This window comes from Papio anubis, chromosome 16 (assembly GCF_008728515.1).
Source record: "Papio anubis isolate 15944 chromosome 16, Panubis1.0, whole genome shotgun sequence".
Classification (NCBI taxonomy): Eukaryota; Metazoa; Chordata; class Mammalia; order Primates; family Cercopithecidae; genus Papio; species Papio anubis.
In genome coordinates this window covers 5,266,598-5,408,688 of record NC_044991.1, presented here as the reverse complement: position 1 = coordinate 5,408,688, position 142,091 = coordinate 5,266,598, and the positions used below count along the sequence as shown (strand labels likewise).

At 45.4% G+C, this 142,091-nt stretch overlaps 4 protein-coding genes across 22 annotated transcripts in view; 3 read left to right on the top strand and 1 right to left on the bottom strand.

The window, feature by feature from the left end:
* UPK3A (uroplakin 3A) overlaps positions 1 to 4,270 on the top strand; it is a 15,365-nt gene extending 11,095 nt beyond the window's left edge. Inside the window, exons 5-6 of the mRNA XM_031656212.1 lie at positions 1,585 to 1,717; positions 3,956 to 4,270. Coding sequence (XP_031512072.1) covers positions 1,585 to 1,717; positions 3,956 to 4,115 — 293 coding nt within the window. The 3' untranslated portion in view covers positions 4,116 to 4,270. The remainder of the gene's footprint in view (positions 1 to 1,584; positions 1,718 to 3,955) is intronic.
* Positions 4,271 to 22,687: 18,417 nt separating this feature from the next.
* On the top strand, positions 22,688 to 55,206 carry FAM118A (family with sequence similarity 118 member A). 16 transcript variants are annotated; one of them, XM_031656197.1, is made up of 10 exons: positions 23,091 to 23,596; positions 23,809 to 23,886; positions 35,404 to 35,459; positions 36,259 to 36,514; positions 40,519 to 40,740; positions 43,886 to 44,014; positions 45,730 to 46,015; positions 48,622 to 48,654; positions 49,595 to 49,678; positions 53,663 to 55,206. In XM_031656197.1, the coding sequence occupies exons 3-10, from the start codon at positions 35,413 to 35,415 to the stop codon at positions 53,680 to 53,682; spliced, it is 1,077 nt and encodes a 358-aa protein (XP_031512057.1). In that variant the 5' UTR covers positions 23,091 to 23,596; positions 23,809 to 23,886; positions 35,404 to 35,412; the 3' UTR covers positions 53,683 to 55,206. The 16 variants fall into 16 exon arrangements, with proteins under 16 accessions (XP_031512064.1, XP_031512058.1, XP_031512060.1 ...); XM_031656204.1 differs by lacking the exons at positions 23,091 to 23,596; positions 23,809 to 23,886 and adding an exon at positions 22,688 to 23,036 and having other exon boundaries at positions 36,262 to 36,514; XM_031656198.1 differs by lacking the exons at positions 23,091 to 23,596; positions 23,809 to 23,886 and adding an exon at positions 22,748 to 23,036.
* Positions 55,207 to 57,308: 2,102 nt separating this feature from the next.
* Positions 57,309 to 120,558, bottom strand: SMC1B (structural maintenance of chromosomes 1B). Of its 4 annotated transcripts, XM_003905695.3 has the most exons (25): positions 120,384 to 120,555; positions 116,087 to 116,275; positions 114,134 to 114,246; positions 113,841 to 114,044; positions 109,728 to 109,966; positions 106,499 to 106,757; positions 104,071 to 104,211; positions 102,407 to 102,489; positions 101,360 to 101,567; positions 97,363 to 97,548; positions 94,332 to 94,511; positions 90,959 to 91,105; positions 81,036 to 81,173; positions 80,355 to 80,471; positions 78,512 to 78,618; positions 76,104 to 76,245; positions 74,732 to 74,877; positions 72,344 to 72,497; positions 71,222 to 71,320; positions 67,493 to 67,649; positions 66,523 to 66,677; positions 65,026 to 65,177; positions 62,664 to 62,733; positions 58,700 to 58,810; positions 57,309 to 57,906 (listed from the first exon to the last, which is right to left on the bottom strand). In XM_003905695.3, the coding sequence occupies exons 1-25, from the start codon at positions 120,490 to 120,492 to the stop codon at positions 57,805 to 57,807; spliced, it is 3,708 nt and encodes a 1,235-aa protein (XP_003905744.2). In that variant the 5' UTR covers positions 120,493 to 120,555; the 3' UTR covers positions 57,309 to 57,804. The 4 variants fall into 4 exon arrangements, 3 of the variants coding, with proteins under 3 accessions (XP_003905744.2, XP_031512055.1, XP_009215763.2); XR_652921.3 differs by lacking the exon at positions 62,664 to 62,733 and having other exon boundaries at positions 120,384 to 120,558; XM_031656195.1 differs by lacking the exon at positions 97,363 to 97,548.
* A 61-nt stretch (positions 120,559 to 120,619) lies between these two features.
* RIBC2 (RIB43A domain with coiled-coils 2) lies at positions 120,620 to 141,079 on the top strand. The gene is made up of 7 exons (XM_003905696.4): positions 120,620 to 120,937; positions 121,318 to 121,399; positions 124,791 to 125,135; positions 130,129 to 130,247; positions 134,491 to 134,718; positions 139,388 to 139,554; positions 140,947 to 141,079. Exons 1-7 carry the CDS (start codon positions 120,824 to 120,826, stop codon positions 141,023 to 141,025), a joined length of 1,134 nt encoding a protein of 377 aa, XP_003905745.2. The 5' UTR covers positions 120,620 to 120,823; the 3' UTR covers positions 141,026 to 141,079.
* The last annotated feature ends 1,012 nt before the right edge of the window (positions 141,080 to 142,091 follow it).

Below are 142,091 nucleotides of genomic sequence, written 5' to 3'. Positions count from 1 at the left end.
GAGTTGGTGTGTGTGGTGTGTGGTGTGTGGTGTGTGTGTGAGTTGGTGTGTGTGGTGTGTGGTGTGTGTGTGAGTTGGTATGTGTGGTGTGTGGTGTGTGTGGGGGTTGGTATGTGTGGTGTGTGGTGTGTGTGTGAGTTGGTATGTGTGGTGGTGTGTGGTGTGTGTGTGAGGAGTTGGTGTGTGGTGTGTGGTGTGTGTGTGAGTTGGTGTGTGTGGTGTGTGGTGTGTGGGGAGTGTGGCAGTGTGTGTGTGTGAGTTGGTATGTGTGGTGTGTGTGTGAGTTGGTATGTGTGGTGTGTGGTGTGTGGGTGTGTGTGTGAGTTGGTGTGTGTGGTGTGTGGTGTGTGTGTGAGTTGGTGTGTGTGGTGTGTGTGGTGTGTGGTGGCAGTGTGTGTGGCTGGGGTGACTCCTCCCATCTGCACTCCTGGCCGCCCCTCCTGTGGCATTCCTACTCAGTGTGATTTCACTGAAACAGCCTTTGAACCCTTGGGACTAAGAGTCCTGAGCCCAAGACCAGCCTCTGCCCCTCACTGCTGTGTGAGCCATTATGGACCTCGGTTTCCTCATCTGAGAAGAGGGGAGAAGAATTATTGAAGGGCCTCCACGGCAGGGTTCCTTCCGCAGGCAGAAGCACAAGGCCCAGTTCTCTTGGGGGAGGACCGCGGGGCCCATCTGGGGGACAGCATACACTTCAGGACCAGGAGGGCCCGGCTTGAGCCTGGATTCTGCATGTTCTTGGCTGGGGACTCAGGCTCCCTGAGCGCAGTGAGTGATCTCCAGGGTGGGGTCTCCAGGGAACCTACCTGGAACAGTAGCTGCAAGTGGCTGGCTGCAGTAGGACCTATACATCATCTGTTCACATCGTTCCAAAGGGTGACGCCAGCCCCAGAAGAGTGACAGCCACCGTCGACCTGGCCCCGTCAGACCAGGGTCCTTTGCCTCATCTTTGTTTATAATCCATATGTCATCCATCTCACCAGAAGACTTGAGTCAGTTTACGATTTAAAATTATGCAAAGCCTGGGCGCTCTGGTGGCTCACACCTGTAATCCCAACACATTGGGAGGCTAAAGCGGGAGGACTGCTTGGGCCCAAGAGTTCAAGACCAAACTGGGCAACATGGTGAAACCCCATCTCTACAAAAAAAAAAGTACAACAAATTAGATGGGCGTGGTGGCGTGCACCTGTAGTCCCAGCTGCTTGGGAGGCTGGGGTGGGAGGATTGCTTGAGCCTGGGAGTTTGAGGCTGCAGTGAGCCAGGATGGCACCACTGCACTCATGCCTGGGTGACAGAGCAAGACTCTGTCTCAAAAACAATAACATAAAATAATGCAAAAAAAAAAAAAAAAAGAAGAAGAGTTAAAAGAGGAAGTGGCCAGAAACACACAAAAGAAAGTTGGGAAGTAGAATGTGCGGAAAACAAGGTAATTGTGCCTAAAACCTGAGAGAAGTTGCCGCACTGGGTCCCAGGGTGATCCCTGGATCCCTGGCAGCCAGGGCGGGGGAGACACCTGCCACCTCCTGGGAGAAGGCTGAGGGTGGCGCTGTGTCTGGGGAGTAATCAGGCTGCATCCCACCACAGTCACCCCATACTCGGCGATCGACACGTGGCCAGGCCGGCGGAGCGGAGGCATGATCGTGATCACTTCCATCCTGGGCTCCCTGCCCTTCTTTCTACTTGTGGGTTTTGCTGGTGCCATTGTCCTCAGCCTCGTGTAAGTACCCAGCTGGGAGGGCTGGACCCCAGGGACACGCCAGACACATTCGGCTTGTAGGGACTCAGCAGCAGGGCCCTCCAAGGCAGGGGACAGCCCGGAAGGCAAGGAAGCTACCCTCTGCCCTGTGGGTGGGGTCTGGTGAAGAGGGAGCAGAGTCCTGGGATTTCAAAGCGGGAGGACTATCGAAGTCAAGTTGCTCAGCTGGGAAGGGTGGGGCTCAGCACCTGGGCTTTTGGGCAGACAGCCAATTCAGATCTTAGCTCTGACACTCAGAGTTATGCAACCTTAGGTATGGCTTACTGTCCTTCTATTCTTCAGTTTCCCCATCTGGAAAATGGAAATAATAAATATTAGTCATCTCACGGAGTTGTGAAGGTTGAGTGGAATAATCTCTGTAAAGTTTCTAGAGCAGCGCCTGGGAACTCAACAAGTATTTGCTTTCATTGTCATTATAATATACCCACTTGTAGTACAGAGGGGGAAACTGAGGCCCAGAGGGGGTCAGAGTGGCCCAAGGCGACACAGCCTGCGGACCAGAACCCAGAGTTGGGGTCCTAGAACCTGGGACTCGGGACTCCAGTGACACCTCTGATTTGTGTCAGCTTTGGATGAGAGTGGTGTACCAGAGTTAGCAGGGCTGTGGGTGGGGAAGGCAGGTGAGCCCACAATCCACTAACCCCTGGGAAGACCAGGCAGCAGACAAACCAAGGTACCGTAGGAATCCAGAGGAGGGCAGGGCGGGTGCTGCCTGGAGCATCAGGGTGGCCTTCCTGCAGGAAGGGTCAGTGTGAGCAAACTCTCATTGGCAGAGTCCTTCTCAGTGAGAGGCAGGGCGGCCCAGGGGACTTTGAAGACCCAGAGAGGTCCCAGTGTGGGTAGGGGAGGAGCAGATAGAAAAGTTTCTTGGAGTAAGTATAATTAAGTGGATCCATGGAAACCAGCCAGGCAGGAAAAGATAGGTGGGGTGGGTGGAAATCGAATGAGGGAGGAGGCTGAGAACTTGCAAATCAGGTTGGTGGACTGTGGGCTTCCCTGTCTTCCCCACCCACAGCCCTGCTAACCCTGGTACACTCCCCGGGAGACCTGGAGTCCTCATCCAAAGCCGACACAAATCAGAGGTGTCAGTGGAGTCCCGAGTCCCAGGTTCTAGGTCCCCAACTCTGGGTTCTGGTAGCGGGCCGTGTCACCTTTGACATTTAATGACGAATGACTCTGACATTTAAGTTAATAAAAACAATAGATGATATCAGCCTCCCAGAAACTCTGCCTGGCTGGACCTGGGAGCAGTCAGAATATGGCAATGTCCCTCCTTCCTTTTGAGCAGTACCCTAATCTGGCATCAAAGAGCCTGTTATCTGAATTTAGCCCAGCTTTTCCATGTATCCCTTCTGCTATCCCCGCTCTGTTCCGGCTCCAGCTGCACCAACTCTGATCTGCACTATTGCTCCAGATACTCCTCAGCCCTTCATGCTTCACACCTGCCTGCCATGTGCTGACCCCCACACCTGAATGCCTTTCTCTCCCCTAACACGCCTCTTTTTTTTTTTTTTTTTTTTGAGACGGAGTTTTGCGCTTGTTGCCCAAGCTGGAGTGCAATGGTGCTATCTCGGCTCACTGCAACCTCCGCCTCCCAGGTTCAAGCGATCCTCTTGCCTCAGCCTCCTGAGTAGCTGGGATTACAGGCATGCACTACCATGCCCAGCTATTTTTTTTTTGTATTTTTAGTAGAGACAGGATTTCACCATGTTGGCCAGGCTGGTATCGAACTCCTGACCTCAGGCAATCCACCTGCCTCAGCCTCCCAAAGTGCTGGGATTACAGATGTGAGCCACTGTGCCCAGCCCACACTCCTTCGTTAGGGCCACCTGAGCTGCCGCCTCCTCCAGGAAGCCTTCCTGCAGCTCCCCCCTGCGCTTGTCCATGCTGCGTGGTCATTGTTGCAGTCAGTCTCCCCCTGCAACCTTAGCTCTTTGGGAACATGGGACAATGGCCTCAAATTGTCCAGCTCCCAGTAAGACCTATGCGTTGTTCACATCGTTCCAAAAGGAGGACCTCTTCCTTATTCCCAGTGCCTGGCACAGGGTCAGTGCTCCAGAAAGATGGGTGGATTGAATTCATGTCTATGAAGACAACATCTGTGAAAGCGATGTCTGACTATGAAAGTCCTCAAGCAGCTAAAGGAGTTTGGGTTTGCTCTGCTCCCCTAATCCTGGGTCTCTCCATCCCCTTGGACAGGGACACGGGGAGTTCTGACGGGGAAATGACTCACGACTCCCACATCACTCAGGAGGCTGTTCCCAAGTCACTGGGGGACTCGGAGTCTTCCTACACGTCCGTGAACCGGGGGCCGCCGCTGGACAGGACTGAGCCATATTCCAGCAAGCTCCAGGACTGAGCCCAGCGCCATCCCTGGGCAGCAGCATCCTCCTCTCTGGCCTTGCCCCAGTCCCTGCAGCGGTGGTTGTCACACCCTGACTTCAGGAAAGGTGACACAGGGCTTGTCCCTCCAACTGCAGGAAAACCCTTAATAAAATCTTCCGATGATTTCTAGTTCAATAACTACTTACAGAAGAATGAGTGAGAAGGTGTATGGAATGAATGAGTCAATGTCAAACTGAGGGCTTGGATTGTTTCTCTACAGGCTGGGTGGGAGCAAGGGACTAATTTTCAGTCAAGGCTACGGCATGTGAGTGCCAGGCAGTGGCACATGCCTGTAGTCCCAGGGACTCAGGAGGCTGAAGTGGGAGGATCACTTGAGGCCAGGAGGGCAGGGCTGCAATGAGCTATGATCGTGCCATTGCACTCCAGCCTGGGCAACACAGCAAGATATTGTCTCAAAAAACAGACAGGCTGGGTGCAGTGGCTCATGCCTGTAATCCCCGTACTTTGGGAGTCTGAGGTGGGTGGATCACCTGAGGTCAGGAGTACAAGACCAGCCTGACCAACATGATGAAACCCTGTCTCTACTAAAAAATACAAAATTAGCCAGGCGTGGTGGCGCATGCCTGTAATCCCAGCTACTCAGGAGACTGAGGCAGGAGAATCGCTTGAACCCGGGAGGCAGAGGTTGCAGTGAGCTGAGATCGTGCCATTGCACTCCAGCCTGGGCAACAAGAACAAAACTCTGCCTCAAAAAACAAACAAAAAACCAAGTTGGTTGACCCTCCCTTACCCCTGAAGCCTCTAGTCTCGGTCTTCTCATCTATAACATGGGCTGGTGGAAATGGTGAAATTCCGAGGCCATGCACGCCTGACTAGCAAAAGGGAAGAGCTGCCCAGTCCCCCTTCCCCAGGCCTCAGTGCACTCCCACTCCAGCAGGAAGACCGGAGGATGGTGAATGAGGCACAGCCACAGAAGCACCCCGATGGGCTGAGGCTGCCGGACGCCTGGGAGGAGGCACCGGGTCAGCCTAGGGGGTGAAAGGGCTGTCCCAGTCTAGGGTCTCCATTCAAAAGCTTCAGCTCTCTCTTCTGAGCCAGGCAGGAAGACTGCTTCCCTATTGAGTGTGCAAGACAAAATCACGGTCCGTCTTCCTGTTGCTGAAGGAAGATGTGGTTTGTCAGAGCAGGGTTGCTTACAGTGTGGATGCTATCCAAGTGCTGCAAATACGACAGCCCAGGCAGGCTGGCAGGTGCCCCAGGTGGACCAGATACTTTACCCAGGGCCACTGTTAAGCAATGAAATGTTTGTGTCGCTCGACATTCATGGGTTGAAATCCTAACACTTGCTGTGATGGGATCTGGAGGCGGGACCTTTGGAAAGAGATGAGGCATGAGAGTGGAGCCCTCTTTCCACGTGTTTGGATACAGTGAGAAGTCTGCAGCATGTAACACAGAAAGGGACCCTCATTAGACCCCCCCACGCGGGCACCCCGATCCCAGATGTCCAGCTTCCAGACCTGTGAGAGAGAAATTTCTGTTGTTAACAAGCCACCAGTCTGCAGTTCGTTCTTTCTTTCTTTTTTTTTCTGAGATGGAATCTCGCTCTGTTCACGAGGCTGGAGTGCAGTGGCACAATATCAGCTCACAGCAACCTCCAGCTCCCAGGTTCAAGTGATTCTCCTGCCTCAGCCTCCTGAGTAGCTGGGACTACAGGCGCGTGCCGCTATGCCTGGCTAATTTTTTGTATTTTTAGTAGAGACGGGCTTTCACCGTGTTAGCCAGGATGGTCTCGATCTCCTGACCTCGTGATCCGCCTGCCTCGCCCTCCCAAAGTGTTGGGATTATAGGCGTGAGCCACCATACCTGGCCCAGTCTGTAGTTCTTAGTGATGGCACCTGAGTTGACGGAGATAGGTGTGGATTCTGAGACAGGCAGCAAATCCATTAGAGGGACCCTAAGTGGAGAAGGCAGGAGGCAGAAGCCAGGAGAAGTCGCTTCAAGGCAGGGAGTGGTGAAGAGGGCCATAGCAGGGGTCAGTTCCCGCCACAGGTGCCGAGAGGAGCCTGAGTCTCTGGGTGTGGAAGGTGCCGATCTGGAAAGGGCACCCAGGCTGGACATACCCTGGACACACCATCCCTGGAGAACATCTTCTAGCCTCACAAGGCTGGCCACGGCAGCCACGGGAATTCCCACCTCCTCCCCTCCTTGGGTATCCTTACTAGAATCCCTGTTCTTTAGGAGGTGGGGTCCCAGCACTTCACTCTAAGAATCGGCAGCAGCGGGGAAAGGCAAAGTTGCCTTGAAGTCTGCTATTGTTAAAAATCCATGGCAGTGGCCCAGCGCGGTGGCTCAAGCCTGTCATCCCAGCACTTTGGGAGGCCGAGGCAGGAGGATCACTTACAGTCAGGAGTTTGAGATCAGCCTAGCCAACATGGTGAAACCCTGTCTGTACCAAAAAATACAAAAATTAGCCAGGTGTGGTGGTAGGTCCCTGTAGTCCCAGCTACTCGGGAGGCTGAGGTGGGAGAATCGCTTGAACGTAGGAGGCGGTGGTTGCAATGAGCTAGATCGCTTCCCTGCACTCAGCCTTGGCGACAGAGACCTGTCTCAAAAAAAAAAAAAAAAAATTCATGCATGTTTGCAGTCACTGTGTTTTTTTTTTTCGAGCGAGTCACAAACTCTGTCGCCCAGGCTGGAGGCGCGGTGGCCCGGGATCTCAGCTCACTGCAAGCTCCACCTCCAGTTCGCCATTCTCCTGCTCAGCCTCCCTGTGCTAAGGATTCAGCGCCACCACCTGCAGCCGGCTAGTTTTTTTATTTTTACAGTAGAGACGGGGTTTTCACCGTGTTGGCCAGAATGATTGTGATCTCCTGACGCCGTGATCATGCGTCTGCGGCCTCCCCAGAATGCTGAGATGAAGCTTGAGCCTTCTTTCCGACATTCTGTTTTATACCATGCCTGTGTTTATTGTATTTTGTAATTGAGGTGAGATTCATATAAAATTAATCATTTTAAAGCGAAAAGTTCAGTGGCATTTGGTACATTCACAGCCTTATGGAGCCACAACCTCTATCTAGTTCCAAAACCTTGTTTGGTTTTTTTTTGTTTGTTTGTTTTTGAGACTGAGTTTTGTTCTTATTTCCAGGCTGGAGTGCAGTTATGTGGTCTTGGCTCACTGCGACCTCCACCTCCCAGGTTCAAGCAATTCTTCTGCCTCAGCCTCCCAAGTAGCTGGGATTACAGGCATGCACCAGCAGACCTGGCTAATTTTTATATTTTTAGTAGAAACAAGGTTTCACCACGTTGGCCAGGCTGGTCTCGAACTCCTGACCTCAGGTCATCTGCCCACCTCTGCCTCCCAAAGCCCTGGGATTACAGGTATGAGCCAATGCGCCTGGTTGTTCCAAAACATTTTAATCACCCCAAAAGGAAACCCTGGACCCATTAATCAGTTACTCCCCATCTCTCCCCTACCCTCAGCCCCCGGCAACCACCAATCTGGTGGCATTTTGTCTCTATGGGTTCAACTATTCGGGATATTTCATATAAAGGGAGTCACACAGCAGGTGGCCTTTTGTGTCCGCCTTTTTAAACTTAATATCATGTTTTCAAGGTTCATCTACATTGTAATGTGTATCAGTGCTTCATTCCTTTTTATGACTAATATTCCGTTTTATGGATAAACCACATTTTATTATTATCAGTTAGTGGACATTTGGGCTATTTCTGCAATTTGGTTATTAGGCATAGTGCTGTAAATATTTGCTTTCAGTTCTCTTGGGTACATTCCTAGGAGTGGAATTGCTGGATCATAGGGTAATTCTATGTTTCACTCTTTTTTTTTTTTTTGAGATAAGGCCTTGCTCTGTTGCCCAGGCTGGAGTGCACTGGCATCATCACAGCTCACTGTAGCCTTGACCTCCCCAGGCTCAAGTGATTCTCCCACCTCAGCCTCCCAAGTAGCTAGAACTCCAGCATGCACCACCATGCCCAGCTAATTTTTGTGTTGTTTTTTTTTTTGTAGAGATGGAGTTTCATCATGTTAGCCAGGCTGGTCTCGAAACCTGGGCTCAAATAATTCACCCACCTCGGCCTCCCAAAGTGCTGGGATGCTGGTATTACAGGCGTGAGCCACTGCACCTGGCCTGACTCTTCTTCTTCTTCTTCTTCTTTTTTTTTTTAAAGACAGGGTCTCACTGGGCACGGTGGCTCACGCCTGTAATCCCAGCACTTTGGGAGGCCAAAGCGGGCAGATCGCCTGAGGTCAGGAGTTTGAGACTAGTCTGGCCAACATGGTGAAACCCCATCTCTACTAAAAATACAAAAATTAGCCACGCGTGGTGGCAGACGCCTGTGTCCCAGCTACCAGGAAGCTGGGGGCGGGAAAATGTTGAACCCTGGGAGGTTGCAATGAGCGGTCCCGGCCATTGCACTCCAGCCTGAGGGGACAGAGTGAACTTCATCTAAAAAAAAAAAAGACGGATGCCGTTATGTTGCCCAGGCGGAGTTTTAATTCCTGGGCTCAAGCACCAAGTCTCTAGATCACCGCCTTGGCCTCTCAAAGTGCTGGGATCATAGGCATGAGCCACTGTGCCTGGCCTGTTTGACTTTTTGAAGAACTTCTGCACTGTTTTCCTTTCCCACCAGCAATGTAGTCTGTATTCATCTTAACATGAAAATAATGTTTAAATGTTCCTATTTTGAAGTAAAATAGTTGCTGTGGAGAAGGCCTCAGACTTATCCTATGGATTTAGGCACTCCCAGATTTATATGCGTTCATCCAGTTTGCAAAGCAGGATTGCAGCTAACCTGAGCCCCTCTCTTAGCAGCAACTGCCCCTCATTCGAGTAGTTGTTGAGTGGCCGTCCTCTCCACTGGCCTGGCTAATCACAGTTCCAGGGAACGTGAACTTCCACACAACAGTTCATGAGATATGAGCTAAGGGGACCAAAGCAATTGAACAAACATGTTTCCAGACAAGTGAGTAAGCAAATGAATGATCTCTCCTGCCATTTGCTGAGCCAGGGACCCCTCCCTGGTGACCAGCCTCTCTCGTCTCCCCAGTTAGTATTTTTTTCTTTTTCTTTCTTTCTTTCTTTTTTTTTTTGAGATGGAGTTTCGCTCTTTGCCCAGGTTGGAGTGCAGTGGCGCAATCTCAGCTCACTGCAGGCTCCGCCTCCCAGGTTCAAGTGATTATCCTGCCTCAGCCTCCCAAGTAGGAGCGATTACAGGCACCTGCCACCACACCTGGCTAATTTTTTGTATTTTTTAGTAGAGACAGAGCCAGGCGCAGTGGCTCACACCTGTAATACCAGCACTTTGGGAGACTGAGGTGGGTGGATCACGAGGTCAGGAGATCGAGACCATCCTGGCTAACATGGTGAAACCCCTCTGGGAAAGGTTGGACCCATTTTTGTGACTCCTACTCCATCCAGCACACGGCAAGGAGGGGAAGGAGTTTGGTAATTTTAATAATCGCTCACGTCGTTATTTATTGGACACGTGTTTTGTGCTCTGTGTTCACGGAAGGAATGAGGCATCCACTGTAAGGAGTAGCCTGTATATTTATTTTATTTATTTATTTAGGGCTCAGTGTCAGCTCTCTTATCACCCAGGCTGGTGCAGTGGCTGTCTCAGCTCAACCTCCACCTCCGGGGTTCGGTGGTTATACCTCAGTCTCCCAAATAGCTGGGATTACAGAAGCACCACCACACCTGGCTATTTTTGTATTTTAGCAGAGATGAGGTTTCACCATGTTGACCAGGTTGGTCTCAAATCCTGACCTCAGGTGATCTGCCCTCCTCAGCCTCCCAAAGTGCTGGGATTGCAGGTATGAGCCACAGCACCCAGCAAGGAGCAATATTTTGCCAATGTTGGCAGGTTCAAGGCCAGCAAGAGGAGAGGTGGCCCAGGGTGGGAGACGTGGCTTGAGGCCACCATGGGGAGGCTGGATTTTATTCAGGGGCTAACGGGAAGCTCTGAACAGTTTCGCTGAAAGCGGTCTTCCTCGCGCCACATTTTAGCCGTGCAGAAGGATGGATTCTGCGGGCAGGGGAGGCTTGAGGTGTAGCAGTGCTCTGATGGGGACATGGAAGAATTTGCTGATTAACTGGCTGTGGGGAAGGAGGGGGAAAGGGGATCTGGCGTGGCCTCTGGGTTGGGGGCCGGGGCCACTGAATACATGGTGGTACCCTCAACCAGAATGGGGACACGAAGTTTGAGCTACGGGCAATCCAGAACGTGGGGTGGGCTCAATGCAAGCTGCATGGGATGCATCGGTAGGGCTGAGCAGCAGGTTATCCAGGTATCTGGATACCCGGGGTATCCAGCTCTGGCACTCAGGGGAGGAAGGGGCTGCAGATATCCGTGTTGGAGTTGTCAGAGTTATCAGAGTGGGTAGAGAAATGGTTGCTCTCTAATGCTGGCTGCCTCGTTGAAGTTATTGGCCAGGGCCTTGGTGGCTCAAGCCTGTAATCCCAGCAGCACTTTGGGAGGCCCGAGCCCAGGCGGATCCCGGGGGAGGTCAGGAGAGATCGAGACCATCCTGGTTAACACGGTGAAACCCGTCTCTACTAAAAAATACAAGCTTAGCGAGGCGAGGTGGCCGAGCCTGTAGTCCCAGCTACTTTCGGGGAGGCTGAGGCAGGAAGAATGGCGTAAACCGGAGGCAGAGCTTGCAGTGAGCTGAGATCCGGCCACTGCACTCAGCCTGGGGGACAGGGAGGCTCCGTCTCAAAAGAAAAGTTATATTACCTCCCACCCTGCATCAAATCAGGGGTGTCTGGCCGTGGGACAGGCAGAGGCCACTCTGAGCAGAGGTTTGAAGAGCCTTTGGATGGTTCCTCTGTCGCTCAGCTTCTGCCAGGAGAGAAGCATAGCCCAAGGGGGGCTGCTATGTATTCCTGGGCCCTGAGTGAGGAAGACGCATGGAGCCGAGTCACAGCCTGCTCACAGCCAACAGGGATCTCAGACAGGAAATTAACCTTTGTGTTGTAAACAACTGAGACAGTAGGGTTGGTTGTCACTCACTGTAGGGGAACTGCTCAGAGCAGAGCCAGTGTCCCGCAGCCCTTGCCCGTATCCACAGAGGCTACAGAGGTCCAGCTTCCCCGCTGCTGATCCAAACCGTGGCAGAACTCCCTGTGCTCCTCCCAGAACATGAGAGCATGGGAGGTTTGCAAGTTGCTGCGGCCCTGTCCCCACCTCCCATCTTCCTGGGGCCTTTATGAGAGTTTCTAGTGGCCCTCGGCTCTGATGAGGTTTGAGGCTCCTTCCTCGTCCTCCTCCTTAGGGTACAGCTGCAGTTCAGCAACAGGGTGCCTCCCACTCATGCTGTCCTCATTGGGCCCCTCTTATTTCAGTGTCATCCTATGGGATGAGGATACAGGGAACAGGGAGTGGGCATCTCTGATCTTTTGCTGTCTGAGTCTAAAGAGGACTCTGTTTTTGCTTTTTTTTTTTTGGCCAGCTGAATCCATTAGCCTTGCTTTGTCAGTCATATTAAACAAAAAAAAAAAAAAACAAACAAAAAAAAACAAGTATGGTAAGCTTTCTGATACACTAAGCAATGAATGATAGTATTTGAAGCTCCGGGACTGCTGAGATCATGAAAGGCGAAGGACCAGAGATGCAGCAAAGGTGATGGACAGAGCCGCAGTAGTATTTGGGTGGGAACAGAGGGTCACCATGGAGGCCAAGAGAGAACTCATGGGAAAGCCAGACCCTGCTCTGTCACTGAGACATCCCTGTCACTGAGACAGCAACGGTGTTACTCCACCAGCCACTCCACCCGCACTTTTTTTTTTTTTTTTGAGACTCTGTCACCGAGGCTGGAGTGCAGTGGTGTGATCTCAGCTCACTGCAACCTCTGCCTCCTGGCTTCAAGTGATTCTCCTGCCTCAGCCTCCCGAGTAGCTGGGACTACAGGTGCCAACCACCATGCCCGGGCTAATTTTTGTATTTTTAGTAGAGATGGGGTTTCACCATGTTGACCAGGCTGGCCTCGAACTGCTAACCTCGGGTAATCCGCCTGCCTTAGCCTCCCAAAGTGCTGGGATTACAGGTGTGAGCCACCATGCCCGGCCCTCTACCCGCACTTCTGCAGACAAAACAGCTCCTCCTCTCCGGATGGGGCCTTGGAGAATGTGGATCCCAGGCCCCTCCTAGGCAGCACGAGGGGAGAGGCAGTAAGTCTGGATTCTGAGGAGTAGAACAAGCCCTTGACATCTTCCCATCAGCTCTCCCCAATCCCCCTGAGCTGAATAGCCCAAGTTGATGGTGGGGGTGAGTGGGAGTTGCTGCGCTTGGCTCCTGGGCTCTGGGCTGGACTCAGGCTTCACAGAAACTGCTAATTATAAATCCATGCAGAAGCAGTTTTATTAGCTCGCTTCTCCAAGTCTGTAGGACTCATCTGCCATGGCCAAAATGGCAGGGGCTTCAGAGCTGAGCTTCCCACCTCCACGCAGAGGTGGCTTCACCTTCCTCCCACTCCAGCCATGGTTCATGGGTTAGCTACTCACCCTAGGGTGCTGTGTGATCTGGGACAAGGAGGTAACCTCTCTGGGCTCCCCTGACCTCATCTGTGCAAAAAGGGCCAGATGCTTGGGAAGGCTGCTCCCGAATGGGTTATTTCTTCTGAGATCAGGCTAATCATAAGGGATGCCATTCAGTTTGATCCAACGGAGCCCACAGCCCCAGGCTTAGGAAACCTAGGAGCCACCCATCTGGTCAGAAGAACAGAAATTCTCAAGGAGTTGTCAGAGCAGAATCTTGGACAGAATTGGCACCCTAAATAAAAGAGCACCTGTTCCTCATCACCCTCTGTCAACTCATCCAGCTTGATTTTTCCACTTTACTGGGGCATCACCGATGTATAATAAGATGCACCTATTTAGAACATATCTAATGAGTACGGTTTTTTTTTTTTTTTTTTTTGAGATTTTTGCGACGGAGTCTTGTTCTGTCGCCCAGGCTGGAGTGCAGTGGCGCGATCTCGGCTCACTGCAAGCTCCGCCTCCCGGGTTCACGCCATTCTCCTGCCTCAGCCTCTCGAGTAGCTGGGACTACAGGCGCCCGCCACCACGCCCGGCTAGTTTTTTTGTATTTTTTTAGTAGAGACGGGGTTTCACCGTGTTAGCCAGGATCGTCTCGATCTCCTGACCGCCGTGATCCGCCCGCCTCGGCCTCCCAAAGTGCTGGGATTACAGGCATGAGCCACTGCGCCTGGCCATGAGTACTGTTTCTGTTTTTGTTTTTTGAGAGGGAGTCTCTCTCTGTCGCCCAGACTGGAGTGCACTGGCGCAATCCTGGCTCATTGCAACCTCCTCCTCCTGGGTTCGAGCGGCTCTCCTGCCTCAGTGTCCTGAGTAGCTGGGACTGCAGGTGCCCACCACATGCCCAGCTAATTTTTGTATTTTTAGTAGAAATGGGGTTTCACCATATTGGTCAGACTGGTCTTGAAGTCCTGACCTTGTGATCTGCCTGCCTCGGCCTCCCAACGTGCTGGGGATGCAGGTGTGAGCACCACGCCAGCCTATCTGATGCGTTTTAACAAATGTATACGCCTGTGAACGCTCCACTGCGATAGTGATGACATATCCATCTCCCTCAAAAACTTCCTTGGGCTTCTCGGTAATCGCTCCCTGCCACCCTGTACTGCACTGATCTTTTTAAATTTTTAAAAAAATTTTTTTGAGGCAGTCTCACTGTGTTGCCCAGGTTGGAGTGCAATGGCACAATCTTGGCTCACTGCAACCTCCGCCTCCCAGGTTCAAGTGATTCTCCTGCCTCAACCTCCCGAGTATCTGGCATTACAGTCATGAGCCACCATACCAGGGCTATTTTTTGTATTTTTAGTATAGACGGGGTTTCATCATGTTGACCAGGCTGGTCTCAAACTCCTGACCTCAAGTGATCTGCCCACCTCAGCCTCCCAAAGTGCTGGGATTACAGGCGTGAGCCACTGCACCCGGCCTGATCTTCCTTCCATCACTAAAGATTAGTTTGCAGTTTCTATAAGTTTTATATAAATGGAACCATATGGTATGTTCTCTTTTGTGTCTGGCTTCCTTCCTGTATACTTCATTTGAGAGATTCATCATCCCGCTGCATGTATCAACACTTTGCTCCTTTTCCTTGCTAATAAGCGTCCCACTGTGTGGATATTCTACAATGTGTGGATCCATCATTGACCTGTTTTGTTTCCAGTGTGGGACTATCACACATAAAGCTGCTGTGGGCACTCATGTGCAAGACTCTGTGTGGACATCTGCTTTCAGCTTCTCTTGGGTAAATACTGGAGAGTGGGATAGCTGGGTCATATCATGGGGGTATGATGAAAATAATTTTTTTTGAGACAGTCTCAGGCTGAAATGCGATATTGGCTCATTGCAACCTCTGCCTCCCAGGTTCAAGCGATTCTCCTGCCTCAGCCTCCTGAGTTGCAGGGACTACAGGTGTGCCCCACCACGCCCAGTGAATTTTTGTATTTAGTAGAGGCGGGGTTTCACCATGTTGGCCAGGCAGTGTCCTGGCCTCCAAATGATCTGCCCACCCTCAGCCTCTTTTTTTTTTTTTTTTTTTTTGAGATGGAGTCTCACTCTGTTGCCCAGGCTGGAGTGCAGTGGCACGATCTTGGCTCACTCCAACCTCAACCTCCCGAGTTCAAGCAATTCTCCTGCCTCAGCCTCCCAAGTAGCTGGGATTACAGGCATGCATCACTACACTCGGCTAATTTTTGTACTTTTAGTAGAGATGGAGTTTCACCATGTTGGCCAGGCTGGTTTCGAACTCCTGACCTCAGGTGATTCGCCCACCTCACCCTTTTAAAGGCATGAGCCACCATGCCTGGCCGCGGGGTATGATGAATTTTTAAATAAACTGCCAAACTGTTTTCCAAAGTGCTTGTACATTTTTCAGAGAAAACCTTTTTATTTTGAAATGATTCATGGAAGTTGTAAAAAAAGAAATGTACAGGGAGGTCCTGAGCACCTTTACCCAGCCTCTCCCCATGTTAATGCCTCATATAACTACAACATAGTTATGCAAAACCAGGAAATTCATATTGGTACAATCCACAGAGCTTATTCAGCTTTCACCAGCCACAAGTGCTTGTGTGTGTGTGTGTGTAGTTCTATGTAATTTTATCAAATATGTAGCTTTGGGTTACCATCAACACAAACAACATACAGAACTGCTTCGTGTCCACAAGGCTCCTGCAGCCCTGCATAACCACACGCACCGCTTCCCCAGCCCCTAAACCCTGGCAATCACTAATTTGTTCTCCATCTTGACCATATTGTCGTTTAAAAATGGTTCTATATGACATTTTGAGCTGGATGATAAAAACAAAATTAAAAATGAAAATAAAAAAAAAACTGTTCTATAAATGAATCATAGAGTTTATGTAACTTTTATAGATTGCCTTTTCTTCATGCAGCCTAATTTCTTTGTGATCCATTCAAATGATTGCGTATATCAAGAGTGCATTCTGGCCAGATGTGGTGACTCATGCCTGTAACACCAGCACTTTGGAAGGCCGAGGTAGGTGGGCCACCTGCGGACAGGAGCTCAAGACCAGCCTGGGCAACATAATGAAACCCCATCTTTACTAAAAATACAAAAATTAGCCGGGCGTGGTGGCAAGCGCCTGTCATCCCAGCTATTTGGGAGGCTGAGGCAGGAGAATCCCTTGAAGCCGGGAGGTGGAGGATGCAGTGAGTCCATTGCGCCCCTGCACTCCAGCCTGGGCAACAGAGCAAGATACCGTCTCAAAAAAAAGAAAACAAAAAGCGCATTCCTTTTTAAATTTTTTGTAGAGACAGGGTCTCAACATGTTGCCGTGGCTGGTCTTGAACTCCTGGCCTTAGGCAATCCTCCCCACCTTAGCCTCTCAAAGTGCTGGGATGACAGGTGTAAGCCCCTGTGCCGGGACTCCTACTTACTGTTGAGTAGTATTCCACAGTATAAATGGGCCACAGTTCGTTTAACCATGCGCCCACGGAAGGACATTTGGGTTGTTTCCCATTTTTGGCTATTGTATGAATATAGTTTTCATCTCTGTGGGATAAATACCCAAGAGCACAATTGCTGGATGTTTTGGTAAGTGCAAATTACTTCTATGTTTTTTCTGAGATGGAGTCTCACTCTGTCCCCCAGGCTGGAGTGCAGTGGCACGATCTCAGCTCACTGCAAGCTCCGCCTCCTGGGTTCACGCCATTCTCCTGCCTCAGCCTCCCGAGTAGCTGGGACCACAGGCGCCCGCCACCACGCCTGGCTAATTTTTTGTATTTTTGGTAGAGACGTGTTAGCCAGGATGGTCTTGATCTCCTGACCTCATGATCTGCCTGCCTCGGCCTCCCAAAGTGCTGGGATTATAGGCGTGAGCCACTGTGCCTGGCGCAAATTACTTTTAAAAGAAACTGCCAAACTATTTTCCAGAGTGACTGTACCATTTTACACTCTTTGCTTGCAATGTATGCATGGTCCAGTTTCTCTGCATTCTCACCAGCAATTGCAACGAGGGTCATCACTCTGTTTTACTCTAGCCATTCTGGTAGGTGTCTGGTGGTGTCTCATTGTGTTTTTGATGTGAGTTTTCCTAATGAATAATAATGTTGAGCATGCTTTCAGGTACTTATTTGCCATCCATATATATTTGGGGAAGTATGTGTTCAAATCTTTTGCCCAGTGTTTTTTTTCTTTTTTCTTTTTCTTTTTTTTTTTTTTGAGGCGGGTCACCGGCTCTGTCGCCCAGGCTGGAGTGCAGTGGCGGATCTCAGCTCACTGCAAGCTCCAGCCTCCCGGGTTCCAGCCATTCTCCTGCCTCAGCCTCCCGAGTAGCTGGGACTACAGAGGCGCCATACCTCGCCCGGCTAGTTTTTGTCTTTGGTAGAGACGGGTTTCACCCGTGTTAGCCAGGCTGGTCTTGATCTCCTGACCTCGTGAATCCGCCCGTCTCGGCCTCTAAAGTCTGGGATTAAGGCTTGAGCCACCTTTGACCTTCTTTTTTTCTTTTTTTTTCTTTTTCTTTTCTTTTTTTTTTTTTTTTTTGAGACAGGGGTCTCGCCCTGTCCACACAGACTATAGTGAAGTAGTGATCTTGGCTTACTGCAACCTCTGACTCCTGGGCTCAAGTGATCTTTCCATCTCAGCCTCCCAGGTAGCTGGGACCACAAGTGTGCACCACCATGCCCAGCTAATTTTCGTATTTTTTGTGGAGATGCAGTTTCGTTATGTTGCTGAGGCTGGTCTTGAACTCCTGAGCTCAAGCAATTTGCCAGCCTTGGCCTCCCAAAGTGCTGGGATTATAGGTGTGAGCCACTGTACCCAGTCTTACACAATTTTTAAAAATTGAGTTGTGTACCTTCTTCTTATTTATTTATTGTTTTAGAGATAGGGTCTTACTCTGTCACCTAGGCTGGAGCACAGTGGCACAATCATAGCTCACTGAGACCTCAAACTGCTGCACTGAAGCACTGCTACTGTCTCAGCTTCCCAAGTAGCTGGGACCACAGAGGTGTACCATCACGCCTGGCTAATTTTTAAATTTTTTTAGTTGAGACAGGGGTCTCACTATGTTGCCCAGGCTGGTCTCAAACTCCCAGCTTCAAGTGATCCTCTCACCTCGGCCTCCCAAAGTGCTGGGAATACAGACTTGGGCCACCGTGCCTGGCCCCTTCTTATTGAACTGTGAGTGTTCTTGTCATATTCTAGATTAGGTCCTTGGTCCAACATATGTTTTGCAAATTTCTTCAGTCTACATCTTGCCCTTTAAATTTTGTAGCAGCCTCTGTCCCTCACACAACTTCATTTGTCTTCATAGCCTGACACCAGGGATCATTGTCCATTTCCCCACCCACTATGCTGTGAATGGCAGGTGGACCTGACAGCAGTAACTTAAGCATACCCTGACAATGACCTTTTGGTCTAAGAAGAATGTGTGTTTGGAGTCCTGAAGTAAGGAATCTGGGAGTGGCCAACTGGGAGGTTCACTTCTTATCTATGAAGAGATCTGAAACCCTGGCCTGTCGGTCCCTTGGAATGCAGGCCGTACAGGGGATCTAGGCCCTTTGCTGTGGCTCAAATGGAGGTTGCTAGGTGGAGGGGGCTCCATAAAAATTGCTATATAAATAGGATGCTTTTTACAAATGATAGTGTTTCTCCTGTCTAGCCCGCTGCCACTGGATCACTTTTGTATCTAAGTCCTCAATAAGCCCCACATCTCATTCACTGGCTCTGGGTCTCTTCTTCAGCCTCTTGGACATGGTGCCATTCTTATTGGAGTCAGTAGAGGCCTGGCGCACCATACTGTCAGCTCCACGAGGGCAGGGCTGGTTTTCCCACTGTGTCCTCAGCTCCTTACACAGTGGGTGTTCAGTAGATATTGTTCAGTGCCCCTGCCAGTCCTCCCGGACATGGCATGTCTTGGTGGCAGGTGACACAGATTGGTGAGTGGAGACCTCAGAGCAGCCGGTTGCAAAACTTCCAGGCCAGCAGCAAGGGGGCCTGAGCTGGGGCACGGGCAGGGTCTGGGGAAGGGGAGACGAGCTGATGGAGAAGGAGAGCCAGAGAGATTTTTCCAAGGTGCAGCCTCCTCTCTTCCCTTCCCCTGCCTGCCACACACACCCCACCTGCTGCTTAGCAATGGCATCACGGCCCCTCCTGCCAGCCTGCCCAGATGCAGGGAGCAGCAGGAGAGTTTCTTTTTTTTTTTTTTTTTTTTTTTGAGACTGAGTCTGGCTCTGTCGCCCAGGCTGGAGTGCAGTGGCTGGATCTTGGCTCACTGCAAGCTTCGCCTCCCGGGTTCCCGCCATTCTCCTGCCTCAGCCTCCCGAGTAGCTGGGACTACAGGCGCCCGCCACCTCGCCCGGCTAATTTTTTTTTGTATTTTTAGTAGAGACGGGGTTTCACCATGTTAGCCAGGCTGGTCTTGATCTCCTGACCTCGTGATCCGCCCGTCTCGGCCTCCCAAAGTGCTGGGATTACAGGCTTGAGCCACCGCGCCCAGCCCTAGCAGGAGAGTTTCTATAGGAAACAGACATGGGCGTGACTGGCATGTGGGGAGGCTCTAAAAAGCTTAATTAGCTTCTTTACCAGTAAGGAAGGAGACCACTACTACTCCAGCTGCCCTCCTCCCCCGACCTTGCCTAGTTCACAAGACAGGAGGAAAGAGAGAAAGAAACAAAAGTAAGATAAATAGCCAGACAACCTTGGCACCACCACCCGGCCCTAGGAGTTAAACAAAGTAATAATAATAACATCAACCCCTGGCCTAAACTACTTGTGTTATCTGTAAATTCCAGACACTGTATGAAAAAAGCATTGTAAAACTTTTTGTTAGCTGATGCATGTAGCCCCCAGTCACGTTTCCCACGCTTGCTCGATTTATCACGACCCTTTCACGTGGGTCCCTTAAAGTTGTAAGCCTTTAAAAAGGCCAAGTATTTCTTTCTCGGGGAGATCAGCTCTTAAGACGCGAGTCTGCCAACGCTCCCGGCCGAATAAAAAACCTCTTCCTTCTTTAATCCAGTGTCTGAGGAGTTTTGTCTGTGGCTCGTCCTGCTACACCATGAGTATGTTTACAGCATGTATGTGTAATGACACACACCGTGTGAGGGTGTATATTGCATGGTGCGTGTTACCTCTGTGGGGTGTGTTCTCGTACACCGGTGCAGGGCATATATGTGTTATGGTGTGGGTTTGTCCACAGAATAAAGCAACAACTTCCTCTCCAGGATGGGAGGACTATTATGTGGTCTCTGGTGTCCTTTCTGTCCATTCCTTGGAGCATCTCACCAGGGGCCCTGCCTGTGAATCTGTTGGCTGTCTCCTTTCTGACAGTGCAAAGCTCCTTCTGCAGCCAGACAGACCCTGGCAGCAATTCCAAGCAGATGCCCACTTTCCAGCTTGGACTAGTTGCTCTAAAGCCTCTGAGCCTGTTTTTTGGTCTGTTAAAGGAGATTAATAACACCTACCGCACAGGGTGGCAGCGATAGTGAGGAACGGTATGCCTACGAAGAGTCTGGAATAGCGCCTGGCACATAGTGGGTGCTCAATTCATAGTAGTGTGTATGCCCACACAAAGGTGTGTACATTCCAAATGCACGAATGCCCCCCAAGGTACCCTCAATACACAAATAGATTGAGTCTGGACTCGGTGCAGTGGCTCATGCCTGTAATCCCAGCACTTTGGGAGGCCGAGGTGGGAGGATCACTAGAGCCTAGGAGTTTAAGACCAGCCTAGGTACCATGGTGAGACTGTCTCCATGAAAAATAATTAATTAAAAATTAAAAAAACATATTTTAATTTGAAAACTTTTAAAAAGGAAAGAAATGGACTGGGTCTGGTCGCTGGGCTCCTGGGGACAAGCCTTGCTGTGCACACACATCTTCATTAGTGTGAGTTGTGCTCACACCGGCTGTGTGGAGGCTGGGACACGGACACCCCGCAGTGCCCAATGATGTGTCACACCCACATATTAGCACCACGCCGGCCCCTTGCCAACCTGCCATATCTGCCCCCTTATCTACTCAGAATGGTCAAGGTGCCCAGGGCACAGTGTCTCAGTAATTTTCCACAACCTGAGAAAAAGCTACATCTCTCTTGGATGTGGGGAGAGGGCGAGCCCTTGCTCCTGAGGCGTCCTTCTGGCTGTCCTTGCTCTTATAAGGCTGACTGGCTGAGTTTTTGGGTAGAGGGGCTGAGGTTCCCAGCCTGTCTCAGATGGTGCTGAACGTGGCTGGAGATTATGATTGCTTTGGTCTCACCACCCCTCAGAGGATGCCCTGTGGAGAGTCTTGGGTCTGACTGACCTCTGCAGCACCCAGCCCATAGGTCCTTTTAATCAAAATCCTTGCTGGGGCCTGGAAGCTCCTTGAGGGGTCACGTCTCCCACAGGTCTAGGGCTTCAGCACCCAGTACAGGAGCAGGTGTTCATGAACTGAATTATATATTTTTTGCATTAAAAAAAATTTTTTTCAGACAGAGTCTCGCTCTGTAGCACAGGCTGGAGTGCAGTGGCATGATCTCAGCTCACTGCAGACTCTGCCTCCTGGGTTCAAGTGATTCTCCTGCCTCAGCCTCTGGAGTAGCTGGGATTACAGGTGCCCGCCACCACGCCTGGCTTATTTTTGTATTTTTAGTAGAAACAAGGTTTCGCCATATTGCCCAGGCTGGTCTGGAACTCCTGACTTCAGGTGATCCACCCGCCTCGGCCTCCCAAAGTGCTGAGATTACAGGCGTGAGCCACCGGCCTTTTTTTGCATTTAAATCGCACCTCCAGGGGTTAGGAAGCTGTATGCAGTGGTGGTTACTTGTGTAGGTCGAGGCATGGCACTACACAACCTCTTGGGCCTGAGCTTCCCCTTGTTAAATTGGAATAACAATGAAGACGCCTTCCTCATAGGGCTGTCCCAAAAACACCACGAAGAAACACAGGCAGAGTCCTCAGGGAGTGCCTGATCCCACATACGGAGCACCCAGGGGTTGCCCTCTTCATCCCAGAGTCACAGCTCCCACAGTTTCCCAAAATATCACAGGCCGCTAACACAGCACTACCTTCTGTCACACCCTAGTCCTGGTGGGCTAGGGTGGGGGAGATATTAACAGCCAACTTTAAAATCAGACAGAAAAAAAGGTGCTATGGAGACAGGAAGTAATAATTGACCCCAGCTTGGGCAGGGCAGGCTGGGAATAGGAAGTAGATTGGGGTCTTGTTTAGGTAAGAGAAAGACTTCAGTGGCAGACAAAGGAGGAGTAATAAGATCGCTAGGGGGCCCGTGCCCAGCCAATCCACGCATATTCTCACTTAGTCCTTGCAATACCCCCAAGGCGGGTGCTAGGATCACATCCTTTACGGACGCGGAACCTGGGACAGGGATGCGCGAGTAGTCAGGGGGCCTCGGTAGATCGAACCTAAGCTGGGGAAGAGTATTTCTTGTATTTTTAGTAGAAATTCTCAGCCTCGGGGAAGAGTATTTCTTGATGAGGGAAGAGCACGGGGAAGACACTCACGCGCGCACAAATATGTGGGCGGCCGTGGTGTGCCCAGCGCCGTGCTGGCTTCTGGGGACTCCCAGTGTACAAGACGGATAAGGTACCCGGATGGGAAGTGGGAGCCAGTCACAAGCGCACCTAATTTCGGAGAGTGACAAGCACTCTGAAAAGAAAGAACGTAGGGCTGGGGAGGGGACTGGCCAATTTAAGCGGGCAGGAGTCTGTTGGGGGACGGAGACTAGCCTCAGGTCTAGGCCCGTCTTGGGTTGGGGACAGAAGCTGTGCCTAAGTGTGGTGCAGGATGCAACTGCAAAGGAGCGCTTCCGATCGCACTTGATGCTCGCCACGTCCCTGCAAAGTGCTCCCGCCCCCACTCTGTAGATAAGGAAACGGGACGCGCTGCTCGCCGGGCCAGGTGGGGGTGGGACGCTGACTCCCAGCCCAAGGCCTCCCCTGCGCACCCGATTGCGCCTGCGCTGGAGACCCCGGGGGCGTGGCCTCCCTGGTGGGCGGGACCGTGACCACCCAGGTGGGCGGTGCCAGTGGCTCTGGCGGCGGGGCTGGGCGCGCGTCCTGGCTCCGCCCTCTCCCGGGGAAGGGCCTCCGGCAACGGCTTGGCTGTTGGTTTCGGGACGGAACGTTCACGCGGCGGGGGCGGGCGCGCGGGGGAAGAGTTTGCGGCGGCGCCGCTGCCGGCTAACGCGGAGGGGCGCCTGGAGGCGGCGTGGCGTCCGCTCGGGCTCCGACTCCGGTTCTGGCTCTGGCTCTGGCTCTCGCTTCTAGCCCGCGTGCCCGCGCAGTCCCCTCCCCGAGAACCATCCCCTTGCCCCGCCCAGCGTGAGGGGCGCGCGGCCGCCGAGAGACCCCGGAGGCGTAGCCGGCTGCGGAGGTGAAGAGTCGGGAGCGCGAGCTGGGACCAGCGTCTCGGAGGCGCCGCAGGTGAGGGGGCGGGGCGGGCCCGCGGCCCCTGCATCCTGAGCCCCTGGGGACCCCGAGATCCTCAGGATCCGCCTCGGCCCCGGGGCCACCCCCAAGACTCCCTCTCAGCTCTTCCTCTGGAGCCCCTGCCCCCTAGACCCCCTCAGGATCCGCCTGCCCCTCCAGGCCCGCGAACCCCGAAACTCCCAAGATTTTCTCTGGACTCCGAGACCCCCTGAGGACCCCGGCCGCTAGTGGGCCCTGAGAACTGTTGGTTCCGGAAACTCTCGAGGTTCCCTTGAGACTTGCTTCCAGCAGCCTCCTCAGAAGCCCCCAGGCCCGGGGCATCTTCCTGGGGGGAACCGTGGGTCCCAGTGTCCTTAGTCCCGCTAGACCTCGGGCCCCCGTGCCGCCCACCCTGAGGCTCCCTCTCCGACCTGATCTCAGGGCTAGGTGTCTCCAACTTGAGGTCCCTGGACCTGCCGGGCGTGGGTGGAAGTGTTCCCAGGGCTGGTGATAACTTAAGATGGTAACAGCGCGCCCGACGACCACCTCCTAAGCTGCGGTCCCCGCGCCTACAGGTGCAGGGCCGGGTTTAACTTTAAATGCTCTGCTGAGACTCAGGTGGCCGCACAGGACAGTCTATAGATCAGGAGACCTGAAGTGGCCGAGGGCGGCTGAACCGGGGAGGGAGCGAGTTAGGGCACATGGGGACGCTTTTAGGTTGTTTACTCCTCTTAATGTTTTCATTTAAGGAACTAACTTTTTTTTTTTTTTTTTGAATGCCTGATAGGCTTCAGGAATTGACACTGGAAATAGAAATGACACGGTCCCTGATGTCAGGGCCTAGGGACCCCGGGGCATAAGACAAGTAGGTCGGTTTTACCTGGAGGAAGCTGTGTCGCCGCTGACAGGGAACCCATCCGGGTGGGCATGGGACTCTGGGAAGGGGTGGGATTCTGGGGAAGGAGTGGGTGTTAAGGAGGGCGTTTAGGAGTCGTGGGGAGGAGGTGCTAAGTAGCAGGTGAGCTGATTCTTGAAGGTTGAGCTAGAGAAGTTTGCCAGGGTCGTTCCAGGCAAAGTTCCAGGGGACAGCCAGTATGTCACAAGGCAGAGAGGCTCTGCCATAGCACAGCACACAGTGTTGGAAGGCGGGAGGTGTGGCTGGAGCGCACCTAATGAAGGTGGCGTGGGAGTGAATGCTAACTGCAGAGAACCCAGCTTTGCACCCGGAGGCCCACCGTGCCCTTGGCCCTTTCTTGAACGACTGCCCCTACCATTGTCCCTAGAAATGATCCAGCTGAGCTGAAGGAAGGTGGGAGGTGGTCGGGGGGGAGAAGTGAGGGAAGTGTCTCAGTAGAGACCTGGAATGGGAGAAGCTGGCACTTTCGCAGAGTGCTGGGTTTGAGGTGGGAGCGACAAGAAGGAGGATGTGATTCTGAGAGCCAGTCAGGACCAAAGCATGCCCAGTTTAAGCTGAGTGGAGGGTTTGGTACTTCAAGGGAGTGGGTGACCATTGAAGGGCTTCGGGAGGAGAGGGGCGGGAGTTGGTGTGTTTTTCAAAGATCCATATGGCTGTGCTGGGGAGACATTTTTGGAGGAAGCAAGACCCTATGAGAGATGGGGGTGACCTGGACCAAGGCGGTGGTAGTGGGGGACTGTGGCTTCCTGGAACAGGGCTAAGCTTCTGAAAGCCCAGGCGCAGAAGACTGGTTCCTCCTCTTTCCTGTCTGAGCCTGGGGACTGAACTTTTAAGTGAGGTTTTTGTCCTATTACCATAGGGCCTGTGGTCGTCTTAGTGCTTCAGGGTGACTGTGTGCATCACCATAGACTAATGACCACACAGGATGCAGTGGGGTAGGGTGAGTAGAGGTTGAGTCTCCCAGGTGGGCCAGGACCATGCTGGGCTAGGGGTCCTGAAGAGAACCCGTGTGTGGAAAAAACACCCAACGTGCTTTTTCTATTCTCTCACTCAACAACAATCAACAGAGTTGTCTTCTGTGACCAAATGTGGGGAGAGGTTTCTCCCTACCACTAAGTGGACAATCGTTTGTGCAAGAGACGCCAACTGGGTATCTTCCAATTCAGTTCTGACACTGTCTACCTGGAGATAGCATGAAATCCCACAAGTTAAGGGCTCCGTCCCCAAGACTGCCCTCCACCCCTTTGGACACCAGTCACAAGCCTGGGCCTCTGGAACTTCTGATCCATCAGCTTCAAGTTGGGGTTCCCATGACCCTTCCTTAGGTTTGATTAATTTGCCGGTCGTGGTGGCTCATGCCTGTAATCCTAGCACTTTGGGAGGCTGAGGTGGGTGGATCACCTGAGGTCAGAAGTTTGAACCAGCCACAGCCCAACATGGCAGAACTTCCCCATCTCTACTAAAATACAAAAATTGGCTGGGCATGGTGGTGTGCACCTGTAATCTCCAGCTACTCAGGAGGCTGAGGCACGAGAATCCCTTGAACCTGGAAGGCTGAGGTTGCAGTGAGCAGAGATTATGACACTGCCCTCCAGCCTGGGAGATAGAGCAAGACTTTGTCTCAAAAAAAAAACTGTAGAACAGCTCACAAACACTCATGTTTACTGGTTTGTTATAAAAGATATTGCAAAGGACACAGATGAGAAGATGAATAGGGTGAGGTGTGGGGGATGTTGTGCAGAGCTTTCATGCCCTCCCCGGGTCATACCATCCTCCAAAAACCTCCACATGTTTCTATTTCTCTCAGGAAGTTCTCAGAACCCGACCTTTTGGGCCTTTTATGGAGACTTCTAAAGCATGTAGGCATGCTTAATTAAACTGTTGGTCTTTGGTGATCAACAAAATCTTTAGCCCCCTCTTGCCCGGGTTAGTGGGTGGGGCTGAAAGTTCCAAGGATCTAATCCTGCCTTGGTCTTTCTGGTGATAAGCACCCTTCTGAAGCTACCCAGGGCCTGTCTGCGTCAGTCAGCTCATTAGCATACAAAATGACAGCACTTTGGAGATTCCAAGGATTCTAGGAGTAATAAGACAGGAAACAGGATGAAGACCCAATAGAGATTTCAACAAAATGGAAAGCTGTTGGAGGGGAGACAAGTTCAGATGTGTCAGAAATTTCCCTCTGGCAACTATGTGGGATTAGAGGACTAGAGGGTCTGGAACTGGAAGCAGGTGCTTTTCAGTGTTAGACATGTCCTGAGGGCCTTTTTTTTTTTTTTTGAGATGGAGTTTCGCTCTTGTCGCCAGGGCTGGAGTGCAATGGTACAGTCTCGGCTCACTGCAACCTCTGCCTGCCAGATTCAAGGAATTCTCCTGCCTCAGCCTCCCAAGTAGCTGGGATTACCGGTGCCCGTCACCTTGCCCAGCTAATTTTTTGTATTTTTAGTAGAGACGGGGTTTCACTATGTTGGCCAGGCTGGTCTCAAATTCCTGATCTCAGGGTGATCCACTCGCCTCGGCCTCCCAAAGTGTGGGATTACAGGTGTGAGCCACCGTGCCCAGCCAAGTTGTGAAGGCTTTTAAGACTGTGGCAGACGGGGCCGGGCGGGGTGGCTCAAGCCTGTAATCCCAGCACTTTGGGAGGCCGAGATGGGCGGATCACTAGGTCAGGAGATCGAGACCATCCTGGCTAACACGGTGAAACCCTGTCTCTACTAAAAAATACAAAAAATTAGCCGGGTGAGGTGGCGGGCGCCTGTGGTCCCAGCTACTCGGGAGGCTGAGGCAGGAGAATGGCATAAACCCGGGAGGCGGAGCTTGCAGTGAGCTGAGATCCGGCCACTGTACTCCAGCCTGGGCGACAGAGCCACTCAGTCTCAAAAAAAAAAAAAAAGACTGTGTCCGACGGTATGGATTAAACAGATTAGGAAGAAAAATCTACAGGACTTGTTTGTTGAAGTCTTGAGTTAGGTGAGGGAGAGAGGGACTCTGGGATAACTGCACAGTGGAACTTCCTGTGGTAACTCAGATGTAATGACTGCTGTCCAGTATTCACTGGCTGCTTGTGGCTGCCGACCACCAAAAATATGACTCGTGTGACAGAGCTGTTTTATTTAATTTTATTTAATTAGCTTTATTTAATTTTAATTAAATCTAGGCCACATTCCCCGTCACACATCTAGGGTGCAGTAGGAAGTACACTGTTCCAGGCTTTGTTCTTTTATTCCATTTAAAGCTTCCAGCAACCTTAGGAGGTATAAGATATTCTTTTCTTTGTAGAAAAGGTAAATAGTCTCAGGAATGAGTCTTTGCCCAGGTAGTAAGGATTTCAGCCAGTACTGATTTGTTGGCCAGGCTCTTGCTCCTATGTCCTACCTCCTTCCCCCAAGGAGCCTGCAGCGTCTCCTTGTCAGGAAAATGCCCTCCTCTTGAGTGGTGGCATTGTTCCTCCATGTGGCCCTCCTTATCTGTTCCCACCCCGCCAAGCTAACAGGGACAGTTGGGTGATAAGCACACTGTCCCGGGGCTGGTCTTTTTCCTGAGGCTGCTCTGCCTACTGCCTCATCTGTCTGCCTAATGGCAACTCTTTCTTTCAGCATTTCTGGGGAACGAAAAACTATAGAAAACAAAGCTCTGTGCCTTATTTGTAACAATTTGGTGGTACAGAGGTAGAAATGAGTGCCTTAAAGTGTTGGGGTCACAGTGGACCAGACAGTGCCCGGGCCAGTGGGAAGAATATGGGACATGAGCCAGGAGTTACTCTATAGCTTGTTCCCAGCCCCGTGGGAGAAGTTGACGAAGTCACTGCTTCTCAGTCTCAATTTTCACTTCTGAAAAATTAGGGCATTTGGTTTCATGTAACCTTTAAGATCCTGCCCGCTCTGAAATTCTGTCATTTTAAATTTTGTTGAAGGTTTACCTTCTAGAACACGTCTTACGTATCCTTTCGAGGTGGGGTAAAGGCAGGTGGGTCCATAAGCCCCTGGCCTCTGTCTTGGCATGTTTTAACATTGGCTTGTTAAGTAACACGTTTATTTGAGTTAATGTGTCCCATCTGGTGGACTAACTGTATGTAAAACGTTGAATGTTTTAGTGGATGGCAGAGTTCCGTGTAAAATATCAGGTATATTTGTTTGCCATTTCAAGCTGCACTGATGTTAGGAGGGAAGGCGCAAGAATATGTAACACACAACTTGGGGCTGGCCTGTTGGAAAGGTTCGGTGCTGGCCTTGGCCAGGTTGTGGGTCATAGTCACCACCTCATTGGGTTATTGAGAGGGTTAACTGAGATAGTGCGTTAAAACGCTTAGCATTTTCCCTTGAATCTCTATTAAGGGATGAAAAAGTGGCAGTAATTAATGTTGCTCTTTGAATTAATTTGTGACCAAATTAAACTAAATTTGAATTAGATTGTTTTTCTAGTGGTAGGTTTTGCTGTTTTCCTGTATGTCCAAGCAGCTCTGTTTGGTGGGACTGGTTTCAGGAATCCAATTAACTTATTTCCATCGTTACAAAATAAGACATTTTTTCCATTAAGTTCAACGGAATAAAAAGTGATTGGTTAAGTGGAGTACGTTCAGATTAAGGGTTCGTATTTTCTGTAAATTGAAGAAAATAACTCATCCTGAAGATCCCTTATTATTAGTAATGGCTGAAATTAAGTTTTACCAGAACCATGATTACATTGAAAGTAGTTGTGGTGACTGCTTTGGAAAAGTGGTGCTGGCGTGAGGTGGTTGAGTAACAGATTGTGCGCTTTATTGAGCACCTTTCAGGTATGCGTCTCCCTTGCAAGTCTGCAGCAGTCCAGTCGGTCCTGTGCATGTTGGAATCCCCATTTAGGAGATGGGGAAACAGGTTTAGAGAGGTCTACCTGGCTGGGGAAAGGGTGGCGTCTCCTTGTCTCCAGGTCCTGTGTTTTCTCCACCTTAGTCCTAATGCTGCTTCAGGTGGAGTTGTTGTGGTTTCGAGACTAAGCCTCTCCTTTGCAGTTCCAGAAGCTTAATTTTTTGCCCATTTGTGCCTTGTTTCCAGTGCAGGTGAACCTAGTCATGCTAATCACACTCACCTGTCAGCTAGGTCGCAGATGATTCATTTGTGGTTGGAAATATGATTGCCACATGTGCCTAAAGACTGTTGCTCAGTTGGTCGGTGATTTTTTTTTTTTTTTTTTGAGATGGAGTCTTGCTCTGTTGCCCAGTGTGGAGTGCAGTGGCACGATCTCGGCTCACTGCAACCTCTGCCTTCCGGGTTCAAGCGATTCTCCTGTGTTAGCCTCCAGAGTAGCTGGGATTACAGGTGCGCACCACCACACCTGGCTAATTTTTGTATTTTTATTAGAGACACAGTTTTACCATGTTGACCAGGCTGGTCTCGAACTCCTGACTTCAGGTGATTCGGCCGCCTTGGCCTCCCAAAGTGCTGGGATTACAGGTGTGAGCCTCCACACCCAGCCTTGCTCAGGCTGCCACACTCTTCCGCCTCTCCCAAGCCTACATGGGAGACCTGATTGCTGTGAAAAAGGAAGTTTGTGGGAATCGTATCTAGAATGAAGGGAGAGGAGGATATTAATGAGCAGGGTCTGGCCATTGAGCTTCCATGGCATGCAGTCATCTGTCATGCTGAGGGTCATGCTGGGAAGGGCTTGCTTGAAGGCTCCCCATCTTCCAGACCTGCCTTGGTATAGTCAGAATGCAGTGGATAGATTCTGGCCTCCTTTAAGGACATTCCAGTCCTTAAAATCCTCCCTGGCTACACAGATGAAATTTAGTATTTCCAAGCCTCTTGTCTCCTGTCAGTAGCACATTTATAAATGGTTTCTTAGTGTGAGGCACTTTTGTAACAGTGGCAGTAGTAATATTGGAACTAATAGCCTACTGTGTTGCTGGGCTTTGCTCTAAGGGCTCAACATAAATCAACTCATTTGTAGTCACAGCGACCTTGTCTGACTTTCTTTGCAAATTCTGCGTTCATTTTTTTATCACTCTGTGGGTTGACTACAGGTGAGTTAAAGGTCAGCATTCGGAAACTTTGCAGAATAAACGTGATACCATTCACTCCTGTGTGAGATGGATGTAGTTTGAGCATATGTTTACTCTAGTCCCTCTTGCTTCATTGTAATCAGATGCTGCTTGAACACTCTTTATCTCCCTGCTTTTTGAAACTGCTCAAAGCCCATGTGATCATCTGTTTATAGAAAGAAATTAAGCTTGGCTGGGTGCAGTGGCTCACACCTGTAATCCTAGCACTTTGGGAGGCTGAGGCAGGTGGATCGCTTGAGGTCAGGAGTTCGAGACCAGCCTCTGACCAACATGGTGAAACCTGTCTCTACTAAAAAACCACAAACTTATCCGGGCATGGTGGCGTGTGCCTGTAATCCCAGCTACTTGGAAGGCTGAGGCAGGAGAATTGCTTGAACCCAGGAGGTGGAGGTTGCAGTGAGCTGAGATTGTGCCATTGCACTCTAGCCTGGGCAACAAGAGCGAGACTCCGTCTCAAAAAAAAAAAAAAAAAGTTTTCTGAAAGGATACTTTTGAGGATCCCACAATCTTGACACTTCCAGTTGATGGTTGTGCTTGTTAAGTGAAAATATAGCTTGTAATGGAAAGCGAGTAATTTAAGGTTTTTTTGTTATGCCACTTTTAATCATTACAGTTCTTGACACACATTCCCCTCTCCCCACAGACTGTCGTGATGTTGGTTCATTCGTCTGTCTGCTCTGTTTTCTTTGGCACTCTGGGCTTCTCCCTGTCCCACCAGGGTTTAGACAGCCACAGCCTATTTGCTAGCTCAGCGCCAGGCCCAGGCCCAGGTCCCTGCCCAGCAGGTTCTTCTGCCAGGCTCGCTGGGGTCACTCATACAGTTGTGGCCCAAGGCAGCCTTGCTTTTGTGTTGGTGGATGGTACCTCGGCTGCCCACCAAGTGGCAGGGCAGAGTTCCACTGGGACAGGCTCTGTGGTAAAGGGTGTGTCAGACTTGTACTTGCTTCCCATTATCCCATTTGCTGATATCTCAGTGGCCCGAAAGTCATGTGGCTAAGCCTGGAGTCTGTGAGGGGCTATAGAAGGGTGTGGCTGCCAGCAGGCATGAAAGGGGCGGGGCCGTTAACATCCTCCCACAGTAGGGTTGTGAGGTACTTTGTTTTACTGCCTGTAAATAACAAGTTCGATTTTGGTAGCTTATATTTTGCATTGAACTCTGTTTGATGAACGTTTATGTAGTGCTGGATGCCAGGGATTGAAGAATACGACCGTCTCTAGCTACTCTGTGCTAGTTTATAAAATGCTAGTGATCTCAAGTTCTAAGCAGATAGCATCCTGGTAAGACTTTGGCTTTGGATTAAAAAAGACAGGAACTGCTTATAAGAATCTCTGCTGGGGCCAGATTTTGCTTTCAGAAATGCTGATAGGTCCTTGAAAAAAGAGAAGGGTTGCTATGATGACTTGGCTCTGGGCCTGCAAACCATGCTGACGACATAGTCACCAAGGAAACCAAGAGATGCAGCGTCTGAAAGGCCTCCAAAGGGTTTTGTTACTGTTGTCTGGGATCTGATTGGCTTAGATGGTGTCTGGATGGGAGCAGAACGCTGGAGCTTGCTGTCCTGCTGAAACTTCGAGGACCTGGTGCTGAGTGCTTTGGAGATCACCTTACTTGGATTTTGATTTAAAAACAAGGGGGAGATTTAGGGTAATTTCTAGGTTATTGTGAGATTTGACTCTGATGTTTATGCTGCTGTAAAACAGGAAATGAGGTAATGTCTTTAAACATGTAGTGTGATAATGAACTGTAAATGTCTAAATATGGGCAACTGTGCAGTTGAGGTTGCAGAGTTACTGTGTTGAGTTTTTATATAATTGGGTACTTCCCATCTGCCTATTGAGGTTGAACTCTGTGTGGTTCTGTTTGAAATACTGTCTGAGGAGCCAGTACCAGACTTGCAGTTCAGGCTGAGAGAGAGGTTTGGAGCACTTACGCCAGCCACAAACCACCCAGGAGTGCAAGCTGTGGCCTGTTATGTAAGTGTTAGGAATAGTGATACCTTGTTCTTTTGGGAAACTTTGAAATCACTTAATTTCGGAGTTAAATATAGCCTGCAAAAGTTTAATTTGTTCATACTGTTTTTGAAGATGTGTAAATGCAATATTTAGGTTTTGAATTTGTAACTATAATCGCATATATATGGAGAATCAAAAGCAGTTGAACAGTAGTTGAAAGAACTAGAGGTAGATTTTGAAAGTTCTTTACTGTGGTAACAGTTTTGGGCATGTGGTTTTTTTAGGTCACTGGTTGACCAGTATGTGTTTAAAAAATATTCTAAAATGTCATGTACAGAAGGCTGAGCTAAACAAGCCCTTCTCATAGACAGGGAGGAGTAACTATTTGGAAGCGATGTGGATGATTTTGGGGGGGCAGGAGTGGGGGCACTTGGATTAGTCAGCTGATGAGCCCTCTTATCGTCCCCTTCCAAATAGGATTGAACAGGAGTGGCTCCTGAGTCCTGCCCCGCAGCAGGAGGCCAGGAAGGGAAGTGCCGGGCAGCCTCCTCCACAGGCCAGAGCCTGAGCTGTTGGACTCAGCAGTTCCAACTTTCAGAGCACTTTCATACAGAGGCCTGAGCTTTCCAAACTCAGCGCATTAGCAAGAATCCATGTTTTATAGTTGGTAAAACTAAGGATTGGTGAACAGTTAAATCAGTCATTGAAATCTAAGGGATGGGGTCCAGAGTTGCTTATATTATTAACATATGGTGGAGGGATTCTGTTATACAGTGGAGAAACTCAACATTTGTTACTTTCCTTAGAAAGTATCTAGTAGATTAAAAAAACAAAAACGATGAGTTTGAGGATTGATGTTAACTCCTTGGTGGGAAGAAGGGTCAGTGTTAGGGCCCAGACTGCCAGCCTTTCCCTGGGGCAGGTCACAGGCATCTGTGAGCCTGGCTTTCTTTGCCTGTGGACTGTGGTTTCTTGGCATTTGGGGGAAGGTCGCAGACATGTTTGGGAGTTGATGGAAGCTGTGAACTCTCCCTGGGAAAATGTATGCATGGACTTAGGCAGTTGTGTACATTTTCAGGGAATAACCAGGATCCCATTTAGCTCTGCGATCTAATGATGCTTATGGACTGATTAAGCCTTGTTTCCTTACCCTGGAAAATTACTTTTGATGGCCTGATTCTAGTGGCGGGGTGTGTGTGTGCGAGTGAAGATTACACATGTGAAAAAGTGATTTTTCAGCCAGTCGCCGTGGATCACACCTGTAATCCCAGCACTTTGGGAGGCCGGGGCAGGCGGATCATGAGGTCAAAGATCGAGACCATCCTGGCTAACATGGTGAAATCCCATCTCTATTAAAAATACAAAAATTAGCTGGATGTGGTGGTGTGGGCCTGTGCCACTGCACTCCAGCCTGGCGACAGAGCGAGACTCCGTCTTAAAAAAAAAAGGTAATTTTTCTTTTTCTTCCTTTCTTTCTTCTTTTCTTCTTCTTCTTCTCCTCCTCCTCCTCCTCCTTCTCCTTCTCCTTCTTCTCCTTCTCCTTCTCCTCCTCCTTCTCCTTCTCCTCCTCCTTCTTCTCCTTTTTTTTTTTTTTCTTTTAAGACAGGGTCTCACTCTGCGGCCCAGGCTGGAGTGCAGTGGCACACTCGTGGTTCACTGCAGCCTCAACCTCCTGGGCTCAGGTGATTTTACCATTCGGCCTTCCAAGTAGCTGGGGCTACAGATGAGCACCACCATGTTTGGCTAATTTTTGTACTTTTTGTAGAGATAGGGTTTCCCCATGATGTTGCCCAGGCTGGACTTGAACTTCTGGGCTCAAGGGATCCTCCCGCCGCAGCCTCCCAAAGTGCTGGGATTACAGATGTGAGCCACCGTACTCTGCCGAAGTAATTTTCCGTCAGTGCTGATTCGGATGTGGCAAAGCAAGCCCCGACGCGTTCTGCTGACCACTTTTCTGGAAAGCGGTTTGGTAGTGTGTGCTAAGATACTTTACAGTGTTCATACTCTCTAACTCAGCAGTTCTTCTCAGAAATCTCTCCTAAATAAGTAATTTCACAATATACAGGCTTTGTGCACCAAGTTGGTCGTCAGAGTGTTATACTGACGCTCTGCATGAGAGATATGTCAGTAAGACACATACATGTACATGACACTTACATTTATGAATAGTTTTTAATAACATAAGGGAGATATATTTATTTTAATGCATGAAAAAGTAGGATATGCACTGTGTTCTCAAATGATGTCAACACTTTTGTTTGTTTATTTATTTTTGAGACGGAGTCTTGCTCTGTTGCCCAGGCTGGAGTGCAGTGGCGTGATCTTAGCTCACTGCAACCTCGACCTCCTGGGTTCAAGATATTCTCCTGCCTCAGCCTCCCTTGTAAACAATTTTAAAAGAGAGTAGAGAGAATATATAAATGTTAACAGTTAATGCTCAGAGGCCATAGGATTAGAGGCAAAACTTTATTTTTCTGTCTTTTTCCTTGCTTACAGTAGGTATTATTTCTAGAATTGGGGTAAAATGTGATTTTGGAAAATTTTTATTTTTTATTTTTGAAACGAGGTCTCACTCTTGCTCAGGCTGGAGTGGCGTGACATGGCCACAGCTCCTTGCAGTCTCGACCTCCCAGGCTCAGGCGACCCACCCACCTCAGCCTTCCTAGTAGCTGGGACTACAGGCATGCACCACCATGCCTGGCAAATTTTTAAAAATTTTTTATAGAGACAAGATCTTGCTGTATTGCCCAGGCCGATCTTGAACTCCTGAGCTCAAGCAGTCCGCCTTGGCCTCCCAAAATGCTGGGATTACAAGCTGGGATTACCACGTCTGGTCTGATTTTGGAAAAACTAAGGAATATGGAGATAGCTTGGTGATAGAGACACAGATGGTTTGGGATTTCTATTTTTATATAAGGTAAGAATTGGCTTTTTACTTGGATGACTTCTTTCGACTGGATTTCAGTAAGGCTGAGGGGAGGACTGGTGCCTTGGAGCGGGTGCTGATGCTGAGAAAGGGCCATGCTCCAGCCCAGTGCTGTGCGCCTTAGAGCACTCGTTGGCTTCCTCTGTAAAACCACCTTTGGCTTCGCTTTGTTGTGCTGGTTACTGTGTTTTGCTTCTGTGATAAGTCATCTGTGTTCATGTGCACTGGAAATTCTTCTAGAGCAGTGTCCCAAGAGACAGCGAAACCCCCAGCCTGGAGCCCACGGGGCCCACCCCTCCATCTGCGCCTGTGTGTGCGTTTTCCAACAGCGAGAGTCCAGCTAGCCTGATGAGTCACGTGAGACGAGGAATGGTGGCTTAGGAAACATTTTGGATGTGCATCATTTGCATATGACATTTTTCAGATATTCTAATTTAAATAAAGATCGAGGACCTTCGATTTTAATTCTAGCCTTAACTCTCTTCCAGGGTACAAATAAAAACTTTGACCTGGGAAATAGAAGTCACTTCTGACTAATTTTTCCCTTCAGAATTCACAGATGGATTCAGTGGAGAAGACAACAAATAGAAGTGAACAAAAATCCAGGTAATTAAAGGCAGCTCTGCCTTCAAGCAGCTTCATTGACTTCATCTAGCGTCTGTCGGGAGTCTGCGTACCTATTCTTTAGTACCTGCAAAGGCCAAAGTGAAATGGAAATACTGGGGCATGAGGGAACCTTGAGGGCCATTTTCCACCCTTGACCTCAATGTAAGGAACATTCCAGTAGGCAGTTTTCTGCCCAGTCTCCAAACCAAGCAACATGTCATTAGACACATGTCCAGACGTGTCTAGACGTGTTCTAGAGCAACACGTCTAGAACTGGCAGTGTCAGGCTTCCTCAGAAAGAACTCTTTGACTACAGATGGACAGCAGGCTGTGTTTGCTGTAAAGTGAAGCACGATAAAGAGGCACTTACTGTAGAATGGTTTGGGAGTGGTGGGCGGCAGAAAACCAGCATTTGCCAGTAACTTTCTTATCCGTCACTGCAAGGAGGGGTCATTTTGTCATCATCATTTGTGTGCATAAGCTGTGTGCAGCTTCAAAGGAATGAAAATTGCTGAACTTCTGTTTCACAAATATGTATCACTTAAACATGAGCTTAACACTGGGCAACTTAAGACGCATGAGACACAGCTGTCCCACATCCTTTAAGGAATAAGGGTAGAACGTGAAATAAATACACGGAGAAGGATACACAGGCTGACTCCCCGCAGTGTAAGAGGGGACTCTGTGTGTGTGTGTGTGTGTGTGTACAGCACAAGGCCTGAACTCGCAGAGAGTTCCAGACTTTGTGTTTGCAATGTTTCCGCTTTGACTTTCGTTCTCTTGCTTCCTTGTTTTCAAGTAGAAAGTTTTTAAAAAGCCTCATCCGGAAACAGCCTCAGGAGCTGCTCCTGGTTATTGGGACTGGTGTCAGCGCAGCAGTGGCCCCGGGAATCCCTGCCCTTTGCTCGTGGAGAAGCTGCATCGAGGCCGTCATTGAGGCTGCAGAGCAGCTGGAGGTGCTGCACCCCGGAGACGTCGCCGACTTCCGGAGGAAAGTGACAAAGGACCGGGACCTGTTGGTTGTCGCCCATGATCTGATCCGGAAGATGTCACCTGTAAGTGTCAGACAAGTACCTCTGGTTTCTTGGGGACAGCTTGGTTCTGCACCAGGTTGGATGAGTCTGTGAACCTAATGTTAAACTCTGCAGGCCTAACTTGCGTTCAGTGTTCAGCAGAGTCAGGCTGATGAGCCAGAAATCCTTGAGTCCATTGGAGTGTCGTCTTTTAAAATTGAGGGAATGCCAGGCACAGTGCAGTGTGGGGCTCCTAAAGTAACTCCTATTAAATAGAGCCTGACTGTGTGAGATGGTCTCAGGGAGATGGTCCAGCTGCACTCAGTATGAACCTTGGGATTGTATGTTCACTTAGTAAAGGGATATCCCTTAGGCATGTTTGGTGTAAGCAGGCCAGCCATATTTCTTCAGATGACAAGTGCTTCCTAGAAAACATTTGAAGATGGGAGAAGTTCCAGCTTCTTTGTCTGCGGTGGAGATGATCTAGTCGAGAGGAGAAGCACTGATGATGCAGGAGCTATTCCTGAGTGAGGCCCTGGGGCCGATGGGTCTGGTGCAGGGGGAGGTGCGGCAGGCCATTGTTGTCCCAGGTCAGCCCAGGTGTGGGCATAAAGGCTGGGAAGCTGGACCCTGTGGCTGGGGCTCTTGGCAGGTGCTGTCGTCTTCTACTCTTGTATTTACTGAAGAGGCACAGTCACCATCTGAGAGGAGGAGATGTTGGAGGTTTGAACAGAGGAGAGAGCAGGGAAAAGAGAGCTCGTCACCAAGGAGAGTGGAGAGTTGAGGTTGACTGTGAAAAGAGACCTTAAACCACATGGCTTCATGTGAGCACCTTTATACTTCCCACCTGGAGACCCGGGTGGGCAGTCCGAGGAGAAAACGGTGGCTGGGCAGGGCTCCTCTTTGCTGGCTCTGCCACCCTCAGCAGGCAGCTTCTGTCTGGTGCTCTGTGGGCAGCTGTAAATGGCATGCGTGCGCAGGGAGTGCGTGCAGGAGGGAAGCGCGGGGAGGGGAGGAAGTGAGGGCTTCAAGGGCCACCACCGAAGTCACATACACCACTTCTGTTTCATCTCATTGGCCAGTTTTACCTAGGGCTGCACCTAGCTTTGCCAGAGCTTGAGGAGTGTTTTTAGTTAGGTGACTCTGCCACACGTGGATGTTTTATTAATAAGGGACAACTCATCACAGGCCAGGAGTTGGAAATTTATGGCCTTGTTTGGGCCTGGTTTTACAAATGAGGTTCTGACAGGCAGCCACACCCTTTCATTTACTATAGTATGTGGCTGCTTTCATGCCTCCAGGCCGAGGTGAGTAGTTAAAAGAGAGTCTTTATGGCCCACAAGACCTAAAATAGTTCCTCTCTGGCTCTTATAGACAACTTTTGCTCACCCTTCCTAGGAAGGAGAAGGGAGGAGTTGAAGGGAGGGCAGGGAAGGGTAGTGGGGTCGCTGGGCAGCTCTGAGGGCCCTCATTGTCCTTCACGTGAAGTGAGCTCTTCTGCTCACTTTTGCGTGTTTTTGAAAACCTCCATCAGGAAGTGTTGAGGTGAGGCCGTCGACACAGCTGTGTTGAGAGTTGGAGAACAGGCACGGAGGAAGCCGAGAGTTGGTTGCATCAGGAATTCCAGCAATGCCAGAGAAGGGCGAGGGGCTTGCAAGTGTATTTGGGGAAGTTGTAGTGATCCATTGTAGACTCTAAGCTGCTCAATGGAAGAAGGCAGGACAGCAGGGCAGCGAGTGACTGGTCGGTGGTAGTGGGGTCAGTAGCTCACGGGCCTCAGTGGGCTTGAAGTTTCCCTGGGAGCCAAGTGCTAGAGAGGTGGGCAGATGGGAATGGTTGGACAGGGGAAGCTGGCCCAGAGGTTCTGGAAAGGATCCGGGTCTTGGTGATGATGAGGCCTGGGGGGCCGTGGTGTGGATGGCTGAGATGGGCCAGGACCATGGGAGAAGAGTGATGGGTGGAATTTAGAGGCCATGATCCCAGGAAGAATCATCCAAGTGGACGTGAGAATCACCCCAAATTACGACAGCACAGCTGGAGAGACTCCAGGGAGCCTGGAGCCAAGCCCTCACCTTCATCCGTGCAGGGAGTGCAGAGGAGCCCCCCGGGGGGGGTCTCAGGGATGCGCAGAGCCAGGTCTCGGGTCGGGGAGAAGGTGAGTCTTCCCAGGAGAGGATGGAGATGGGGGGCTGGCTGACGGCAGACCCACTGGGGGCAGTGGGAGGGTTTGTGGGGGTGGGAGAGTCAGAAGGACTGAGGTCATGAGTGGGAACCTGTGAGTCTTGGGTTTCTTGTGCCGGCCAAGCAACACGAACAGGCCCAGAGGGCGAGGGGAGGGATTGTGATGCCCAGGTGCCGAGGCAGAGGGTGATAGTGAGGCTGGGAGCCAGGCAGGGGGGACCCCGTGTCCTCCCAATCCAGCCCCTGCCCCGCCTCTCTGTCCCCTCCAGCAACGCTCTGCAGCATGGTTGCTGCATCTGCTGTTGCCAGCCCTTCTTTTTTCTCTTGAAGCCATGCCAGCCAGGCTTTGGCTCTCAAGGCCCCTTGGAGGCAGCTCCTGTCAAGGCCACCGGTGATCACTGAGGCTGCCTCTGGAGGCCAGGCCTCAGTCCTGATCCTCTTGTGTCTCTCAGAGTATATGCAGCACTACGGGCCGGGTGTGCTGGCTCATGCCTGTAATTCCAGCACTTTGGGAGGCCAAGGTGGGCGGATCACTTGAGGGCAGGAGTTCAAGATGAGCCTGGGCAACATGGCGAGACCTCGTCTGTACAACAAATAAAAAAAATTTTAGGCCGGGTACAGTGGCTCACGCCTGTAATCCCACAACTTTGTGAGGCTGAGGCAGATGGATCATCTGAGGTCAGGAGTTTGAGACCAGCCTGGCCAACATGGTGAAACCCCATCTCTACTAAAAATACAAAAATTAGCTGGGTGTGGTGGTGCACACCTGTAGTCCCAGCAACTTGGGAGGCTGAGGCAGGAGAATCGGGAGGGGAGGTTGCAGTGAGCCAAGATCACGCCACTGCACTCCATCCTGGGTGACAGAGCAAGACTGTTTCAAAAAAAAAAAAAATTAAAAAATTAACTAGGTGTTACGGCGTGCACCTGTAGTCACAGCTACTTGGAAGGCTGAGGTGGGAGGATCACTTGAGCCTGGGAGATCAAGGCTGCAGTGAGCCGTGATCGTGCCACTCACTGCACTCCAGCCTGGGTGACAGAGTGAGACTCTGTCTCAAAACATAAAATAATAAAATGAAAAATGAAATAATATAAAAGATGAAATTATTAGTTTTAAATAGAGTGAGCTGGGTGTGGCAGTGGCACCTGTGGCCCTAGCTACTTGGGAGGCTTAGGTGGGAAGCTCGCTTGGGCCCAGGAGTTGGAGGCTGCAGTGAGCCATCCTGGTACCACTGTGCTCCAGCCTGGACGACAGTGCAAGGCCCTATCTCAAAAAAAAAAAAAGAAAAGAAACACTGCCTCCCACCTCACTGAAGGTGCCATGAAGACACGCTGTTTCATATACCACCGAGAAAGAGAAAACTGGGACTCTGCAGCGCTCAGGGAAAGCCAGAGCCTTTACCGTGGTCTTCAAGACCCAGGTCATCTGCTTCTGCTGCCGACCCTTCCCCTCACTCCTCTCCTGCCTCAGTGGCCTCTTGCTGACCTGGGATGTACCTGAGCCATAACCTCAGTGCTGTGGCCCTTGCTCTTCCCTCTGCTTAGAACATTTTCCATGAGCCCTCACCTCCTCAGGGCCCTGTTCAGATGCCCTCTTCTCAGAGAGGCTTCCCTAGTGCCTTGGTCCTGTCCACCCTCCCCCGACAGCGCCTGCCCCGTCTCTGCTGTGCTTTCCCATGGCAGCGTCACCGGTGGTGTGCTACACGTGTGCATTGCCTGCCCCCTGCTCTGGAGTTTCAGTACACTCTGTGAAGCCAGATTTTCTTTATTTTCAGCTGCTGTATCTCTGGCACCCAGAACATGGCCTGCTTAGCTGCTCAGTAGTTAAGAGCTGATGTTTTTGTAACTGTCATTCCACCTTTTTGTAGCGCACAGGCGACACCAAGCCTAACTTCTTCCAGGACTGCCTGATGGAGGTGTTTGACAACCTGGAGCAGCACATCCAGAACCCTCTGGTGCTGCAGTCGATCCTCCGCCTGATGGACAGGGGCACCATGGTCCTGACCACCAACTACGACAACCTGCTGGAGATCTTTGGGCAGCAGCAGAGCAAGCCCATGGAGTCTCTGGACCTGAAGGACAAGACCAAGGTACGGGCTGGGCCTGCGGGCAGCCACCGGTGTGGGAGCTCTGTGGTTAGGAGCAGCTTTCACTCATAGCAGTGAATTAATAATGAAGTAGCCAGGCGTGGTGGTGCCTGCCCGCAGTCCCAGCTACTGGGGACGCCAAGGTGGGAGGATTGCTTGAGCCCAGGAGTTCCAGACTGAAATGAGCTGTGATCATGCCACTTATTCCAGCCTGGGTGACAGAGTGAGACCCTTTCTCTTAAAAAAAAAAGTAGGAATGGGAGGTGGCACACTGGCATCCTCCGGGATACTGTGCTCCATCGGAAAACAAGACGCTAGGACGTAAAAGGCTGAGCCGGCCTCCGCAGGGCAGCTGGGAACTGATGGGGCAGTGTTGCGTGCATCTCAGGACTTCTCTTTCCTGCTCTTATTTTGTGTTTTCAGAGACAGGGTCTTGCCCTGTCATGCAGGCTGGAGTGCGGTGGCATAATCATAACTCATACTGCACAGCAGCTTTGAACTTGCGGCTCAAGTAATCCTCCTGCCTCAGCCTCCCAGAGGGCTGGGGTGACAGGTGTAAGCCACCAGCTCTGCCCAACTTGCTCTTATTTTCTTTATGTGTTCTGTCCTGTAGGTATGTAAGCGTTTCTCATCTGCATTTATTCATTATGGTCATTTGAGGAAATGTGGACAGTAAAGAAAATAATAAAGAAAAGCAAAATCAGCCACAGTCCTATTACTGTGAATTTTTTTTAAACAAATTGTGATTGTAATATATGCAAAGATTTAATCCTGATTTTTTTCCTTTATATTATGGACTGTGATTATATTATAATTATATTAATATTATAAACTATATTACTATGTTCCTGTCATTAAGCATTTTTAAAAAGCATGATTTAAATGGCAATAAGATTATAATACTAAATTAAAATTGTTATCCTGCCTCTGTTGTTAGCGTATTAGGCCATTCTTACATTGCTATATAGGAAATACCCGAGGCCGGGTGTGGTGGCTCACGCCTGTAATCCCAGCACTTTGGGAGGCCAAGGCAGGTGGATCCCTTCAGGTCCAAGAGGTCGAGACCAGCCTGGCCAACATGGCAAAACCCCATCTCTACTAAAAATACAAAAATTAGCCAGGCATGGTGGCACGCACTTGCAATCCCAGCTACTCAGGAGGCTGAGGCAGGAGAATAGCTTGAACTGGGAGGCAGAGGTTGCAGTGAGCTGAGATCACTGCACTCCAGCCTGGGCAACAGAGTGAGACCCTGTCTCACAAAACAAAAGAAAAACAAAAAATTCCTGAGACTGGGTAATAGATAAAGAAAAGAGCTGTAATTGGCTCACAGTTCCACAGCTGTCTAGGAAGCATAGCAGCGTATGCTTCCGGGGAGGCCTCAGGAAGTTTCCAGTAGTGGCGGAAGGCAAAGTGGGAGCAGGCATGTCACATGGCAACAGAGAGAGTGGCAGGGGGGAGGTGCCACATGCTTTTAAGTGACCAGATTTCTCAAGAAGTCACTATCACGAAGATGGCAGCAAGCCATGAGGGATGATCCTGCCTCATGATCCAAGCACCTCCTGCCAGGCCCCACCTCCAGCACTGGGATCACAATTCAACATGAGACTTGGGTGGGGACAAAGGTCCAAACTATATCAGTTAGCATGTATTTACAGTTACAAATAACACTACAGGGTCCTCATACTTTTATGTCCTATTTTCAAGGTCAATTCCTATAAGAGTTTTATGGTCAAAAGGTATGAATATTTTAAAGACTGATGATGTAAATTACCAAACTGTTTTCCAGAACGGGCGCCAGTTACACTCCTGGTAGCGGCTGTGTGTGGGAGTATCCATTTCCTGTATCTTGCCAACACATGGTGTTATTAAAAAACAAAATGAAATATGCTTTGTCCATTTGATAGCTGAAAATTTTCAACATTGATTTCTTCTATTACTAAAGGTTGAGCATAGTTTCACGTGACTATTGATATTTCTTTTGTGACACACTTGTGACTTTTCTGTGTCTGCTTATGTTATTCATAACTAACACTGCTGCCTGTGTTGTCTGGGCTGCCTTGTGGGGGAAGGCCCTGGCCCCGCTCTGTGTACAAAGAAACTGAGTTACGCAGAGATGATGTCTCATCCAGACATCAGTGTCCGTGTGAGGGCTGGGCTCGGCTACAGCCCCTGCTCCCCTTCTGCACGGGGTGGTGTACACAGGGGCAGGGCCGCCTGAGGGGAACGGGCAGGACCAAGGCACCCATTCCTGCCAGCAGTGCCATGAGGTAGACACCTGCTCTCTGCGTCTCAGCCACACGGTCCCCACGGCTGAGGCTTGCTGTTGGAAACAGACAGACAGTTGCATAAACAGAACTGCCAGCTGGCTACCGCCCAGTGATGGCAGCAGGGCTGTGGGTGTCTGTGTCCCTTCCACCTGCTGCTGCACGGGCCCCGGGTGCAGACGACTTGACAGTGACCTGATGGGCATCTTTATCAGGTCCTGTGTTCTGTATCTTGAACTGAAAGGAATGTACTTAGCTATCTGATAAACACTTTTCCCCATATATGTGTGTGTGTATATATATATATATATATTTTTTTTTCCCCTGGGTGTGTAGAAGTAGTACAGAAATAGCAGTAATTAAAATATAACATATAACGTAGAAGTGAAAGTCCCCATAACCCAACTAAAGTAATCATTCTTAACAGTTTGCTGTAATCTCAAGTGTTAAAGACATTTTCTATGTAACTGTCTTTAAATAAGTTCCTTTTTTTCCCCCCCTAAGACGGGGTCTGACTTTGTTGCCCAGGCTGGTCTTGAGCTCCTGAGCTCAAGTCTTGGCCTTGGCCTGAGTAGCTGGGATTATAGGCATGAGCCACCACGCCCAGCTAAAGAAGCTGTTTTGCTATCACGGAACCCGCATGACTGGCACTAACAGCCGATCTTCTCTCAGGTTTGACAGGTGTAACTGTACTGTCGTAGGACGGGAATAACTAGGGCTCACAGCCGAGTTTCTCTTAGGTTTTGAAGGTGTAATTGTAAAGTGAAGCGTCTCTCTGATTCTTTCCAAGATAAGTTTAAAAACTATGGATCCAATTTCAGTATTTTCTTCTCTCTGTTTGAAACAGTTTGAGGATGTGTTTGTCTTGGCTTGATGTTTGGTAGGTCCTTGAGTGGGCAAGAGGGCACATCAAGTACGGCGTCCTCCACATTCACGGCCTCTACACGGACCCCTGCGGGATGGTGCTGGACCCATCGGGGTATAAAGACGTCACTCAAGACGCAGAAGTCATGGTACGGCCCGTCCTAATTAGCATCGGTGTGTCCTCTGGGGGATTCCTGGTGGCCACTGGCCATTGGCTGCAGTCGAGTGGCTTCGCAGGCTCCAGGCGTCTGTGCCCTTCAGGTCGGCCCTTCACACAGTTGCTGAGAGAGGGGCCCCGTCTCTTGTCCTCGTCTGTGTCTCTGGGATCCTGCATGGTGCCTCCATGTTGAGTAGATGCTTGGCGAACATTCGTTGGAGGAAGGAATCCATGATTGCTTTAAAAGCATAGATCTGCCCTTACCCTCTCCAGGAGCCCCAGCCATTTGGTAATTCTCACCTGCCCAGGTGTACAGTGGAACTCCTCAGCATGACATACAGGGCCCCGTGCAGTCTAGAATGTTGTCCTTATTCTTCCAGGCATCTTCTAGTCTGAAATTCTCTGCCCTCCTTCCTGTAGTTGCAAAGCTTCATTCTTGGCCTGGTGTAGTGGCTCATGCCTGTAATCCCAGCGCTTTGGTAGGCCAAGGCAGGAGGATCGCTTGAGTCCGGGAGGGAGAGGCTGCAGTGAGCTGGGATCACACCACTGTACTCCAGCCTGGGCAACAGAGCAATACTTCATTTCTAAAAATAAAAAATAAAAGTAAATAAAACTTCATTCTCTGTGAGGTTTTTATTTTTCTTCTTCTTAAATAGACAGGGTCTTGCTCTGTGGGCCAGCCCGAAGTGCAGTGGCATGATTAAAGCTCACTGCTTCCTTGAACTCCTGGGCCCAAGGATCCTCCTGCCTTAGTCTCCCGAGTAGGTGGGACTGCAGGTGTGCGCCCCCATGCCCGGCTGTGAGGTCTTCTTGATGCCCTCGAATGAAGTGTGGAAAAGCTGTGCTTCTGTTAATCGCTGAGAGACTCGGTGTCTGTGGATTCACCCGCAGGCACACAGCTAGGTGCCCTGTTCCTCAGTGCTCAGTGCTGGGCTGGCGTCATGCCATGACAGGTGTCAGCAGGATGAGTGACGAGGCAGATGCTTTTCAGTTACATCATTAATACTGCTTGGTTATAAGAAATGCCTGTGCTGAGATTGAGCTTCTCTGAGATATTTGGTTAGCTGAATTGGTGATTCCCTCCTGCCTGCCTAAGTGACTCCACGCAATCTGCTTTCTCTTTGCCCACCCGACCCCGTCAGTCACGGTCACCGATGCCCTCCCCAGCCCTGCCCTCATTTGTAAAACCACCCCTGCAAGAATTCCCACATACGACCCACTGAGGCCAACGTTAATTTCAGGGTGTTTTATGTGCATAATTCTGAACTGAAAACATTTACTGTCCTCATTTGATGTTTTTTAGTAATTTAAAATTGTACCCAGTTTGAGAAAATTTGAGTTTGGTGACTTCCCTGGTGAGTGTGCGGAGTGGGCTGGCCTTGCTGTAAGGGGCGTGTGCACTGCCACCCACCTCGGCCAAGACCAGTTACCCTGGCTTAGGTGGGGACAGGCAGGCTCAGCCCGTGGTCTTTGCCGCCACGGGCTGCTGCTGTGAGGTGACCTGAGTGCCATGTCAGGAGAGGATACTGTCCTTCTAACTGTGTTCCTCAGTGTGGCCCTGGGAACGCCTGTCAGGGAGCAGTGATTTAAAAGCACACACATGTGACTCAGAGCAGTGATGTAAAAGCACAGGGATGTGACTTGGTTAGTCGTAAGCTCTTGCTGTCTTTCAAATGAGCACCCAATTTCTCCATTGGCCTTTTCTAGGAAGTCCTCCAGAACTTATACCGCACGAAGTCCTTTCTGTTTGTGGGCTGTGGAGAGACCCTTCGTGATCAGATATTCCAGGCCCTCTTTCTTTACTCCGTGCCGAATAAGGTGGATTTGGAGCACTACATGCTGGTGTTGAAGGAGAATGAAGACCATTTCTTTAAGCATCAGGCAGATATGCTTCTGCACGGAATCAAAGTTGTATCCTACGGGGACTGTTTTGACCATTTTCCAGGATATGTGCAAGACCTTGCCACTCACATCTGCAAACAGCAAAGCCCAGGTATGGGATCTGGCTTCACTTTCCTTTTTCTTTTTTTTTTTTTTTGAGATGGAGTCTCGCTCTTGTTGCCCAGGCTGGAGTGCAGTGGCGCCATCTTGGCTCACCACAACCTCCACCTCCTGGGTTCAAGGGATTCTCCTGCCTCAGCCTCCCGAGTAGCTGGGATTACAGGCATGTGCCACCACGCCCGGCTAGTTTTGTATTTTTAGTAGAGACGGGGTTTCACCATGCTGGTCAGGCTGGTCTCGCCCTCCTGAAGTGCTGGGATTCCAGGCGTGAGCCACCGCACCTGGCTGCCTTTGCTTTTCAAGTATGAAACTCACAGGGCTCTTCCAGTTGTTGCTCTCGCTCTCTTGTTGATGTAATTCACGTATCCAGAAAATTCACCAATCTTCCAGTTATTATTTTTAAAAACTGCATCTGTAATTTAAAATGAGAAGATTGGAGTAATTGGTGTCCTAGTGACAGTCTGTAACTAGAACTTTAACTTCAGGCTGGATGCGGTGGCTCATGCCTGTCATCCCAGTTTTTTGGGAGGCCAAGGCAGGAGGATTGCTTGAGCCCAGGAGTTTAAGACCAGCCTGGGCAACATAGGGAGACCTGGTCTCTACAAAAATGTTTTAAAAAATTAGCTGGGTTTGGGCCGGGCACGGTGGCTCATGCCTGTAATCTCAGCTCTTTGGGAGGCTGAGGCGGGTGGATCACGAGGCCAGGAGATTGAGACCATCCTGGCTTACTCGGTGAAACTCCGTATCTACTAAAAATACAAAAAACTAGTCGGGCGTGGTGGCGGGCGCCTGTAGTCCCAGCTATTCGGGTGGCTGAGGCAGGAGAATGGCGTGAACCTAGGAGGCGGAGCTTGCAGTGAGCCGAGATCGTGCCACTGCACTCCAGCCTGGGCCACAGAGCGAGACTCCGTCTCAAAAAAAAAAAAAAAAGAAAAGAAAAAAAAATAGCTGGGTTTGGTGGTGGACATCTGTGATCCCAGCTACTCTGGAGGCTCAGGTAGGGGGATCTCTTGAGCCTGGGAGTTAGAGACTGCAGTGAGCTGTGGTCAGGCCACTGCATTCCAGCCTGGATGTCAGAGCAAGCCCTGTCTCTAAACACAAAACATAAAGTAACTTTGAAGTTTACAACTCTACACATATGTATAGCTGGACACATTTATTCCTGTTTCAGGTTTCCTTAACCAAGAAAGAAAACTACCAGGCTAGCTTTATCAGTTGTGATACTTAACACTTGAAAGATGCAGATATCTCATATTTGTGTCCTGTCACTGCAGTTGAAAAGTTACAACTTCACAAGCACAACCTGATTTCATGATGAACACTTGACTTCTTTTTTCAAGTGATGTATTTTCCCTGTTCTGAATGTCCCTGTTCTGAATGCAGCACCTCTTTTAAGTAGTGCTCCTTGGCCCTTTTGAGAAATTGCTCATCTATCAGGAATGACCAGGATAATTGAGAAATTTTAAAACTTGGTCATCTTGACATAAAGGGAATTAATAGCTGCGAGTTTGGCATCATAAAACATGGATGATGGCAAGCTTGGAAAGGCCTGTGCTGGCTCATTTAATTGTAACAGGAAACCCAGGCACACTCACCACACACTGGAACCAGGTTAGCCACAGAGGCAGGTGTATGTGACCAGCTGTGAACTTGGAGACTAGAGAATGCACAGATAATCCAACAGCTCAGGTTTTTCTTGTTTTTTTAACCACTATCATTTCTTTTCAAAATTGCTAATAATTAGCAAAATGGACCAATGTAAGTTCCATTTCCATAAATAAAAGTATAATTCTTATTAAGGGCAGAAGAAAGGAGCTCCTGCTTGCCGTGTGTCACCCCCTACTAGGAGTTCCATATTCTTACCTTAGTTGGGTTTTCAGTGGCAGCACGCAGCGCCACTGAGTAGATGATTTCGTAGACGAGACGAGCGGAGCTGGCACAGGCACACAACGTGCCCAGTTAGCGCCCAGACATTTTGAAGCTGGGATTGGGATCCTGGCCTGACTGCAGAGCAAAATACACCATTTGGTGCGTCCTGGCACCGGCCCAGTGCGTGGCTCTGCAGAGAGGCAGCGGGCTTTCCTCATGTCTGCCCCCGTCCGCCGCTTCTCATTCTGCCCCCACACTCCCCGAAGAACAGGGCCCAGAGCGACCCTGCATGTGCTCGGGCTCCTGGAGTGGGGCTGCACAGCTTTCTGTCCTGCTGAGGCTCCCTTTCCAGGTTGGGGCAGGCAAGTGGATTCGACAGGCTGCCGGAAGACTGCAAGGTCATTGGGAGTTTTAATCTGTGACTGTCATGAAGGACCTTTGTACTCGAATTCATGGAGTGCCACTCCTGATGGGAGAGGAGGCCTATGCCAGTGACAGTCATGTTAGCGACCACGGACACCACGCCACGCTCCCTGTGCCAGCTGGTGCCTTCAGCGAGTCCTCGCACCAAGCCTGGAACGTGCAGAAGAGAGGGCACCGTCCGTGTGGGCCGAGCTGCCCAGAAGCCTGTTGCCAGTCACTGCCGTTCCTAGTCACTGCCTGCCAGCGGCTGAGGAGGACGAGCTCTGGGTGTCTCGGCTCCACTGACTGCTTTTCTTTCTCCTTCAGATGCTGACCGAGTGGACAGCACCACATTATTGGGTAAAGCAGATCTTTCTTCTCGCCAGCCTGTTTTTTGCCTACACATTCCATTGTCTTCTGTCATTCACTGTAAAATCATAAACGTTTGTTTTTCACCTTAAATAATTAGCTTGTATTAAGACAGCCCCACTGAAGATGATAAATAGCCATGCTTTAGCATGATCCCTGCCACACGGAGAGACTAAAAGCCATCCCTTTGACGAGGAAGCACAGCCGGATCACATGTGGGCCAGCTGGCACCTGAGAATAATTTCTTGCCCTAGAACCAAGAGTGACAGGGGACTTGGAACAGGTTCTATTTGTGGGATACCATGTGGGGCAAGATGCAGTGCCTTAGAATGACCCAGCTCTTCCGCAGTGTTCATTGCACGGGTCTGAGCTTTCACACAGAAGCTTCTATTTAATCCTTGTTTGAAATGTGAACGCTCTTATTGCTGGGCTCGGTTCTGCCTGGTTATACATTTAACAAGACTTGGTGGCTACAAGCGTCCTCCTGTGTGTGAACTGGGCACCAGGTGCCTCCGCTTGCTGAGCCATTTGGGTAAAAGGGACTCTGGTGAGTGGCGCGGAGGCCTCTGTGCGCAGCCCCGTTTTCCCTGCCTGTTTGGCCCAGTGCGTTCACAGATGAGAAAACGCGCATCGATGTGGGAGCTGCTCGCATCACATCCACGTTAGTGGTGCGGGAAGTATAAAACCGCCGCAGTCAGCTTCCCATCCACCTATTCCCGTGCGAAAGGACATCTTTATTACAGTTGCTTTCTTACTGAAATGCGACTCCTGGAAGCATGGCTTTCTTTGGAGAGAACCGTAGTGTGGTCAGTGTCATCTGCAGGGGATGGCAGGGTCTGTTTGGCCTATGCTTCAGTAAGGTCACATTTATAAACTGTGCCTCGGCGGGTGGATTCTAAATAAACAAGCTTAATAAATTTTCCTCTTTCAGGTAATGCATGCCAGGACTGTGCAAAGAGGAAGTTAGAAGAGAATGGAATTGAAGTTTCAAAAAAACTCAGACAATCAGATACTGGTATTGTGTCCGTTCTTTTTGTGGGGAGCTGCCTCAGGTCTGTCTGGTTGGCAGGCATCTTCAGGGACCATGCCGCACTTTAATGCTCCGGGCCCTGTGGTGGGAGGATGGTGCATACATTCTGTCAGGGCCAGAGAGCACAGGAGGCTTAGCAGAGACCCTGACCTCTCACCCCAACCCAATTCCAACTGCCCAGAGGTGCTGGTGCCTCTTTAGAAAACTGTTACGGAGAAAACATACACTAGGAAGGTGCAGCGGGCAGAAGGGTGCTGTCTACAAAAAGAAAAGTTAAAAACATGAATAAAAAGTGCACAAGTTATGTAAGGTCAGCTCAGTGCATTTTTGCAAAGTGCATGCTCCCATCTAATCACACCCAGTTGAGGTAGCAGCATTGCCAGGACCCCCCTTGTCAGTCTCCAGCCTTCTCCAGCCCCTAAGGGTGACCACTAGCCTGATGCATGTCACCCGAGTCTCTGTAGAAAAGCACTTTAAATCATTGGAGCTGTGCTGCCTCTGTTACAGACTGAGGTGTAAGTGACTGAACTATCTAAACAGTGTATTTGAATAGGCCTCTCTGTCGACACTACGAAGGGCGATCTCGCTCGTTCGTGCCGGTCCCTCCCTCTCCCCTTCTCCTCCTCCTCCCAGGTTTGCGAGTGCTGTGTATTATTTCTCATTCTTTAAATAACAGACTTAAGCCAGACTTCCCAACACGAAGCCTGGGCTGGATGGCCCCCCGCTTGCGTATCCCACCCCCTGGCCTGCCGGCTTCCCCGTTTTGTTGGTCTCCGTGGTGACAGGACAGAAGGGAAATGAGACCCCCAGTCTGTCTGTAGGTTGACTATAAAAGTCGGCAAACAAAAGCATTTCCTTGATGAAAACAGCGTCAGTGTTCTTTCCTGCTTAGCCAGCTTGTGGCGGTGGCCGTGGGCCCAGTGCCACGGCGCCTGTGCCAGCTGCAGATGTGTTCTCAATGTCAGGGTCAAATGTGGCTTGTTCTTACATTCCATTCTCCCATGTTTTATTGTTTAATATTGGGGCTTTGAGACATTTGTGTTACTTCTTATTTTCTGAGGAGTTTTTAGGTTCTTCTTTCCCCTTTGTTTTCCAAAAAATAACGTTTCCCAATATTCTTAAATGTATGCATTCCCTCAGCTTTCAGAACTAAGAATTTTTTTTTAAAAAAAGTATGCATTCTCTTCATCCTGCCACCCCACGTCTCCCAGGACACCTTCTCCTGGTCAGCTCCGTGGGGGACTGCTGTGTGCCTGCCTCCCGAGCTTCCCTCCTCCTCTCTGAGATGGAGGCCCAGGTCTCCCTTGTTCTGGCCCCCCGTCCATCCTGCTAGTAGCTCCTGAGGCTGCTTCTGCAGAGCCCTGTGCGGGGTCGCCTCCCGAGGGCGATGTGTCTGCAGGTGTCTGTGCCATCCTCACGCTCGTTGGTAGTTTTGGCGTGGGATTCTTGGTTGTGATTCCCCCAGACTCCACTGTCTGAAGACCAGGTTTCCTATGAAGAGGGTCTGATGGGAACCTGTTCCCAGTGATTTGAAGGTACCCGTTGCTTTTTTTCCTGGGAGTTTTTAGGGTCCCCTTTTCCCTTAAGTAGAAATCCAATGAGGATGTATTTAGGTGGAAAACTTTTTTTACCTGCCTTATTCACGTGTTCTTTTTCTTCCTCCATTTCTCCAGTTCTGGAATAGTCTGTGATTCTCTTTATTTCTTCTTTCCATCTTCTCTGTTCTCCCTTTCTGGAAGTCATACTAGTTAGGATTGCCTGGATTGATTTCCACTGTCTTTTAAGTTTTCTCGGATGTCTTTTTTTTATTTTTTGAGACAGAGTCTTCTGTCGCCCAGGCTGGAGTGCAGTGGTGCAATCTCGGCTCACCGCAACCTCCGCCTCTTGGGTTCGAGCCATTCTCCTGCCTCAGCCTCCTGAGCAGCTGGGACTACAGGCGCCCACCACCATGCCCGACTAATTTTGTATTTTTAGTATAGATGGGGTTTCACTATGTTGGCCAGGCTGGTCTCAAACTCCTGACCTTGTGATCCACCCACTTTGGCCTCCCAAACTGCTGGGATTATAGGCGTGAGCCACTGCACCCAGCCAAGCTCTTGTTTTCTTAGTTACCTTTTCTCAGAGCATCTGCTGTTCTATGTCTGTGAGAACTCTGGAGACAGAAGTCAGCCTGGTTATCTGACTCTACTACATTCCTGAAAACAGTGGGAGAGAGGATTTTCATATAATAGGAGTTTATATTTTAGTACTTTATATAAGTAAACCAAAGTAAAACACTCTTAAATACCTACATAGCAGTCCACCAAAAATTTCTGAGAGCTATGAAGCATCCAGCTTTTCCTCTTCATTTAACATTTAAAGTTACCTCTTCATTTAACATTTAAATCCTTCAGCGGGTATGTTGGAGCAGTATTATGTCCCTGCATGTTCCTTCAACACCACAGGGACCATGTGCAACAGTACATGTTATAAAGATTCATACTGAGTGCAAACTTAGTCAAGTAAAATAAGGCAGTTCTAAAAGGGCCACCTGCAGAGTGAATTATAGCGCAAGTGAGGGCTGGCAGCAGGGGGTGGGGGCGCCCTAGTGTCCTGCCGTCCAGGGGCAGGAAAGATGAGAGTAAACTGGTGTGGGGGTCCTCATGGGAGAGCTGTGAGGGGCAGCTGTCGCAGACTCGACATCCACTCGTTTAGTTTTATACAACTTTGGCCAGGCACGGTGTCTCACGCCTGTCATCCCAGCACTTTGGGAGGCTGAGGCAGGTGGATCACCTGAGGTCAGGAGTTTGAGACCAGCCTGGCCAACATGGGGAAACCCCATCTCTACTGAAAATACAAAAATTAGCCAGGCGTTGTGGCACTTGCCTGTAGTCCCAGCTACTCAGGAGGCTGAGGCAGGAGAATTGCTTGAACCCAGGAGGCAGAGGTTGCAGTGAGCCGAGATTGTGCCATTGTACTCCAGCCAGGGTGACAGAGCAAGACTCCGTCTCAAAAAAGATAAAATAATAATAATAGTTTTATAGAACTTCAGGTGCACTTGGGGGCACACACGTTTTAGAGAATTAGATTTTGATAGTGTTTTGGATCAGACTGAAATCTTTTTGCAAATACTTGGATTGTGAGTTCAGCTAGTAGAACCATCGTGTAAGTAAAAACAAAACACAAAACTGGTGTTCTGTGAACTGTTTCCTCTGGGGTAGGTGGTTCTTTCCCACTACTTTCTTTCATGTTCCTTGTTTGTTTTCTGCACATCTGGGCTCCTCCAGTGCCTGCTGACAAGAACGAAGGCCCGGGCGATTATGCTCAATAGATTGGCTTTCTTCTGCCGTTGCTCTTGTTTTGTGTACATAGATTTTGTCCCCCCGTAGCCTACCTCTGACTGGTGTGCGCATCAGGAGGCAGGGCCTACTGCCTGGTAGACCTTGCTATGGAGCATTGGGCAGGGATTTTCTTCAGTACCTGTGAGATCTGTGCTCCTAGATGCCATCACCTGCACCTGCGGCCCCAGCGGTCCCCACACAGTCATGTCTCCTTAGGGCGAAGCTCCTGGCCTCTGTTGTACAGAAAGCCTTGGCCTGTCCTGCATGTGGGTGAGAAGCCAAGCCCGGGGATCCCAGAGGAATCAACAGGCTGCTTCTCCATACCTCCAACAGGCTCTCACTGTATGTTTGTTGAAATTGCCCCATCCTCAGTCCACTAAGAAATAAAAGAGCATCCATGTTCATGGATTGAGATTCCCACAGATGGCTGCAAATGTAATTGTCATCACTTGCTTGATCCCCTGATGGTATTGATAATTACACAAGGTCATTTCCAGACAGCGGCTACTGTTTCCATTGTGGAGGGGTTTTCTAAGTCTTCCGCACGTAAGAACAATTGTAAAGCAGTTTCTGAAATAGAAATCTATTGCAAATAATTTCTTGTAGCTGGACTTTAACCCTTGGGCATTTCGTTCTTTTATTTAAACAGATGATGCTGGAGGGTCTTGAAATCTTTAAAACCAGTAAAACCTGCAACTTGAAAACCAGCCTTCTGTAACCACAGTGCCCAAACGAAGAGGAATTCGTGGAGAACTCCACGTGGATCTCTGATTGCAAAACCTCACATACACCAAGAGAGCCACATGGGCGTGTGGCCCTCAAGGCTGGGTGAGAGGGCTCCCCTGTGTGTTGAACTGTGCAGGAGGTGACGCGGACACACTTCAGGTGGACTTTGCAAGGACTGATGGACAGCTACCTCAGGGGCCAGGATCCATGGGAAGGGGTGGACCTGGTGTTCCCGTTCCCATCTGACAGGCTCTCTTTTGTCAAGGTGGTATTTTTTGTAATAAAAGGGGAAGAGTAAAGACTGTCCAAGCAACAGTAGTTGCCAAAGAGAAAATACGAAATAGACACTTTTTTTTTTTTTTTGAGTCAGAGTCTCACTGTCACCCAGGACAGAGTGCAGTGGCGTGATCTCAGCTCACTGCAGCCTCCACCTCCTGGGCTCAAGTGATTCTCCTGCCTCAGCCTCCCGAGTAGCTGGGATTACAGGCGTCCACCATCATGCCTGGCTACTTTTTGTATTTTTAGTAGAGTTGGAGTTTCACCATGTTGGCCAGGCTGGTCTCAAACTCTTGACCTCAGGTGATCCACCTGCCTCAGCCTCCCAAAGTGCTGGGATTACAGGCATGAGCCACTGCGCCCAGCGAAATAAACACATGTTATAATTTGTATGTGGAAACATGTTACTATAGAAAGCATTTTAAAGGTATGTTTGTTCCACTGTTAAATAGTAAAGAATGAATCCGCTAGTGAAAATGGTATGTTTTTAGGGAGAACAACTGGATCAAAGGGCTTCTTTGGAATTAGTTTTAGTAACTTCTGTTCCAAAGAAACACAGGTCTGATATTGCTAAGAACTGTGAAATCGGAGGAGCCAGAGGCCCTTTGCAGAAGTTCAGGCCAGTGTTGTGCAGGGGCCACTGTGGCACTGACAACCAGGACAGCCCAAGTTTGAAAGACCAGGTTTCAAACATTATAAATTCCAGCCTTTGCAAGTCTGTTATTGTCTCTTAAAATTCTCTTCTATGGCCCATATTAAGGGAGTTTGCAGAGAGTGAGGGAGGCAAAACTTGAAAAGGGCCTGCAACACTTTAAACCTTCTCAGGTTCACCCACATGAAACGGCTGTGCTGGGTGCGCTGCTGGTGCCGGGGAACTTCTCTGACTGTGACACAGCAGCGGCTTCTGTGGTGGTTCATGAGTGGCCCTACGGTCAGGGGTTCTCTTTGGAAACAAACAGCCCTGCTTGGTTTCAGTTTGAGGCCACTTATCTTCAATGTGACATTTCTTGCCAAGCCCTGTGACACTCCCCATTGATGACTCCCACAGGTACAGAGAAAGTTAAGAACAGGAAACAGAAGGGTAGAATGCAAAGGGAGGGAGATAAGCCCTGAAAACTTTTTTTTTCTTTTTGAAGCATGGAAAACAAATCTTTTATGCCACTCCAGCCATAAATAAAATTTTAACTTCAACCCTGTGTGCTCAGTGTTTCTTTAGTTATGCCAAGGCTTGCTAGAATGCTATTTAGTGAGAATTTGTAGCTTGAGTTGCCACCCAACTGTGAAATCAACTAAATGATTACTTGAATGTGTTTAAATGTTTTAAAAAGCAAACATTATAAATTATTGTTTTAAATGTCATTTACTAAGTGCAGTCAGGGAATATCTGAATCTGAGAGCTGGCCAGACACAGGGTATAGCAGAATTACAGGCATAGAGGATGCTGTGCAGTAGGATGTAAAGCTCATTACAGCCCATTTTAAGAAAAGCTTTGTGTTCTCTGCTGGAGGACGCAGCCATGTTGCTGTACCACATGGATGTATCTAGTTGGTTCTGTTGTATGCTCGTTGTAGAATGTAAAGTTTATTCCAATGCGATTGATAGATTAGAGGCAACTCCAGCATAGTGTACTTGCTTGTGTATAGTTTAGTCAGTGAGAAACATCACATGAGGAGGCAACAAAGTTGGCCCTGCTGTTTACTGCCTCAAGCTAGAATAGCCATTACATTTTAAAATGGTTACATTTTAAGGAAGGGCAGGTAGCTGAAACCTGTAATCCCAGCACTTTGGGAGGCTGAGGCGGGCAGACCACTTGAGGCCAGGAGTTTGAGACCAGCCTGGCCAACGTGGTGAAACCCTGTCTCTACTAAAAATACAAAAATTAGCTTGGCGTGGTGGCGTGCGCCTGTAATCCCAGCTACTTGGGAGACTGACGCAGGAGAATCACTTGAACCAAGGAGGCAGAGGTTGCAGTGAGCCCAGATCGCACCACTGCAGTCCAGCCTGGTCGACAGGGAAATTCCATCTAAAATAAATAAATAAAAAATAAAAATAAAATGGTTACATTTTAAAGTTATACAAGTACCTGCTAAGAACCTCCTTACTATCTCAACAAAGCCTGAATATGTACTGTGGCCCTTAAATTAGGTTACTGGGCATGCTCTGTTATATCGAATGACTGAATTTGGTGGGATCACTGATGGTCTGTCTGTAAGTCAAAGTTATGAAAGAGAACAGCCAAGTGCGGCGGCTCACGCCTGTAATCCCAGCACTTTGAGAGGCTGAGACGGGTGGGATCGCTTAAGGCCAGGAGTTCGAGATCAGCCTGGCCAATGTGGTGAAACCTTGTCTCTGCTAAAAATACAAAAATCAGCAGGGCACGGTGGCGGGTGCCTGTAGTCCCAGCTACTTGGGAGGCTGAGGCAGGAGAATTGCTTGAACCTACAAGGTGGAGGTTGCAGTGAGTAGAGATCGTGCCACCGCACTGTAGCCTGGGCGACAGAACGAGACTCCGTGTCAAAAAAGGACAAATAGAGTGGCTTCTGCTGTCTGCAGTTCATAGAGGTCAGCTATCTCACCGTACTGGAAGTCCCCCCCTCAGGGAAGGAACCGAATCTTTTTGAGATTTAATTTCTTCCTCACAGAGTGCATTCTGTTACTACATGAAACAGTGTTGTTAAAACGGATACATTTACTCAGGAGGCTACTCCTTGGTTAGCACTTGGGCCCAAAGCGGTCTAAATTGGAAGCCCACCTCAGAATTTTCTTGTTTTTTTTTTTTTTTTTTTTTTGAGACAGTCTCTGTCACCCAGGCTGGAGTACAGTGGTGCAATCGCAGGTCACTGCAGCCTCCACCTCCTGGGTTCAAGCAATTCTCCTGCCTCAGCCTCCCAAGTAGTTGGGATTACAGGTGCACTCCATCATGTCTGGCTAATTTTTGTATTTTTAGTAGAGACAGGGTTTCACATTGGCCAGGCTGGTCTCGAACTCCTGAGCTCAAGTGATCCACCCACCTCAGCCTCCCAAAGTGCCGGGATTACCAGCGTGTGAGCTGCCGCGCCTGGCCTGTCTTGTTCCATTTTGAAGTGGAAATGAAGTGGTGAAAGTGCAGCTTTCCTGCACATAACAACGTTTGTAAGTAGAGAAGTCAGTTGTCACTTGAGAAACTCTGTATTCTTCAATATTTCTGTAACAGAAATTCTATTTAGAAGAATTCGGATTGCATTGAAACAGATATAATTCAATTTCACCATTAAAGTATTTTTTGGCTTCTAAAATTCTACATTGGAGACATCTGAAATTAGAACATTTTTTATTGATATTTTCAATACTAACATAGTTTCTCTGAAACCATTTCCCAAAAGCCAGGTTCAACAGTTTATTAACAATCTTATAACCAGTATGTTTAAAAACCAAAGAGTAGTTCCCTTCAGGATTACTTGGGTACAAGGCAAGATCAGAGTGAAGATGAAGCCGAATTCAAAATTTTTCTAACCAGACTAGCTTATTTCAAAATAGAAGTTAGAATTATAGTACAAAGTTGTGTCTTTTGTTTGTTTTTTAAAAACTCATTTAACACCAGCTCTCACTGAAAACTTTCCCTACTAACTAGAAAGGGGTCTGAACACTCAACTGAAGTGAGCTACAGCCTCTTTAGCTACAGCAACTAAGGTTTCTCTTAAAGGGTGCACCAGGCTGGTCCCGCTTGCTCCAGACGTCGTCTGTGGAGGAGCTGTGTGAGTATGAGAGTGGAAACTGAACAGTGATCGGGAGCCCGCTGCAGGGCTGCCCCTAGCGGGACTCTCCGTGTCTCTTGTTGCTTTCTTGGCCTTCAGTGTCTGGATACTGAGAAAGATCTAGGGTCAAAATTCGGCTGAACATGCAGTCATCGTACTAAAATAGAAGACAGTTAAAAGTTCTCTTAATTAGGGAAAAAGTATTAAAGTAAAATAAGAGCCATTAGTGAGTCTAGAATTGCATTTAAAAGGAATCTTCTTCAACCTAAAAAGATATCAGCATTTATATCGGTTGTGGGTTTTTTTGGTGTTATCTGGTAGGAGAATTTCCATTGCTCATGCATTATATTTCCAGGTGGTCCCCTAACATTCTGTAGGCACAGGAAGGTAAATTTTTACCTTTGCTTAAAGGAAAATTCAGGAAGTAAATCCTAACTGTCCAAAACCACATGACCTGAACTAGTGGCTCTACTCCATGAGTTCAGATTAGAATTTTCAATGGCTTGAGAAAGGTGTGTTCACATTTTAGAAGTTACTATACAATTTGGAACTTCTAATGTATTTCTTTGTTTTGTCCTCAGATACTTTTGGAGGATAAATGGTTCCTTGCTCTACCATAGTGCATTTGTTTTTGCTTAAAACACTGAAACATTACAGAAATAAGTATAATGTTAACAGTTAGTGTAAATTAACATGGACTATTATTTCACAAAACAATACTTATTGTTCTGCAATTTTCCATTTGCTTTTTTCACTTAAAATATATCTTCAATCTCTATGTATTGTCTAGGAAAACACCAGTAGTTATTTTTAATCTTATTTGACTAAAAAATCATTTCAGCCTTAGACTCCATTTGGAAGTTTTCATTATAAAAGGAAAGCCCGGTGGCTGTCAGGGTCCTAAGGGAAGTTGGCAGTGGGTACACTCCTCCCCTCTGATTTGTCTTTACCTCAGGATAGATGCCGATCAGTGCGTCGGCTCTGGAGTAGAACTCTTCTTTTAGGGAGATGACTATCATCTGAAACTGGTCTTGAGTTTGCTCTTTGATGTAACTTGACACCTGGAAGAAATAAAAAAACATTTCACTAGGAAGGAAAGGCCTTGCCTGGGCTCTGGGGACAGTAATTCTGCATGTCTCTGAGTCTGGACAAGGACTTATCCACCTTTCCAATAATTCAATAAATCCCCAACAACTGCAGAAATGGAAATAGATTCTAAAATGAGATAAACTTCATTAAACCTATGATCTAAAACTTTAAGAACATTTTAAAGAATAAAGCTCCAACTTAAGATACTGTGGTGTAAATAGGTAATCAGCCTTTATAACAAGAAAAAAACTACCACTCGAAGTATTTTTTGAGGGTGAAAAAGGACTGGTATTTACACTTACAACCTCCAGGCCAGGCGCAGTGGCTCATGCCTGTAATCCCAGCACTTTGGGATCCACCCGAGGCGGGTGGATCACTGGAGGTCAGGAGTTCAAAACCAGCCTGGCCAACATGGCGAACCCTGTCTCTATTAAAAATACAAAAAGTTAGGCAGGCATGGTGGCAGGCGGCTGTAATCTCAGCTACTCAGGAGGCTGAGGCAGGAAAATCCTTTGAACCCGGGAGGCGGAGGTTGCAGTGAGCCGAGATTGTGCCACTGCACTCCAGGCTGGGCGACAGAGAGAGAGACTCCATCTAACAACAACAGCAGCAAAAATCCAAAATAATTTCCATCTTCCTATTTTGCCAACTCAAAGCCTGAAAGGAAAAACAGGGCAATTATGTATGTATTTGTAATCCATAATCAAGTCATTTGGTTAGAGGTGAACTCTGGTTCCTTAAGGAAGCTCAATTCCAAGGAAATGAGAAGTGCAAAATGGACTCAATAGAGATGAGTCTTGGTGAACAAACTACTCAGAACTTGGACAGTGATAAACCCCAAGAAAAGAAAAGCTACCAACAGTTTAACAAAGGTACTGCCAACTCCTGGGATTTCGCTGAGGGCCTAGAATGGGTCTTCTCCATGTGCACCAAAGATCCTGTGGACACAAGCTCTGGAAGTATTGGAATGGCAGCTTCCATTGAGGAATGAGTGGCCATATTTTACATGAGAAAGGAAAGAACTGCTCTATGAGGCTGAATTCATAGAAGGAACTTCCAGTATTAGAGGCAATGGTAGTAGCCACTATGACAGGGCTGAAAAAAGGTCTTGGGCCCATAATAGGAAAAGAAGGGGAGACAGGATGCGAAGATGCAGGGCATGCATTTTTCCTGCAGAGTTACCTGTTGTAAATGTTGGGTACCCTGATCACAAGAGGGAGTGAAGGGTGCTTCATAGTTCCTCATACTACATAACTGCTCATACTCAATTCAGCAACGGAGTGTCAGAAAGATACGTCTCAAAGGGATAATGCAATTAAGAGGTTTTAGTACATAGGATGGGTACTAATAAGAGTCTTAAGTAAGACCTAGTACCTGGAGATGCCACCAATGCAAACATCTAATTTTTCCTCAAACATAGATACCTTAAATGCAGCCAAGAAAAGATAGCCACAAGATTTCCCCTCACAGAATGTGGGATATAAAGTGCCAAAATTATCCTCCTAAGGGGAGATTTCTCCCAAATGAGTCAGCCATGGAGTCCAGTCATTTGATGCACACTCGCTGGCATTCAAGAGACAACTCAAGATGTTCTTCTGTTCCTATGTTTTCTTTCCCCAGCTACCATGAAGTTTCTGGCAGAGACTTTTTGGGGGTATGGAGTTGATGTGATACTCTTGTGTATCCTGTGCCATGTTAAAAATGCAGGGCCTTCAAGAGATTTTCTCAGATGAATACAACTTGAGAAATGCCCAAAGACTACATTCATGCCATCAGAGGGTACCTCAGGTTGCAGCTACCCAGGCAATTCATGTGAGACTCAACAGAATAAGAAATCAAGGAGGTCAGCTTCGGAGGTGCAAAACCTGCTGGGCAGTACCCTGAGGCTGCAAACATCTCTCAGGCATGGGCTCCTTAACATCACTCACAAGGCCAGGTTATAAACCAGAATGCCAATTTCTTTCTTTTTTTCTTTTTAAATTTCTTTATAATAGAGGCAAGGTCTCACTATGTTGCCCAGGCTGGTCTCGAACTCCTGAACTCAAGTGATCCTCCCGCCTCAGCCTCCCAAAGTGTTGGGATTACAGGCATGAGCCACCGCACCTGTCCCAGAATGCCAATTTATAAATAAATGATGAGAAATACATATGTCAGCATGACCACAGCAGCCACCTTGTAAGCAGCCATTAATACAAAGCCTGGTCATTTCTAGAAGATGGATGGGCCTGGAATCAGAACCAGGAGACTCTAATTCACCCATCTCCAAGAATGAATGGCCCCAGTAGCAGAACCATGATACCAGGAACTCTGCAGGCCGATGCTACTCTTCCCCTGGGCAGTGTCAGGCACTGCCAGGATTTGCCTCCATCCTTTGTTCATGTTCCATAGCAGACCCCACTCTCATGTCCAAAATTCAATCCAGTCACCATCAAGATGTGTGGGCTGAGAGCCCAGCTCTTTCAGGTGCGCTCTGAGTATCTACCCACTGATCCTTGAGTGCTCACTAAAGTTTAACTCCTAAGTGTGAAACTGTTCCTTAGTTCTCTCATTCTCTCAAAGACTGAAAACAGGATCATGCTCAAGTACAGTAAATTGCTGGATATATTTTGATAGAACTGGGAGGTAGGGCTGGTGTGGTGGCTGACGCCTGTAATCCCGTCACTTTGGGAGGTTGAAACGGGTAGATCCCTTGAGCCCAAGAGTTCGAGACCAGCCTTGGCAACATGGTGAAACCCCATTTCCAACAAAAACACAAAAATTAGCCAGTCTCATAACCTGGTCTCAAAATAAATAAATAGATTAAAATTTTTTTTAAAATGGGAAGGTAGGATTTTAAACTTTAATTCTTTTGGAATTTATTTAGAGATGGTACTCTTGGACTTTGTAAGTGGAGACTTAACAAGGCCCTGCCACAGGGCCTATTAGGGGTTCTCTAACTCCCAATATCTAGATTTGGTGAGAAACCTGTTATGCCAGCAGTAACACTGTTGATCAAGTACAGTGATCCTCATTTGACCCCCATGTTGATTGCCCCATCAACTCTGGAAGGTCCCCTAAGCTTTGAACGAAAACTACCCTGAATCAACTTGTTTCAGATATTTATCTTAGATTTTAAAAGGACTAATTTTGTTTTTTGTTTTTTCTTTTTTCTGGAGTGCAGTGGCACGGTCTCGGCTCACTGCAATCTCTGTCTCTCAGGCTCAGGTGATCCTCCCACCTCAGCCTCTTGAGTAGCTGGGACCACAGATGTGTGCCACCATGCTCAGATAATTTTTTTTTTTTACACTTTTTGTAGGGACAAGGTCTCCTTATATTGCCCAGGCTGGTCTCAAACTCTTGGACTCAAGCAATCCACCCGCCTTGGCCTCCCATAGTGCTGGGATTACAGGCATAAGCCAACAAGCCCAGCCTACAATGAATGATTTTTTTATTTTATTTATTTTTTTTTTGAGACAGAGTCTCACTCTGTTACCCAGGCTGGAGTGCAGTGGCACAATCTCGGCTCACTGCAACCGCCGCCTCCCGGGTTCAAGCGATTCTCCTGCCTCAGCTGCCTGAGTAGCTGGGATTACAGGCGCGCACCAACATACCCGGCTAATTTTTGTATTTTTAGTAGAGACGGGGTTTCACCATATTGGTCAGGCTGGTCTAGAACTCCTGACCTCAGGTGATCCGCCTGCCTCGACCTCCCAAAGTGCTGGGATTACAGGCGTGAGCCACTGCGCCCGGCCCAGGGACTGATTTTTAATGAGCATTTTCTATTGCTTGCCTCACATGATCCTTGAATTGTAGACAATCTATTGAAAATGAAAAGCAGAAACTTACTTTGCCTATGTTAGTATTGTCTAGGGCTGCATCCACTTCATCTAAAACAAAGAATGGGGCAGGACGAAAACTAGAAAAAAATTACAATCAAGTAAGTTACAATTTTCTATCTGTTTTATAAAAGACTTGGAGGAAAAGATTAACAGTATTCAGAATAAAAAAAACACACTCTTTTGGATATTTCTAAGTATTTGGTGACCTCTATGTTACTAAATCCAATGCTCAGTTATCAGTCCACATGTATGTGACCTACGCAAGGAGTATTTGGGGTTGGTCACTCCCTCCTCCTTGAAATACTGCTCTGTGACTTGCAGGGGGACACAGTCTACTTCCCCTCAGCCCCTGCAGAGTCTGCTGAGAACTCTTCATCTCTGTGCTTATCTAATCAACTCCCTTGGTGATTAAATCTGGCCTCAGGGTTTTAAATACCACCCAAATACTGATGGCTCCCACCCTTCTACCAATAATTCTAACCTGTCTCCTGAATTCTCACCTCAAATGTCCAACTACTTTCTCTACAATTCCATGTGGGTGTCTAATACATATCTCAAACTCATCTCAAACTCATCTCAAAGCAAACTTCTCCCCTGCCCTCCAAACCTGTTCCCTCCTGTGGTTTTCTCCATCTCGGTTAATGGCAGCTCTTATTACTCTAGTCGATTAGGTCAAAACCCACAGAGCCATCCCCTTCACATCTCTTCCTTCACACCCGTACCTGTCAGCAAATTCCGTCTGCACAACCATATCCTCTCACCCTGGCCCAATCACCATCGCTGTCTTTCACCTTGATTGTGACCAGTCTTAGCCCTGTGCCTGCCACTGCTGCATACAGTCTATTCTCCATCCATGCTAGGCTCACTCTGGCCTTGGAGCCTTTTGCACTTGCTATTGCTGATGTCTAAGAACATTCTTCCCTTAGCTGTCCACATGACCTGTTCCATTTATTCCTTCAAATCTTTGCTCAAATGTTACCTTCTGAAACAGACCTTCCCAGATGACTCTTTAATATTGCTAACCACTTCCCTGCCACTCACCATCTCCATTCCCTGCTTTTTTTCTCTACAGAACTTGTCACTTTCTAATGTTCTCTATATTGGATAATTAGTTTACTAATTTACCTTATTTATTATCTGCCTTCCCCAACTAAAATGAAGTATCTTCAAGGCAGGCGTTTTGTTTTGTTCACAGCTGTCTCCCCACTGCCTGCAGCAGCACCTGATACACAGTAACTAGTAAGTATCTGTTGACTAAATGGATGTGGGTGCCACCTAGTCTGATTCTGCTCAGATTACTTGTTCAGAGCAGGCCTCCAGCTACTATGGTTTTCTCTTTTCCTTTCCTGTGGCAGCCTATTCCTTTTCCTTCTAGAGACTAGTAAAAAGTTGTCAAACTCTTGTATGTTTTTGTTCCTGGTCACGGAAATAGAAAAGCAGCAGCATCTATATTTTACTGATTGTATTATATGTATATTTTTTGAGACAGAGTTTTGTTCTTTCACCTAGGCTAGCGTGCAGTGGCGTCATCACAGTTTATTGCAGCCTCGAACTCCTGGGCTCCAGCAATCCTTCCACCTCAGCCTCTGGGTAGCCGGGACTACCGACATGTGTCACCACATCTGGCTAACTTTTTTCTATTTTCTGTAGACACGGGGTCTCACTATGTTGCCGAGGTTCAGCATCTATACTTTAGATCTTCATCTAATATTCTGAATGTTGAAAGAGGCGAATTGCCTTAATTGTAGATAACTTTTTATTTCTTGATTTGTTTTACAAAGAAACAGTTCCACCACCATCAGTGGAAATAAGGAGATTAAATACTTTTATAGAAGAAATACTTCAACATTCTTTACTAAGTAGCAGATCTCTGAATATTGACTAAGAAAATAATATACAAATTGGGATTTTTTTCAATCCTGATGTCACCTCTGGCCATTCCAAATATTTTTTCTTTCTAAAATGGAATAGTAGTAGCTATTGATAATAACAGAAATTGAATAAAAATCTGTCACTAACTAGCTGGGCATGGTAGCACGTACGTGTGGTCCTGGCTACTCAGGTGACTGAGGCAGAAGGATCACTTGATCTGGGAGTTTGAGCCTAGCCTAGGCAACATAGCAAGTCTCTGTCTCCAAAAAAAAAAAAAAAAAAAAAACCCACTAAAAATCTGAATTCTCTCTTAGATTTTCTGTCTAAAGTCTAAATTGTTGTAGGCCTAAAACATAATCTGAATTGTCTGGCTGAAGAAGATAGTTTTGTATCCCATTTGCTAAATATTAATAAAGACAATAGTTAATATATCTTCTGTAGGAAGGTCCCCTTGGCTTCTGCCCTATATGAAAACTGAATAGCTTTTTTGAGCTTACCTGTGCACGGCAAACAGGAGAGCCAAGGCGGCCACACACTTTTCTCCCCCTGACAAATTGTCCATTGGCATAAACCGTTTGCCTGGGGCCACACAGTTATAACTAATTCCCTCCAAGTAAGGTTCTTCAGGGTTCTCTGGGCTAAGAAATGCCTGAAACACATATGTTTATTTAGCAATATCAGAAAAGCAACTGATAAAGTTCAACTTGGAGTTTAACTGCAAAATATTCTATTGGTTAGCTTTTCTCCAATTTTGATGGAAAACTACCAATGCCTATAAATAATGTATTTAGTTCTACATGTAATCACAGAAAACAGGGTTGTCTGGATAGGCGGTAGATGGAAAACACTCTAACATACCCAGGGATCAGCCTTTTCCACCAGACTGCCAGTCAAACCTCAGAGGCACCTGCCACAGTCTTACAAAACAGTCTTCATGCAATTCGCTCACTGATATATTCATCAAACATTTACTGAATACCTATTATGGGCCAGGAACTGTAGATACAGAGATGAATCTTGTTCTCAAAGAGTTAGGCGTGGTGGCTCACACCTGTCATCCCAGCACTTTGGGAGACTGAGGCAGGCGGATCACTTGAGGTCAGGAGTTTGAGACCAGTCTGGCCAACATGGTGAAACCCTGTCTCTACAAAAAATACAAAAATTAGCCAGGCTTGTTGGTGTGTGCCTGTAATCCCAGCTACTTGGGAAGCTGAGACACTTGAACCTGGGAGGCATAGGTTTCAGTGAGCTGAGATCGCACCACTGCATTCCAGCCTGGGCAACAGAGGGGAACTCTGTCTCAAAAACAAACAAACAAACAAAAAAAGGAGTTAATGGGTTTAATCTTACTTTACTGAAAATAAGTTATTTTCAGTTGAAGTTCTAAATATCTGATCCAGGATCACCTTTTAGTCATAAAAGAACATGAGAAAACAAAAGCAGAAGAGGTACGTAAGCCCCGACCTACATCTTTATTTCACATTCAATTCCACGAGTATTTGCTACGGATATTGATAATGGAATGGGAGTGGTTATCATTAAAAGGGTCATATCTGAATTTGAACCCTGCCTTTAGTTCTTTACCTCTCTTTTGTTACTCTGGTCAACTCCACAGATGAACCATCTTCCCAGGATCCTCTAGTATTCCACATTTACCACAGAAAACAACAGTTCTATAAAATCAAATTAGTACCAGACTACAGAATTTTGGAACTAAAAGAGAATTTGGAAACCAAATGATTTAGTCCATTCATTTTTCGGATGAAGAAACAGACCCAGAAAGGTTTTGACTTGTCCATACTGAATAGTGTGGAGTGAACGGGATCTACAATGCAGGTCATTAGATAACCACTCTTCATGAACTGACTTTGCCCCATGAGTGAGTTGCTCAAATAATGTGGCAGCGGTTATTTATTTCCCACCAAAAAAAAAAAAAAAAACCACCACCAGTAACACAGATTTCCCACTAGTATTGGAGGATGAAAGATACATACTTGGGCGCTGTTGTTTCTGCAGAGCTTCTTGTAGATTTGATCAATTGAGACTGAGACATGCTCAAAACACTGGGTGAAAAGATCGTATCTCCTTTTTTTCACTTGTTCAAACTCTTGCCTACACATTCTGGCTTCCTTTCTGCTGGCCTCAAAAGCTAAGAGAGAATCAATGTTTTTTATTTTAGAGACCACTGAGGAGGTTCTTTTACTTAAACTGTAAAGCATAAAATATTTTTAAAATTGGATTTGAGTTTGGATCTCTTGAGTAAAGTTACCTTCAAAATACCTAAACTACTATTAATTCCAAGAGACTAGCTCTTAGAATTGATGAGTCTCTTTTCCAGTAGGGCTAACTGCTAAATAATATTGACAAGTTCTGATAGGGTATTTATTTATTTATTTATTTATTTATTTATTTAGAGACGGAGTCTTGCTCTGTTGCTCAGGCTGAAGTGCAGTGGCGTGATCTCGGCTCACTGCAGCCTCTACCTCCCAGGTTCAAGTGATTCTCCTGCCTCAGCCTCCTGAATAGCTGGGACTACAGGCGTGTGCCACCACACCCAGTTAATTTTTATAATATTTAGTAGACACGGGGTTTTACCATGTTGACCAGGCTGGTCTTGAACTCCTGACCTCAGGTGATCCACCCACCTCAGCCTCCCAAAGTGCTGGGATTACAGACGTGAGCCACCGCACCCAGCCTGATAGAGTATTTATTATGTCAATTTTGTTGGTGTGAAAAAAAATATATGTTTTTTAAAATCACCAATAAACTTGGTTTTAAATTAAAGCAAAACACTTCAAAAAGGAAACAATTAATGATTCAGTATTAAAAGTACACATTAATATAAGACCACAGAGGAAAAAATCTACAACAAAAAGGGACAACAGAGGGGAAATTGTTGGCAAATGTTATAGAAATCAAAACACCCATGAATATAATCTTGTTAGTGACTAAACTCAATTTTACCATCTGTGGATTCTTGAAACTTGTCTCTGACAGTCTTTAAGTTCTCCAGTGCTCGCAGGTTTGGGGCTGCTGTTTTCAGTAAGATATCTTCCTGGGATGCTACTTGCTGCCGTAAGAGCCTAAGGTGGGCCTCGACTTCTTGATCAGACTGTAGAGCCTATTATGGGCAAAGAACAACACTGACTGGCATGGCATGCCTTCTACATCCAGCAAGGTAGGGTGTGTGTGTGGCCCTTCACCATCTGGACCCCCCAGGTCTTGTCATCCACTCCTTCTCTCCCCAAAGCCCTCTCTGAGCCCGGGAGGTGCAGTCCTGCTGCAATACTTATAGCTTCCTGAATCGGCTGTGCTCTTTTCTTGGAACACATTTCGGCTCATTTTTTTAATCTGGCTAAAAAGCAACAATTTATACTTCACCTTCATTTATTTAAAAATATTCATAATCTACTATGTATTACACTGAGGATTCAATGATGGAAGCTATTTAGTCTTTGCCTTTAAAGACTCACAGGGAAGTCAGACACATTAACTGGATTAAAAATTTTTTCTAAGAGACAGGTCTCACTCTGTTGCTCAGGCTGGTCTCGAGCTCCTGACCTCAAGCAGTCCTCCCACTTCCCGAGTAGCTGCGATTTAAACCGGCTTTTACAGTGGGGTGAAAAGACTTCTGACAGGGCAAACATAGGTACTACGGGGCAGGGAGAGGGGATCCAATCCAGCTAGACAGGTTAACACTTAAACCTGGCACGAGTGATGAAGAGAAAAAGTAGCCATGCCCTTCCAGAAAATTTTTTTTTTTTTTTTTTTTTTTTTGGCCACAAATACAATCAGTGTACAAAAAGTAGGCCGGGCATGATGGCTCATACCTGTAATCCCAGCACTTTGGCAGGCCAAAGTGTGTGGATCACCTGAGGTCGAGTTCGAGATCAGCCTGACCAACTTGGTGAAACCTCATCTCTACTAAAAATACAAAAATTAGCCGGGCATGGTAGCAGACACCTGTAATCCCAGCTACTCGGAGGCTGAGGCAAGAGAGTTGCTTGAACCCGGGGGGCAGAGGTTGCAGTAAGCCGAGATTGCGCCATTGCACTCCAGCCTGGGCAACAAAGCAAGACTCTGTCTCAAAAACAAAACAAAACAAAAAACAAAACAAAAAAAGTCTAACAAAATATATTAACAGCATATGAACTGAAAAGATGTGGTGGATATTGTTACTCAGCATCTGTTTCCATTTTTTCTTTTAATGCAGCACATGCTTTTGACCAGGTAGATCCACTTCTCCCTCCTGGACCCCACGTACTTAGACTGAGAGGCAGGGCCTGCTTGGTTTAAGGTAAAGTTCACCATCCTCCTCCCTCTACAGTGATTGGTTCAGCAATGAATATGTGACCCCATTCAGGCAACTGTGATGAGGGGACAATTGCTAGGGCTTTGTAGGTAAAACCTTTCTTCAGTTTTAGAAAAGCATGTAAACCAAGGAGTATCTGAGATAGGTCTCAGTCAGTTGAGTTTATTTTACCAAGGTTAAGGACATGCCCCAGAGAGAAGTCTGTGCCTTTCTCGAAAGATGATTTTGAGGGCTTTGATATTTAAAGGGGAAAAGCAGGCAGAAGCAAGAGGAAGTATATGGTCACATCACTGAATCCATATGTTGCAAGAGAAAAGTAGGTAGGAAACAGTCAATTATGTATTCACCTCATGCTCAGTAAATTAGCACTTTACCATAAGACGAAAAACCACAAATATCTCCCCACGGAGTCTCTACCTGGGGAGATAATTTTTTTTTTTTGAAACCGAGTCTCTCTCTGTCACCCTGGCTAGACTGCAGTGGCACAATCTTGGCTCACTGCAACCTCTACATCCCAGGCTCAAGCAATTCTCCTGCCTAAGCCTCCTGAGTAGCTGGGATTACAGGCACATGCCACTGTGCCTGGCTATTTTTTTTTGTTTGTTTTTAGTGGAGACAGGGTTTCGTCATGTTGGCCAGGCTGGTCTCGAACTCCTGACTTCAGGTGACCTGCCTACGTTGGCCTCCCAAAGTGTTGGGATTATAGGCGTGAGCCACCACGCCTGGCCTGATACTTAATTTTTTATATGTAGCTCTCTGCTTAGGAACAAAAGGAAAGGCAGTTTTTTGCATGACTCAGCTTTCAGCCTGATTTCTTTCTCTTGGTATAGTGAATTGGGGTCCAAGTTTTCATTTTCCTTTCACTAGTACCACTACAAAAGACAGCTTCTTTCTTCTCTGAAGGTTGCAGCTGTGTGGCTGGAAAGCCAAGAATATGCGCTCATTTTGTCTTCAGGAGAGAAGCAGCTTCAGAATGAAGCCAACGCCCAAAGACATGTATGGCTACAGGGATGACTAGGAAACAGAGCCAGAGCTGCTCAATTAAAGGCACGAAATTAAGTTAAATTAAAGCTGGAGTCCAGCTCTGTGCTCTGCAACTGTGAAGGGTGTGCCACACCATCACCTACAATCCTGAGAGAGGCCTGTGTCTACTGAGGGTACTGCAGTGGGATGCCAGCAGAGCAAATTTGGGATGCTGGAGTAAGTAGTTGGTTACTTTTGTTTATTGAAGGACTTCTCAAAAACTTTAATATACATTGTGAATCTCTTCCCTTCCCAAGAAGGGAAAAGACTTTCTCAAAAAGTAACCACAGAAACTTTTCTTATTTGGCCAGACATTTCATACCAGTGTTCTACACAACACAGTCAGAAATGCTGACATAAACATTTTTTAAAGTAACCAATATATTTACTGCTATTTTGTGATAACATGATACAATAAATATATATTTGGTTTTCATCCCAGTTCTAGGCACAGCATACCTAAAACATTTGCAATTTCCTGAGTGGTAGGAGTGAGAGGGGCATCTTTTATTATTCATGATAAGCCCCTTTCAATCATACCTAATGAGCTGACTGTTGGAAGATGGGGACTATTGCAAGAGGAACCAACCAGGTGATTGGAGGGCTGGAACCTTCAGTCCCTCTTCTCTAAGGAGATGGGGGAGAAAGGCTGAAGATTGAGTCTGGATCACCAATTGCCCATGATTTATTAATCATGTATGTAATGAAGCTCCCATAAGAATCCCTAAACAGTGGGTTGTGAAGAGCTTCCAGGTTGGTGACCACACACGAGATGCTGGGAGGGTGACAAGCCTGGAGAAGGCATGAGATAGGGCATGGACCCTTTCTCATACCTAGTCCTATGTATCTCGTCCATTTGGCTGTTCCATGAGTTGTAGCCTTTAAAAATGAACTGGTTAATGTAAATGAAGTATTCCCCTGAGTTCTATGAGCCATTCTAGCAAATTATCAAATCTGTGGAAGGGGTTGTGGAAACTCCTGATTTACAGCCAACTGGCCATGAGTCTGGGAGGCCTGGACTTGTGATTGGCATCTGAAGAGTGGCCAGTCTTGTGGGACTGAGCCATGACCTTGTGGGATCTGATGCTAACTGCAGGTAGACAGTGTCAGAATTGAACTGGATTGTAGAATACCCACTTGGTATTCAAAGAATTAGAGAACTGCTTGGTGTGGGAGAGACCCACAATTTGGTGTCAGAAGTTTCATGATTATACTGTTTTTCCTTTGTATATTTCTTTCAAAACCATTAGGAAATCTTCTTTAAAAAAAACCTAAATTCTATCTTCCAAAAATGATTCTGTAATATTTAAATATTCCATATTACTGTGAGTGATAAACAACAGAAAGCTTTCCATTACCTTCAAATCCTCATTTAGAGAGCTGTAGTCTACTTCGAAGGCTTCTTCTTTTTCATAGATATCAATTGTTGCCTGGGTACTTTCTGCTTCAGTTCCCATCTGAAAAATACGTGAACACATACATTTGTTGATTACGTTTGTTGTCTTATATGGGAGTGGTTCATGGCACTCCAACAACAATTACAATAGTAACATCAAAGATCACTTATCACAGATCACCTTAACAGATAAATAATAAAAAAAAGTTTGAAAGATTTAGAGTTATCAAAATGTCACAGAGAGACCCAGAAAAGTGAGCAGATGCTGTTGGAAAAACGGTACCAACAGACGTTCTCAACATGGGGTTACCACAAACCTTCAACTTGTAAAACAAAAACAAAAACAAAAAACCCTGCAATATCTGTGAAGCACAATAAAATGAGGCACGCATGTGTATGGGAGGATGTGCATAGGTTATATACCAAAACTATGCCATTTTAGGTAAGAGACTTCGGCATCCTTGGATTTTGGTATACATGGGGGATCCTGGAACCATCCCTGTGGATACCAAGGAATGACTGTACTTCCAGCCAATCTAAAATGTTCTGTATAATCCAAATGTGGTGAAAAAGAAAGAAAAAAGGCCAACAGGGAAATGTTAGTGAGGCTTGGTTTTATCTTGTGATTTCTTTGGTGTCCATTCTTGCCTCTTCCTTTTCCCTCACCACCTAGAGATACTCAGCAGGGCATGTTTCTTCTGAGAAGGACCTCAATACAACTGTTGGAGAAGGTGCAGAGCAAGAACCACCCCCTCCACATGATGTAAAATATTACGAGAGTCCAGGGAACCGCCCAAGCAGCAGATGATCTGCATACTGCCTGTGGCTCATTGTGCAAAAACATTCTTAACTCCAACAACTTTAATTCTCTGATTTCTCTTGGGTATCTAATATGTAGGTAAGAAACATGGGTTCATCCTGTGGCCCTGGTCCTCTGAGATGACAGTCATTTTGCCCTTTTTCCCTCCTAGGAGATGTCTTCACCATCCCTAAAGGGGCTACAGAACAAGAGAAAGAATAAGCAAAGGGCAATGCATTAAGTTCCACACAATGGCACATATTTTACAGTCATTTGCTAGAATACCTCCACTTCAATGATGTCATCCAGTGACCCGAACAAAAGGATTATCTCAATGTCTTGCACTTTGCAATCAAGCAGCAAGTTATGCTTCTCTAATCGTTTCTGTTCCAGAGAAGTTTGAGTAATTACAACTTCTTTTTGCAACTTCCCCACTTCCCTGTAATTACACCGATATGAAAAAGTAATTTTACTCATTATATAACACTGCACCAAGGAAGAAAAATGTATGCTATAAACTTATATGAAAAAAAGATTATTCCTGTGAGTGCTGTAAGTTCTAGAATCCTCTCACTGATGCTTGTAATTTAATTGTTAACACTCCTGAGAAAGGTCATGAATATACTCAGTTAATCTAAGGGAGCATTTTCCACTAATACATGTTACTAATTTAATCACGGTTACCAAAGACAGTGCTTTCCTAGTTACTTTATTTTTAAATCTGAGCAATTTTTCAAGTTGCAATTCTCACTCAAATATAAGCTCCACATTTTAGACCTCAAACCAAGAAAAATAGTCTCTTAGCAAAAGAAATCCCTTGCCAGGTAAGTCATATACACTTAATAATCTGGTTTCTTTACTACCACCACCACTAATGTAGTAATGCCTTCTATCTGAAAATAAGGGCTTGGGTTTTACTAATCGAAATGATGTGGGATTTTTAAAAGAACTGGAAAGAGGACCAAAAGAAAATGGAAAAAAGAAAAAAAAAGAAGAAAGTAAGAACTATGTATTTTTCAAGAATATGAAGGGAAAAAGAAAGTATTCTGTTTGGGCTGAGTGTGGTGGCTCACGCCTGTAATCCAGCACTTTGGAAGGCCAAGGGAAGAGTATCATTTGAGCCCAGAAGTTTAAGACCAACATAATGAGACCTCATCTCTTAAAAAAAAAAAAAAAAGGAGAATGTGTTCTATTTACACAAAATACAAGAGTTTTTACAAAGCAAGAGTAAACAGACTTTAATTCCACTCCAAAATCTTAGAACTTTCTGGCTGTATCTTGAAACACTGAAGGTCTTCGAATAGTGAGAAAAATTGTGAAATGCCAAAAGGCTGAGCAAAAACAGAGAATTAATTTTCTCTAATCACTCATAGTTGTGTAAATCATGATGCATGACAGGAAAGCAAGTGTCATTTTGGTACAGGCCAGTCAATTCAAAGTGTCGTTGCCATCATCATGGCAAACACACAAGCTAATCTTATGCCAGGTACTGGTCTAAGTACCTGGCACAGGTACTTTTTTTTTTTTTTTTGAGACAGAATTTCACTTTTGTTGCCCAGGCTGGAGTGCAATGGCACTCTAAGTGCATATGAATATTAACATATGTAATACTTACAGCAATTCTGTGAGGTAGGCACTATTACTATCTCCATTACTGATGAGGAAATTAAGGTATCATATGTAAACAGCAGAGCTGGGATATGAAACCAGAAATTGTGGCTCCAAATTCTATCTCCTTACTCTCTACGCTATCTTGCACAGACTAGAGGGAATCTCTGTACAACAGGAAGACAGAAATGTCAAGGTAGAATTAGGGTAAGGGACTCTATACAGGTTCATGTTTTCATCTAACAAAAATAACTATTTGGGGAGGCCGAGACGGGTGGATCACGAGGTCAGGAGATTGAGACCATCCTGGCTAACCCGGTGAAACCCCGTCTCTACTAAAAAAATACAAAAAAACTAGCAGGGCGTGGTGGCGGGCACCTGTAGTCCCAGCTACTCGGGAGGCTGAGGCAGGAGAATGGCGTGAATCCGGGAGGCGGAGCTTGCAGTGAGCCGAGATCGCGCCACTGCACTCCAGCCTGGGCAACAGAGCGAGACTCAGTCTCAAAAAATAAATAAATAAATAAATAAATAACTATTTGTTCTACGCCAGGAACAGTGGCTCATGCCTGTAATCCCAGCACTTTGGGAGGCTGAGGCGAGCAGATCACTTAAGGTCAGGAGTTCGAGACCAGCCTGGCCAACATAGTAAAACCCGGTCTCTACTACAAAAGAAAAACCTACACACACACACACACACACACACACGCCAGGCGTGGTGGTGTGCTCCTGTAGTCCCAGCTACTCGGGAGACTGAGGTAGGAGAATCACTTGAACCTGGGAGGCAAAGGTTGCAGTAAGCTGAGATCATGCCACTGCGCTCCAGCCTGGGCAACAAAGGGAGACTCCGTCTGAAGAAAAAACAAAACACCATTTGCTCTAAACAATTAACCACCTCTCCTGGTTTAGAATGTTTGAAAAAAATTAGAATGTCTGAAGGGTGTGATGTGAGACTAAGAGCAACAAAGGGCACATATTCAAATGCAACTCATTTAGTATATTTCAGATAGTTGGTGTCCATGTTTAAAACTCTGACTAGGTCTTTCAAACTGATGAAGTCTTAATTACCTATCAACAGCCAGAAACTTCTTCCGTTCCTCTTCAATTTGAGTTTGAACTTTCTCGGCATTGGAGTTCTGAGTGACACGTCTGTCCTTAAGTTGCTGCTGCTTTGCCATGAGTTCATTCACTATCTGCAGACAGTTTTCTTCAGCCTGAACAGAGAGGATCTGTATTGTAGATTTACCATCTTCTATATTAATAAGGTAATTCTATGATCTAATCAATAACACCAAACCAGTTATCCTGAGATGAACCTTCTCACCCTATGTGCTACTTGACCCTCCATCATGGACGGTGACTCACATTCTATACTTTTTAGAAACTGGTGATCATTACCTGCCTTTGTCGTTCATTTTGCTATTGTTTTTTATCCTTCATTTTGGATTCATTCCTCAGCTCACTGCCATCTGACTTCTGTTCCCACTCTCCAATGAGAGTGTTTTTGCTATCATGATCTCTAATTGGGAATTAAACATTTTCCAGACTTTTATGTTTTTGACAGCCTTGATCATTTCCTCCTTCCTGAAACTCTGGGGCTTCTGTGATACCACCTCTTCTGGCTCTCCTCATAAGCTAAGTGACCATCTTCCAGATCCCATCGCTGCTCCACTGCTCTTCACTGCCTACCTCCCTGCTAGGGTATCTCAACCATTCTCATGTGGTTTCAGTTTACTCCCATAAACCAGCAACTCCCAAATCTGTATCTTCAGCCTAGACTTCTCCCATTATCTACTCTTTAACAGCCTGCTGGAAATTGCCATCTAGACATTACATAGGCAACTCAAGCTCCACAGGTCCAGAATTTTCTCTCCTTAACCGGCTGCTCTCATTCACCAATCACCCAAGTTAGAACTAATGAGTCATCTGTGGCACCCCCTTGCCCTTCCTCCCATGCTGACAGCCAGTAATTCATAAAGCTCTGCTGATTTTACTTTAAGTATTTCTTTTTTTTTTTTTTTTGAGACGAAGTCTCACTCTGTCGCCCAGGCTGGAGTGCAGTGGCCGGATATTAGCTCACTGCAAGCTCCGCCTCCCGAGTTTACGCCATTCTCCTGCCTCAGCCTCCCAAGTAGCTGGGACTACAGGCGCCCGCCACCTTGCCTGGCTATTTTTTTTTTGTATTTTTTAGTAGAGACGGGGTTTCACCGTGTTAGCCAGGATGGTCTCGATCTCCTGACCTCATGATCCGCCCGTCTCGGCCTCCCAAAGTGCTGGGATTACAGGCTTGAGCCACTGCGCCCGGCCTAAGTATTTCTTAAATCTGTCCCCAACCCCTTCGATCACTAACAGGACCCTTCAGGAGATCACAAAAGGTTTACTACATGAAGGAAGTCATAATTTCAATGAAGAAGCACTTCAGTCACCCATTATTAATTACCTTCTTTAGGTGATCAATATCTTCACTACCTTTCTGGATAGTTTCTTTTAATGTGTTCATCTTATTCAGTTTCTTCTTAAGCTGATTGCGACTATACTCAAGTTGAATATTAAGCCGAGTTTTTTGTTTTTCAAATTCTAATCTAGTATAATAAAGTCAAGCATTACAAGTGTTAACAGAAAACTTTGATTCCTTCTTAACTTTTTCTTATGGGAAATTTCAAACAAATATAAAAATAAAAGGAATACTATAATGAACCCCCAAGTAGCTGTCATCCAACTTAATAATTATCAATTCATGCTCATTCTTGTTTCATCTATAACTCCACTAATTGCCCCTCTTACCGCTGGCTTATTTGAAGCAAGTTCTAGACATGATGTAATTTCATCTGTAAATATTTGTGTATGTATCTCTGGAAGTGAAATGACTTTTAACTCATAACCATAAAGTATTATGGCTAAAATATAATTCATTAATATCAAATTGCTGTCACTGCCAAATTTCCTTTTTAAAAATTTTCTTTTAGTCTGGGTGCAGTGGCTCATGCCTGTAATCCCAGCACTTTGGTAGGCCAACGTGGCAGATCACTTGAGATCAGGAGTTCGAGACCAGCCTGGCCAACATGGTGAAACCCCACCTGTACTAAAAATACAACAATGAGCCAGGCTTGGTGGTGTGTGCCTGCAGTCCCAGCTACTCAGGAAGTTGAGGCAGTAGGAACTGCTTGAACCTGGGAGGTGGAGGTTGCAGTGAGTTGAGATCACGCCACTGCACTTCAGCCTGGGTGACAAAGCGAGTCTCCATTTCAAAAAAACAAAAACGAAAACAAATACAAAAAAATTTCTTTAAAAAAAAAAAAGAAAAATTGGTTGTTTGAATCAGTATCCACACATTGCATATGGGTATGTTTCTTAAATCTTTTATAATCTACAGATTTCCTCCCCTCTTTTTCTTTAAATTATAATTTATGTGTTATTCTTATTATTTAGTCTTTTCAAATTATTATTATTATTATTATTTTTTGAGATGGAGTCTCGCTCTGTTGCTTAGTCTGGAGTGCAGTGACGTGATCTCAGCTCACTGCAACCTCCGCTCCCTGGGTTCAAGCAATTCTCCTGCCTCAGCCTTCCTAGTAGCTGGGATTACAGGTGTGTGCTACCATGCCCGGCTAATTTTTGTATTTTTAGTAGAGACAGGGTTTCGCCTTGTTGGCCAGGCTGGTCTCGACTACTGACCTCAAGTGATCCACCTGCCTCTGCCTCCCAAAGTGCTGGAATTACAGGCGTGAGCCACCACGCCCGGCTCAAATAACTATTCTTATATAAACACCAAACTTGGGAACTTTCATTTCTACTGTGCCAGCTTCATAAACTCCTCATAAAGAATTCCATTATCAACTGTAGCTCATCCCTCCATGCTCCACCTACCCCTCTACACACCCTGCTAACAGAATCAGGTGTTCAAGAAACACTAAGTACCTCTACACACCCTGCTAACAGAATCAGTTGTTCAAGAAACATTAAGTACTAACAGATATTGTGCTAGACACTGCTAATACAAAAACAACTATAACAATTAAAACATTAAAAACTATTTAATGAGAGGTTACTATATACCTGACACTGTTATAAAAGTTTTTACATGAATTAACTTACAAGTTGTAAAACTCTCCTAGGTCAGTAATACTATCATCTTTATTTAACAGATGAGAAGATCAAGGAACAGAGAGTTAAGCAACTTGCCCAAGGCTACCCACTTAGTGGTAGAGCCAGGGATGACACACTCAGACAGAGGGACAACGAAATCCCTGCTCTTCATCCGTGACCACACTGCCTGTAGGAGAGGTTAAGAAATTTATTTGTGCCGCAGGAGGCAGACATACAGACGATGTAGAAGTGAAACACTTCTTCACTTGGCTTTAGGGCGTCACATTACCCTGGCTTTCCTTTCCCCTGACTAGCTGCTCTTTTAATGATTCTTTCTCATCTCTTCAACTTGCTAACATCTTGTAGGATCTCTTCTCCTTTTTTTTTTTTGAGACAGAGTCTCGCTCTGTTGCCCACGCTGGCGTGCAGTGGCATGATCTCGGCTCACTGCAAGCTCCGCCTCCCAGGTTCACGCCATTCTGCTGCCTCAGCCTCCCAAGTAGCTGGGACTACAGGCACCCACCACTACACCCAGCTGATTTTTTGTTAGTCAGGATGGTCTCAATAGTCTGACCTCGTGATCTGCCTGCCTCGGCCTCCCAAACTGCTGGGATTACGGGTGTGAGCCATCGCACCCGGCCTAGCTGTTTCTTGATGAAATGAAACTCAGGCATAATTCCTCTAAATTATGAAATAATAACTATTTTCATAAATATGTAAGCTTCTTACCAACATATAATACCTTTTTTAATATAAAAATACCTTTTTTGATCAATTTCTTGTTGCTGTTTAACACGTTTGTTCTCAAATTCACGAATATTTTCCACACCAATTTCTTCACAGAAGTGTTTGAAGATATCATCTTCTACCTTTTAAGTTATTTTTAAAAAACAGATTTAATAAGCAATTTTAAGAAATATATAATCTTTTTTTTTTTTTTTGAGACAGAGTCTCGCTCTGTCACCCAGGCTGGAGTGCAGTGGCATGATCTCCACTCACTGCAAGCTCCGCCTCCCAGGTTCACGCCATTCTCCTGCCTCAGCCTCCCGTGGAGCTGGGACTACAGGCGCCTGCCACCACGCCTAGCCAATTTTTTTTTTGTATTTTTAGTAGAGACGGGTTTCACCGTGTTAGCCAGGACGGTCTCGATCTCCTGACCTCGTGATCCGCCCGTTTCGGCCTCCCAAAGTGCTGGGATTACAGGCGTGAGCCACTGTGCCTGGCCAAGAAATATATAATCTTAAATATAAGTTTTTCCCTCCAAGATTTTCCTGAATTAGGCCGAAAACTAATCCCACCAAGCATTACTATATTCTGAGAAGCCAGTACTTTCTTTTCCTTTAAGTCCATAAATTATGCCCACCTACTTTCAAATCTCTTATTCAAAAAAACTAAGAAAGCTCATAACTGGCCTTATTAAGTGTTTTGGCTTTATGAGTGTTTAATATAAAACTGGAAGAATTCCATTTACTTTAGACCCACCAAAATATAACATTCTACATAAATAAAGAAAAGATTCTTTATGTATGAGTAATACAATAGCACCTTTGCCAGTATAATAACAAGTGGAATGAGGCATAGAATTAAGAATGAAAAAGATTTGGAAAAACTAGAATGGGGAAATTCAACAAAGTGAAATTTAACCTCAATGTTTTAAAGCTCTGATTTTATGTATAATTATAGGATGAGAAAGACCTATTTTAAGAACAGGACATTTTAAAAACTTCCATATTGTAGTTGAATATACATTAAATATGAATGTGATATGACTGATGCAGTAGTAAGCTACAATTAGCATGACTAGATAATCCAAGTCATGGAAAGTTACAGTTATAAACATAAAAACCCACAATATGCTGTACTGGCTAGGAAATATTTTGACATGCTCTGTTCAGGGGCATTGATAAACATCCAGAGGATGGTTACCAGAGCTGGTCTTAAATCCATGGTAATGTGAAATGAATAAAGAAACTAGGGCTATTTAACCTGGAAAAGAGATAACTAATTAGGAAGCACAAAAAGTATGGTTCCAAATCATGTGGTAAAGATCAGGCCTAAAAGCAATGGGTGGAATCAATAGAGCGGGGGTATAACAAATCACTTTCTAAGGATCAGAGATACCCCACAGTAGAATGAATTAAATCAGAAAGTTTCTGTCCCTTTATAAGCAGAAGCTAGGTGACCAAATTTTTATTGTCCTAGAGCCAAGTACTGTGCCTGACACAGAATAGGTGTTTTAAAAAGAACTACTGAGTGAATAAATAACTTTAAAAGATAAGCTGAATGACAGTTTTCTTTCCCTCACAGTATTAGGGAAGTGGGAGAAAAGAATGAGCCTATAATTTTCACAATGGGTAAGGAGAGGTTGGAGTGCAGAGGAGAGTAGGCACAGGTCATTGTCTCTTGAGGTGAGCAACAGAGGTTCTCAAAAAACACAAGGAAATTAATTTGGCAAACCAATAAAACTTAGCTTACAACACTGTTGTTTCTGATAGGGCACTGTTACCTATCAACCTTTGCTTTAGCATATATTTAAGAAGCCCTAAATCTAGTATCTGGTCTAGAACTACATATACCATTTAGGAATAAATATAACATTTATGACCTTATCTATCTTTTCTTGAAATTCTTTAATTCTTCGTTGTCGTTCCTTTATTCCTTCACTCAACATAGTACATTGAGACTCAATATTTAGTAGTTCACTTTGTAGCTGAGATTGTTCCTAACAACAAAAGAGAAAATTTTTTTTTAACATGGCTGTTTTAGCTTTATATAGTGAAGCCAAAAATGTGATAGGTATCTTTTAGAATAAAAGGAGAATCTATGAGATAAGATGAATTCACCTGGATAAAAGATTAAATACCACATAAATAATTAAGGGACTATAATATAATCTCAATCATGGGACAAAGTATCTAAAAATTGGCCGGGAGTGGTGGCTCTAATCCTTGGGAGGTCAAGGTGGGCAGATCACCTGAAGTCAGGAGTTTTGAGACCAGCCTGGCCAACATGGTGAAACCCCATCTCTACTAAAAAAATACAAAAATTACATGCCTGTAATCCAGCTACTCAGGAGGTTGAGGCAGGAAGAGCACTTGAACCTGGGAGACGGAGGCTGCAGAGAACAGAAACAGAGCCACTGTACTTCAGCCTGGGTGACAGAGTGAGACTGTCTCAGAAAAAAAAAAAAAGTATCTAAAAATTACATGGAGCTATATAAATGTAATTCCTGAAATTCTATGTCCTGGGTCAAGTGCCCAGCATATTTTATGTAAATCTATATTACCCGGTAAAAAGCAACAAGGTGCTTCTTTTTAATCATCTCCAGTTCATTTTGTGAATATTTGAGTCGTGTTTGAGTTCCTTGTACCAGGGTCTGTATTTGTTTCAAATCTGTTTCTTTGCGGAGTGTCTTCATTAAATCCTAAAAAGAAAGAAAAATATGAGACTATTTTATGATAGAAAAGCACTTTCACTTTTCAAAGTGCTTTCATATGTAATAATTCACTGATTTTTACATACCACCACACCCATGCCTTACCTCCCTTTCCTCTGATAAGAGACTGGGCAATTAAGTACATTAGTGATCTGGAGTAACTAAAACGCCATACAGCTTCCTCAAAAAAACTAACATTGCTTAACAGGAAAGAATTGGGAATGGAAAATGAAGAGGGGTGTGTATATTCCATCCAACACACATTAACGACATAAACAGGATCTTGTAATTGCCTTGTTTTTAGTGCATCTTTACCTTTTGGCTTGCCTCCCTCATTCCCTTCTTTCACTCACCTTATGCCTCAACCAAATTAACTCCCTCAGACACTCCGTCCCATTGACTCCAGGTTTTTTTTTTTTTTTTTTTTTTTGAGACCGAGTCTCACTCTGTAGCCTAGGCTGGAGTGCAGTGGTGCGATCTCTGCTCACTGCAAGCTCCACCTCCCCGGTTCACGCCAGTCTCCTGCCTCAGCCTCCCGAATAGCTGGGACTACAGGTGCCCGCCACCACACCTGGCTAATTTTTTGTATTTTTAGTAGAGATGGGGTTTCATCATGTTAGCCAGATGGGCTCGATCTCCTGACCTTGTGATCCGCCCACCTCGGCCTCCCAAAGTGCTGGGACTACAGACGTGAGCCACTGCGCCTGGCCGACTCCAGGTCTTTAGATAAACTCTTTCAACCAACCGCCAAGCAGAAACTCTGAATCTACCTATAACTTGGAAGTGCTTTCTCCAACCCCAGCTCCCAGTTCTCCTCCCTTCTGGACTTAACCAAGGTACATCTGACATGTATTGACTGATGTCTTAAGTCTCCTAAAACATAAAACCAAGCTGCAGCCTGGTGACCTGGGACACACGTTCTCAGGACCTCCTGAGGCAGTGTCACGGGCATGTCCTTAACCTTGGCAAAATAAACTTCTAAATTGATTAAGACCTGTCTCAGATACTTTTGGTTTACAATAATATAGGGCACAAAATTACTTTCTGCAGATATGCTGATACCATTTATTAAATAATCTATCCTTTTCTCACTGAACTGAAACATCATCTTTGCTGAACATTAATTATTAATTGTTAAGTATACTGGTCTCTATTTCTGGAGTTCCTGTTGTTTCATTAACCTGTTAGATACCTGTAAATAGCTATATCTTGAATTTAGTAAGATTACCATAACTTATAATCTTGAGGCTTTAGGCAATCTAGTCCACAGGCAGTAAGGTTTGTTTTGGGAAAGGACTGTTACTGTCTTTGTTTCAAAGCTAAACTATAACCTAACTTCCTCCCAAAGTTAGTTTGGCCTATCCCCAGGAATGAACAAGGACAGCTTGGAGGTTAGAAGCGAGGTAGAGTCAGTTAAGTCAGATGTTTTTCACTGCCTCAGTTATAAGTTTGCAATGGTGGTTCCATAACTTTAAATGATGACTATTGCAGTTTTCATAAATAATATAGGTAAATGATTAAAATAATTAGGCGAATGTGATGGGATAAATACTTATAGACAAACTCATAATTTGGAATCTAAAGTTATATTAAATAATAGATATTTCATTATTTGGGTATTTTCCAATAAAAATATATTGTAGGAAAACATTCTTAAAAAAAAAAGGGTGTCCATTTCAAAAAGGTGAACAATTTTTGTCTAATTCAAAGCTTATTTAAAAGTTATGTATAAAAACAAAGTAAAAGGAATCAGAAAATAAGAGAGAAGTAAAGAAAGTTATAAAAATAGAGGGTTTTTTTTTTTTTTTTTTTTTTGGTAAGAAAGCTTAAAGAGAAATAATTTTATATGAGAAAGAATCTTGTATGGTAAATTTAGTCCTAGAATAAAATGAATGGTTGTTTAAGAAAAAGGGATGTTCAGGACAAACCAGAAAGTTCAAGCATATCATGAATGGTCTGTGTAAATCACAATAAAAGGATTTATAGAAAAAAACCCAAAAAACTTTTATATGATCAAGTTGTCTCGTATTAAAGGGAAATTATAATGGTCTTTCTAGAGATTGGGCTTGATGTAAAAAAAATTATTCTTGCAACATTATATACAAATAATCAGGCCAAGTATATAATACAGCATTCAGTCCAACCATAACTTGTCTTTAGTAAAAATGGAAAATTGGAGAGAGAAAAATTATGTTTCAAAAACTAGTACACTTGTTATTAGATTCTAGTCTTGCCTAATGTTTTTGAATTTTTACAGTTTGGACCAAATTCTAATTTTTCTTGGTTACAAGTCTTCAAAATAACGTTTTCAATTTTTTCCTTCTTTTTTCCCCATTTTTCCTCATGTGGAGTCGCTGAAACTAAGCTGTGCTTTTCGTAAAGCCCTACGAACTGAAGCTAGACAACTTAAATTTCAGAAGAAAATAACAGCAACCTATTTACGTACATAAGCCACTTTCATACCTGCCTGCTAATGTATGGACTTCATAGTAATGTGACCTATATCGATTTTCCAGGATTGTTCTTTTGTTTCTTGTTGTTCTTCCTTCCTTCTCCTATTTTCACAGGACATGAGAAAATCAGCTTTCCTAGTAACTTGGAACCTACCTGTCTAGAAATAAACCATCCTAGCCATAAGAGATCACATGAAACCTGAGACCAGAGACTCATTTTCCTCTAAAATGCTTTCACCAAAAGATTTTTAAAAAGGGGGGAAATGTGAAAGGAAAACAAATCTTGGGGCTCCAAAATCACTAAGCTAAAAGGAAAAGTCAAGCTGGGAACTGCGTAGAGGAAACCTGCCTCCTATTCTATTCAGAGTCCCCCCTCTGCTCACCAAGATAAATGCATATCTGACTGCCTCCTTTGGAGAGGCTTCATCAGAAACTCAAAAGAATGCAACCATTTGTCTCTTATCTACCTATGACCTGGAAACCCCCTCTCTGTTTTGAGTTATCCTGCCTTTGCTTCCAGTTGTCTTGCCTTTTCCAGACCGAACAATGTTCATCTTACATGTTGATCGATGTTTCATTTCTCCCTAAAACGTATAAAACCAAACTGTGCTCTGACCACCTTGGGCACATGCTGTCAGGACCTCCTGAGACTGTGTCATGGGTGTGCATCCTCAACCTTAGCAAAATAAACTTTCTAAATTAACTGACACCTGTCTCAGATATTCAGGGTTCACACTTCCAAGACTACGTTGAATAGTGGTAACAGATAACTGTCTATTTCTTGATTTTAACTAAAATGATTTCACTGTTTTCACCATTTAAGCAATTATTTCTGTTCAAGAGCTATTTATTTTATTTAAATAATTTCCACTAATTAGTCTTTTACTTAGTATTTTAATTAGGTCTGGCTGCTGAATTTTATCAAATGCCTTTTTTACACATGATGACATGACTTTTCTCCTGCCTTTAATTCATTAATATAATGGATTATGATGATCACTTAAACACCCATGTATCTGTGAAATAAATTCTATCGAGTCAGATGTATTATTTTACTACAGTGCTCAATTCTCTAATACTGACATTTTATTTAGATATTATATATTTATACTCATAAGGGAAGTCAGCTTTTAGGTTTTTTTTGTACTATATATTATTTTATATTAAAGTTATACTACCTTTATAAAATAAGCTGGAAAGTTTCCATCTTTTTTATATATTACATAAAACTAAGCTGTAAACTCATATGGTCCCAGAGGTTATTTTTGGTTTTTACTCGTGGTCAAACATACATAACATAAAATTTACCATCTTTACCATTTTTATTTGGCTAGTCAAGCATAGTTGTGAGATCTTTACCATTTCTAAGTGTACAGTTCAGTAGTGTTTAAATATATCCACATTGTGTGCAAGCAATTTCCAGATCTCTTCATCTTGCAAAACTGAAACTCTGTCTCAATTAAACAACTCATTCTCCCCTTCTCCAGCCACTGGCAACAACTGGTCTCCTTTCTGTCTCTATGAATTTGACTACTCTAGGTACCTCATGTTAGTGTAATCAGACAGTATTTGTCCTCAAGTTTCATCTATGTTGTAGCATATGTCAGAATTTCCTCCCTTTTTAATGCTGAATAATATTCCATTGTATGTATATACTACATTCTGTTTATCTATTCATCTGTTGATAGACACCTGGATTGCTTCTACCTTTTGGCTGTTGTGAATAATGCTGCTATGAATATGGGTGTATAAATCTCTTTTTTGAGACCCTGCTTTCTTGTTTTGGGTATATGCCCAACATATTCACAGGTTCTGGGGTGACAAAAGAAAGAATTGCAGGATAATATGGTAATTCTATTTTTAATTTTTTGAGAAGCCATCATACCATTTTCCATGATATGCTATATACCATTTTATATTCCTGAAGCCTTTTTTCAGTGTAGATCACAGTGGCATTAAATATATATATGTATATTTTTTTTCCTCACGCAAAACTAGTTTGCCATTAATCAATAATGGATCTAATTTTCAGCTCCTTAGTACAATGACTTTTATCCTCATGCTTGCTTTTCCTTTGGTGCAGTATTGCTGCTGCATCTTGACTGCGTTGCAGTCAGGAGGAAGAAACGCAGAAGATAATACCAAAACTTTCACTTACATCTCACTGGCCAAAACTGTCGCATGGCCAGCCCCAGCTACAAGGCAGCTTGTGAAATTAAGTTGTTTTTGTTTTTCACAATCTTGCAATAGAGTCTAGAAAGGAAGGGAACTGTGGATGGGGATTAGGCCAGCAAATCACACCACTGCCTACCTTTTCAAACATTTCACCTTTTTTCTGTTCAGTCTTGGTAATTTATATTTTCTAAAAAATATCCATTTCTTCCAAATTTTCAATTTTTAAAACCATACAGTTATTCGCATGTAGGATTCTTTTAAAATTATTTTTATGTTTTCATTCCTGATCATGTATGTTTGCTTCTAGCTTTTTTTTCCCTTCATTAGGATTGCAGAGTTTATCTAGTCTTTAAAAAGCACTAGCTTTTAGATTTGCCCCTTTTCTATTTTGAGTTGTTTTCTACTAAATTAATGTCAGCTTTAAAAAAATTTCCTAGCCTGGGCATGGTGGCTCATGCCTGTAATCCTAGCACTTTGGGAGGCCAAGGCAGGCAGATCATGAGGTCAGGAGTTCCAGACCAGCCTGGCCAGCATGGTGAAACCCTGTCTCTACTAAAAATACAAAAAATTAGCTGGGCACAGGAGTGCGTGCCTGTAATCCCAGCTACTTGGCAGGCTGAGGCAGGAGAATTGCTTGAACCCAGGAGGCAGAGGTTGCAGTGAGCCGAGATCACCCCACTGCACTCCAGCCTGGGCAACAGAGTGAGACTCTGTCTCAAAAAAAAAAAAAAAAAATTCCTTGTATAACTTTTGTTATTTTGTGGGTATTCTAATTTCTTTTATTTTTAAATAGAGATGGGGTCTTATCATGTTGTCTAGGCTGTTCTCAAACTCCTGGACTCAAGTGATCCTCCTGCCTTGGCTTCCCAAAGTGCTGAGATTACAGGCAAAAGCCACCATGCCTGGCCAGTTGTTCTAATTGCTTTCCTTTTTTTTTTTTTTTTTTGAGACAGGGTCTCTTTCTGTCACCCAGGCTGAAGTGCAGTGACATGATCACTGCTCACTGCAGCCTTGACCTCCCAGGCTTAAGTGATCCTCCTGCCAAGTAGCTGGGACTATAGGTGCATGCCACCACGCCCGGCTAATTTTTTAATTTTTAATTTTTTGTAGAGAAGAGGTCTCACTATGTTGCCCAGTCTGTGGTTCCTCTAATTTTTCAAAAAGTGACTAATAAGTTCCCTTATATTTTTTCTTTCTTCTTTAGTAATGTAGGCATTACTTGATTACATCCTCTTGATGTAGCTTTTACTGTGTCTCAAAGATAATGGTAGGAAGTATATTCCTATTCATCATTTTTGAAATACTTTGTAATTTGCCTCTGGATTACTTCCTTAATTCCAAAACTATCTACATTTCTTAATTTCTACAGAGACAAATATTATTTTGGTCATTATTTCTTGTTTCATTAAATTATGATCAAGGTGACCTATAAAAAGCTCTACTTTTAAAAAACTATTGAGGTTTCCATTGTGGCTGAGCATATGATCAATTTTCATAAATGTTTAACAGATATTTTTAACAGTATCTTGCATTTATTGAGCACTTATTGTTCTATGCAATTTACATTTATTAACCAACTTAATCCTCTTAATAATGCTACGAAATAGATGTTATTATTCACATTATACTGATGAGGAAACTAAAGCATAAAAGCATGTAACTTACTCAGAAGTCACTCTGCTGAAATGTTCCACTATATTTTTATTTTTATTAAGTAGTTGTTTCAAGCCTTCTTTTCCCTAATTCAACCAAACTAAACACTTAACCTTTCCTTCTAAGAGTGATTTTCCAACTCCTGAGTTATCTTTTCCATTCTATTAAAAAAATTAGTTTTACTCTAAATATTAATATTTAGGTGCTATGTGCTGCAAACAGATTTATAATGGAAATCTTTGTCTTATGTTACATATAATCTTCTTTATTCAATTAAATTATAAGTACTTACTGAAAGCTTACTACACACAAGGATTTTTAACCTTTAAGTTCACATTGTCTGATATTATTACTTTTGTTTTCTTTTTGTTTGCATTTGTCAGGTGAGCATCCCATTATTTTTCAACATTCAGGTTTTTTTCTGTTTTCCTTCTTTTTTTTTTTTTTTTTGAGGCAGAGTCTTGCCTTGTTGCCCAGGCTGGAGTGAAGCGACATGATCTCAGCTCATGGCAACCTCTGCTTCCCAGTTCAAGCTATTTCTCCTGCCTCAGCCTCCTGAGTAGCTGGGCCTACAGGTGCGCGCCAACACGCCCAGCTAATTTTTGTATTTTTAGTAGAGACAGGGCTTCACTATGTTGGCGTTCACAGGGTTCACAGCTGGTCTTGAACTCCTGACCTCGTGATCCGCCCACCTCAGCCTCCCAAAGTGTGGGGATTACAGGCGTGAGCCACTGCGCCCGGCCAAGCCTCTGTTGTTTCAAGGCCACTGCTGTTTCAGGTCAGTTTTAGGAGCTGGTCGAGTGAAGTGCCTGAGAGCCAGTTCTCCTTGGGTTCAATCCCAAGCACCCAGAGTTCCTGGGGGTATGACCTCGCCAAGCCACTTAACGTGTCTGTAACTCAGGTTATTCAACTAGAAAATGTGAGTAGTAAAAATACCCATCACCAGCTGTTGTGAGAATCAAATTAGTGAATTCTACATGAAGTGTGTGGATTTGCACATAGCTTTGCATTTGGAGATGGGGTTTTGTCCTATTGGCCAGGCTGGTCTCAAACTCCTAACCTCAGGTGATCCACCCGCCTTGGCCTCCCACAGTGCTGGGATTATAGGTGTGAGCTACCACGCCTGGCCAGAAGTATGTTTTTTAGTCCTGGAAAATCTTTTTGTGCTTTGGGGATTGGCAGGGGAAGGATGACCCTATACTAAATTTCCTTAATGCTCCGTTAACTTTTTTGCTCAAGTTGTTGCCTGGCTCCTAGAACACCTCAGATACATTTATGTACTTCTTTCACCACTGAGGACCATGTCTGAGTATTAAAGTCCCCGAAATCACACCACAAGGATTTTCTATACCTGAGGGTCAGTGATTACAAGAGAAGACTGTCAGCACCACCCTGAGACAGAGACTACCCTGAGGCAGAGGAAAAGATATCTGTCTGGTATCCCTGGACTCTTCCAAACTCAGGAATAGGGAGGCCACAAATTTCCTATTAAGCTAATATTTAGCTTCATGGGGTTCAAGAAGATCAGGCATCCTCACATGGGACAAATGTTTAACTTACCCCCAGATTCTGCTATGTCCTGATTCTTACCCAAGCACTCTTCACATCAAAAGAGAGGAAGCCCTATATCAGCTTTTCCCAGCAGCCTCCCTCAGAACCCAAGACATCATTCTCACCTAGCTGCCACCTGGTTCAGGTTGTGACACACAGATGGAACCTTAGCATGGACATGGATGGGAAGCAAGATTGACTTTAAGTTGGTATCTTCCCAGAACTCTCTCTGTGCCTAGGCCTAAATTTGTTCAAGTCTTTAAAAGCTGAATATTTCTACACCTTAGATTAAAACATAAAATGTAGTCTTATGCTTCAGAAAAAGATGAAAATTAGTCAAGTAACTTTGCCAAAATAAGTGCTTGAATCAACCAAGGAAGAAAACTAAATAGAAACAATAAATAAATAATCTGAAAGCATTCTATTGATTTAGCATCTGTAAATTTGGCTTCAATAAATGAGGGAATTACAATATTCAACAAATTATACTTTTGTAAAATGGTAAGTCAGTCGGTAAAAATAAAGCAGGGTCCCCAGTCATCAAAATAAATTCCAGATAAATAAAAAATATAAATGTTAAAAACACAAAAGCACTAGAAGGAAGCATTATTGAACTTCTTTTGTGATCTTCAGAAAGAATTAGGTCTTTCTAAGCATAACACATCCTAAAATCCAGAAGTTATAAAAGATTAATAAATTTGGCTACATAAAGATTAAAAACACATGCATGACAAAAAGAACAAAGTCAATGTCAAAGAGATACTCAGCAATTAAAAATAATAACTTTTGATACACACATGAATCTCAAAAATACTAAGTGAAGAAAATACAACACAAAAGACTGCTGACTGTATGAATCCATTTATATGGAAGTCTAGAAGAGGAAAAACTATAATGATAGAAAGCAGATTGGGTTGTGAGGCCCCAAAGGGTCCAGAAGAGGGGACTGACTAAAAGGAACCCAAAGGAATTTTGGGGGGTGATGAAAATGTTCTATATCATGAGTGCATGATCATGATATAGATATCATGATATATCATGATGGTTATGTGACTATGTACATTTGTCAAAACTTACTAAATTATACTTAAAATTAGTGACTGTTACGGTATATAAATTATATTCCAACTGAAGCTGACTAAAAAGTCAAATGAAAAATGTTTACAACACATATGACTAAGGACTAAATTACTTAATACAAATAATTATTAAAATAGTAATAAAATAAGGAACAATGTACTAGAAAAATGTGCAGAGAAAATAAGCAGTTCACAGAAGGAAAAATTACAGAGGACCATTACATTCATGAGGAAATGCCCAACCTCAGTTATATTTTAAGAAATGCCTAACAGGCCGGGCACAGTGGCTCACAACTGTAATCCCAGCACTTTGGGAGGCCCAGGCAGGCAGATCACCTGAGGTCGGGAGTTCAAGACCAGCCTGACCAACATGGAGAAACCCCATCTCTACTAAAAATACAAAATTAGCTGGGCATGGTGGCACATGCCTGTAATCCCAGCTACTCAGGAGGCTGAGGCAGGAGAATCACTTGAACCCGGGAGGCGGAGGTTGTAGTGAGCCGAGATCACACCATGGCACTCCAGCCTGGGCAACAAGAGAGAAACTCCATCTAAAAAAGAAAAAAAAACTTGCTGCAAACACTATAAGCAGTCTATTATAAAACAAAGAAAACAGGAAAAATAATACATATGCTTGCACATACCAAGAAAATTTCTGGAAGCTATGTATCAAACCGTGTTTAGTAAATACCACTGAGATATAAGGAAGAGAGTAAGGGAAAGATTTTTATTTTTTATTTTTATTTCATTCTGCATTATTTCAATTCTTAAACTACAGAAATGGTTATTATAAAAAACCCACCCAGTTTAAAAACACAATTATTCTACTTACTATATTACAACTTTTATGGCATGGATTTACCTTTAGCTCTTGGATTTTCTGGCTTCGTCTGTCTCTTAGATTCTTTAACTCTTTCTCATCCCAGCATCTAGCCTTGTATTTTAAGTCACTTGACCCTCCGGAGATCACTCCAGATTTTAAAAATAATGTTCCATCAAGAGCTACTGTCTGTAAAATTAAAAATATTTTGCCCTGAAGAAATGTACACAAAGACACAAATAAAAACATACTGTGGCAATTTTTAAAGTTAAGAATAAAACAGATGAGGAAAGACACTTACTGAACTTTACTAATAAAATATCTAGTTTATGAAGAGACCCCAAACAATAAACAAACCACAAATTTAAAATCCATTTTACTAAGGCCCAAAGCAATTCTAGGCAATAAATTACTGATTTAGTCTTATATCAATATCTGGGTTGGTTCCAATTTTTCCTGTTATACACAATGATTCAGTGAATAAAGCTTGTACACACATCATTTCATACACATGTAAGTTAATCTACAAGCTAAGTTCCTCAAAGGCACAAGTGAGAGAACTGCCCTTCATTGAACTGGTATAAATTTAAGTTCCCACAACAGTGAACAGAAAAATCTCTTTCCCCATAAAGTGTTACTAAACATTTTGATGTTGGTCAATCTGATAGGTGAAAATAGTACCTCAGTGTAATTTTAATGAGTATTTTCCATATGAGTGAGGTTGCATTTCCATGTTTAAGAATCATTATATTTCCTTTTATGAAAACAAGTTTGTTCATATCCCTTGCCCATTTTCCCACTATATTATTGTTCTTTTCCACAGTGATTTGTAAGAACATCTGCTCTTTACTATGAGCTACAAATATTTTCCCGTTTGCCATTTTTCTTTTGATTTTTCTTATGGTAGTCTTTGCCATGCAGAAACTCTTTGTTAGGTGAATTCATTCATCTTTTATAGCTTTTGGGGTTTTTTTTCATATTGGAAAAGCCTTCCTGTCTCTGAGATTAAGAAAAAATTTCCCAGGCCAGGAGTGGTGGCTCATGCCTGTAATCCCATCACTTTGGGAGGCCAAGGCAGGCGGATCACTTGAGGTCAAGAGTTTCAGACCAGCCTGGCCAACATGGTGAAACCCCATCTCTACTGAAAATACAAAAATTAGCCAGGTGTGGTGGTGGGCACCTGTAATCTCAGTTACTTGGGAGGCTGAGGCACGAGAATCGCTTGAGCCTGGGAGACAGAGGTTGCAGTAAGCAGAGATCGCACCACTGCACTCCAGCCTGGGTGACAGAGCAAGACTCCATTTCAAAAAAAAAAAGAAAAGAAAAAATTTCCCATGGTTTCTCTTAGAAATTTTATGGTTTTACTTTTTACATTAACATTTCTAATTCATCTGGAATTTATCCTGATACAAGGAATGAGGTTTAGATTAACGATATTTTATTCCAGGTGGTACCCAGCAAAGTGGTACCCTGCACTTTATTTGCTATTGTTTAATATGTGAAATTTTGGAAAAAATAATATTTTCACAAATTTTCCAGCTACTTACTGACATTTTTCTAGGTCTGTTTTTTGCTTCACCATATTAAAAGGGCACAGTACAAATAGATCTTTCTATATGTTTTAGAGTAACAACCAACCAGTCTATAGGAGAAGAAAATAAATAATTGTATCTCTGGTTAAGGGAAACAGATAGAATAATTACATATATGTAAAGAGATTCGGGATTTTCAAATTTTGGTACATAAATTTTTAAAATATGTAAAAACCCAGTTATCACTAAAATATGGTGACCAAACTATAGCTAGCAGAATTGATGTAATTCATATTTGTAGTTTATAGATACTGTATGTAGTTTATATATACTATAGTTTACAAGTAAACAAGTAAACCAAAATATTTAATACTACTCGCAATGTTTGACTAAAGAAAATTCTAAAACATGGTATCAAGTATATAGAAAACCAAAAGCACAAATTGCAGATGATTCACCAGATGATTTCTGTGAAAATGTGACATCTATCCAACGGTTTGACCCAATCTAAAATAGAGAAAATTCTTCCAAAGTTCCTGAGATATAGTCAAGATACAAATAAGATACACCTGATTAAAATTTTGAACTACTGATAAAAATAAGATACAACCTAAAGGGGTAAAGATGTTATTGTGAACAAGATAGAAACCATAAATATTTGTTATATGAAGGAATAAGGAATCATATCTTCACGTGACTTCTTTGACCACACAAATCTTCAAATATCAATTCTATGAAATATACAAATATACAAAAGTAGATGTTAGTGTAGTTAATTAGGCAGCAAAATAAGAAAAACAATAACTACACTACCTTAAATTTAACATGTAGAATTCAACGACAGTGATTACATTATGCTTAAGATTATTGATCAGACACACCAAAATGTATGAAAAATTAATCATATTACATAAGTCAATAAATTTAACACTGGAAATCTTCATGTCTCATTAAGAAGTGCCTGTTTGTGTTAATTTGCAATTCTGGACATTCCAGATTAAATGTGTTAATTGACTAGTAAGTAATAAAATTACTACCAGTTTTTGAGAGCTATTTGCCAGGCACTATAATAGCGTTTTTCATGTTATTACTTAATTTAATTCTCATAACCCTATAAAACAGGTAATATTATTTCCCCAATTTTAGATGAGAAAACTAAAACTAGAGGTTTACAAACTTCCCTAAAGTCACATAATTAGTTACTAAGTAGCATCACTGGTCTTACTTTATAGCTTATATACCCTCAAGCATTATGTTATACTTCATCGTAAATGCAGTTTTTAAAAAAAAACTACATCAGATTATTTGAGTTTAACATTGCTCAACTAAATACAAATATAACTAAATACTCTCTATTCAACTAAGAGTAAAATAGTACTTACTTTTAAGACCAAAATTATTCCCTCAAGATACCTGTATTTAGTAATCTCATTTCAATTGTGTTCTCTAGAAATTCAAATATGTTAAACCTTGAATATGCAAAAGGACAGTTAGTAACTCCACTAAAGTATGGAAGAATTAGCCCACGTTGTAAAATAAATACCCAAAATCTTTCCTGGTATTCAAAACCACAGGTAGTATATCCAGGGTTCCATGTAAGGTTAAACAACAACAACAACTAACTGCTTTAGGATATTATTAAAATAAATCTAATTTCCAAAATATAATTTATGATGTTGAGAAATGCTATAAGGGTTTTTTTTCTAAATTCAACAGAAAATTATAAAAACCACTGAGGCCATAACCACCTTAGGTTCTATGTTGGTTCTCTTTAGAAAAAAGAACATATAAAACGCATATATAAATATTTGTGTTTGTATATGTTAGTCATATAAATACTACTTCAACTTATCCAAAGATGTGATCCAAGCCTCTTTTCTTACTTTCCGTCTTTCAGGTCCACCGAATGCAATATGCCTTGCTTCTTCCACAGTCTCACAAACAAGACCATTTCCACACACAAACTGAATCACTTTCTTCAGCTGAGGAAACTGAGTTTTTATGACATCAATCACCATTTTACAGCCTTTAAGTTCCCTTAATCTTTCGTTGATTGGCTTGATCTAAAGGGTTTTAAAATATTTAACACGTTAGATACACTGAAATAAAAACCAAATGTTCATTATATTCTTTCTCACAAAACATATATACGCATGACAGCAAAAGATTAACAGTATGTACCCAGCCGGGCATGATGCTCACGCCTGTAATCCCAGAATTTTGGGAGGCCAAGGTGGGCAGATCACTTGAGGTCAGGAGTTTGAGACCAGCCTGGCCAACATGGTGAAACCCTGCCTCTACTAAAAATACAGAAAAATTAGCCAGGCATGGTGGCACATGCCTGTAATCCCAGCTACTCAGGAGGCTGAGGCAGGAGACTCGCCTGAGCTTGGGAGACGGTAGTTGTAGTGAGCTGAGATAGCACTACTGCACTCCAGCCTAGGTGACAGAGTGAGACTCCATCTCAAAACAAACAAACAAACAAAACAAAACAAAAAAACCAAAAAGACAAAAAACAAAACAAAACAAAACAAAAAAACAGTATGTAATTACACACCATAAAAGACTGATAAGAACATGATGAACTACATCCTACCATGGGTTTTGGTAATATATTTTAAAAACAAAAACTTCATCAAAAGCCAGAAGACGTAATTTCCAGTTTCAACTCTGCCACTAACCAGTCAGGATAAAACAATGTATAGGAAGTGTTCCACAAGACACTTTCAAAATCATAAAATCTAGTGGAAAATAATGCCCATTTAGATATGTGTCAAGAGAGCAACAAAACACTATGGAATTTTTAAAAACCACTTTTGGGCCAGGCGTGTAGCTTATGCCTGTAATCCCAGCACTTTGGGAGGCTGAGGCAGGTGGATCACCTGAGCTCAGGAGTTCAAGACCAGCCCAGCCAACGTGGTAAAATCCTGTCTCTACTAAAAATACAAAAATTAACTGGGTGTGGTGGCAGGCACCTGTAATCCCAGCTACTCAGGAGGCTGAGACAGGAGAATTGCTTGAACCCAGGAGGCGGAGGTTGCAGTGAGCAAAGATTGCGCCATTACACTCCAGGCTGGGCAACAAAGAGTGAGACTCTGTCTCAAAAAAAAAAAAAAAAAACAAAACAGAAAAACACAAACAAAACACTTTCGACTTAAATGATCAGGAAAGCCTTCAGACCTTCTTAGTAATGACTTTTAGGTTGGGTTTACAACAGATCACAAAAGTGTCTACAATGTATTACCAAAATCCAGCAAGTATGATCTCACTTTTTTATAAAACAAACAAAACAAAGAAGAAAACATATATACAACCAAAACGTGTGTGTGTACGTGTGTGTATATACACTTGGGAATATATAGTTATATAAATTGAGTGTATGGAAGCAATCTAAAGTTGTTACTATTAAGGAATCAGACATTATGAAGGGGTAGGAGTATTCCCTTTATATTTGATACACTTCTGTGTAAGATTTTTTAAAAAATGAGTTTGTCTTGAAAAAAATCTCAAGTGAGAAATAAGTAAAACAGGATTCTAACAGGCAGATGAGATGGGGTAAAGAATTTCAGTGAGGCCGGGCGCGGTGGCTCAAGCCTGTAATCCCAGCACTTTGGGAGGCCGAGACGGGTGGATCACGAGGTCAGGAGATCGAGACCATCCTGGCTAACACAGTGAAACCCCGTCTCTACTAAGAAATACAAAAAACTAGCCGGGCGAGGTGGTGGGCGCCTGTAGTCCCAGCTACTCGGGAGGCTGAGGCCGGAGAATGGCGTGAACCCAGGAGGCGGAGCTTGCAGTGAGCTGAGATCCGGCCACTGCACTCCAGCCTGGGCAAGACAGCGAGACTCCGTCTCAAAAAAAAAAAAAAAAAGAATTTCAGTGAGCAGAAGGTAACAACAGTGTGGAAGTACAAAAGGGAGGTCTGGACCATGAGTAGCACCAGCCCCTCCTCTGTGGAGATCTTATGCCAAGTGCTTTACATGTAACAACTCCTTGTAGTAATCCAATATGGTAAGAACTAATTCTTCCATTTCCACACATGGAAAACTGATACTCAGAAAAATTAAGAATAGGCCAGGCGCGGTGGCTCACGCCTGTAATCAAAGCACTTTGGGAGGCTGAGGCGGGCGCATCACCTGAGGTTGGGAATTTGAGACCAGCCTGACCAACGTGGAGAAACCACGCCCAAACCACCATCCCAAAAAAAAAAAAAAGAAAGAAAAGAAAAAAGAAAAATTAAGAATAAATTAGTAAGATCTAATTAGAAGTAGGGCTGAGATTCAAACTCAGAGCAGTCTAGCTCTAAGGCATGTGCTCTTAACTACCATGAAGACTGCCTGCAATTCAGGGTCTTGACTGGTGAACCACAGAGGACACTTTTTTGAGTAGTCAATGAATAATCACTGAAGGATATCAATCATGATATGACAGAGTTTCTGCTTCACGAATTTAGACTCAGGATATGTTAAGGTATCTCAATACATACCTCAAGGCTCAAAATTTAGCCTCTTTCACAAAGAGTTAACACACTGGGTCAAATATTTACAATTAAGACTGAATTGGCATTTCACCAACAGACCATACATCTTATCCATTTCCTATACTTTGCTATATAGGACAAAATACATTGCTGGCTAATAGGTAGAGTGGTGCACTGCTAGTGCAATGAAATCAAAGGTAGAATTCTGTAAAAACTAGATAAGGAAGAAATGATATGATGTCAAGAAAGAAAATAGCCACTTGATATTATTCTTTGCTTGCCAATATATTTAACACCAGCCATTTAAATGATTGCCTAACTGACATACAAGCTACAATTTTTTTCAATCACTATCATAGTTTTAGGCAATAAGATCATTCTTTAAAAGACAAGATTTTTATCACTATAAATACCAGGCATTACAAAGTTCTTACATCAAGGTAATCTAGAGCGAGGAATGTCTCAGGTTCAGCTCTTTCCTCTTTCAGAAATCGAATACAATCTTTTGCTACCTTTTCAGAGGCTACAACAATGGCAATAATGTACCGGCCAAAAAGCTTAGTAACAGCCAGCTGGTATTTCTTATGAATAGGATGACACAGGTCAAGTAGTCTTCCAAACTTAGCAGGTTTCAAAAAAGGAGAGAAAAATAGATATATTAGACTGAAATATATAATTCATTGTTATCTAATGTGACAAAGTAGCACAGACAAAAACTAATTTTATAAAATTACATACATCATAGTTAATAGAGTTTTATTCAAATAGACCTAAGTTTCATTATGCAATGTCCATCTAGCTATGTAACACTTCATTTAAAAAAAGAGTAATAAAGAGGGACTAGCCTTACCAAAATATTAAAATAGTTTCTAAAACTACATGATTAAATACTAATTTATTCCCTTATCTATTAAACAAGAATCTATAAGAGACCTGCTATTGCAGGTACTGAGCTAGGCACTGGATAAAACATTAATGAACAAAGTAGGTACCTTCTGACCTCACAGAATTTTCAGTCTAGTGAGGAAGATATAAATAATCAATAATCACATGTAGGTACAAAATGGAGCTAGACACTGACAAAGTAGAGAGTGCTCTGAGAATATTTAACAGGGACCAGGTTGGCATAAGAAGTCTAGGAAGGATTTCCAGCTGGGCATGGTGGCTCACACCTGTAATACCAGCACTTTAGGAGGCCGAGGAGAGTAGATCATGGGGTCAAGAGATCGGGACCATCCTGGTCAATGTGGTGAAACCTTGCCTCTACTAAAAATACAAAAATTAGTTGAGCGTGGCAGTGCGTGCCTGTAGTTCCAGCTGCTCGGGAGGCTGAGGCAGGAGAATCACTTGAACCCAGGAGGCGGAGGTTGTGGTGAGCCGAGATCACGCCACTACACTCCGGCCTGGCGACAGAGCAAGACTCTATCTCAAAAAAAAAAAAAAAAAGAAAAGTCGAGGAAGGATTTCCACGAAGTGTTACTTGATCTGAGACCTGAAGAATGGTCAAGAATGTATCAGATTGAAGTTCAAAAACTTTACTAGAAAATGTTTGGATATCAAGCATCATGTATCAGTGGTCTCTAGAATATCTGAAGGTTTAATTTTCTGTCTTTGAACTCCTTCCTCCATTTGTTAGGTTCTACTTCAAGAATACCATTTTCCTATGATAAAACATCACTGTCTTTGCTCTGTTTAAATATCTTTGACTTTTTCTTCTCCATTAATTTGTGATTATCTCAAGCCTTTCTTCAGGGTCAATAATTTGATTTTCAGTTGTGTAATATATTATTTTTTGCTACCTTTTTTTTTTTTGTTTTTTTTTTAAAGAGATGAGGTCTTGCTATGTTGCCCAGGCTGGTCTCAAACTCCTAGGTTCAAGCTATCCTCCTGCCTCAGCCTCCGAGTAGCTGAAACTAGGTGCACACCATCACACCTGGCAGCTACTTCTAATTTATTAACATTTCTTGCTATTAATGCTTCTAATTTGTTAATTTGTCTATGTTACTTATTACCTACATGCTAACTATAATTATTTGGTAATAATGCCTATTCCTGATTTGTTTTCACAGCTTACATTTTCCTTTTTATCTTATTGTTTTACCTTATATTTGAATCTAGTTTCATAAATTCAAGTTCTTATTAAATTGCCCATAGTGCAAAACATTTACAGGGGATTTTGTTCTGTAACCTTCTAGACTGGGCTCTTTGACTTCTAAATGTTTTTAAATAGTTTCTTCCTCTTTGTTATTATATGTACCTATAGCTGCCACAGTGATTCTTTTCACTTCGCTTAAGTTTAATGTGAGCAGCTCTGTTCAGATCTTTGATTTGCTATGGTGGATAATTTTCTTAATTCCTTTTCTCACAGAACTGAGACAATTACCTCCTCTGAGCAACACTTGATAGAATAAGTATTTCCTATTCTGTTTACTTTCTTGTAAGGGATTGGATAGTAGCGGCAAGTGAGAACTCACCTAAGACTTTTTAAGAACACACTTCATTTAAGTACCTGAATTCTCTCTCATCTGAGTTTTTAATTAATATCCCATACCAAGTTCTTCTACCTTGAGGGAGGAGGACAAATCTCATCTAGAAAAGAGGGCTTCAAAATGGCCTCCCAATTTTAAAGCCCTAGTGAGACCTAAGGTCTTCACTCTCATTACAGAGCATATGAGCTTCACGTTCCCCAATTCACCAGTGTTTTTTTGTTTTGTTTTGTTTTTTGTTTTTTTGAAACAGAGTCTCGCTCTGTCACCCAGGCTGGAGTGCAGTAGTGCAATCTCCGCTCACTGCAATCTCTGCCTCCCGGGTTCAAGCAATTCTCCTGCCTCAGCCTCCCAAGTAGCTGGGATTATAGGCATGCACCACCACGCCCCGCTAAATTTTTTGTATTTTTAGTAGAGACCATGTTTAGTAGAGACCATAGTAACCACCATGTTGGCCAGGCTGGTTTCAAACCCCTGACCTCAAGTGATCCATCCACTTCGGCCTCCCAAAGTGCTGGGATTACAGGCACCCAGTTCACCAGTTTTTAAATCTAACTCTCTCCAGTTAGAAGAGAAAAGGAAACAAATACATGTGAGTTTGCTTCTTGCCAGATCAAGGAATACTAGGTGAGAATTCTCAGGAATTAGTCAATTTATCAGTTCAGCTTCTGTGGAGTTGAGAAAAAGCAATGCTATACTTCAATACATTTTTTTAAAAAATCCTAGATTATCACCATTTTCTAAAGTTTATGGCATCAGGTAGATTTTTTTTTAACTAGTTGTGTGTGTGTGTGTGTGTGTGTGTGTGTGTGTGTTTTACTAGCTGTTGTCATTTGCATAGGAATTGGGGGATCCAGATTTTGTGACCTAGACTTACTCCTGCATCATTATCTGGAAGTCAAAACCAACATTTAAGAGTCAGAAAGTCAAAACAGATGCTATAAAGGAGATGAAGATGGGTGGCCAGAGAGATAGGAGGAAAACCATGAAAGTGTGGATATGGAGGCCAATGGTAGATGTTTCCTTTTTTTGGGAGACAGTCTCACTCTGTCACCCAGGCTGGAGTGCAATGGTGTGATCTCAGCTCACCGCAACCTCTGCCTCCTGTGTTCAAGCGGTTCTCCTGCCTCACCCTCCAGAGTAGCTGGTATTACAGGTGCCTGCCACAAAGTGCGGCTACTTTTTGCATTTTTAGTAGACACAGGGTTTAACCATGTTGGCCAGGCTGGTTTCAAACTCCTGACCTTAGCTGATCCACCTGCCTCAGCCTCTCAGAGTACTGGGATTATAGACGTGAGCCACTGCCCTGGTCGGTAGGTGTTTCAAAATAGAGCAGTGGTTACCAGTCTCAAATGCTGAAAATAGGCCATATCATAAAATAAGGACTGCACAGTATACACTGATATTAGTGACAAGAGGGTCAGATGCCACCTCGATACAAAAGGAAATAATCTTGTGATGCTGACACCCCAAGCAACAAGTGATATTGTATTTTGGTTAATGAAATACACTAGCAATACCGGATGCACAGTCATACTTAAGAGAATAAAAATATGCCAATCATGTCTGCTGAAAAAATATTTCAAAAACAAATAAAATCATGAAAAACATGAGGTTCGAGGCTATGTGTCTGGAGGGCTCAGGTTACTTCACAGCATCCAAGTCCTTTTGGGGATACTGGCCACAATTTGAACTTTCTGAGTACTACGTTCATGTCATGCTTCTCCCCAATAATTACGTACCTACAGCTACTACCGGAAGTTTTACCCTAATTATTTACTGTTACATTTTAAATATAAAGAGTCAAACACAAAATTTAAAGATGTCTAAAATAATATTGCTTTGTAATAATGGTAATATTTCTAATCCCAAATGAGAAGATACTGCTGTAAGCAAACAGCAAAGCTTAGTTTTTTTGTTTAAATTAACTATTCCTTCTCATTACCACAGAATCTGGGTACAGTCTTTTAAGATGTTCCAGAACCTCTGCTCTCTTTTGCTGACGTTTTCCCTCATGGGTATCAATCCCAGCATTCTGCAATTCACTTCTAATAAGATTCAATTCTTCATTAACTTCAGATATTCTTGATTTTGTTTTTTCAATTTCATCCACTAGGGTTTCCTCTTGCTGTTTTTTCTCTTTCAAGCAATCCCTACAAAATAACAACAAATTATATAGCAAAACGATAAACCAAAATTTAGGAATTACCAGGTACAACATACTCTTGTCTGGCATTGCAGGGGAATAGAGCAGTGCTCTATCAATTTTTAAAGGGTAAAAAATGCAATAAACCTGACGCCAAACATGGGCAAAAAAGATTTTGCTCATTCTTCATTGATTTGAAAAATGTGGCTGGGCCAGGTGGCTCACTCCTGTAATCTCAGTACTTTGAGAGGCTAAGTGGGTGGACAGCTTGAGTCCAGGAATTTGAGACCAGCCTGGCAACATGGCAAAACCCTGTCTCTACAAAATACAAAAAAATTAGCCAGGTGTGGTGGCACACACCTGTAGTACCAGCTATTCAGGGGGCTGAGGCAGATGGATCACTTGAGCCCAGGGGTGGGTGTAGGTTGCAGTAAGCCATGATCACGCCACTGCACTCCAGTCTGGGTGAGAGTGAGACCCTGTCTCAAAAAAAAAGAAAGAAATACATAAATAAGAAAGCTGCAAAGGGTGCAGTGGCTCACACTTGTAATCCCAGCACTTTGGGAGTCCAAGGAGGGTGGATTGCTTGAGTCCAAGAGTTCAAGACCAACCTGGCCAACATGGTGAAACCCCATCTTTACCAGAAATACAAAAAATTAGCTGGGTGTGATGGCATGCGCCTGTAGTCTCAGCTACAGGCTGAGGTAGGACAGTCATCTGAACCCCAGAAGTTGAGGCTACAGTGAGCCATGATTGTGCCACTGCACTCCAGCCTGGGCGATGGGAGTGAGATCCTCTCAAAAAAAAAGAAAACAGCTGCAAGAAATTTTTTTTTACTCTACCTACATGCATGTCTTTGTATACTCCTCTAACTTCTCTATTCGTTTTTTATGATCTTCTATTTGTTCTTTTATTTGTTTTAGATTTCCCTAAAAGAGGAAATGAAATCTAAAATCAATTACAGCAATTCCAAACCAACAAAATTACATGCCTATAATTTACTATAATATTATAAGCTGTTACAAATTTGAAAGATGTCAAATATAATTATATGAAAACATATCAGAGCAAATTACAGATCAGGGTTCAACTCCTGACTCTTACCGTTTGCTAGATATTTGATCTCTAGCGATTTCTCTCTGTAACTTCAAACTTCAAGGAGATTATTTTCAAATATCTATATAGTTCTTATCCCTAACTAATTCACTCAACAAATACATTAGGTTGGTGCAAAAGTACCGCAACTACTTTTGCAACAACCTAAATATATTCACTGGCTACCACGTGATAGGAACTAGAGGTACAGAAACAAGCAGGAAAGAGTCCCTGCCCTCAAAGAACTAATGCCTAGTAGGAGAAACAGACAATTAAATAAGTAATTATATAGTAGAGTGGTTTTGTGTTATAATAATATAGGCACCTATAGGGCAACTAACAGGCTTGCGGGTGAGGATTTCACAAAAGTTTTGTTCTATTCACTTTATCATTAAATCCAACTGGAGACTACTACAAGTCTTCTCCACCTGTCTGCAACTACGTATGTTCTTCTTACTGTTTTTTTGTATCCAAAAGACAACAGCAATTCAACCAACACTTATTGACATCTACTAAGTGCAAGGTTTACAATGGACACAATTAGAATCCTGTCTTTAATAAGCTTTCAGTCTAGTAGAGAGGTACCAATTCATTATTATTTTTATGCAATCTGACAAAAGCCCTTAGATATAGATAAAAAATTGGCCCGGCACGGTGGCTCAGGCCTGTAATCCCAGCACTCTGCGAGGCTGAGGCAGGCAGATCACCTGAGGTCAGGAGTTCAAGACCAGTTTGACCAACATGGAGAAATCCCGTCTTTACTAAAAATACAAAATTAGCCGGGCACGGTGGCGCATGCCTGTAATCCCAGTTACTCAGGAGGCTGAGACAGGAGAATTGCTTGAACCTGGGAGGTGGGGGTTGTAGTGAGCCGAGATGGCGTCATTGCACTCTAGTCTGGGCAACAAGACCAAAACTCCATATCAAATAGTAATAATATTAATAGGTAGTTATATGAGGAAGACATTATTTTTGGCTTTTTTAGGAACTGGGATATAAAGAAAAGGAGGAACAGGGAAGGCTTTGCAGTGTTGGTAACTCTAGATTTTAACACATAAAGATAAATAGATTATTCCAAGAAGAAATTAGCATGCACAAAGTCAAAAATGTGCAATGTGTATTTTCATAAATCAGCATATAATTTTATAATATATCAATTATACAAATGTTTTAAAAGTAATTCCTGCTATGTTACCACCTTTGTTTTTCTTCTTGCACAAAATACCCTCTTCTACTCACAGAACTATCATAGATTATGCCTTTTATATTTGTATCTTCATCTGCCAAATCATGAAATAAATGAAATGAGGCAGTATAGTGTAAGGTTAAGGAGATTCATTCTGGAGACAGGTACAATAAGGAAATAAAATTTCATTAAGAATAATTCTAAATCATTACTGTACAACCCAAGATACCTGAACTTCTCCATGCCTCCTCTTTTCAAATGCCAGTCTTTCTTCATCTGTCTTCTGTTCCCATTGCAGTTTTTCCAGTTGTTGAGTCATCGTAGCTACTTTCTTTCTTACTTGTTCCTTAAGTTCTTTATAATGATCCAGCTGCATAAACAGTATTGAAAAATTGCTAATTCATGACAGCAAATTCTTTGTATGAAATCCTGTACTAGAAGATAATTAATCTTCCCAAAAGTTTGCTTCATATAAATTAAATCATAATCGACCACCTGCCCAGGGAAAATAATGTGAGCATGAAAGCTCCTTTTAAAAAACTGTTTATTATTTATTTATTTATATTTGAAACTGTTATTTATTTTTATTTTGCTCTGTTGCCCAGGCTGGAGTACAGTGGCACAATCATGGCTCACTATAGCCTTGGTCTCCTGGACTCAAGTGTTTATCTTATTATTCATAAGGTAACCATTTTTTCCTCTCATAAACACCGAAAAGATACATGTGGCTTTGAGGGGACATGATCACTTAATTGACAAGAAGGAAACTAATTACTTAAGGTGCTTTAAAATGTTCAGTGACGAATTAATCTCTAACTTATTATACAAGATTTAATTATAATCAGTAGATGGCAGAAACATGTAATTGACAACCACATTTTTATCATTTATCTTTTATCAATTTTATGATAATCTTATATCACAATTATATACAAAAATAATTATGACTATGTAAGTAGAAAAAATACATCATTTTCTCTGGATTCTCCTTTCTCTTTTAAGATTTCTGGACAGAGACCTTAGTATAGAGGTTTTCGTTGCTCTATTTTAAACAGTCTTTTAGGCCAGGCACAGTGGATCATGCCTGTAATCCCAGCACTTTGGGAAGCTGAGGCAAGAGGATCACTTGAGCCCAGGAGTTCAAGACCAGCCTGGGCAACACAGTGTGACCTCATCTCTACAAAAAATTTAAAAATTAGCCAGGTATGGTAGCATGCACCTGTAGACAGGAGGATAGACTGAGCCCAGGAGTAATACTGTAGTGAACTATGATTGATAGCAGCAGGAGGCAGATAAATCCTAGGCAGACAGGGGTGGGCCCCCAGTGAAACCTTCAAGACAAAGACAATTTAAAGCCTAGCTACAAGTCCCGGGTAAATCCCCAGACAAGATTGAGAACCTCTCTTCCTGTTTGGTGTGCTTACCTCTGATTGATCCCTACCCATCACCTATTTTACATACACCTACCCTTCCCTAATTGGCTTTTCACACTGTTGTACCCACTTTAGAGTGGTGCCTTTATTTTAGCCTTTTTATGCATACTCACAAACCAATCAGCACACATTCCCCCATTGTGAGTCTATAAAAGCCCCAGACCCAGCTACACTGGGGGAGAAACCACCTGACTTCAGGTAGTGGACGACGACCTCTTGCATCCCCTCTCTGCTGAGAGCTGTTTCATTACTCAATAAAATTCTTCTTTGCTTTCCTCACTCTTCGTTCGCCCGTGTAGCCTCATTCTTCTTAGACACAAGACAAGAACTCAGGACCCACTGAACATGGGTACACAGAAGGCTGAAACACTGTGGCCCTCTGCCCTCTGCTGGCAGAGGGCAGCCGCCCCACATGACAGGAAGCAGTGGCGGGGCTGAGTCAGCCCTGGAGCTGAGGGCCAGAGTGGGCCAAGAGGCTGACAGAGCTGTTAACACGCGACCATGGCAGCTGTGGCATTCGCACCAGAGTGCAGGCTAGGTGCAGCCTGGCAAGCTGAGTGGACGGGGTGTCTCCTGCAGTGAATGTGGGACCAAGTAAGGCCTGGAAGCAAGGCCTGGGCAAGGGTGTCACCAACTGAGGGTCTCTGGCTAACAAAGTGACTGAGAAAAATCCTGCATCGGCCAGGCATGGTGGCTCATGCCTGTAATCCCTGCACTTTCAGAGGCCGAGGCGGGTGAATCACCTGAGGTCGAGAGTTTGAGACCAGCCTGACCAACATGGAGAAACCCTGTCTTTACTAAAAATATAAAATTAGCCAGGCATGGTGGCGCATGCCTGTAATCTCAGCTACTCAGGAGGCTGAGGCAGGAGAATCACTTGAACCCAGAAGGCAGAGGTTGCAGTGAGCCAAGACCACACCATTGCACTCCAACGTGGGCAACAAGAGTGAAACTCCTTCTCAAAAACAAACAAAAAAAAATCCTGCGTCATGATCATGCCACTGCACTCCAGCCTGAGTGACAGAGCGAGACCCTATCTCTACAAAATTAAAATTAAAAATAAATAAATTTAGATTCTGTATACAGGCTGAAAAATTTAAATCCCCACAATTTACACTGAGGATAATCTCTTAAAATATCACACAGGTCATCTTTTAAATTTTTTTCTAATTCAAAGAAGCTGAAATAATAGAATAAGATTTCCCCTAAGTTGACCTTTTTTACCTGACTGGCTTCCAGTTCAATGTCTCGCCCTTTACGTAAAATTTCTTCCTCAATCTGTTTTTCGAAACTTCTCCATGCACCATCTAAATCAGCCAGCTCTGTCTCCAGGGCTTTTATATCATCTTCCTGTTTAGAACATTGTTTTTCGCTGTCCTTTATTGATTTCTTAGCCACATCTAATTTCTTAAGGTGGTGAGAAGTGTTTTCTTTGGCTTTAATGTACTGAGGCCTCTTCTGATTTAAAAGGGTTTCAAGTGACCTGAAAAGGGAAAAACATTTGCTTTAAAGAAAATTTCATTTCTTTGATATATAAAGGGAAGAAGTTGTTTTGATCAAACCACTTTAAAAAAGAAATCCTAAAATCAACTTTCAGAGACTGTAAGCAGATCAGTGGTTGCCAAAGGTTGAGCAAGGTCAATGGGAGGGTTGAATAAAGCACAGGATCACTTTTGAGAGTGGTACTGTAGTGGTAGACACTTGACACTATGAATTTGCCAAAACCTATACTACTTTACAGCACCAAGAATGAACCTTAATGTAAGCAAATTAAAAAAGAATCACTCAGGAGGCTAAGGGATCCTAGATGGAATGTAGAATGCAATAAAAGAATCTAACTTTATTACAAATGTAGAAACAGCCTTACTGAAGTGGTGGAAGGAAAACATGCTGACCAAATTCTAGAAATGAGTGGAGTCTGTAAGACTAAAAACAGAAGAATTGTACATAAGTACTTTGTAACATATAGTTACAAAGATGCTTTCCAAGGGGTATGGGTTAACAATTCTGACACTATTACATATGATTACTGGAATTGCACAATTAAGCAAATGGATGGCAGATGGTAGAAGCCAGATTTCCCACTGTTGAAGTGGGAGGTTACAGATAAGCAAGAGAAGGCTAGAATGATTAATGTGGTAATGGCTTAGAATTGGGAGACATCAATATGAACTCATGTTTAGCTTAATATAGATGGTCACATACGAAAATATTTATAGCTATGTGTATAAATAGTATACACACGTATTTCCTAGTTCCAACAGCTGAGAAAGCCTGGAAGCAAGGACACTCCAGTAACAACGAACACATCTACCACCTAGATGTTGGTTCCCAATACCATTCTTCAATAAAAGGAACCAGGGTTCCTTGGAGAGCCTGGGGCAGGCTCACACAAGTTGGGGCAAGCTGATGCTTGGACTGCCTTATACAAGATGACACTAGAAGATACTTATCTTCTAGAAAGTAAGGAAGAGCTCCAAAAAAAATCACAATAATGAGAATATTTCAAAGGGATGCAGGAGCCAACTCAAAGAGTTCTCAGTGGCCACAGCAGGAACAATCTAAGCAATAAAATCAACAAGGTAATATTGGATTATAACTCCAAATGTAAAATATCCATAAATCTATACTGATGTAAATAACAATTAATTTAATTTTAAAATAAACAAGTAGAGACAAATCTGTGCAGAATTCCAAATAAATCATGTAGATACTTTGCCCTCAAGGTAAAACATAACTCTCCCTACTCCTTAAGTGTGGGCTATGCATAGTGACTTCCTCTCAAAGACTGCAGTATGAAAAGGGAGAAAAACTTATAGTGGAGAAACATGACAAACACTACTTCAGTCAGGTGATCAAGGTCAACATCAACAGTGATACCATGTTGATATGACATATGATATACTATACGATAAATGTCATGTGACATATATAATACACTGACACTCTAATAGAATATAATGCAAATGACATTTTACTTCTGTGGTCTTCCTCCCCACAGTCTGTATCTTCAGTCTAATTATGAGAAAACCATCAGACAAATCCCAGTTGAAAGATGTTCTACAAAAAAACTGACCAATATTCCTCAAAATTGTCAAGCTCATCAAAAACAAGAACTGTCACAGCTAAAAGGTGCCTAAGGAAACATATAACTAAACGTAATATGGCATTTTGGATCATAAAAAGGACATTAGGCAAAAACTGAGAAAATATGTATAAAGTATGGACTTTAGTTAATGTATCAATGTTAGTTTATTAATTGACAATGTATCATAATAATGTAAGATGTTAATAGCAGAAACTGAGTGTTGGGAATATGGGACTGATACAGGAGCAAAAAATAAATTATTTAGGCAGATAGTAAAGGTTAAGAGAGTTCTCAGCAGAGCTTCCCTTTTAACAAAAAGCAGCCCCCAAATCATTTCTTTTATAACAAAGAGGAGCCTGAAAAGTCAAGCTACAAACATACATAAGCAAGCTAGAAGCTTGTACGAGTGAATGCCAGCAGCTGAGCCAACAGAAAAGGGCTACCCAGAAGCCAGCTAAGTTCAACGTGAAGGCTCCATCTTCCCTTTTCTTTGTCACCATGTGTACAGTAGAAAAGTTGGCAACATGGTATCAGCCAGGTACAGAATCTGCACAATAAAAAATTAGGGTGGGTGGCCAGCTTCTTTGTGCACTATGCAAATGGCACACCTAGTCCTAACCAGTTCTTCACGTGCTCTGCAAATGGCATACCTGGTGTGAGCAATCCTTCATGCCCTAAATCAGACACCACCTCCTCAAGCACATCTATAAAACCTCCTGTACTTCGCTGTGGACCAGAAGACCCGACCGGGAGCCCCTCTCTCTGCATGGAAGAAAGCTTTTCTCTTTCTTTCACCTATTAAACCTCCACTCTTAACCTTACTCCTTGTGTGTCTGCATCCTTGATTTCCTTCACGTGAGGCAATGAACCTCGGGTATTACTCCAGACAAACACCACCACTTCAGGACCATTCTATACTTTTTTTTTTTCCTTGAGATGGAGTCTCACTCTGTCACCTAAACTGGAGTGCAGTGGTGCGATCTCAGCTTACTGCAAGCTCCACCTCCTGGGTTCATGCCATTCTCCTGCCTCAGCCTCCCAAGTAGCTAGGACTATAGGTGCCTGCCACCATGCCCAGCTAATTTTTTGTATTTTTAGTAGAGACGGGGTTTCACCATGTTAGCCAGGATGGTCTCAATCTCCTGACCTTGTGATCCACCCGCCTTGGCCTCCGAAAGTGCTGGGATTACAGGTGTGGGCCACCGCGCCTGGCCTGTACTATCTTTATAATTTTTCTGTATATCTAAAAGTATTCCAAAGTAAAATGTTTATTTTTAAAAATCAATTTTCAAAGTGTCACTTATATTATTTCCTCTGTCAATCTACATATAACCCAATTGTTAATATCAACTTTTAAAAACTCACTTTAATTCTTTTTCTGTTTGTTGTAGTTGTCTAGTTAGAATTCCATGTTCCTTTTTCCTAGCTTTAACTATGTTTTCATGATGAGACAAAGACTCTCTTGTGACACTCAAATCCCTTTTCACATGCTCTAACTTGGTGTTCAGGAAATCAATCTTTTTCTCATTATGGTATAGTTGAAAAAGCTGCAGTTGTATCTTGTTCATTTTCAGTTCTTCAAGGAGACTCTGGTAACGTTCTGCCTATAAAAGAGTATAATTCAATAGCAGTTAAAAGGGAGTATATTTAAGTTGGCCTTTAATAAACTCAACTATTGTACCAACAAATTAATAAATATTTATTTGCCATTAGGACATAATATCCTTGCCAAAAGTAGCATAATTTGGCGAGGGTTTCTGAATATACTTTTTAAATAACCCAATAAACCAGTAAATGATGTTGTGTTCTTGTGCTCAGTGGTATGATGATAAGAACAATGAAGTGGCGTGCATTCACCTGGGTCCCTTTTGTCTGGACCTGTGAGCTTGACAACTCAATCAGTATTTCTGGCATCAGCTTCCTCCTTTGTAAACTGAAAGAAGAGTGTGATATGACTAATAAAGTGCTAGCAACTTTAAATTCAGTGACTCCAGGAAAAATTCCTACTACAGGAAGTAGTTTTTCTACTGATAAAACAGGACTCTTACAATGCTAAATTATATGTGAAAAATAATAATTTCCTTAACATTTGTGCTATTAAAGAAATAAAGGAACAGACTACCTCAAGAGGAGCTCCTAATCAATACTGGAAGTATTTCAAGTAATAGGCTATCTGCTAGGATGTTTAAAAAACAATTAGGAAGTTGTTTTGTTCTAACTGTCCTTAAAATGTTTAAATTCTGCAATTCAGTATATCGTGATTACTACAGTCTGATTTCCACTGCTGCCACTCCTTTCCACTAACAAAACCAAGGACATGTATACACACATTCGAAAATATGAAGACATAGAGAAACATCACTAATAAGAAACATCCACTTTTCATTTACTTCTTCAAATATGTATCAAGTACTATGTGCCAGGCACTGGTCTACGCATTGGCAATACAGCAGAAAATAAGACAGACTATCCCTGATCTTGTTTGTTTGTTTGAGACAGAGTTTTGTTCTCTCACCCAGGCTGGAATGCAATAGCACGATCACAGCTCACTGTAGCCTCGACCTCCTGAGCCCAAGAGATCCTTCTGCCTCAGCCTCCTGAGTGGGTGGTCTCCTCCCTTACCACCACACCTGGCAAATGTTTTAAGTCTTATTTTTGTAGAGATGAGGTCTCACTATGTTGCCCAGGCTAGTCTCGAACTCCTGGGCTCAAGGGATGCTCCCACTTCGGCCTCCCAAAGTACTGGGATTAAAGATGTAAGCCACCATACCCAGCCCAACCCTGCTCTCATGCAGTTTATATTCCAGTTATTCTAATGGGGAGAAGAGAGGAAGAAAAGTCAGAGAATAAATACGAGGACTAAACTCTGACCTTTTTTCTTCTCTTGCCCAAATTTCTATCTAAGGAGCCTGGGGAATCTGCTCTACAAAGTGTCCTCAGATAATTTTTTTTTTTTTGAGACAGAGTCTCACTCTGTCACCCAGGCTAAAGTAGCGCAGTGGTGCCATCTCGGCTCACTGCAACCTCTGCCTTTTCAGTTCAAGTGATTCTCCTGCCTCAGCCTCCTGAGTAGCTGGGATTACAGGCATGTGCCACCACACCCGGCTAATTTTTCTATTTTCAGTAGAGACGGGGTTTCTCCATGTTGGCCAGGCTGGTCTGAAACTCCTGACCTTAAGTCATCCGCCCGCCTCCGTCTCCCAAAGTGTGGGGATTACAGGCGTGAGCCACCACGCTTGGCCAGAGGGGTTTTATTCAACCCTATATAATATAGCTTACTTTCCAACCTGATGCTGGCATAGTATCACATGACAGAAAAGAAAGGAAATTAAAATATTTTAACTGCGAATATGTTTCTTTGCCGTATCTTGAAATAGCCCTGCAAAGTTGTCTCTTGTGGGGAAAAATCTACATTCTGTAAAGAATCCCCTTTCCCTTTTCCAAGCCTCTTTTCCCGAACCAGGAGACAATCAACTAAGAGTCCAATACCTTTTTAAGTCTGATAAGAAACATTTACAATCTATTCTCTCTGAAGCCTGCTACCTGGAGGCTTCATCTGCATAACAAGAACATTGGTCTCTACAATCCCTTATCTTAACCCAGACATTTCCTTTCTGTTGATTCCAGGTCTTTATATAAGACTCTTTCAACCAACTGTCAATAAGAAAATCTTTGAGGCTGGGCGCGGTGGCTCAAGCCTGTAATCCCAGCACTTTGGGAGGCCGAGACGGGCGAATCACGAGGTCAGGAGATCGAGACCATCCTGGTTAACACGGTGAAACCCCATCTCTACTAAAAAGAATACAAAAAAACTAGCCGGGCGAGGTGGCGGGTGCCTGTAGTCCCAGCTACTCGGGAGGCTGAGGCAGGAGAACGGCGTAAACCCGGGAGGCGGAGCTTGCAGTGAGCTGAGATCCGGCCACTGCACTCTAGCCTGGGCGACAGAGCAAGACTCCGTCTCAAAAAAAAAAAAGAAAGAAAATCTTTGAATCCACCTGGAAGCCCCGCTCCCCCTCCTTTCCAGAATGAACCAATGTACATCTTACAAGCATTGACTGATGTCTTATAGCCCCTAAAATGTATAAGACCTAGCTGTGGCCCGACCACTTTGGACACATGTTCTCAGGATCTCCTTAGAGCTGTGTCACAGGCCATGGTCACTCATATTTGGCTCAGAATAAGTCTCTTCAAATATTTTACAGAGTTTGACTCTTTGTTGACAAACAAACAAATAATAAACAAGATAATTTTATACAGCAATAAATGCTACAAAAGAAACAAAATAGGGCAATGTGCTAGTACAAGGGAAAGGGTGCTAATTTAGATTGGAGGAATGAACAGTAAATGCCTACCTGAGAAAATGGCTTTTTAATAAAAACATGAAAGAGAGACTACCAGATATGCAAAATCAGGCATACAGCTATCTAAGCAGAGGGAATAGCAAAAATCCCAGAATAGAAAGAAGTTTGTTGTGTTCAACACATAACAAAGGTCAATGTGGCAGCAAAGCACAGGAAGTTAAGGTTCAAGAGGTAAACAGGGACAAGACCAGTACGCTTTATAAGAGACAACATTATCAGTGCGGTGAGAAGCACTGCACTGGAAGGTTTTATGCATGGAAAGTTAGGATCTGATTTGAGTTTCAAAAATATCACTTTAACTACAACCGAAGACAAGGTACTATATTAGGCATTGTGAAGCGGCCCAAGAAATGTACAGAGATACATTTGCATGTAATGTGGCCATGGCCTCCTAGGAGCTTCCCAAGACACTTTCAGGGAGTCCTTGAAAGCAAAATTATTTTCATAGTAATACTAAGACTTTATTTGTCTATTTCAATGTGTTGACACTTGCACTGACAGTGTGGATAAAATTGCTAGGTCTTATCATAAGTAAGATTTAACACAGAAGTGTTTATGAGAATCCAGCTGTCTTTTATTAAGTTAGACATTAAGGAAATTATAAAAGTGGTAAAACAATGTCTATTGGTTTCGGAAAATATAGTCATCTTTCATAAAAATGCTATTTATGTTAACATGTAATGAGTTTATTGCTATTTTTACAGGGATCATTAAAACAGTTTTTACATTTCCAGTGTTAATTTCAAATACAATAAATATTAATAGATATAACCCATATGAACAAAAACTCCTTGGGGTCCTCAATAATTTTTAAGAGCATAAGGGGTTTAATATCCAAACATCTGAGAGCCTTTGCTACATAAGACATAAACCCCTCAAGCTTGTTTTCAGTTGGGAAAATCAGACATTTTTCTAGTTTAGGCTGTCCTGCCTATTCGGAAAGAAAAGCCCAAATAGTGGGAAATACATAAAAAAGTTTATCTTAATGAATATTGGGCTTTAATTGTCTTATACTATTAAATTAATCTTCTTGGTAACCCCAAGCCCATATCTAGTGATTCTAATATAGAAAATTTGGTATCCAATACTTAATGGTTACATCTTCATGACATCTTACCTCTTCCTTCTCTAATTTTGCATGTCTGCGCTCTGCCGCTACATTTTTTTTCTTATTAAAATTAAACTGTGCATCCTCTTCGGCTTTTTGTAACTTTCTTTTCTTTTCTTCGTATTCTCCTATAAGCTCTCCTGAAGTGCTGATTTCTTCAAAAAACTGTGTCCTTTCTTTGGGTTTCTTCAGTGAAATCGACTCTACAGTTCCCTTTTAAAAACAGTAATGCACACCAACATAAAAAATATAGTGATGTGTTTTCAAAATTCTGAATCAAATAAACTACTACAGCTACTTACCTGAAAAACTAAACAATTTTGTGCTTTGGCTATTATGCCTATCTTTTCCAACTCTGCAATGTAAACAGAACGACTCACAAGATTATCATCAAAGCGAAATTCTGAGCATCCCCCTAAAATAAAAGAATAAAAAGCCTGTTAAAAAATATATAAATACCAGATATATCTCAAAATCCATTGAAAGTTTAATAAAATTACTTTTACATGGGAATAAATGCATTTAATGAGTCAACAAATATTAAGTGTCTATTACATGTCAAGGTCTATTTTACAGTGGCGAACAAAACACATGAAAGTCTCTGATCTGAAGGAGCATATATCCGAGTCAGGATGTAAAAGGAAAATAAATCTCAGAACTCCCAACTCACTAAGCCAAAGGGAAAAGTTGAGCTGGAAACTAGGTCATGCAAACTTGCCTCCTATTTTGTTCCTAAATAAGGTAGCTGTAAAGATTAAACAACAACAACAACAACAACAACAACAACAACAACTGCATGCCTCCTTCACAATTTACCCACAGGGAAATTCCTTGTGGGCCCCAAGATCTTTACCCTAAAACAGTTCTGTTGAATTTCAACCTGACAATATAAAATGACAGCTTATCTTCACATGTACAGGACAAAGGACAGAATTCAAAGTCATCCCTCTGCTCATCTGAGATAAATGCATATCTGATTGTCTCCTCTGCCCTATCTTTATCTTTTTTTTTCTGAGACAGGGTCTTGCTCTGTTGCCCAGGTTGGAGTGCAATGGCGCAAACTTGGCCCACTGTATCCTAGACCTCCCAAACTCAAGTGATCTTCCCAACTTAGCCTCCTAAGTACTGGGACTACAGGCTCACGCTACCACACACAGCTAATTTTTTGTACAGACAGGGTCTCACCACGTTACCCAGGCTGGTCTCAAACTCCTGAGTTCAAGCAATCCTCCCGCTGTGGCCTCCCAAAGTGTCAGGATAACAGGCGTGAGCCACCATGCCCAGCCTATATTATCTTATATAAAAATGCAGATTCACTGAGCTAGCCTAAGGCATGAATGACTCTGCCTCTACCCCCATCACATGTAAACAACTGATCAAAGGCTCAAATAATTCAACTACTGGTCTCTTACCCATCCACACCTTTAAAAAAAATTTCTTCCTCTTTCTCCAATCCTCGCCCTTTTCCTGTAAATATATATATACACACACACAAATTCAAACATTTCACTCAAGTTGCTTTTTGGTGGTAGAAAAAACTGTCTATAAAAGCCAAAAATGTGCATACAATTTGTTCATCACTAAGAAAAACTGATAAACATAAAGAACTTCAAGAATAAATGTTATGAGACCGGGCGCGGTGGCTCAAGCCTGTAATCCCAGCACTTTGGGAGGCCGAGACGGGCGGATCATGAGGTCAGGAGACCAAGACCATCCTGGCTAACACGGTGAAACCCCGTCTCTACCAAAAAAGACAAAAAAACTAGCCGGGCGAGGTGGCGGGTGCCTGTAGTCCCAGCTACCCGGGAGGCTGAGGCAGGAGAATGGTGGGAACCCGGGAGGCGGAGCTTGCAGTGAGCTGAGATCCGGCCACTGCACTCCAGCCTGGGCGACAGAGCGAGACTCCGTCTCAAAAAAAAAAAAAAAAAAAAAAGAATAAATGTTATGATTTCTCTGTCTTCAAGGTACTCCCTCCTTCATCTTAACTAAATATCCAGATTTTAAAATGTTATTTGACAGTAGGGGGATTTGAACAATTATGTCTGTTAAGGAAAAGCAGACATAATTGGAGAATTATGTGGCGAATCAAACAGGTTCTGTTACTTGCTTCTGAGATACGCTATGCAAGAGAAAAAAAGAACTCTAGCTCATTATGCCAGTAGAATAATAAACCATACCCTCCAGAAAAAGAAAAAACGGGCAATCTTACTTGACTCTTGAAAAATAAAATGAAAAAAAATTTTATAAAAAAATACCTCGGATAATCCTTGTAAATGTTTTCTCTTCACCACTTTCCTCTATATATACAATTTTTACACTTGCAGAAGAAGAAATAGGTTTTCCAATATGTGCTCCATGAATGAGTTCTTGAATATTTTTCACTCTTAAATTAATTGTTTTCTCTCCCATTACAAAACTAAGTGCATCCATTACATTAGATTTTCCTGGGGAAGAAAAGAGAAAAAAAACTATACATTCTTAATGATAAAAAGCCCTGCCCAGAGCTGAAGAAACCAAGTCACCAATAGAAGTGAAATATAGCCAATAGACATGTCCTTTTTAATCAATGTTCAAAATGCATGACTGAAATATTTGATGTAGAAAATTTGCTTCTTCCACGCATCCATTGTAGACTATTAAGAGGTCTAAATTTAAGGACTGAAATACATGTATCTAAATTCCAGCTCTCTTCCATTATTAGGTATCACACCATGGCAAATCATTTAACTTCACTGAGTTTCAGTTATCCTCATTTTATAAATATGGAAACTATCACCTAAAGCATTGGTGCAGCAACAAATCCTCATATACTCTAAAAAAAGAGAGGCTAAGGCTGGGCGCAGTGGCTCACACCTGTAATCCCAGCACTTTGGGAGGCCAAGGTGGGCAGATCACCTGAGGTCAAGAGTTCGAGACTAGCCTGGCCAACATGGTGAAACTCCCTCTCTACCAAAAAATATAAAAAACAGCTGGGCTTGGTGGCACAGACCTGTAGTCCCAGCTACTCAGGAGGCTGAGGCAAGAGAATCGCTTGAACCTAGGAGGCAGTGGTTGCAGTGAGCCGAGACTGCACCACTGCACTCCAGCCTGGGCAATGTGGAGACTCCAACTCAAATAAACAAACAAACAAACAAACAAAGAAGCTAACTAAATCCAGGATCTTTTCAAGGGCTAGATCAAAATTGTTTATGATTGGTATGAGATGGTGCTACAGAAAATTTATATAACAGGATTGATACTGTTATCTTTTGAAAGTCCTACTTACAAGGTTGGCTGGCTTACAGGGATTTGGATTTGGATGTTAGGAGGGTTTCTAACATTCCCTATTAAGAATGGTTCACTGTGCCTAAACTATCTGTGCAAACAATATGATTTAATCTGAACAAATGTTTTCTTTCTAGGATTCTGGAATATTATTTTATAATTTCTTTTGAGGAAGATCTGGCCTAAGAAGATTCTGGAACTTGGGTACATGATAGGCAAACTGTGCCTATGTGACAATCTCCCGATAAAAACGCTGCACATTGAGTCTTTAGTGAGGTTCCCTGGTGGGCAACATTTCACATGTGTGGACTAGCTGCTGGAGGAATGAAGCACTGAGTGACACCAATGGGTAAGGACTTAGAATCTTGCACCTGGTTTCCTAAGACTTTGCCCCATATACCCTGTCCCTTTGCTGAGTTTGCTTTATATTTTTTCACTGTAATAAATAATAGTATTGAGTCAAACTATATGTAGAACCCTGTGAGTTTTCCCAACAAATTACTGAACCTAAGGGTAGTTGTGGGCATTCCTAATCCCAATGCTAAATCTGTTACCCAATCTTTGGCCCATAATTTTCTCTTAAGACAATTTCCAAGGTGCAACATCAATGCAGCTGTCACCATCTCTATTAATTTATTTCCCCTTTTCACATCCCTTCCCCTATATCCATAGAGCAGTTTAAATTTTCAGGCCGGGTGCAGCAGCTCATGCCTGTAATCCCAGCACTTTGGGAGGCCGAGCCAGGAAGATCACCTGAGGTCAGGGATTTGAGACCAGCCTGACCAACATGGTGAAACCCCATCTCTACTAAAATACAAAAAATTAGCCAGCTGCATTGGCACGCGCCTGTAATCCCAGCTACTCGGGAGGCTGAGGCAGGAGAATTGCTTGAACCCATAAGACAGAGGTTGCAGTGAGCTGGTATTACACCACTGTACTCCAGCCTGGGCAAGAGAGCAAGACTCCATCTCAAGACAAAATAAATAATTAATTTTCAATGCCAAAAGTAGGAAAGTAACATGAACAAAGCAAAGAAATACTATCAGCCACTGGAAATATGGCTTAGTTTTAGACGTTTAGGGTCTTTCTAAAAAGAACTAGAAATAAATTGCTGCAAATTTACTTAGCTGAGTCTCAGTCAACTAACAGATATGAAATGGCTTTTTTGGGTTAATGGATAATCTGCACATTGAGGGCTATTGTAAGACAGTGAAAATGGGACAAGGTAAACATTCATTGAATTAAATTATTAGGTAATTCAAGTATAAGTAACAGAACTAAACAGAAACTTTTAAAATCAATGTCATTATTTAAATCTGCCTAAAATAAATACTTCTCATCCAAATCCATTTATTCCATTAAATTTCATTAATATTGTCCCTGTCTAATAAAGGTTATAGTCTGTCAAGAGACTCAAGGCAGCATAACATACCACAAAGTGGCAACAACCCAAACATCTATCAACTGATGAATGGATAAACAAAATGTAGTGTATCTATACAGTAGAATATTATTTGAAAACAAGGACATAAGTACTAATACAAGTAACATAGATAAACCTGAAAAACATTATACTAAGTGAAAGAAGTCAGACACAAAAGGCCATATATTGTCTGATTGTATTTATACGAAATGTCCCATATAGGTAATTTCATAGAGATAGAAAGTAGATTAGTAGATGCGAGGCGCTAGGTGGAGAGGAGATAACGGGGAGTGATTACTAATGAGTACAAGGTTTCTTTGGGGGCAATGAAATGTTTTGGAAGTAGATGGTGATGATGGTTGCACAACTTTTGAATATACTAAGAACCACTGAACAGTGCATTTTATTTATTTTATTATTTACTTATTTATTTATTTAGAGATGGAGTCTTGTTCTGTCGTCGCCCAGGCTGGACTGCAGTGGCATGATCTCAGCTCACTGCAACCTCCGCCTCCCAGGTTCAAGCGATTCTCCTGCCTCAGTCCCCCAGGTAGCTGGGACTACAGGCGTGTGCCACGACACCAGGCTAATTTTTGTATTTTTAGTAGAGATGAGGTTTCACCATGTTGACCAGGCTGGTCTTGAACCCCTATCTCCAGTGATCTGCCTGCCTCAGCCTCCCAAAGTGCTGGAATTACAGGTGTGCGCCACCACGCCAGGCTAATTTTTGTATTTTTAGTAGAGACGGGGGTTTCACTATGTTGGCCAGACTGGTCTCGAACTCCTGACCTCAGGTGATCCACCCGCCTCGGCCTCCCAAAGTGCTGGGATTATAGGCATGAGCCACTGCGCCCGGCCAATTTTATTTTATATTTATCTTATTTATTTTATTTTAGAGTCCGAGTCTTGCTCTTGTTACCCAGGCTGGAGTGCAGTGGCGCGATCTTGGCTCACTGCAACCTCTGCCTCCCAGGTTCAAGGGATTCTCCTGCCTCAGCCTCCAGAGTAGTTGGGATTACAGGCACGCGCCACCACACCCGGCTAATTTTGGTATTATTAATAGAGACCTTCGCAAGTCCTCTGGCCTCTCCAGACCTCAGTTTCCCCAACTATAAAATGGGGATAGCAGCCATGTGCCATGGCTCACCAAAGACCGTGTTGCCAGGAACTTAGCAAAAGCTCAGTAAACTGGGTCATCATCATCACTACATTCTTGGGTAAGAACTCCCTTGGATCCAGTGGTGGTTCTGGCTGCCTGGAACCCATGACCCCCTCGACAGCTCCCTCTCACTTCAACTTCGGAAGAGAAGGAAAAAGGGACGAGAGTGACCAGGGCCGAGGGCCACAGCAGTCCCAGAAGCAGGAGTGAGGGCAGAGAACAGGGCCCAGGGCGGGACTGGGGCGGAGAGGAAGGGCCAGGACCCCCAGGGTGGGGGGCGAGGGTGGGCGCCCCAGGGTGGGGGGCGAGGGTTGGGAGCCCCTGAGATGAAGGGCGAGGGCTGGGGCTGAGGTGGGGTGGGGTCCCCCGGGTGTCGGACGAGGGTCGGGAGCCAGGAGGTGGAGGGCGAGAGTGGGGCCCGAGAGGAAGGGTCGGGACCTCCGAGGTGGGGGGCGAGGGTGGGGACCGACGTGCGGCGGAGGGGCAAGGCTCAGGACCTCTGAGGTGGAGGGCGAGGGCCAGGGCCGAGGTGCGGTGATGGGCAGGGGCTGGGCCAGGGCCAGGCCGGGATCCAGTCAGGGTCAGGGCTGGAAGCAGAAGGCCGGCCAGGCGCCCGCCGCAGCCGCCCACACCCCACAGGCCACGTGTGGCCTGGACGCCTGGGGCGGCGGAGGCGCTCGGGTGGCGCCCTGAGCTGCTCAGTTACCAGAGCCATTGGGGCCGATGATGCAGGTGAACCTCCGGAAGGGGCCAATGACCTGGCGGCCCCGCCAGGACTTGAAGTTTTCCACCAGCAGCAGCTCCAGGTGGCCCATGGCGCCGCCCTCCACGCCTCACCCGCGTCCTCAAGCGCCCGCGGAAAAAGCGCGGGAAGGGATTCGCCAAGTGTCGCGAGAAGAGAGCGAGGCGCGGGGAGCGCGGAGTCGTTCCTTAGCAACGAGTTGTTGACATTTCCGAGGGAGCGGGAGCGTCTGCGCGTCAGAGGCGTCGCTGGGAGCCCCACGGAAAACAGTGCTGTAGGCTTGTCTTTCTCCGGCCCGACCCAGGGAGCCAACCTCCCCTCCGCTACAGCTTGCTTATTTTCGTCGTCTGTTCTGATCCTGCGTGTTCTAAAAACCCCTTAGGCTTTCCGTGGGTTCCCAGACCATGGCGGTGGCGCTGCCCAAGGACTTGCGGCAGGACGCCAGCCTGGCCAAGAGGAGGCACGCGGAGCTGTGCAGACAGAAGCGGATCTTCAACGCCAGAAACAGGATCATTGGGGTGAAAGGGCAGGGGCCGGGACGGGGTTAGAGCGGCAGATGCGGGCGAGGGGCGGCGTGGACGGGGAGAGGAGATGAGTTCTAGGATGAAACATCTGAGCCAGGAGGCTGCAAACGGCACCGGGTTTTGCAGGGGGAGAATGAGGTTGAGGGGAGGAAGAATTCGATGCTTTGACCTTGCCAAAGCTGTGGGAGACCTTAGCAGGCCCAATAATGCTCCGTCTCGAGCTCGCCTGGAGTCACCAGCGGTTCTCTTCCCCTGAGCCAGATTTTCTACAACTTGTGTACAGTGGGGCAGAGATTAAAAATAATAAGTGGGATTGTTATTACTGAATAAAATTATCTGGCTCTAACCCTTCTCCCCTGTTTTTCCATTTATAGGGAGACACTGAAGCCTGGGATGTTCAAGTTCATGACCAGAAGATAAAAGAAGCTACTGAAAAAGCTAGACACGAAACCTTTGGTGAGCATTTCTTGAATGCTTATCTGTTGGTTTAGGATTGTGTGCCTTTAGACTCCAGTCTTCCCCACCGCCCACCCCACCCCCGCCTTTTTTTTTTTTTAAATGGAGATGGGGTCTCACTATGTTGCCCAGGCTGGTCTGGAACTCCTGTGTGCAAGTGGTCCTCCCACATCAGTCTCCCAAAGTGCTGGAACTTCAGGCATGAGCCACTGTGCCCAGACCTCATTTCTTCGCATATATAAAAAGTTGGCATTTTCACACTCTTCCTCTTTTTAAATTTCACAATTCCTTGTGCTCAGTTAACTTAATGCACTGATTCTTCTTCTCTTAAAATAAAAACAGCTATTGAATTCGAATGTGGATTATAGTAAATAGATTTTAACGATAAATGTATGTTTTCCTCCATTTTCTTAAAAAACTGGGTAGGAAAAGCCTTAAACACACACTCACTTTCTCTGCTTAAAAGTTTAAGACCCTATATGGAGGACAACTGTTTATACCAGACAACACATATGTCCACGCTCACACCCTCAAGCTGACTCAGAGATAGACATGATTCAAATCAAAGTATTATTATTCCACTTCAAATAGCACTCATTTTCCCCTATCATGTCCAACAATTTCAACAATTCTTGAAATTTCACACTTGAGACCAGGAGCTCCAGACATGCCTGTGCAACAAAGCAAGACCCCATCTCTACAAAAAATAAATTGAAAAAAAAAAAAAAAGAAATTTCAGTGTTTTTAAACACCATAAAGATTTTTATAATAGAAAAAAAGCAGGATACAAAATTGTACATACAATGGGCTATTATGTTTTTGAAATATTTTAAAATATGCTTAGAAGAAGACAGAAAGGAAATATGCCAAAATGTTAGCAGTGGTAATGTTGGAGGGATAGAATTATGAGTAAACTTTATTTTCTCCTTTATACTGTTCTGTATGTTCCAAACATTTTATCTTTTTTATTAATATTTTTAGTTATGAGGTAATTCAATCTTACAAAAGCAATGTGACAGGTACCCACCACCAGACTAGATGTTAACATTTTGCCAAATTGGCTTCAGATATCTTGAGTGTTTTTTGAGAATTGTGTTTTTTATAATATATAGCAACACCCCCCCCCACCTCTTAATTTTCCCTTCCTTTCTCCTCAGAAGTGTTTATCATTCCCATGCTTTTTTTTTTTTCATTTTTGAGACAGAGTCTTGCTCTGTTGTCCAGGCTGGAGTGCTGTGGCGCCATCTCAGCTCACCACAACCTCCGCCTCCTGGGTTCAAGCGATTCTCCTGTCTCAGCCTCCTGAGTAGCTGGGGTTACAGGTGCACACCACCATGCTGGGCTGATTTTTGTATTTTTAGTAGAGCTGAGGTTTCACCATGTTGGCCAGGCTGGTCTCGAACTCCTGACCTCAGGTGATCTTCCCGCCTCTGCCTCCCAAAGTGTTGGAATTACAGGCATGAGCCACCAGGCCCAGCCCCCACACACTTTTATGCTTGCACTGTTTATGTATGTATTCACAACAACATAAAATTGTTTTTATGTGTTTTTTTTTTTTTTTGAGATGGAGTCTCGCTCTGTCGCCCAGGCTACAGTGCAGTGGTGCTATCTCAGCTCACTGCAAGCTCTGCCTCCCAGGTTCACACCATTCTCCTGCCTCAGCGTCCTGAGTAGCTGGGACTACAGGCGCCCGCCACCACGACCGGCTAATTTTTTGTATTTTTAGCAGAGACAGGGTTTCACTGTGTTAGCCAGGATGGTCTCGATCTCCTGACCTTGTGATCCGCCCGCCTTGGCCTCCCAAAGTGCTGGAATTACAGGCGTGAGCCACCGTGCCCGGCCATTTTTATGTGTTTTTAAAATTTACGTAAATGGTATCCTATTGAATAGATTCATTTGCAATATGTTTTTCTTTCATTCAGGTTTGTATTTTTGAAATTAATCCATGATTTACATTTAGAGAGTATTCATTTTAATTGTTTTATGACATTTTGTTATATGAATTAACTACAGTTTCTTCATCCATTCCCATACTGATGGCTGGTTTAGATTTTTTTTTCAGTTGTTTTGTCACTGTGGACACTACTGCGATGACTGTCCATGAATTGTGTCCCTAGCACATGTGACAGGGATACCTAGAAGTGGAATTGATGGGTCAAAGGTAGTTTTATGGGATATTGCAAAATTGTTTTGTTGTAAGTGTACCAAGTTACACTCCTACAAGCAGTAAATGAGAGGGTTTTTTTTGTTTGTTTGTTTGTTTTTTGAGATGGAGTCTCGCTCTGTCGCCAGGCTGGAGTTCAGTAGACCGATCTCGGCTCACTGCAGTCTCCGCCTCCCAGGTTCAAGTGATTCTCCTGCCTCAGCCTCCCGAGTAGCTGTGACTACAGGCGCGCGCCACCACGCCCAGCTAATTTTTGTATTTTTAGCAGAGATGGGATTTCATCATGTTGGCCAGGATGAGCTCGATCTCTTGACCTTGTGATCCGCCTGCCTCAGCCTCTCAAAGTGCTGGGATTACAGGCGTGAGCCACCGTCCCCAGCCGCAAATGAGAGATCTTGTTTCCCCACATCCATACTAATATGTGCCATTGTTAGCATTTTCAATATTTTGCCTTCAATTCATTGGATGTTTCCCACCTTGTGTGGGTGATCATCCTTTCATAAGTGTATTGGTTACCTGGTTTTATTTTTTTTGTTTTTTTTGGAGGGGGGACAGAGTCTCATTCTGTCACCCAGGTTGGGGCAGTGGCGTGATCTTGGCTCACAGCAACCTCCACCTCCCAGGTTCAAGTGATTCTTTTGCGTCAGCCTCCCAAGTAGCTGGGACTATAGGTGCCCACCACCACGCCCAGCTAATTTTGTATTTTTAGCAGAGACGGGGTTTCACCATGTTGGGCAGGCTGGTCTCAAGCTCCCAACCTCAGGTGATCCACCCACCTCGGCCTCCCAAAGTGCTGGGATTACAGGCGTGAGCCACCACACCCGGCCTCAGATTTCTTTATAGTGATTTGCCTGGCTGTTCCTACACTTTACCCATTTATCGGGTTGGGTTTTTGGGTTTTTTTAATTGATTTGTAGGTACTCTTTGTATATTCAAGATACTAATCCTTTAATGGCTGTGTTACTTTTTTGGAGGGTTGTATTACTTTTGCAATCATTGAAAAAAATACTTTTTAAAGTAGATTCATGGGCTGGGTTCAGAGGCTCACTTCTATAATCCCAGCGACTCAGGAGGCTGAGGCAGAAAGATCTCTGGAGGCCAGGAGACCAGCCCAGGCAACATAATGAGGCCCTATCTCTAAAAAAGTAAATAATAAAAAATAAAATGGATTCAAATTTATTTTTTCCACTGAATCCTAAGCTTATGGATGTGCTATATCTCTTCCAGCCGCTGAAATGAGGCAAAATGACAAAATCACGTGTATATTGGAAAACCGGATAAAGAGGGATAGGAAAAATCTCTGTAAGGCTATCAGTGACTTCCAGCAGAGCTTTCAGAAGCCAGAAACTCGCCGTGAATTTGATCTGTCTGACCCCCTAGCCCTTAAGAAAGATCTTCCAGCCCGGCAGTCAGATAATGATATTCGGAATACGATATCAGGAATGCAGAAATTCATGGGAGAGGATTTAAACTTCCACGAGAGGAAGAAATTCCAAGAGGAACAAAACAGAGAATGGTCTTTGCAGCAGCAAAGGGAATGGAAGAACGCCCGTGCTGAACAAAAATGCGCAGGTAATGAAACAGAAGAGACAAGCTTGTCTCAACGCTGTCTTCAACAAACCATCGCTACAGTTTTTCTGTGTTTTTTTTTTTTTTTCTTGTTGTTGTTGTTTTTTTAAGCAACCCTACAGTTTTTGTGGGATTTTTTTAAAGTCCTACTAATGTGCACAGCCACATGCTGCTTTGGCCCTGTGGGGAAAGAAAAGTCAGAGCCTGCCCTCCAGGAGGGAAACGTCTCGAATCATGCCTCAGTCATGCAGGAAACACTTGCTGTGTTGGGGTCCTAGGTGGATGCTGGTGTGCAGAGGTAACTTACACTCGGTCCCTGCCCTCCCAGTCTGCTGGGAAGATGAATAGAAAGATGTAGGTCTTCCTAAGTCTCTTGGGTGCTGTGGTAGAAGTTCCTACAGGGGACTTTGGGGGTGTAGTTGCAGGCATGGTGGTCACATGCCCTCACCAGGACTCCCCAAGTCCAGGGAACCTCTTGGGTAAAGGCTGCAAGGCCTGAAACAGCCTCTCACTGAGGGAACTGCAAAAAGCCCAGTGCATCCTCACTAAGGTCAGTAGCATTCTGCTCTCCCAGCTCCTCTTCATGCCTGCACTCCAGCAGCACTGATCCTCCCAGCCACCTCTGTGCTGGGAAGACCTGGTAAGGAAGACGGTAACATCCCTGCTCTCTTGGGGTGTGTCAGCGGGCGATGAAATAGTGAGGAGCAATGAGGAAGACAAAACAGGGACCAGGCACAGAGAGGAACACACTTGGCCTTCTTGAGCCCCTCCTCTTTGCTTGTTAGTTTGCAATCTGCTTGCTCGGCTCATCCTCCTCCCAGCCTCTTCTTTCCCAGTCTACTCTCCATGAGTGATGTCGCCCCAGATCCTCTTCTCCCATTCTCTCTGAACCCACTCCTACCAGATTTATGCCCTCCCTGCTCCACTGGAACTGCCCTGGCCAACCTCACCAGTGACCTCTGTGTCACCCAATCCAAGGTCAGTTTTCGATCTTCATCTTGACCTAACACCAGCACAGCACACAGTCGATATCCTCCTCCTCCTCGAAATCTGCATACAATTCAGCTTTCAGAACACCACTCTTATTAGTTCCCTTCCCACCCAGGTCCTTTGTTGGTTTCTCATCTGCTCAACCTCTGGATGTTGTTCACACCAGTGCTCTCCTCTACCAGCTAAACTCACCCCTGAGTGATCTCGTCTGGTCTCATGACTTTAAATGCCACCTATAGGCCATCATTTCTCAGGTTTATACCTCCGGCCTGGACTCTTCCCTGAATCCAGACTCATAAATCCATCTAACTTCTCTTGGATGTCTAATGCACTTGGCAAGATCAGCACAAGTCCAATAACTCTGTTCTTCTCCGCAGACCTGACCTTCTACCCACATCCGTGACAGCTCCTTTCTTCTAGCTGCCTGGGCCCCAGCCCAGGTAATCTTGACTCCTTCTTTTCTCTCCATTTTTCAGCTACTTTCCCCCCTCTCCAACATTCCCGTTCTGAACTAAGGCTATCAGCATCTCTGGGCTGGGCGCAGTGGCTCACGCCTGCAATCTCAGCAGTTTGGGAGGCCGAGGAGGAAAGATCACTTGAAGCCAAGAGATCAAGGCCAGCCCGGGCAACAAAGTGAGACCTCATCTCTACAAAAAATTAAAAAGTTAGCTGGGCATGGTGTCGTGCCCATGTAGTCCCAGCTACTCGGGAGGCTGAGGCAGGAGGATCACTGAGCCTGGAAGGTCAAGGCTGCAGTAAGCCCTGATTGTGCCCCCGCCCTCCAGCCTGGGCAACAGAGTGAGACCCTGTCTCAAAAAAAAAAAAAGGCTGGGCGCGGTGGCTCACGTCTGTAATCCCAGCACTTTGGGAGGCCGAGGCAGGCGGATCATGAGGTTAGGAGATCGAGACCATCCTGGCTAACACGGTGAAACTCCATCTTTACTAAAAATACAAAAAATTAGCCGGGCGTGGTAGCGGTCACCTGTAGTCCCAGCTACTCAATTCGGGAAGCTGAGGCAGATGAACCTGGGAGGCAGAGCTTGCAGTGAGCCAAGATTGTGCCACTGCACTCCAGCCTGGCGACAGAGAGAGACTGTATCAAACAAACCAACAAAAAGTATCTCTCAGCTGCTCTTTGGGTCTCTCCCCTTATCCTACGGTAGCTCCCCATTTCACTCAGAGTAAACAATTTTTTTCAGGGACCTATAATGCCTTCACAGTCTGGCCTTATCTCCTGCTATGCTGCCCTCTCACTCCATTCTTTCCACACTATCTTGCTGTTATCAGACATGAGTGCATCAGGCTCACTTCCGTCTTGGGGCCTTTGCGTGTGCTGTTCCCTCTACTTAGAAATGTCTTTCCCCAGATATCTGTAGGGATCACCACTCTCCTCCAGGGCTGTGCTAAAATGCTGTCTTATCAGTGAGGCCTCCCCGACCCCCTATTTTAAACCCTGTACCCTCTTCCCACCCCACATTCCCTATCCCCTTGCTTTATTTTTCTCCATAGCCTTGATCATTGACATGTTGTATGGTTCATCCATCTCCCAAGTGGTCTACATTTCCACTTCTGGCCAAAAGGCTTTGTTTCAGCTGTATGCTTGGTTCTTCAGCGGTCTCCTTGACATCTCACGGGACCCCTCACAACATATTGGAAAGCAGCCCTAGATCCTCTTCTGCATCTACTCCTTTGTCCATCTTTCTCCTCCCACTCACTGGTACCTCTTGCCCTTAAACCAGAAGTCTAGGGAATCATCCATGACCCACCTCCGTCTCCAGGCCATCTCTAACTCTTGTCTCTTCTACCTCCTGCATATATTTTGAACTGTCCGCTTGTCCTCATCCCTGCTGTCACCCTTGTGATGCAAGCCGCCACCTCAGCTGGACAGACCTCTGCCGAGATCTTTCTGATGGCCCCCACTGCCTTTCTTGCCCCTCTCTGATCCATTCCCAACACAGCAGTCAGTGATACTTTTAAACAATGTGGGGTTCAGCCAGGTACGATGGCTCATGCCTATAATCCCAGCACTTTGGGAGGCCAAGGTGGGCGGATCATCTGAGGTCAGGAGTTTGAGACAAGCCTGGCCAACATGGTGAAACCCTGTCTCTCCTAAAAATACAAGAATTAGCTAGGTGTGGTGGCATGTGCCTATAATCCCAGCTGCTTGGGAGGCTGAGGCAGGAGAATCACTTGAACCCGGGAGGTGGAGGTTGCCGTGAGCCGAGATACTGCCACTGCACTCCAGCCTGGGCAACAAGAGCAAAACTCGTCTCAAAAAAAGAAAAACAAAAATGCGGGGTTGGACAGCATCACCCTACCCGGTCGATCCCAGCTTCAAGCCCGCTGATGGCTTCCCAAGCACTTGGAAAGAGATGCAGAATCCTCCTGCAGCCCACGGGCTCTGCATGCTGGGCCTCCGCCCACCTCTCCACTGTCGACTCCGCCCCCTCTGCTTGCTGTGTTCCTGCCATCTTCCGTTTTCACTTCTGGATTCCACGGTATCCTTTCCCAGCCCAGAACCTCTGCACCTGCTCCCAACCCACTTCTTTCGTCCTCCAGGTCTCGACCGGCATTTGCTCCCAGAGGAGCAATCCCCTGCCCTCCTCCCTAACCTCAGCCGCCTCAGCCAGGCACCCCCAGCATGTTTCCTCTTGTCTCTCCGTCCTTGCCTCCCTGTCACTGCTACAGTTGGCATTAATACATTTATTCTGGATTCCTGTGTTGGTTGATGTCTCCTCTCCTAGGCAGCAAGTTCCAGGAAGGCAGGAAAAGCCCTTTCTGTCTTACTCCCCATTATGTATCCTGTGCCCAGCAAAGTGGGACCCCCATGCTCGGCTCTCCATGGCTCTATGTTAAATGGATGAATGAACAAATGGACGGTGAGAGGTGAGGCTGACTGACTGTTCAGAGGCCAGAATCGAAGATGAGAGTTTGGTCTTTGTTTCTGGAGGCAGGGAGGAGACCCACAGGGCACAAATACTTGAATGAAGAAACCTGATCGATGACTTTTTTTTAACCTAATAATTCTGCAAGCCAGGCGCAGTAGCTCACGCCTGGAATCCCAGCTCTTTGGGAGGCCAAGGTGGGCGGATCACCTGAGGTCAGGCGTTCAAGAGCAGCCTGACCAACATGGTGAAACCCTGTCTCTACCAAAAATACCAGATTAACTGGGCGTGGTGGTGCACACCTGTAATCCCAGCTACCCCGGAGGCTGAGGCAGGAGAATTGCTGGAACCCAGGAGGCAGAGGTTGCAGTGTGCTGAGATGCGCCACTGCACTCCAGCCTGGGCGACGCAGCGAGACTCCGTCTCAAATAATAATAATAATAATAATTCTGCGAAGGAAGTGTGTCCTGCTTCACAGGTATGGACACAGGCTCAGCGAGGCTAAGTAATAGTTGAGGTTAACAGCTAGGAAATATCTGGGCTGGGATGTGAGCCTGCTCTGTTTGACTCCAAATCTTCACATTTTTCTGTTTGGACCTTCTACCTTGACCCCTTCACCTCCTCCTCCTCCTCTTTCTCTTCCTCACTGGCCTAACCAAGTCCTCCTGTCACCCCACAATATCTGTCATCTGGCCCCACTTCCTCCGTAGAGTCCTGTGGGGTTCCTTGTTCTTTCACTTCTGGATTCTGTTGAATTCTTTCCCAAAACCTCTGCATCTGCTCCCAACCCACTTCGTTTGTCCTGCAGGTCTCAAACGTCATTTCCTGGGGCTGTAGAGTATCTCTTGCCCACTGTAAGGATGTAGCTGCCTCCGGATAGAGCAGGACAGCAAGGGGCACACCACCAGCCTGTCCCAGGACCCCAGCATAGTGGTGATCACTAGCACTCCTCTGGGAGCTTGACTCTCCCACAGCCTCAGAGGCAGGTCCTGTCGTTATTGTTCCTGTCCTCCTGCTCATGGGTAAGGACATGGTAGGAGGCAAAGGCACGGACGGCCACGTGTCAGGGGGAAGGCGCTCCCGTGGCCAGGTTGGTCTGATTGCTTCTTGCTTCCTTTCAGAGGCCCTCTACACAGAGACAAGGCTGCAGTTTGATGAGGCAGCCAAGCACCTACAGAAGCTGGAAGGCACCACCAGAAAGGCGGTTTGTGCGTCTGTGAAAGACTTCAACAAGAGCCAGGTATACGTACTCCGAGACCCCGGGCCCGATGACCGGAGGGGAGGATGAGCCCACTACGGCTTCCCAAGGCTCTCTGGCCTCCCTGGGATCCCAGTCTCAGCCTGCTTCCCTGGTCACATCACCAGCCCTGACAGAGACCCTGATGGGCTGCCTGATTATGCCTGATTATGGAGAAGGATGAGACCCAGTCCTGTCCCTTAGCTCTGAATCTTGGAGGGAAACCCGCCAAACTAGCCATGTAACCTGGGGAAGTCAGCTCACCTTTCTACACCTCAGTTTCTTCTACTGTAACATAAGGATGGTGACATTACCCTAGACTGTTACCACCTAGCTCTGCTCCAATGGCTGGTGCTGGTTTCCGTTCTTCCCACCTCTCAGACTTCCCCTTTACCGAGAACAGCTACTGGGCTGCTCACCAATGGCGGGGATGATGAAGAAGATCATGATGTAGGTTCTTCATTTTGTTTCTTTGGGTTTTTTTGTTTTTGAGACGGGGTCTCACTCCATTGCCCAGGCTGAAGTATAGTGGCATGATCACGGCTCACTGCAGCCTCGACCTCCCAGGCTCAGGTGGTCCCCCCACCTCAGCCATCCAAGTAGCCAGGACTACAGGCATGCGCCACCGTGCCCAGCTAATTTTTGTATTTTTTTGTAGAGACAGGGTTTTGCCATGTTGCCCAAGCTGGTCTCAAACTCCTGAGCCCAAGCCATCCTCCCGCCTCAGCCTCGCAAAGTGCTGGGATTACCACATCTGGCCCTCTTTTCCTTTTGGAAATTAGGGCTCATCCTGGTATCTCTCCCTCCCCTGACAAGGTTTTCTTCTCAAATGCAACTCTATTATCTGGTGGGTGGGGACTTTGCCTGGGTTTGTTGATCAGGTTCGCTTGTCAGCTAGAACTATGGTCCCCAAAGAAGGCTGTGCAGGATCTGTGGGAGAGCAGATACCAGAGCCCTGCTTCATATTTATTTTTAACCTCATCGCTTTTGATTTCTATGTTCATATGTAGTTATAAGCATGTGCTATCATTAAAATATAGTAGTACCACACTGTGAACTAAATATATTGGAGATACAAGCTCAAAACTGTCCTCCTGGTGGGGGCAGGCAGTCAAAAATCCTAGAGAGGCTGGACCAGACACCAGAGAATGTGGGTTTTCAACACGGGGGAGAGGAATGAGGAGAGCCAACTGCAGGTGCTGGGGAGGACCAAAGGGCAAAGCAAGACACCTGAAGTCCGAGCTCACCACCCAGTGAGCTGCAAAGGTCTTACAGATCATCCATCCCTGCCCTTCATTTTACAGAGGGCGCCCAAAGACGGGGGTCTGTTCACTCCGGTCCCCACTGCAAGTGAATGGCAGGATGCGACCCTTGACAATTAGTCCACTGTTGGCTGGTGATCCGCTCATTCGTTTATGGAAGCGATGATGATGATGATGATGATAATTCACTCATTCATCCATCAGTTCAACCAGTGTTTATGGAGCCCTTCCTGCTGGGCTTTGGGGTAGCTTTTGCTAAACCCTATTGTCTCCTTCATCAGTTGATTCATTCCTGTATTCTAGAAGATGTTGAATGGGCGTCTACAGCCTGCCTGGTATTCTCAGCCCCCAGCTCCTCATGTGGACGCCGCGAGGCAGCGCCATCACAAACACTCGTGCACTGGGGAGAGCTGCCCTCCGGCTTCTGCAGCTCTGTTCCTAACTAGAACTGGGCTCTTTGATTAACCTGGGATGTTAATACAAGGTTCTGAATAACTATCCTCAAAAGAAAAGCCGAAGCAGGCCAGTCCAGTTCAACAGGAAGGACACACTGAGGGCCTCCAGTTCTTGGGTCGGGGCTCACTTCGTCAGAGAGGCGTCGGGTCTGACACACAGGCTCTAGAGCCTGACCACATGGGTGCGAGACCACACTCTGCCCTGCAGCCTTGGGCAGGCCACCCACTGCCTCGGTTTGATCATCTGCAGAATGAGGAAGCGATAACACCCTTCTGTGTCAGTGAGAATGTGCTTACCCTTTTGCTGGGGTAAGAAGCACCCACCAGTCTCAGTGGCTTAAACAGAAAGTTGGTGTTCCATGCATGCTCCCTGCCCGCCGTGGACTGGCTGTGAGGCCTGCTCCTCGGCATCCTCACTTTGGAGCCCAGGCCCTGGGACTGAGCGACCGCCAGCCGGAGGATCCCAGCAGCACAGGAGGGAAGGAATGTGGCTAGTCCCCCCAGGCATCCTCCCAGGAGCAGTACTGCCGCCCCTGCTCACGTTTCACTAGTGAAAGCAAGCCACATGGCCACGCTCACTCTAAGTGGGCAGGACGGGTAGTTCTGCCCCATGCCTAGGAAGAACACTGTTGATAGCGAATGGTCAGCAGTATTGGCCATCACACCTGCTAGTAAGATGGCTGCGAGGACTCACATGGTAATGCACGTGACAGGTCAGGACAGTTTGGCACATGATCAGGACTCAGCAGATGATGGTCATTATTATTATTGTTATTATTATTAGAGACCAAGTCTCACTCTGTCGCCCAGGCTGGAGTGCAGTGGTGCCGTCTCAGCTCACTGCAACATCTGCCTCCCAGGTTCAAGCGATTCTCCTGCCTCAGCCTCCTGAGTAGCTGGGATTACAGGTACACTCCACCACACCTGACTAATTTTTTTTTTTTTTTGTATTTTTACTAGACATGGGGTTTCACCATGTTGGTCAGGTTGGTCTTGAACTCCTGACCTCAGGTGATCCACCTGGTTGACTATTATTTTTAATTTTAGCAACAATTAGCTGCTCTTAGTAGTCACTGTGTTCAACAGCCCTCCCACAGAGGCATGATTAATCCAACTTAACTGACAAAGAAACAGGCTCAGGCCCAGGCGCAGTGGCTCATGTATGTAACCTCAACGCTTTGGGAAGCTGAGGCAAGAGGATCACTTGAGCTCAGGAGTTCATGACTAGACTGGGCAATACAGTGGGACTCTGTCTCTAAAAATTTTTTTTTTAATTAGTCGGGTGTGGTGGCATGGCCTTATAGTCCCAGCTGTTTGAGAGACTGAGGTAGGAGAATCACTCAAGCCTGGGAGGTGGAGGCTGCAGTGAGCTATGAGTGCATCACTACACTCCAGCCTGGGCAACAGAGTAAAACCCTATCTTAAAAAACAGAAAGAGACTGGGCACAGTGGCTCACGCTTGTAATCCCAGCACTTTGGGAGGCCGAGATGGGCAAATCACGAGGTCAGGAGTTTGAGGCCAGCCTGGCCAACATGGTGAAACCCTGTCTCTACTAAAAATACAAAAAATCATCTGGGCATTGTGGCAGAGGCCTGTTGTAATCCCAGCTACTCGGGAGCCTGAGGCAGGAGAATCACTTGAACCTGGCAGGTGGAGGTTGCAGTGAGTTGAGATTGCGTCACTGCACTCTGACAGAGCGAGACTCCATCTCAAAAAAAAAAAAAAAAGGAGGCTTGGAAGGATGAGCTGACTTTCTTAGGGAGTACTCAGTGGCAAGTCCAGTATTTGAAGTTGGGCCTGTCTAGCTACAAAGTGTGTGCTGTGTGACTCCATGAAGCTGGCCTCCGGTGAGCACCTGTGGAATGCCAGCTCCTTGCAAACTGCCCTGTCCGTGTGTTACTGAGGACAACTGTTATCCCAAGTACATATCTCCTAAAAGCCATCTTCCGACTTTACAGAGAAATGACTGCAGCCTGGAGAGGGGAGGTGACTTGGTGCAGGTCACCCAGCCAGAGACCCCCCCAGGGAATCAAACAGAAATGAGACCTGGAATTGCTTTGTACTGGGGACCACGGCTCGGGACCACTGAAGTGACAGTGCATTTTCTACCATTTAGAAGTCACCACTGTTGTAAATCACTCTGTTGAGTGTTCTTTGCAGCCCACAGATGTCCAAGGGTTGCCAGGGGCACAGAGCCCTGCCTTGGTTGGGGCCAGGCCCATGTAGGGTGGCGGCCTAATCCAAGGAGAGAGCTCCCTGCCTTGGCAAGTTGGTGCAAGACCCAGAGCTCTCATGCACACACCCAACAGGTGGTGATCCCCCGAGTCCAGCCCACCCGCCCAGCAGTGTGCAGACAGCCAGGGATTCAAGGACCCTCCGCATCCGTGCCTGACAAGTCTCCCCTCCACCGAACTCCTGCTGCCCTTAGCATATCCTCCCCTCAAGGGCCCCCAGTGAGGTTTGCTGGCCTGGGTGTCAGAACACCCCTGGGGTCACTCGGACCATCTTTAATGTCTTCACCTACTTAGGCCATCGAGTCAGTGGAAAGGAAAAAGCGAGAGAAAAAGCAAGAACAAGAGGACAACTTGACTGAGATCACCAACCTGCTGCGTGGGGACCTGCTCTCCGAGAACCCGCAGCAGGCAGCCAGCTCCTTCGGGCCCCACCGCGTGGTCCCCGACCGCTGGAAGGGCATGACGCAGGAGCAGCTGGAGCAGATCCGCCTTGTCCAGAAGCAGCAAGTCCAGGAGAAGCTGGTGGCTGCCCCACCCCTTTTCCCGAGCCTGCAGAGCTGCCTTCCAGGCACAAATGTAGTTGTAGCAGGCCTTGTGCTCTGCCCTAGGACCTGCCCTCAAGGAATTTCCCTTCTAGTCGGGGGCGGGGGGAAGACAAGAGCCAGATAGTCTCACACCCGTATGATGTGGCATCAGGAGTAGGAGTGCCAAGAAAGAGAACAGTAGACTGGGAAGACACTGAAGCAAAGACCCAAAAGAGGGGAGGGAGGGAGCCATGTGTCTGCCTGGGAAAAGGGTGACCGGGCAGGGCGAGCTGCAAGGGCACAGGCCTTGGGGCAGGACCCTGCCGGACCTGCTCAGAGAAGAGCGAGGAGCCTGGTGGCTGGAGTGGAGTGAGGAGAGGGGCAGGTGCTGAGGCCTCAGAGGCAGAGGGTCAAGGTCCTGGCAGGCCACTGGGGAGGACTTTGGCCTCTTCTGTGACTGAGATGGGGAACTCTGCAGGGTTTTGGGCAGAGGAGTGACAGGATCTGACTTAAGTTGAACAGGACCCCCAGCATGATCCTCCTGTATTGAGGGCGAACACTATAGGGGCTGAAGGGGAAGGAAGGAGATCTCCAGGAAGGCCTCTGCAGTGTTCACAGTGAGAGGCGATGCTGGCTGGGACCACGGGGCAGGCAGTGGGGGCGCTGAGCAATGGTCAGATTCTGGATCTATGTTGAAGGTACAGTCGACAATATCAGATGAATGATTAGGTGGGGATGTGGGAAGGAGAGGAGTTAAAGGCAACTCCAGGTCCTGTGGCCTGAGCAACTAGAGGGATGGAATTGGCTTTTCCAGAGATAGGGAAGGTGGTGGGAAGAGCAGGTTGATGGGGTGGGAGGGGTGGAAATCAAAGTTACAATTTTGGATATGTTAAGTGTGCAAAGTTCATTAGAGATCTGTATCTATTAGGATTAGATTTGCCTGAATGTGGCAGAAAACCACAAATAACAGCATCTTAAACAAAATAGAACTTTCTCTCTTGCAAGTAAATCCTCAGGAAAACAGTTCAGGGCTGGTATGGCAGCTCTGTGGTCATTGACTGATGTCCTGCTATCCTTGGCTCCTGGCTCTCACTTCTTAGTGCACGATGGCTGCTCGAGCACCAGCCATCACATGCATAGTCCAGCTACCAGGAAGGAGGAATGGAGAACACTCTAAGGAGATTTCCACTTACATTTCACTGGACAACACTTAGTCACAAGGTTGCCCCTAACTCTAAAAAAGTCAAGGAAATGTGTTTATTCCAAGCAGTGAAGTGCTGGTGATTCTTTTACTAAGGAAGAATGGAAAATGGTTACTGGGAGACAAGTAGTATTTTCTGCCACAGCCTCCAATTAAAGCCCAGGAGGCAGCTGGATATGTAACACAGGGCTCAGAACAAGGTCTGGGCCAGAGGCATAAATGTGAGTCGTCACCTACAGAGAGTATGTATGCATGCATTTGGAGACAGAGTCTCACTCTATCACCCAGACTGGAGTGCAGTTGTGCAATCTTGGCCCACTGCAACCTCTGCCTCCCAAGTTCAAGCGAATCTCCTGCCTCAGCCTCCCCAGTAACTGGGATTACAGGCATGCACCACCACATCCAGCTGATTTTTATATTTTTAGTAGAGGTACGGGTATCATCATGTTGGCCAGGCTGGTCTCAAACTCCTGATCTCAAATGATCCTCCCACCTCAGCCTCCCAAAGTGCTGGGATTACAGGTGTGAGCCACCATGCCCGGCACTACAGAGAGTATTTAAAGCTGAGGACTGAGTCCTGCTCCCCACTCAGAACCCCTCTTCTCACCACCACTATTTATAAAGAGCAAAGGAATCTGAGAAGGGGCCGCCAGGGAGGTGGACAGATGCAAGCCGTGGTTTCCTGGAGGCCAAGTGAGGAAAGGTGTTTGGGAGGGAAGGAGAGGAGAACCCCTGGGTCAAACGCTGCTGCCAGGCTGCAGGCTGAACGCTGGATCCGGCACCATGGCAGTCACCGGGGACCCCGTCAGGAAGGAGCACATTTGGCAGAGGAGTGGGGCCTCCAGCCTAATGGGCTCAAGAGAGAACAGGCAGGAAACAAATGGAGATGGCATGTGCAGACAGCGCTTACAAGGCGTTTGCTGTAAAGGGTGCAGAGAAATGGAGTGGGAGCTGGTGGGGGCCGTGGGGTGAAGGGAAGGTTTTTGTTTGTTTGTCTTGATTGTAGAAATAACAGCATGCTTGTCATTCAACCGGAGTGATGCAGTAGAGGGGGCATTGATGCCCGAGGAGACACTTGCTGGAGCCATGTCCCTGGGCTGCAGAGAGCAAGGGACATGGAGTGCTAGCTGAGGGCTTGGTGTGGCCTGGGAGTTTGGAGCCGTCATTGGAGTCACGGGAAGGGGCGTCAGGGCAGGAGCTTGTGGGTGAACAGAAATGAGACCTGAAATTGATTTGTACTGGGGACTGTGGCTCAGGACCACTGAAGTGACCGTCATTTTCTACCTTTTAGAAGTGGAAGTGAGCAGGGCTGGGGGGAGTTCATGTAAATGGTCATCTAGAAGAACTGGAAAGGGAACAGTCTGGAGGACGGGGACAGGCTGGTCGGACAGTACCCAGGGCCCACTGGGGGGTCATAGTCATAACCTTGAAGTGACCCCAGAGAGCGCTGTCGGGGTGTCCCCACCCATGCTTAGCCGGATTCATCGTGGTCACTGCCTGCCTGACCAAGTGAAGAACTCAGGGGACAGAGGGTAGCGGCCTGGGAGCGTCTTCCATGAGACTAACCAGGGGGCCAGAGAGAGATTGGAAAAGTGGCGGCCAGCGGACTGGAGGTCACACTTCGCAGGGGGCATCATCATTGGAATCAGGGACTTGGAGAGAGTGGAAGAGGCGGGTTAGAGCAGTGAGACTGTGGAGGCAGCGTTATTGGTAATAACAAGGGAAGGGTGGAGGGTCCCAAAGGGACGGTCTCCGGACCTGCAGCATCGGCCGGGTGGGGCCCGCAGTCTGTGATTTCAAAAGCCCCCAGGGGATTCTGATGCCCACTCAGGTTTGAGACCCACTGGTAGGGTGTGCCCAGCGGGTGAGAAGGTGAAGCCGGGCCTAGGTCTTTGGAGAGGAGGCGGGAGAGCTGAGCAGCTGGGGACAGGAGAGGGCTGTCTCTGTGTGTGCTGAAACCACTGAGAATCCTGGCCGGAGAGATCTGGAGAGGGCCTCAAACCTGCAGAGAGTGAGTGGGAGAGGCCAGGCTGGGCTGGCAGGTGCATAGTTGGTGTGAGCTTCTGATTTGGTGGGTCTGGGGAGGAGGAGGGACAGTGGCGGTGGTGTGGACCAGGGCATGAGGAGTCGGGAGGGCAGCTCGCCCACCTGCTTCCCTGCAGGCCAGAGGTGCATGTGTGTGGGAGGCTGCAGTAGGGTCGGGACCTGCGCAGGCCGCAGGTGTGAGGTTCAGGATGTAGTCCAAGGTGGAAAGGGGGCCGGGGCTGGAACTGGGGTCCAGGGCCCTGCTCTGTGCTTCAGGACGCAGCTCTGCCTGGACCGTCTGGCACAGAAGATCAGCCATCCTGAAAGCAGCATTGCTGTCTAGTTTTCATTTTTTATAGAAAGTTAAGAAGACAGAAAAGCACAAAGGGGGAAAAACACACATGAAACCTCCCCACTCAGAAATACTGCCCCTTCCTTTCTGGGTCCTTGCCTCCATCCCCTTTCTGTGCGTGGAGGTAACTGGGAAGGCTGGAATCTCGCAGCAAACAGCTAGGCTGTCTGCTTTGCTCTTAGCCCGGCCGAGTGTGTCCCATGTCATTCCCTGTTTGCCACCAAGCAGCTTTTGTGATGACCCCGGGCTCCTGACAGCAGCCTGGCTTTACAGCGGGGGACACTGAGGTTCGTGAGAGCAGGTGACTTGCCTTGTGGGTGGCAAAGCCCACCAGCCTGCCCTCAGTCCCAGGATGGGGCCACCCAGACCCCCGTGCCACTCACCGGACACTCATCCTTGCTCATTTGGCGGGAGGAGGCTCTGCCCTAAAAATGGCAAAAGTGGGCAAAGGGGACTCGTCTTCAGCCCTAACAAAGCTGACAACACGTGGGCAAGTGCCCCTCCCTCCACACAAATCCAGCGTCCTCTTCCAAGGCCCCGGAGTTTTCACAGTGAGGAGGGCAGTGAGGAATGAGCTGAAACACAGCAACTCAGGGGTCGGGGTGCCCCTCTGGGACCATGAGCTTCTTGTCACCGGGTGAGGCTATGGTGTGTGCATGTTCTGGAAGCTGCCCAGGTGATCTGCCTTCAGTTGTGGGACAGCTGGCCATGGCTCTTGGAGGTGGCATCTGACTGCTGACCGAGCCAGGGAGCCCCTGAGGACCTGAGGAGGCAGACTCTGGGCCCGGCCTGCACCTGTGAGCCCGGCAGCCGGGAGTGGAGGCTGTGGTAGGAATTGAGTCCCTGCTGTGCCTTCAGGAGAAGGAGGACGGCCAGCACCTCCTGATGGGGGAGGACAGCAGGCCACGTGGAATGAGGGCAGGCTGGGGGTCTCCTCTGGCTTCTTGCATGACATCGGTCACCTACCTGACCCTCCTCTGAGCCTCAGTTTCCCCATCTGTAGAATGAGAGGCCAGGCCCCCTAGACAATCCCCTGGGGCTCTTTGGCTCTGGGGAAAGGCAGTGGTGAGCCGCCTCTTTTCCTTCCAGAGGCTCCAGGAAGAAAAGCACCAGCGAGACCTGGACTGGGACCGGCGGAGGATTCAGGGGGCCCGCGCCGCCCTGCTGTTTGAGCGGCAGCAGCGGCGGCAGCAGCGCGACCTGCGCAGAGCTCTGGACAGCAGCAACCTCAGCCTGGCCAAGGAGCAGCGTTTGCAGTGAGTGCTGGGTGGGACCAGGGCCAGGTTGGGGACCAGGTAGAGGGACTGCGGGGCTGTGGAGGTCGAGGACAAGGAGGGGCCAGGAGGGAAACACCCCGCCCTGGTGGTCCTCATCTGGACACTGTGGACCTCAAGTGGGCTGGCTTGGGTTGACAGACCCATGGGCCACGGGTCACTGCTGTCCACACAGGGTGCATGGGGCTTTTCCACACCGGAAAGCCCCAGAGAAGAGCACTGAGTCTGCTGGGGGAGTCAGGAAGGCTTCCTGGAGGAGGCTTCATGGCTGAGACCCAGGAGGAGGATGGCATTACCTACTCAGGGATGGCTTTCCAGGCAGAGAGAGGGGCTCCCTGGGCTGCCCCCAAAAAGCCTGGAGTCTCTTGGTTATAGACAGGACCGCAAGAGTTCAGAGTTCCAGCTACAGGAAGATGTCAAATGCAAGTAAATAGGTGAACTCGCAACTGAAAAACACAATATTTATTTACTTATTTATCAAGCTCTTGGCTTAAACTCAGGAGGGGCCCAGGAATATTTTCTCCAATCCGATGTCTGGTTGCTGGTTGGGCCATCTGTTGTGGGCCTAAAAGGAGCATTAAGAATGATCTGAGGGCCGGGCACGGTGGCTCACGCCTGTAATCCCAGCACTTTGGGAGGCCGAGGTGGGCAGATTACGAGGTCAGGAGTTTGAGACCAGACTGGCCAACATGGTGAAACCTCGTCTCTACTAAAAATACAAAAATTGGCCGGGTGTGGTGGCATATACCTGTAATCCCAGCTACTTGGGAGGCTGAGGCAGGAGAATTGCTTGAACCTGGGAGGTGGAGGTTGCAGTGAGCTGAGATTATGCCATTGCACTCCAGCCTGGGCAACAAGAGCAAAACTCCATCTCAAAAAAAAAAAAAAAAAGATCTGAAAAGCCAGCCATGGTTGGCGCACTGTTGAAATCCCAGCTACTGGGGAGGCTGAGGCAGGAAGATCGCCTGAGCCCAGGAGCTAGAGGCTGCAGTGAGCTATGATCGCACCACTGCACTCTACCCTGGATGACAGAGCAAGACTTCGTCTCTAAAAAAAAAGAAAAGAATGATCTGACAGATCAAATGGGGTGAACAAAATATACAGTCACACCCATGGAGATTTAATTTTCATATGTCTCCAACTGTTACTGGTGTAAGTCCCTCATCTACCTGCAGTGTAATTATAGAGTGACCCTCGCCGCTGAGGAGTGGTTGAGATGGATCATTTTGGGGGCGCTCATTAGGTGTGAAATGTATTCTGTATTTTGGGGATAACACACTAATAAAAAGTTTGTGTGCCTTTTCAAAAAAAAAACAAAGAATATTTAGGAAGTATACACATTTGCTGACTTTTTTTTTCTCGTTTTGTTATCAGGAAAAAATACATGAATGAAGTCTATACAAATCAACCCACGGGAGATTATTTCACACAATTTAATACAGGAAGTCGATAATGAGGAAGACACCCTTGTTCCCGTCATTCACGTATAAAGAGTGGCAGCCTTAAAGAGTCACATTGCTTTTTTAAAAATACACTCCTTGGGCCACAAGTACCCTTCAGCTGTAATTGTCCACTGTGGACAAAACATTTATCTAACCTCTCCGTTGTATTTCTGTGAGGAACATTAGTTTCTGTTCGGCTCAGCTCGGCGAAGGTCTTGGGTGGGGCTCTGGGAAGTAGCTCAACACGGGCCTGCTCAGGGCCACCCTAGGGAGAGGTGGTATTTAAGGTGGTGTTTAAGGTGGGCCTGTTCCGCACAGACTCAAGGTTCAGCTGCAGTAATAGTTACTGCTCCCACATGCAAAGCTATGTGCAGATCCACACACTTCATGTAGAATTCACTAATTCGATTCTCACAACAGCTGGTGATGGGTATTTTTACTACTCACATTTTCTAGTTGAATAACCTGAGTTACAGACACGTTAAGTGGCTTGGCGAGGTCATACCCCCAGGAACTGTGGGTGCTTGGGATTGAACCCAAGGAGAACTAGCTCTCAGGCACTTCACTCGACCGGCTCCTAAAACTGACCTGAAACAGCAGTGGCCTTGAAACAACAGAGGCTTGGCCGGGCGCGGTAGCTCACGCTTGTAATCCCCACACTTTGGGAGGCTGAGGTGGGTGGATCACGAGGTCAGGAGTTCAAGACCATCCTGGCCAACATGGTGAAACCCTGTCTCTACTAAAAATACAAAAATTAGCTGGGCATGGTGGTACACGCCTATAGTCCCAGCTAGTTGGGAGTCTGAGGCAGGAGAATCACTTGAACCCGGGAGGTGGAAGTTGCATTGAGCCAAGATTACAACCACTGCACTCCAGCCTAGTGACAAAGCGAGACTCCGTCTCAAAAAAAAAAAAAAAAAAAAAAACCCGAGGCTCATTTCTGCTCTCATAGAAGTGCAAGGTCATATGGTAGCTCTGCTGAGACTCCTTCCAGCTTGTGACTCTGTCCTCTCCGCCACCACACAGTTCCTGTCTTGTGGTCCAGGATGCTGCTCCGGCCTCCACCAATCCTGCCAT

Bases quoted from the DNA above. Each gene is read 5' to 3' on its own strand.
- FAM118A (XM_031656198.1), top strand. From the start codon at position 35,413: ATGGATTCAGTGGAGAAGACAACAAATAGAAGTGAACAAAAATCCAG. The intron at 40,741-43,885 runs GTACGGGCTGGG...GATGTTTGGTAG, and splicing joins ACCTGAAGGACAAGACCAAG to GTCCTTGAGTGGGCAAGAGG. The intron at 48,655-49,594 runs GTAAAGCAGATC...TTCCTCTTTCAG, and splicing joins GGACAGCACCACATTATTGG to GTAATGCATGCCAGGACTGT.
- SMC1B (XM_003905695.3), bottom strand. From the start codon at position 120,492: ATGGGCCACCTGGAGCTGCTGCTGGTGGAAAACTTCAAGTCCTGGCGG. The intron at 102,490-104,070 runs GTATCTTGGGTT...TTCCTCTTTTAG, and splicing joins GGAGGCATGGAGAAGTTCAG to GGAAATCTAAAACAAATAAA. The intron at 71,321-72,343 runs GTATTCTAGCAA...CGTATTTTTCAG, and splicing joins ATGACATCATTGAAGTGGAG to ATGGGAACTGAAGCAGAAAG.
- RIBC2 (XM_003905696.4), top strand. From the start codon at position 120,824: ATGGCGGTGGCGCTGCCCAAGGACTTGCGGCAGGACGCCAGCCTGGCC. The intron at 125,136-130,128 runs GTAATGAAACAG...GCTTCCTTTCAG, and splicing joins TGCTGAACAAAAATGCGCAG to AGGCCCTCTACACAGAGACA. The intron at 134,719-139,387 runs GTGGCTGCCCCA...TTTTCCTTCCAG, and splicing joins AGCAAGTCCAGGAGAAGCTG to AGGCTCCAGGAAGAAAAGCA.